General features: G+C 50.3%; 5 protein-coding genes across 17 annotated transcripts in view; 4 read left to right on the forward strand and 1 right to left on the reverse strand.

Moving 5' to 3' along the window:
- Nucleotides 1-15825: 15825 nt before the first annotated feature.
- MOB3C (MOB kinase activator 3C) lies at nucleotides 15826-24835 on the forward strand. The gene is made up of 4 exons (XM_054489134.2): nucleotides 15826-17555; nucleotides 19155-19622; nucleotides 22363-22565; nucleotides 22886-24835. Exons 1-4 carry the CDS (start codon nucleotides 17531-17533, stop codon nucleotides 22913-22915), a joined length of 726 nt encoding a protein of 241 aa, XP_054345109.1. The 5' UTR covers nucleotides 15826-17530; the 3' UTR covers nucleotides 22916-24835.
- A 3423-nt stretch (nucleotides 24836-28258) lies between these two features.
- On the forward strand, nucleotides 28259-74447 carry MKNK1 (MAPK interacting serine/threonine kinase 1). 12 transcript variants are annotated; one of them, XM_054489188.2, is made up of 14 exons: nucleotides 28259-28368; nucleotides 38090-38258; nucleotides 38509-38582; nucleotides 48686-48787; nucleotides 51377-51474; nucleotides 55299-55378; nucleotides 56929-57002; nucleotides 59746-59850; nucleotides 63427-63482; nucleotides 66820-66915; nucleotides 69056-69250; nucleotides 70242-70406; nucleotides 71602-71645; nucleotides 73076-74447. In XM_054489188.2, exons 4-14 carry the CDS (start codon nucleotides 48688-48690, stop codon nucleotides 73299-73301), a joined length of 1239 nt encoding a protein of 412 aa, XP_054345163.1. In that variant the 5' UTR covers nucleotides 28259-28368; nucleotides 38090-38258; nucleotides 38509-38582; nucleotides 48686-48687; the 3' UTR covers nucleotides 73302-74447. The 12 variants fall into 12 exon arrangements, with proteins under 12 accessions (XP_054345163.1, XP_054345212.1, XP_054345158.1 ...); XM_054489237.2 differs by lacking the exon at nucleotides 51377-51474; XM_054489183.2 differs by lacking the exon at nucleotides 38509-38582.
- Nucleotides 74448-80139: 5692 nt separating this feature from the next.
- On the forward strand, nucleotides 80140-86135 carry KNCN (kinocilin). 2 transcript variants are annotated; one of them, XM_054489266.1, is made up of 4 exons: nucleotides 80140-80722; nucleotides 81782-81850; nucleotides 82523-82597; nucleotides 83972-86135. In XM_054489266.1, the coding sequence occupies exons 1-4, from the start codon at nucleotides 80572-80574 to the stop codon at nucleotides 84049-84051; spliced, it is 375 nt and encodes a 124-aa protein (XP_054345241.1). In that variant the 5' UTR covers nucleotides 80140-80571; the 3' UTR covers nucleotides 84052-86135. The 2 variants fall into 2 exon arrangements, with proteins under 2 accessions (XP_054345241.1, XP_054345251.1); XM_054489276.1 differs by lacking the exon at nucleotides 81782-81850 and having other exon boundaries at nucleotides 80572-80722; nucleotides 83972-86130.
- Nucleotides 86136-97717: 11582 nt separating this feature from the next.
- TMEM275 (transmembrane protein 275) lies at nucleotides 97718-98840 on the forward strand. The gene is made up of 2 exons (XM_054448735.2): nucleotides 97718-97854; nucleotides 98146-98840. Exon 2 carries the CDS (start codon nucleotides 98233-98235, stop codon nucleotides 98761-98763), a length of 531 nt encoding a protein of 176 aa, XP_054304710.1. The 5' UTR covers nucleotides 97718-97854; nucleotides 98146-98232; the 3' UTR covers nucleotides 98764-98840.
- Nucleotides 98841-115531: 16691 nt separating this feature from the next.
- The window catches only part of DMBX1 (diencephalon/mesencephalon homeobox 1), a 25254-nt gene continuing 679 nt past the window's right edge, over nucleotides 115532-140106 (reverse strand). The window contains exons 2-5 of the mRNA XM_054447615.1: nucleotides 124570-124735; nucleotides 121096-121274; nucleotides 120467-120815; nucleotides 115532-119708 (exon numbers count right to left, since the gene is read on the reverse strand). Coding sequence (XP_054303590.1) covers nucleotides 119257-119708; nucleotides 120467-120815; nucleotides 121096-121274; nucleotides 124570-124723 — 1134 coding nt within the window. The 5' untranslated portion in view covers nucleotides 124724-124735 and the 3' untranslated portion in view covers nucleotides 115532-119256. The remainder of the gene's footprint in view (nucleotides 119709-120466; nucleotides 120816-121095; nucleotides 121275-124569; nucleotides 124736-140106) is intronic.

The following is a 140106-nucleotide window of genomic DNA, read 5'->3' on the forward strand; positions in this document are numbered from 1 at the left end:
TGCAGCCGCTATGTTAAGTGCTGGACACAGAAAGATGCGTAGAGTATGATTCCTGCTCGCAAGCTCTGTTTTAGCCACTGCCTGTTTCTCTCTTCCCTCTGATTCAGTGCTTCACACCTACACCTGATTATAGTTTGCTTTGTCTAGTTCTCGGATGTTCATACTGATACTTCTTTCTTCTCCAACCAGTTTGGAAGCTAGAGCCACATGTTTTGCTTTGCACTCTCCATACTGACCTTTTGTTCAGTCTTGGAGAAGAGGTACTAATGCCCACTTCCTAGTCATTTGATTTGGCATTGAGTCAGCATTCATTCACACTTATTGAGCACCTATTTGCCAAGCACTGTTATAAAAAACTGGATAATATAGCAATGAACATGGCAAATAAGGCCCCTGTTCTCATGTAGTTTATATTCTTGTAAAGAAGACAAGTAAACCAATAAAATTATTTCACATACTGGTAGTGATATGAAAATTTAAAAATAATATTATAGACTATGTAGTGGAGGCAATAACTTAATGGTCAGGAGAGGCATCTCTGCAGCAGTGGCAGCTGATACGTGAGCTGGGGAAAGAAAACCAGGTAAAGAGAACAGCAAGTGTTAACGCCCTGGAATAGAGCCAAGCTAAGAATGCTTGTTTCTGGACAAATATAAAGATTCAGTATCTACCCTTTAGGAGCCCACAATTCAGCGGCATGACCTGACATGAATGATTACAATACAAGACAAACTGATCAATGCCGTCTCAGAAGGGGCAAAGAGAGTTAAGGAACTCCCCCGCATGCTATGGAGGATGCAAAGCTGGCCAGACTCTGGTACCCGCCCATGAAGCACTTATGGCTTAATGGGGAATAACAGGTAGACAGTGTTAAAGTCTCAAAGGCTATATGTTCTTGCAATAGACGAGATACTGTGGGTTCAGTGCTGGCCTCCCAAGCTACAGTCACGTACTACATAACAATGTTTTGGTCAAGTTGGATTGCATATGCAACTGTGGTCCCATAAGATTATAATGGAGCTGAAAAATTCCCATTGCCTGGTGACATCATAGCTGTGGTAATGTTATAGCACAATGCATTATGTGTTTGTGGTGATGCTGGTGTAAATCTACTACTTCAAGTCATATAAAAGTATAGTGTATAGGGGCCGGGTACAGTGGCTTACGCCTGTAATCCCAACACTTTGGAAGGCCGAGGCAGGTGGATCCCTTGAGTTTAGAAGTTCAAGACCAGCCTGGACAGCATAGCGAGACCTCGTCTCTACAAAAAAAATTTTAAAATTAACTGAGCGTGGTGGTGCACGCCTGTAGTCCCAGCTACTCAGGAGGCTAAGGTGGGAGGATCACTTGAGCCCAGGAGGTTGAGGCTACAGTGAGCTGGGATCACACTACTGCACTCCGGCCTGGGCGACAGAGCAAGACCTTATCTCAAAAAATAAAAAGGTATAGTGCATAAAACTATGTACAGTACATAATGCTTGATAGTAGTAAATGACTATTACTGGTTTATGTATTTACTACACTTTTTATTATTTAGATTGTGCTCCTTCTACGTATAAAAAATACTAAGTCAATTGTAAAACAGCCTCAGGCAGGTCTCTCAGGAGTTATTCCAGAAGAAGGCATTGTTCTTATAGGAGAGGACAGCTCCATGTGTGTTATTGCCCCTGAAGACCTTCCAGTGGGACAAGATGTGCAGGTGGAAGTCAGTAATGTTGATGATCCTGACCCTGTGTAGGCCTAGGCTAATGTACATGTTTGTGTCTTAGCTTTTAACCAAAACATTTAAAAAGTAAAAAATAAAATTTTTAATAGAAAAAAGCTTATAGAATAAAGATAGAAAATATTTTATACAGCTATACAGTGTGTTTTAAGCTAAGTGTAATTATAAAATAGTCAAAAAGTTTTAAAAATTAAAAAGTTTATAAAGTTAAAAAGTTATAGTAAGCTAAGGTTATTGAAAAAAGAAAAATTTTTATAAATTTAGTGTACAGTGTTTATAAAGCCTACTGTAGTGTACAGTAATATCCTCCTCAGTCTTCATATTCACTCAAAACTCACTCACTGACTCACCCAGAACAACTTCCAGTCCTGCAGGCTCCATTTATTGTAAGTGTCCTATACAGCAATATCATTTTTTATCTTATACTGTATTTTTACTGTACCTTTTCTATGTTTAGATATGATAGATAAGTATTTACCATTATATTACAGTGCCCACAGTATTCAGCACAGTAACATGCTGTACAGGTTTGCAGCCTAGGAGCAATAGGCTATATACCATCTAGGTTTGTGTAAATACATCCTATGATGTTTGCACAACAACCAAATCACCTAATGATACATTTCTCAATGTAGTCTCCATTGTTAAGCAACACTTGACTACATACACATTAATGATAACCACTAACATTTACTAAGGGCTAACCATATACCAGGCACCGTGCTAAGCCCTTACATGGGTTATCTCAATCCTACCAACCCTATGAGGTTGGCGGGAACCTGCTGGTCGGTGACATGTGCTGCTCTCTCCTTGTACCCTCCTGCCCCAACTCCAGCTCAGAAAAGAGAGCAACCAGCCAGGCGCAGTGGCTCACGCCTGTAATCCCAACACTTTGGGACGCCAAGGTGGGCCGATCGCTTGAGACCAGGAGTTAGAGACCAGCCTGCTCAGCATAACGAAACCCCATCTCTACTAAAAATACAAAAATTAGCTGAACGTGGTGGCACACACCTGTAATCCCAGCTACTCAGGCTGAGGTCGAGAATCACTTGAACCTGGGAGGTGGAGGTTGCCGTGAGCCCAGATTGTGCCACTGCACTCCAGCCTGGGTGACAGAGTGAGACCCTGTCTCAAAAAAAAAAAAAAAAAAAAAGTAAGTCATGGTTGGCTCTGGAACCAGCCCTGAGAAACATGTCTCCCAATTTTCTTGCTGGTAACTAAAGAACAAAATGCATGCATTATATACCTCTGATTCCTCCAGACAATTTTGCAAGACATCATGTTCTAACTAGGGAGGACTTCCTTTGGAGAACTTTGGTCTTGTCAATTCTTCTGATGTGACAGGTTGATAACAACATCTTTATCCTTGTTCTGCTAAAAGGGAGAGTTAGAGCACAGAAAGGGAAGAGATGACTTCAAGGTTGCTGTCTGCATCAGGAGCCAACCCAGGAATAGATGACTGTCCATGCTCCACACTTAATAGGATCATTTGTAATGTCCACTGAGCAGGCTCATTTTTCACATTCACTTGAACAGGGCTACTTCTAAGCTCTTCAGGCTTTAGGAATTGGAATATCTACAAGAAAAATTGGTTCAAACCACTTATGAATCATTACAGGTTCCCTAGGGCTTTCTGGACAAAGTCCTTTTAGATCAGCTCACAGGAGCTTCAGGATCCAGTGCATGGTGTCTTCTCCAGGCTCATTTTGTGCCTCTCCTACCCACTCCTTTGGCTTCAGCCATTCTGGATGACTTGCAGTTCTCTAAACACATTGTGCTCTTCCTGCCTCTGTTCTGCTCTTTTCTAATAAATTTGCCTGCTTCAAATGCCCATTCTTCCTTAAGTTAATTCAAAGCTTCACTGTAGTATCTCTATGAGAAGCCTTCCCTGAGACCTATTCCCCTCCACATGGCCCCCCTGCAAGGCTGGCTTCCCCACCAGAATGAATAGCCCTTGGAGACTGGGATCACATCTTACTGGACATTATATTCCAAGTGTCCAGCATGAAACCTGGCAGAGAGGGATAAGATACTCTGTGGATGCTGAATAAACTCCGTTTGAGTGACCACTAAACTCAGACCACCTGAGCCTACAAACATCGCTTCCACAGTGAGATCCGGCTCTGGCAAGCACATTGTGGTCCCAGCCTAAGACAGTGGTCATTTTCCTTGCTCTTATTGCAGAGGCTACATATGGAAAACCAAACCAAGGGGCCAACAGAGAAGGCAGTCAGGTCCAGGGTTTGTAAGCAGAAAGAAGAGAGATGATGATGAACAAACCTTTGGAGCAAAACAATTATTTTAAGTACCAGGCTGGCACTTTCAAGTTCTTGTCTTGCCTTGCCAAACCTGAACATTAAAAAAGACCTGGTCGGGTATGGTGGCTCACGCCTGTAATCCCAGCACTTTGGGAGGCCGAGGCGGGCTGATCACGAGGTCAGGAAATCGAGACCATCCTGGCTAACATGGTGAAACCCCGTCTCTACTAAAAATACAAAAAATTAGCCAGGCGTGGTGGCAGGCACCTGTAGTCCCAGCTACTCGGGAGGCTGAGGCAGGAGAATGGCGTGAACCCGGGAGGTGGAGCTTGCAGTGAGCGGAGATTGCACCACTGCACTCCAACCTGGGGGACAGAGCAAGACTCATCTCAAAAAAAAAAAAAAAAAAGACCTTACAGGCTGGGTGCGGTGGCTCATGCCTGTAATCCTAGCACAAGGCGGGCAGATCACCTGAAGTCAGGAGTTCGAGACCAGCCTGGCCAACATGGTGAAACCCCATCTCTACTAAAAATACAAAAATTAGCCAGGCATGGTGACAAGGGCCTGTAATCCAAGCTACTCAGGAGGCTGAGGCAGGAGAACTGCTTGAACCCAGGAGGCGGAGGTTGCAGTGAGCCAAGATCGCGCCACTGCACTCCAGCCTGAGCAACAGAGTGAGACTTGGTCTCAAAAAAAAAAAAAAAAAAGCGAGGTGGGGCGGGCGGCCGGGTTCAGTGGCTCACACCTGTAATCCCAGCACTTTGGGAGGCCAAAGTGGGCAGATCACGAGGTCAGGAGATCAAGACCATCCTGGCCAACATGGTGAAACCCTGTCTCTACTAAAAATACAAAAATTCGCTGGGCATGGTGGCATGTGCCTATAATCCCAGCTACTCGAGAGACTGAGGCAGGAGACTAGCTTGAGCCAGGGAGTCGGAGGTTGCAGTGAGCTGAAGCCTGGTGGCAGAGCAAGACTCCATCTCAAAAAAAAAAAAAAGACCTTACAGACTATCCAGTCACCAGTTTTCAAACTGTGCTTCAAGAAATCCCCAAAGTCCAGAGATGGGGACCTTGGGATTCTGACCCCCAACTCAACCAGAGAATCTGTTTTATTTACTGGGCTTCTCATAAGCTGTCATCTGAAGAAACAGTTTTCAAGAAAGACTGAAAAAAAAAACCTGGTCTAGTCTAATTCTCCTGCCCACCATTGTAGGCCTCCCTACAGCACCACTAAGCCATTGGACAACTGTTTAAAATCTTCCCGGGGACTGGGAACTCTCTACCTGCTAACTGACCTGCACCACACTGAGACAGCTCTGAGTGAGCCAGTTCTTCCCCACCCCTAGCCAAAATCTGGCCTCTTCTCACTACCTTCACCTCCTTCTGCCTGCTGTAGATGGAAACTCCTAGGAGAGTCTTCACTTTTCTACCTAACCACCTCTCCTGCTGATAAGCAAAATAACTCTCAAGTTGCTTTGGCATCTCTTCAGCAGAACTGTCTGTCTTTAGTTATATGACCCAAAACCCCAGCCCCTCACCCTCTGGCTCACCTGCATCTGGACAGACTAGCCAGTGTCACCAGTGTCTGCCTCACAGTTGGGGCCTGGAGTTGAGCCCAAGATGCCTTTGTGGGGTAATCAGAGTGGATTCTGGGTGGCCATCCCTTGGGAGTTGGCATGGCCCACCTGGAAGTCATTTCCCCCCATAGCCACTTACTAAAGTCATCTCACTGACTCCACCTTTCCTGGCCCTCGTCCTTACTCCTACCTTGCTATCTTCCCATAATCTGTTGTCAAACATTGCTTTTCCTGCCTAGAACTTTAGTCCTTTGGACCTCCACACATAGCCCCATTTCATCTGGCTGGTTTCAGTCCAGTGCTCCCATCACATCTGGACTTGAATCTTCACTCTATTGCCCAGAACCCATGTCCCTCCTAACAGATGTGATATTCACGTTACCTTGGTCCTCTTCTACATCTGCCATGGCAGTAACCATAGCTTAGTGGTATCCTCTCAAGATCTTCATTTACCCAAAAAATATTTGCCATGGTTTGAAACAATCACTACTGGGTCACGCTTGATATGTGGTCCACTGTGACCCCACATCATGTTTGTTACTGCTATTGTTCCCACACTCACAATATGGTATGGATCCCCATCTTGCACTCTCATTTCTTCAACCCACATTCAATCTCCCATTTTGACCTTGCCTCTGGTCAGGTAAGAAGTAGCAGACATGTCTTACATTTTGGCACTAATTTTGCAGGGGAAGAGAGGGAGCAGAGAGGTATTTTGCTGAATCTCACTTGTTGTGTGACCCCCAAAAGACTCTCTGAGATGCCTAAGTTTCTTTCATTTGATCTTTGAATAATACCTTAAAAGTAATATTATTCCTTTTTTTCTTTTTTTTTCTTTTTCTTTTTCTTTTTTTTGGACAGTCTCACTCTTGTTGCCCAAGCTGGAGTGCAGTGGCGCGATCTCAGCTCACTGCAACCTCCGCCTCCAGGTTCAAGGGATTCTCCTGCCTCGGCCTCCAGAGTAGCTGGGACTACAGGTGTGTGCCACCATGCACAGCTAACTTTTTGTATTTTTAGTAGAGATGGGGTTTCGCCATGTTGGCCAGGCTGGTCTCGAACTCCTGACCTCTGGTGATCAGCCCGCCCTGGCCTCCCAAAGTGCTGGGATTACCCGCATGAGCCACCACACCCGGCCAATATTATTCCTGTTTTACAGATGAGGACACTGGGGAAACAGCATCATAGATGTGAAGAGTCAGGACTAAATTAGAATCTCAGTTCTGCCTTTCATTCACTGTCTGGCCTTAGACAAGTTATTCAATCTCTCTGAGCCTTTGTGTTCTCATCTGTAAATAAAATAATAATGGCCCTATCTTAAAATATAAGAAAGGATTAAATGATATAGCAAACACAGAGTGCTTAGCACTATAATGAAAGTGCAAAACAGTAGCTGGTTAAGTACCTTTTCAAGGTGCACATCTATACAGAGGAGGAGGAATTTCTGTTTCTGGAACATAAATCTCCTAGAACATAGACCTTTCATTTCTAGAACATGTTTCTTTTGTACTATTTTTCTACACCATGTTTCTATTTTCAGAAAGTCTCTTCCAGGAATTTAGAGAGGCTTGAGCAGTGGTAATCATACCAGACCAGGGGACAGACATCAGGAGTCTGGGAGGTGGGCAGGTGAGCAGGCAGACCCAAAGCCTGGCAGCTAACATCTAGGTTGGAAACCAGGTAACGTCTGGAGTTTTTGGGCCAAGGTGCAGGCCTGCCTGATTATTTGTAGATGGCTTATCTGAGACAAAGTTATTCCTGGTTACAGATGTCTATGTATTTAGTTCCTTGGCAACTCATTAAACATAACTGTTTATAGTTTAAAGAGACCAAATCCATCTAACCTTGTCATTTTCCTACCTGGCTGGGCATCAGAAACACCTGAGGCACTTGTCAGAGCTGTCCATTCTTGAGCTTCACCATTGAGATATAGATTCTGTTGGCCTGGGGTGGGGCCTGAGAAACTATTAGGCTGGTGCAAAAGTAATTACACTTTTTGCCATTTATGTCAAAAACGCAATTACTTTTCCACCAACTTAATATTTTTCTTTTCTTGTAACTCTCCAGGTAATTCTGAAACTGAACCTGATTTGGGAACCCCTGCAATAAGTTTTTACTTTTACTTTGCACCTGAGGAAAAAGGCTCCAAACCAGGTGAAGTGACTTCCCCACGGTCACACAGGGTATCAGTAGCAGCATTCCTTCTATCTCTTTGTTCCAAATTTTCTTTGCACTTCAGTCCAAGGCAACCCAACTGGAAAATAGCTGAAAAAGACAAGGATTTTTATTATTGTCTTCCTCTAGTAAAGATTTCTTGGATAAGACTAGCTGTTCCCAGCATGCCCTTAGGTAAGACCTCTATGGGGCAAGAGAGGAAAGCCTTCCCAGATGCCTGGAGTTCAGATGTTTTCCTTGTTTGATTTTGAAAACCGAGAATTTCCCTGGCTCATGACCCCTGGAAACAAATGCTGGATTATCTGTTGCGCTGGATTATCTGTGCCTGGCCCCTGCAGCTGCATAGAGAATTGTGTGTTGCCTGCACAGGCTGAAGCTCTCCATCCATCCTGTGTGCATTTTGTACTCGCCTGTGGTAAGTGAGCAGAGGGAGATGATATATGGAAAGCCAGGCAGGCAGCAGTGGCAGGGGAGGGGGGTTGAGGGGTATGAGGGATTGATGGGAACTCAGCTACAGAGCTCAGTTGGGAAACTCACACCCCATTGGAGCTGGGATTGATTGCTAGAACTTTCTCACCCTTCTCAGTTTGTCTCAGAGCCAGCAGCCTGCACTGTGTCCTCTGGGTACCCCTGTGGAGAGGGAATTGCTCTCAAGGTCAGGGAAGCTCGGGTCTCTCAGTGATGGTCTACCTCATGCCCTCTTCCCAGAGGCAGGCAACTCTGCACTCTAGAAGCCGAGTGACCTTCAGACAGCCTTCTGTTTCCTAAACCCCTTTCTTCTCTCTGTACTTGGCCTCCTTCTTATCTCTTTTTCAACCCTCAGCTCACACTAAGTGACTTCCTCCCTTGGGTGCTATCTGTAGAATGTGTGGAATATGACCTGCCCCAGCAGATTTTGCAAGGGTATCAAAAGAGTGAGTGAGAAGTCTAAGGTGGTGTCAAGGTTACTGAGGATGGTCGATGTACTTAATGCTGCCCATTGCTTTAACATGGATGATAATGAACACAGATGTCTTCATTATCATCTACTTTCCCAGGAGAGCATTTTTTAGAAAGTGTCTAGCCCCAATTCAAACTGACTTGTTCTTTGCCTAACTTACTAACAGTATATTTGCTAAGTGCTCAGGCAGTGTCAGGCAGAAGAATAGACCCTGTGACTGGAGCTGGGAGACCTGTTTTTGAGTCTCAGCTCTGCTTGCTTGCCTGCTTGCTTGCTTGCTTTTTAAAGACAAAAGTCTTGTTCTGTCACCTAGGCTAGAGTGCCTTGGAGCAGTCTCGGCTCACTGCAACCTCCGCCTCCCAGGCTCAAACAATCCTCCTGCCTCAGCCTCCTGAATAGCTGAGACCATGGGCACGCACCACCGCACCTGGCTAATTTTTGTATTTTCTTAGTAGAGATGGGGTTTCACCATGTTGCCCAGGCTGGTCTCTAACTCCTGAGCTCAAGCAGTCTGCCACCTCAGCCTCCCAAAGTGCTAGGATTACAGGCATGAGCCACCCCACCCGGCCCAGCTCTGCCATTTCAAGCTATGCTTCTTGGCTAAGTCATTTCACCTTTTGGAGCCAATACTCGCATTCCAAGGTTGTTGCAGGACTCAAAAATGACCAGAGTAGGCCGGGCATGGTGGCTCACGCATATAATCCGAGCACTTTGGGAGGCTGAGGCGGGAAGATCACCTGAGGTCAGGAGTTCAAGACCAGCCTGGCCAACAATGGCGAAACCCTGTCTCTACAAAAATTAGCTGGGCGTGGTGGTGTGTGCCTGTAATCCCAGCTACTCAGGAGGCTGAGGAAGGAGAATCACTTGAACCTGAGAGGCGGAGGTTGCAGTAAGCCGAGATCACACCATTGTACTCCAGCCTAGGTGACAGAGCGAGACTCCATCTCAAAAAAAACAAAAAACAAAAAACAAAAAAAAAAACAGAGTAGTAAAAGCACTTTGTAAACCAGAACATTCCTTACAACTGTCAGTTGCTGCTACAAGGTAACATGGGAGGAGGCAAAATAAATAAAACCCCAATTCTAAGGGCTTATAGTCCAAAAGGGAAGACACGACCTCCATGGGCTTAACCAAGGAGCACATCTGCAAACCACTGAGAACTTTTTGTGTCAAGGGCTCCCCCCTGAGGAGGGTTGGTTCCAGGCAGCTGGTGTAATTTAGGAAAACTTCCTGGGAAAGAAGAGCATACCCTTAGTCTACTTAGCCTTAGGCAAAGCGGAGCTCCTACAGCTGCTTCTGGAAAAGGCCCCAAATGCAATTTGATGACATTCTGGATTAACAACTGCAGGAAGTCACAAGCTGTACTTGTGTGGAATCCAGACTCTACGGGGTGCAGCATGAGTCTCCACCAAGAAGTGGACTCCACCCACTGAATTGCTGCTTCCTGCTGCAGCAGACACAGCTTTCCCATCTCCTCGACATGAAGCCAAGATGGGACCCAGAGAGAGCTGCAGTGTAGGGTTTGGAACATCATCTAAACATGGCCAATCCTTTCTCCCTACTTGGTGGAACTTTCTTTCCAGCCCCTCCGTCCCTCTCTGAAGGGAAGAACAACTTAAAAGCTCTAGAAAGATAAACCTCCCTCTCTCCCAGGGGTGCTGAGAAGAAGAAATGAGAATATGCCTGTCAGGGAGAGGCATACGTAAGGTTTGCTGAATGGTTTTTATTGTCATGATTCATCATTGGGCTGATCTCTTTCTCTCCCTGTGTCTCAGTTTTCCACATACTTCGAGGAGATTAGACTAAATGATATCCAAGAACCTTTCCCTTTTACAAGCCACCCCTCCCTGACCTGTTATTCAATAATATTCCTCTGTAGCCAATGGGACACGTGGGCCCAGTGGAAGTTCCTTAGAAGACCGAGGCCTTTGTCACCACCCACAAAGCAAGGGGAAGGTCTGCAACTGGCCAACATACAGTGCCTGACATCTAACGGGCCCTCAGTAAATACTTGTGGAATGTGGAATGTAAGAATGAATGAACAAATAGAAGAAATTGATGTGTTTTCACACCGCCATAATAGTTTAAATCATAATTTACTACCATTATTTTATCTTTTTTCCTTTTGAGACAGAGTCTCGCTGTATCACCCAAGCTGGATCTCGGCTCACTGCAACCTCCACCTCCTGGGTTCAAGCGATTCTCCTGTCTCAGCCTCCTGAGTAGCTGGGATTACAGGTGCAAGCCACCATGCCCAGCTAATTTTTGTGTTTTTAGTAGAGGCAGGGTTTCGCCATGTTGGCCAAGCTGGTCTCAAACTCCTGACCTCTTATGATTCGCCCGTCTTGGCCTCCCAAAGTGCTGGGATTACAGGCATGAGTCACTGCGCCCAGCCATAATTTACTACCATTATTGCTAAAAGATAACACCCAGCTCTCTGGGGACCATAAGAAACCCCCATCCCTCCTGGCAACTCTGAGGCAGGGAGGCAGGTGTTACCGAACACACTTGGAGAAGGGATGCTGTGCTGTGGAGGAAGGAGGAGGGCGCATCCAGACTGGGGCAATCTGAGGGCTTTCTATAGAAAAGCTTTGAACTAAGTGGGGGTTGCTCCAGGCAGGCAGCCCCAGAGGCTGAAATGGAGGCACCCCAGCAGCAGAGAAGGGGTTAGGGTTGGACAGAATTTCCTGGGCAGCCTTCATGGTGGGTTCCATGGAAAGCTGAGCCTGCAACACTGGTGAAACCACCCCTCCCCCACAACTATCACCTCCACTCCTGGGGCACCCCAGGCTGGGAACTAACCCAAGTGGTTGGAGGCGACAATGCCTACTGGGGCCATGTTGAGGGTGAGGTCTGAGGGCTGTGAAATTGTCTTCAGGCACTTTATGCACACCAGGCTTCCACCCCAGCCTCCAGTGGTCTCCTTCCCAAGATGGAAGAGGTGAGAGGAATGCCTCTACCTTAAGGGGAGATGGCTGGGAAGGAGGAGGAGCTTGGAGCAGAGAACACTGGATCCTGAGGTTCTTAGACGCAAGAGGGCCCTCCCCCTCTCCGGAGGGAGTGAAACCCTCTGAAGTCCATGTCACCCGGGGCTGGTAACTTCTGCTTGCACCACTCCCTCCTGAGAGAACAGCACAGCCATCCAGGCTGCATGGTTGGACAGCTCTGATATGCCAAGCGCCCCTTCATATTGTCCTGGGTGTCTGCCCACTGCTCTCCAGGACCCTGGAACAAGCTCAGTCCCTCTTCCACACAAACACCTGCTGGGTGTTTGAAGGCAGCATCCCTGAAACAGACTGACCACAGCCTTCTACTGTTTACAAGTGCTATGACATTTGATTCTCTCAGCTCTTTTGTGGGGCAGATGTTGTTGTTGTCTTTACTTTAGAGAAGGTGAAATAGGCTCAGAGAACAAGTGCCTTGTCCATGGTCACACAGAATTTTAGTGCATATCCTTGTCAACCTTGTCTTCCCCTGCCATCTTCCCTTGAACCTTGTCTGCTTCAAATGAAAGGAAGTCTAAACTCAATTCCTCTGACTGCCATAAGGGTGCCCATGGCATTCTCCTCAATGGGCCAGGATGGAAAATCCAGGATGGATGATCCTGCCTCCTGGGCAGGGAGGGGCAGAAGCTGAAATGGAAACTCTTTCTTGGGAGAGAGTGAGTAGAGGGTGGGCCCTATCAGGCTATAGTAGCTGCCAGACATCTGGTAAGGTGAACTGAGGGTGCAGTAGCTCATTCTGGGGGGCAGGGAGCGAGGGGGGGAACTTTCTTGGCATAGGAAGGGCTGGGGAGTCCCCAGGAAGTGGCTACTCTGTATCAGTGGAGTCACTGGATACAGGCCTACAGCGAGAAGGCACAGGAAACTGGTTCTGATAAGGCACTTGGAGTGGTACTTGGTATGGCTAGAAGATGCTTTCATGGTAGAGGTGTAGAAACTGAGGCCCAAAGAGGGGCAAGGGCTTTCCCAAAGGCACACAGCAGGTAGACACCACCCTGCTGCCACTCAGAGTTCCCACTGCGAGGGGGGCATGTGCCCAGGCTGAGTAGTGGAAAAGGGCACATCCTCTCCTAGGTCCTCACTGGCTCATGCCAAGCTTCAGAGATGAGACTTGTTTGAATTCTTCTGGAGCCATTTATCATACTCAGGACACAGTGGCAGGGAACAGAGCCCATCTTGTGTAGGGCTCCAGTGCTGTAGGGTTACAGTGTCTCATCAGAGAGGGCAGAACCATCCCAAGGCCACACAGCTAAATTACGGTAAAGCCAGGACACTGTTCTCCAAGGTCTGGGTCTTTTCAGCCCCAGCAGAGCCTCTTAGAAGAGCTAGTCTCTCTAACCAAGACTGAGAAGGGCTGGAAGAGGGTACAGGTAGTTGAGAGATCTGGGCTCTCTTGCTTCCCCCAACCCTTCCACCTGCCTCCCATCCCACAGACATCTAGGGACTCTGAAGATGAGCTGGGAATTTCTGATGTTCCTTCAAAATGAATCATCTCTATTTCCCACAGTGTAAGGTTCTGTGCTGTTCACTCTTCACCAGAAAAACTCCTGCCTATCCTATAAAACCCAGCTCAGAGGTCCAGAAAATGACCCTGCACAAAGCCGCAGAGGAAGGCACATCAAATTCTGAAGAATCTTCCAGACCATGATCTCTGACCACAATGCAATATAATTAGAACTCAACAAGAAAAACATAAACCTCCCATAGGCTGAAAAACTGAAAAACACACTTTGAAATCATTCAAGAGTTAAAGAGGAAATTACATTGAAATTTATGAACTATTTAGAACTGAATGATAAGGAAAACACAAGCAGTTTCCAAATCATTTCCCCTATGAAGTCAGCCCTGACCCCACATGGCTCCTCAGATGGCTCTCCACCCTCCACCCACTTCTACGCCCTAGGAGGCTGACGTCTATGGGCTGCAGCAACAGGTTCCCTTGTTCTTAGCTTCTGGGAGGATTCAGCTAGTGGGGGAAACCTGGCCAGAGATCAAAGGGAGGGAGAGAGGGAGGAGAGTGAGGCCTCTTACTTGCCCCCTGTCCTTGCCTGTATGATTGCTGTGAGCTGGGTATGCCCCTCCACCTTAGGCCACAGCAGCCCCCTCCTCAGAGCTCCCACTTTCACCAGTCCTTCCCAACACTCCTGCAACCTAGGGTTGACAGCCTCTGCTCTTGTGAGCCTTTTGGTGATACACTGTGTGGTTTCCCTACACCTTGACCATACCTGTAAATAATGTCTTCATTAAACATACCCATTCTGGGTGTTCCATGTGCTTCCTGCAAATACCCCGACTCTTACAAAGTCCGTCAATCCACAACCACATTCTCACTTCTGGATGACTGAGCTCTGACCTTGTGTATCTCTGTGTGTTGTCCCCTTTACTGACCTGTCAGCACCTGAGGTCGGCAACCAGGTCAGCTTTATCACCCAGTCCCCTGATCTGATATGAGTGGAGAGTTATACTCAATAAAGATATTGATTAGGATATCAAATAAATAAAGAAGCATAGTTTAATTTGCTTCATAAGCAAGTGTTTGTTTATAGGGGATTCAGGGCAGAGAGTTAAGAGTCAGACATAAAAATACAGAGAACTTTAGACTGGGGCAAAAATTGGTGCTCAACAAAAGAACATATCCACAGTTCTATGAGCTGGGATTCTTTCTTTTATTTTAGGTTCAAGGGTACATGTGTAGGTTTGTTATATAAGTAAACTCTGTGTCATGGGGATTTGGTGTACAGATAATTTCATCACCCAGGTAAGCAACATAGTACCTGGTGGGTATTTTTGTCTCATCCTCCCTCCTCCCGCCCTCCACCCCCAAGCAGGCCCCAGTGTCTGCTGTTCCCCTCCTAGTATCTATGTATTCTCATTGTTTCGCTCCTACTTATAAGTGAGAATATGCAGTAATTGGTTTTCTATTCCTGTGTTAGTCTGCTTAGGATAATGGCCTCCAACTCCAGCCCATGTTGCTGCAAAGGATATGATCTGGGTTAAGGATCTAGCGTGTTCTCATGTCATCCAGCAAACAGAAGGTCCAGACACAAGGGAGGTCCAGTGTGCCATGGTAAATGCCCACCTCTGGCCCCCAACTCTCCCCCACCTGCATCTACTCACCTCCCACCCCTCCAGAGTGGCTTCTACGGCTAAGCTCTCTGCTTTGGGCTTCCTACCCTGGAAGGCCTCCAATCTTCCTTCCCATCCCAGACAGAGCGGCCAACTGGTCCCTGGGCCTGGGGGCCACAGGGTGCATTGACTGCTGGTGGCATATCTGTCTGTCCTCGAAGGAACCCAGGTGGTAGGGAGAGCAGATCAGATCTTGAGTGGTTTGGATTTGTCGGAAGGAAGGAGGGAGAGAAGGTATTGTAAAATGGAACAGCTGGGATAAGGGTCTGGAGATAAGAAATGGGGTGACTCTGGGTGAGGAGCAAGGAGAATCAGCCCAACCTGAGCCAGGCTGCCTCCCTGGTGAGGAGATGAAGTTTGTGATTTGAGCGCTCTTCTGGGCCTGTCCCTCAGGGGTGGAAGGACTCAGCTCATGATTCCCAAGGCGTTCATTCATTCCTTCACTCACTCATTCATTCATTCATCAAGTGGGTTTGAGTTCCTGTTATGTGCCAGGAGCTGAGGATATGGACACATAAGTGGATAGGACAGTCCGATCCCTTATTGGGTCCCGAGACAAGTGTGACGCAGACGATTCTAGGAGGGCAAAGAAACCACCCTTATCTAGCAGCTCTTGTTTCTGCTCCAGAAGAAGCCGAGCATTTTCCCATTTTACTGTCTGGGAACCTGAGGCTGCCTCCTTGGTGGAGGTCCAAGGAAGCACCGAGAGGGCGGGCAGCTCAGTTAGTCCTTTGTCCAAGGGGAAGCTGGGAGCCCCATATGGACTTTCCGGGAAGGTGGGGGCGAGTGCGTCTGTGTACTGGAGTGGAGGGGAGTCCCCTTTCTCCGCCCCTCCCCGCCCCGTGGCCGCGGCGTGGCGGGGCCGGGGCGGAGCTGGCGTCGCCCCGGGCAGGAGGGCGGCCGCGGCCGGCAGGACAGGCAGACGGACAGGCTGACAGGCGAGAGAACAGGCACTGCGGGACCGGCAGGAGAAAGGCGATCCTGTGGCTGGGAATGTGACCCCACGGCCAGAGGAGGACCCGTGAGTGTGCGCCGTGCCCCTGCGGCCTCGCCGCGCACCCCGCCCGCCTGACTTCCACTTTCATTTCTTCGGCCGTCCTGGCGTGGCACAGTCCGGAGGAGAGTCTCGCCCGAAGGCAGGCTGGCCGCTGTCCTGGGGCTGGCGTCCGAGGCTCAGAGCTTCGAAAGTTGCAGGGGGGATTGTGACGGGGGTACGGGGCAGAGGGCAGGGGTTGGGGGCGTGTTTTCGGGGAGAGGAAATGTCAGGCGGGCTCCTCTGGGTCCTACGACCTGCCTGGCCCTGGGAGCTGGTTTGAGGGTGCAGGGAAGCCGGGGGTGGGCGTGGGTGGCTGCGCGCCGCGAGGAGAGCGTGGAGTCTTCGCCTCTACTTTTTCTCTTCGACCTCTGTCCTGCAGAGCGTCCCAGGCTGGATTCTGGGTTCAAACTGGGGCCATCCTCTGGCCCAGATCCTGAGCCAGGCCCAAGGAGTGGTAGATGTAGCCTAGCAGGGGGCTAAATATCAGAAACAGGCAGGGTCACCCTGCCGTCTTCATTTGAGAAGCCCAGATCCGCACCCAGGGAATGAGCAAGCCACTGCCACTCCAGGAGTGAAAGGATAGCCAGCACTGGGAAATGGGGGCTAGGAGGGGGAACGGCAGTGGTTCAGGGAGAGACAGAGGTTCTGTGACAGATAGAAACTCAGTGAGGGCACGGGGGTGGGGAGTGAAGGGAGTTAACCCTGTGGCTAGAAGAGCACCTGCCCTGCACCCACCCCCTGAGCTTACATTTTCCTGGAAAGAGACCCAGGCCTTGAAGTTCCACCGGAGTAAGGTGGAACTCTAGCTCACTGGTCAGGACACCCCAGCTGCTGTGCGGAGTCAGTGTGTTGGGGACAGGAAACAGGTTGGGCTGTTTGGTGGAGAAGATGCTTCCACTGTCCTCCACTCCCCTCCTCTTCTCTGTCTCCACCATTCCATTGATGAGCCAGTGCAGGAAAATGGTCTTTTACTCTTGGTCATGAGCTGAGCCCCACCTTATCCCAGTTCCCAGTTCTGCTTGTAACTTGCTATGTGGACACAGGCTCCTCAAGTCCTCTTTTTAGGCCTCAGTTTTCTCATCTGGGCCTCAGTTTCCCCATCTATACAAATGAGTTGGGCCAGCTGATCTATCAGGGCTATTTTAACTCTAAGATTCTAGTCTAAGCTTTCCTTAAAGCCTGAACACTGACTTTGTGACAGGCCTTGTCCTAAGCTGGGGGTGGGTTGGGGATGGAGTGGAGACTGCAATGACCAAAAGCAGCCTCTACCCAAGGAGAAGGAGATCTGAGTTCAGGAGAGGAGGCTGTGGGAGGAGGTAGCAGCCAATCTGAGGATGTGTGGTCAGGCAGGTGAAGGGATAAGAAAACATGCAGAGGCGAGAGAGTGGAGGCATGTTCAGGAATCAAGAAGAAGCCCAAGGTGGTTGGTGTGGGGAGGTGGGAAGTGGGGCAGGAAAGGTAGGACAAGGTGCTGAATGCCAGGGTGGGGGCCTATTTCTAACTGTCATAAAGGGGGCCATGCAATGTGGGGAGCCCAGGAGCCCCGCCTAATTGCAGTGTGAGGGATTTTGGAAGAACTTGCCCTAAGCAGAGTTTAAAATGGAGATGGCAAATGAAGTGCAGAAATCTCCTCTTTGCTCTGGAAACTGGGGTCCCACCCTGGGGACTTCTTTGGGTGAGAAGTTGAAGAGTCAGGATGGATGAGATGACCTTTCACATCTGTGAGTTTTTTTCAAGAGAACAAGTTCCTGCTGAATGGCCTGTTTCTACTCTCCAAGCTGCTCTCATTTTACCAGACTGCCCCCATCCTGGCCTGCCTTTGTGGGTTCAAGGAAGGACCTTTGTCTCAAACAGTTCCCCAGCTAGTTTGACTTCTTGCCAGAAGTAATACCCCTCCCCGAAATATGTGCCATCCCTTTGCTTTTACCCAGTTGTCACCTGGTTCCCACCCTCCCTTCCCCAATCCTGTCCCAGGGTTACCAGAGATGTGAGAAAGGACAGTGCTCCAGCATCAGTCAGAGGTCAAGCCCAGGCTTTGTCTGGCCATAAGCAAGCCTCAGGGTAGGGCTAAAGGCTAGAGTCAGGGCTCACACTTGCCAGAGCCCAGGTCAGAGGTCAGCGTGGAACCAAAATGCAATTCTTAGCTTATACTCAGCCTTAGTGCTCAGTCTAGGGGCAGGGGCAGTGCTTAGTGTGTGGCTAAATTCTAGTTTTGGTAGGTACATGGGTCTGCATTTCCCAGTAGCTCACACACTCACAGTTGAGATGACTCAGGTCTTAGAAACCTAGCTATAGCAGAGTGACCCAGGACCTGGATAGGCCAAATCCATGATGATACAGGGGTCACCCAGTAAGCCAGTGGCAGAGCTGGGACTAGAACCCAGGACTCCTGCCTCTGAGCCTAGGGCCCTGATCACTGTCTCCCAAAGTCTGTTCTGAATCTGGGATCCTTAAATTCTAGGAGGCAAAGTAAATTTGCCTGAGCTCTAGATGGGCCCTCCTGGGTGCATCTGACTACACTCTTCTACCTCCCAGTGCCAGGCACATAGTAGTTGCTAGAGGAATGTCTACTGAGTGTCAGGTGCAAGGGGAGGAGCCAGTGGCTTGTTCAGATTTGGGGCTGGAGGAGGCTGGCTTGAGGGGAAGGATCTCCAGCTGTTGTCAGAGGAAGCGATGCCCTCATTGGCCTGCCGCCCTCCCCCTCCTCCAGTGCTTGCAGCCACACTCAGAAGCCGCCCAGCTGGCAGTGGGAGGGCCCTTTCCTCTTTCAGGGTGAAAAAAAGGAAAGGACATTTTTGGTAGAAAAGTTCCCTGCTGCTCCCTGGGAATCCCCGGTGGCCGGATGGACTACGGGATATCCCAGAGGAAGCCGAAAGCCACCCCCGACCCCCCTTCACCCTGCCCCCAGCACAATGCTGCGAGGCTCTCCCACGCTGCACCAGCTGGCCAAGGGGGCTCCCAGAGGTCATCTCGTCCAAGCCCCTGTCTGCTGGTGGGCCTGCAGGGAGCCTCTGTGACCTCTCTTGTGACCAACAGCAAGTCTGAGGGGCACCTGTTTAGAGCCCAGGCCCAGCTCTGCAATGAAAGCAGAAAAGAGACAAAACAAGATGGGAGGACTGTGGGGGCTTAGCAAGGTGGACTAACATAGCCTGGAAAGAGGGCGGGGCACTGGACCTAGGGGCTGAGGACTTAGATTCCAGGCAGAGGATGCAGAGGTTGAGCAAAAGCTGAGAGGTGACAGGGAAATGATGAATTGGGAAGTCAGAGCCCAGATGATAAGGCCCTGACCGCCAGCTCCCCTATGCCCTTGTCCCTGGCAGGGTATCCTCAGGTCGGAGCCCCTGGACAGCAGCCCCAGGCCCAGCTGGCCATGGCCCTGTGCCTGAAGCAGGTGTTTGCCAAGGACAAGACGTTCCGGCCGCGGAAGCGCTTTGAGCCGGGCACACAGCGCTTTGAGCTGTACAAGAAGGCACAGGCCTCTCTCAAGTCGGGCCTGGACCTGCGCAGTGTGGTGAGGCTGCCACCCGGGGAGAACATCGACGACTGGATCGCCGTGCACGTGGTGGACTTCTTCAACCGCATCAACCTCATCTACGGCACTATGGCCGAGCGCTGCAGTGAGACCAGCTGCCCGGTCATGGCCGGCGGGCCCCGCTACGAGTACCGCTGGCAGGACGAGCGCCAGTACCGGCGGCCGGCCAAGCTCTCTGCGCCGCGCTATATGGCGTTGCTCATGGACTGGATCGAAGGCCTCATCAACGACGAAGAGGTCTTTCCCACGCGTGTTGGTGAGTGTCACCTGGCGGGGAGGGAGCCACTGGGAGCCCATTCCACAGATGAGGATTTAGTTTGATATAGACCCTCTGCAGGGTTGGGAGGTGATTTTCATCCCCATTTTGCGGAAGAGGAAAGCGAGGTTGAAACAGGTTAAGTGTCTTGCTCAAGGTCAAGCATTTGCTAGGACTTCCTGACTCCCAATTTGGGGCTTTTCTTTCTTTTCTTTTTCGTTTTCTTTTTTTTTTTTTTTTTTTTTCTTTTCTGAGACGGAGTTTTGCTCTTTCACCCAGTGGTGTGATCTCAGCTTACTGCAACCTCTGCCCCCCGGGTTCAAGCGATTCTCCTGCCTCAGCCTTCTGAGTAGCTGGGATTATAGGCACCCACCACCATGCCTGGCTAATTTTTGTATTTTTAGTAGAGACAGAGTTTCACCACATTGGCCAGGCTGATCTCGAACACCTGACCTCAGGTGATCCACCCACCTCAGAGGGCTTTTCTTTTCTAAAGCATAAGTGGTCCCACCAAGGACCACTCTGGCAAGACCACAGATGCTGTGATTCTCAGAACCTTCCAGAACAGTTGCCCCGGGGTGTTCATAGCTGATTTGACCTCCAGCCTCCCGGGGTTCTCTCTGACTCCTGGCCTCAGGAAAATGAAGGAGTTGATGGTTGGGTGGGCCCTGAGGGTATCATCACCTCAGATTGGGGCTCTGAGGGCAGAATTTTCCCTTGCCAGGCACAGGCTGTGGGGCCTTTTCTTATCTCAGCTGGGCAGCCTCGGCGGGTGAGGGTAGGGAGGGGAGATGAGTGATGTTACCCAGGCACTGCTTACCCACTCGAGGGCAGCAGGAGGGGGTTGTTGGTCCAGGAGCTGAGCAGGCATGACACTGTGTTCATCACACCAGCCGCACCTGTAGCTGGGCCCAGCCCCCACCTGGCCTGGAGCTCATCTCTGCAGAGGCTGTGTGGATCAGCGGTGGGTGGGGCAGGGTGGTCAAGCCCTGAGGGGAGAAGTCTGAATGCTGAAGGAAGCTGGGCACTGAGTCACAATTCAATGCCCACAGCTCCTCCCCAGCCAGTGGCCTGCTGTTTCTTGTACTGTCATGCCCAACAAGGAGCACCTTCATTTTACATAGGAGGAAACTGAGGCTACTGAGGGAAAGTGCACTGAACTGGGAGGAATTCCGAACTGGGGCCCAGATCTGTGGGAGCCCAGGACCCCAAGTCTCGATGGGCAGGATATGTCTGAGGAATCTGAGCTGGGCTGGAAGGGCTCAGAGGGAGGGAAGGCTGGACCCCACCTGGGAATGGTGAGGAAGAGGAGGGGGTCTACGGAGCCGGGTGGGCCAGCTGTGGACCTGAATGTAGATTCATAGTCCCTGCTGGCCATACCTCCCTGGGCCTGTGGGACTCCAGGTATAGATGCCTAAAACCCTGGGTGACTGCCACACAGAGAAGAGGGCATAAGCCACCAAGATCTCTGCCTTGAGCATGGGGGACTATGCAGAAGCGGGGCCTTTTTCATGGGTCCCAATATCTGTGAGGGTCGCTGCAGTGCACTGCAAAGAGGGTTTGAATCCAGTCTCCATTCTGCACTGATTAATAGTTATGTGGCCTTGGGCTAGCAGCTTCACCTTTATAAGCACTTCTGTTTTATCGTATCTAAAATGACGATCAGACACATCAGGCGAATTGTTCTAAGGATTAGAGGCAAAAGGTGTGAAGGGCCCAGCACAGGGCCTTGCTCATAAATGGAAGGTTCTTCGTGTTGTTGAATATTTGAAGGAATGAGGGCTGTCTGAACTAATTCTTGCAGAATTCATAATTTCCAGGATTGGGGGTCTGAGGACTTCTGTGTGAATGTTGAAAAGAGGAGGGACACAGGGTGGGGCTAGAGAGGGAGGTCAGGATACGATCATGAAAGGCCTTGAGCAGCGTCCTGCTGGGAAGTTAGGACTTAATCCTGAAGGCCCAGGGATTTTTTAAATGGACCCAGTTGTTGAACACTCCTTGGAGTTGTATACAAGAGTGTGATGTGAGCATCTCTGCAATTGCACATATTTCTGGGGAGAGTTTAGGTCATAACTTTTATCATAGTCTAAAAAGTTTTGGTCAGTGACCCCCACAAGTTTGCAAAGCCCTGCTTTAGGTGATGGGAAAATGTGGAAGATGATGTATATTCCAGCAGGGCAGAGCCACAGTCAGATTTGTGCTTCATTAAAAAGAAAAGTATGGCCAGGCACAGTGGCTCATGCCTGTAATCCCAGCATTTAGGAGGCCGAGGCGGGTGGATCACCTGAGGTCAGGAGTTCAAGACCAGCCTGACCAACATGGAGAAACCCTGTCTCTACTAAAAATACAAAATTAGCTGGGCATGATGGCACATGCCTGTAATCTCAGCTACTTGGGAGGCTGAGGCAGGAGAATAGCTTGAACCCGGGAGGTGGAGGTTGCAGTGAGCCAAGATCACGCCATTGCACTTCAGCCTGGGCAAGAGTGAAACTCTGTCTCAAAAAAGAAAGAAAAAAAGAAAGGAAAGGAAAGGAAAGGAAAGGAAGGAAGGAAGGAAGGAAGGAAGGAAAGAAAGAAAGTATGGGAGAAAGTCAAACCACTCTCTATTTTCCAAAGGGAAGTGTACTAAAAAGTGTGCTGGGGAAAAAGCCATCCTGGTTGCCTGTGTGTGGGAGGGAAAAGTTGAGCAGAGCTTTGGCACCAGGATACTGATCCCCTTCTGCCCTCCCCTGCCCTCTAGGAGTTCCCTTCCCTAAGAACTTCCAGCAGGTCTGCACCAAGATCCTGACCCGCCTCTTCCGAGTCTTTGTCCATGTCTACATCCACCACTTCGATAGCATCCTCAGCATGGGGGCAGAGGCGCACGTCAACACCTGCTACAAGCACTTCTACTACTTTATCCGCGAGTTCAGTCTGGTGGACCAGCGGGAGCTGGAGCCACTGGTGAGGCCAAGCCCTACCACCCTCCCCTACCAAGGCTAGCCTCTTGAGTTTTCACATCCAAAAGCTGCCTGCTTTAAGTAACTCCAATGCCCAAGTAGATAAATTAGGGGAAGGCAATTCATTTAACAGTGAATTCTGTACTTCAATAGAGAATTCATTCAAGTGTCGGTTTACAAACACAGATCTGCAGCCTAAGAGTTGGGGTTGCTGGGGGAAGGGGCCAGGCTCAGACAGAAAAGCAGCTAGGCCCTATGGTTTGGGAAGGGATTGCCTAGTAGGCCGAGCTCTAATTGACCCCTCCCTACCTTGTGTCTCTACAGAGGGAGATGACAGAGCGGATCTGCCACTGAGCCCAGGTCTGGACTTTTTTGGCCATCAGATGGACGATCTGAACATAGGGTGGCTGGCAGAGGGGACCCCCAGGAGCCTGAAGGAATCTGAAGGCACTGGAATCACTCCACACACCCAAAGCCTCTGGACTTCTGGTTCTCAGGAGTCTGCCTACCTGTCGCCCTGACCGCTTGTGGATGGAGAAGGAGAGAGCATCTAGGCAGGCAAACAGAAGGGAAGTGGAGTTAAACCTCTGGCATGAAGTCTGGGAGTAGGGTAGGCTAGGGGGTTTCTTCTGTGACACTTGACCCTTCCATGCTGTTTCCCAAGCCTATTGAAGGAACGTGGGTGTGGCCGAGGTGGTGGCAAGAAAGGTGCAAGAGAGTGAGCAGTCTGCCTGTGAGTGAGCACAGATGCTGGGGGGTGTGTGTGTGTGTGTGTGATTTTCACTGTGGGGTGTGTCTGTGAGAGCTAGCTGCCTTACCCCTCCTTGGCACATAGTAGGCCTTCCATAAATGTTGGATGGATGGATAAATAGATTGGGACCATCAGACCATGACCACTGTAGGAGTGATGACAGCTCAGCGTCCCCACTCAGTGTATCTGACCGTGTGTGTAAGTGCACAAAATGTGGTTGTAGATGTTGGTCTACATTCAAACCTTCCAGGCTACACTCTTCCGTCAGCACGAGTCCTGGAGAGCTGGGGGAAGGTAGGAAGAGGAGCCTTGCCTTGAGTTCCTAAACCGACCCACTGCAGACACAGGCTCTGATTCTCTTACCCAGAGATGCCCATGAGCTGACATTTTACTCATCCCTCTGCCTCCAAGAAGGCCTGTATTATAGGTGTCCTCCTGGGGGTTGGAGATGATCCCTCAAGTACGCAAAGGTCCCCTGGCCCTTCATCTGGGAATCATATACTCCACTCTAGCTCCCAGAATCTACAGACCTGGCTCCTTGGATCTGAAGCCCAGCACAAAATAATCCCCCAGTCCAAGGAGCTTGTGGAACTTGAATTGGGAACTTTGGGGTCTTGTCTCCCATCCCAGCACATTGAGGATGTAGTTGGTGAATGGACTCTTCCAGGCATGGAGATCCTCCATCCTAAAAGTACCTGCCTCCTTCCCAGCCATCCCTGATGCATTCCAGCCAGTTGGATCTCATGGCACAGCTATCCACAGGGAGACTGGGATGTTCACTCAGCACTCCATTACTCAGTACCTCCATACCCAGCCCTATACGCAGACCCACAGGTGGGGAAACTGAGGCAGGAACAGGGTTCTGCCTTCCCAGAGCCTCCACTCTGGGAGGCCAGAATGGAAAGCCAGAGGGAACCTGAGAATCATCCAGTCTTACTGTCTCAATGTACATACGAGGAAACTGAAGCCAGGAGAAGAAGAGGGAGAAACTGTCCAGGGCCTCATAGGGAGGCGTTCATGGAGCTGGAGAAACCAGGGATCCTGACCACAGGGCCCATCAATTGCTACACAGAGATACACATGGAAAGAGGGTTTAACAGACCCTCTCTAGGACACAACTGTTTTGCTTTGAGCAATAATTTCTAACCTGAGGCCAACATGTCCCACTGCCCCTTGGGTTGGCTGGGGTTGTTTCCTGAGCCAAGCATCCAATATCATGCCCCACTCAATGGCCTAGAAGCTGCCTGTACTTTGGGGAAACAGATGGAGCTCTTGGGCCCAGCCAGCTTGGCCTGGGACTTCTGCCTCTGCCGCCTCCAGAGTGGCCTGGCAGCTTTGCCAGAGGCTGTAGAGCGAGGGTAGTAGGAGCTTTCCCCAGAGTGCTGTGACTTGCATGATGGATTCTAGGCTGTGGCAAGGGCTGACTTCTGGGATGGGGGGAGGGTGGGAAAATTTATTTTTATGAAACAGAGGGAAGACTTTATTGTTGTTATTTTTGGTAAAATAAAAGGCAAACTAAAGCAGCCACTGGTGGGAAGCGGTGATCTGGGTGCCACATGGCTCTTGGCAGACCATGGAAGGAACTGAGCCAGAATGGGGCTGGGAAGGCTTTTTGTCCTGAGGTACTGGACCATGTGGAGGGCTGGCTGGTGTGGTCATGTCTGGCCCAGCTCTCTAGGGTGGGGACACCAAGATTCTCCTGGGGCTCTGGAAATTCTAGACCGGGCTAGGCTAGGACGCTTGGGGTGGAGAAGGCTGGCCTTTCTTTGCCTTCCGGGAACTCAGTCTGATAGGAATCGTTCCTTGTTTCATCTCAGGTTGCCTGGCATTGGCTATTCTCTTTTTTTTGTTTTTTTTTGTTTTTGTTTTTTTTGTTTTTGAGATGGAGTCTTGCTCTGTTGCCCAGGCTGGAGTGCAGTGGCGTGATCTTGGCTCACTGCAAGCTCCGCCTCCTGGGTTCCCGCCATTCTCCTGCCTCAGCCTCCGGAGTAGCTGAGACTACAGGCGCCCGCCACCACGCCCGGCTAATTTTTTTGTATTTTTAGTAGAAACGGGGTTTCACCGCGTTAGCCAGGATGGTCTCAATCTCCTGACCTTGTGATCCACCCGCCTTGACCTCCCAAAGTGCTGGGATTACAGGCGTGAGCCACTGCGCCCGGCCTGGCATTGGCTATTCTCACTCCACCCCCTTAATCTAGGTGTTTTTTTTTTTGAGGTAGTGGATAAAAGGACAGAGTGGAAATACAATCCCAACACTAATTACAGGACAGGAGGCCATCCTGAAGAGGAAGATACTTGTTGCTGGCTGGAGCTACAGTGGGGGTGGCAGGACATGGGCCTGACTCCTGAGCTTACTCCCCAGTAGACATCTGCATCTATTGGCTCAGGTCTTGCTGTCATTCCACTGCCCCTAACTCACAAGCTGCCTGGACAGGAATTAAAAAGCAGCTTGGTTCTTAAGAGTCAACAAAGGCCCACCTAGAGCTCTTCCTTCTTCCTGCAAAGGAGCCAGCCTGGCTTTGTGCAGAGGCTCTCCTGGGAGGCAGAGGCATAGGTTGTAGTCCCATCCCAGTTCCTGAAGTTCCATTGCAAGCCCATTCCCCGTCTAGTCCCCATTCCTTCATCTATTTTGTTATCAGTGATGGGAGTGAAGGACTGATTGATTTCAGCTCCTTCATTATATAGTCTATGAATCATTCACAGTCATGATAACAGCTAACGTTCATTATGTGTCAGGTACATTTCTAAGTGCTTGACATATAATAGCTTGTTGAATCAAGTGTGTCTTTGGCCAGCTGCCTTGCTTCCCTTCCAGCCCCCAATATCCCTCCCTTTATTCACTCCTCTAGAATCTGGAAGGCCCTCCATTCTGCTGCCTCTTCCTCTGGCTCACCACAGGAGGCCCAATCCCAGCATTCTAAAAGGGTGCTATTTCTACACCTCCTATGACAGATTGCTCACTACCTCCTCTGTCATTGGACAGCTCAGAATGTTACAAGTCCCATGCTTTGGGTTCACGGTCATTTTGAAATATGACCATGGCAGTGAGAGTAGATTTATCTTAGAACTGTGTGACCCAAGACCTGCACCTTACATGGGAATATCTGTAAATACATTAGGAAGCTGACACAAAATTGCTTTGAGAGATTCACAGAAGGATGCTTAAAGAATAGAAAGGAAGAGAGGGGGAAAAGAAAGAGATAGAGCCTTAATGATGCAGATAAAAGAGCACACTCCCATGGGGCAAAACCTAGTAACAAAGGGTCCTGGGAGGCAGAGTGGCAGCTTGGTTGAGAAGTCAGGCTGGGCTTTGTTTTCCTGTTGGCTCAAGATCCATAACAAAGCTGGGCATAGTGGCTCTTGCCTGTAATCCCAGCACTTTGGGAGGCTAAGGTGGGAGGATCATTGAGCTCAGGAGTTTGAGACCAGCCTGGGCAACATGGCAAAACCCTGCCTCTAAAAAAAATTCAAAAATTAGCCAGTCATGGTAATGCATGCCTGTAATCCCAGCTACTTGGGAGGCTGAAGCAGGAGGATCACTTGAGCCCAAGAAGCAGAGGTTGCAGTGAGCAAAGACGGTGCCACTGCACTCCAGCCTGGGGAACACAGCGAGATCCCGTCTCAAAAAAAAAAAGAAAAATAATTCCAAAACAATATTTGGAGCAGGGACCTAGGTGGTAAGCCACCCTCTCCAGCCTGGCGCAGAGCATCCACCTATTGAGTAAAGGATGCCGCATCACCCTCGGCTCCCATAAACACTGCAGCCTCTGAGTTTTCCTGTTGCCACTCTCCTCCCTACCCCACAGCAAGCTGTGGAATATGTGGTGAAATGAGCCACAGGCATGACTAGGGCTCCACCTACTTTGGGGGAGCCCTCTTTCCTCTGAGCACCCCCATAGCCCTCAAAGACGTTAACTTAATTTGATGGCCATGTGAGGGATGTAGCAACTTTGAGAACCTGGAACATAAGTCCTGAGTCTCTTGAGCTATTGAGACAGGGAACAGGGAAGGGAACAGGCCAGCAGGGCCTCTGAAGACTTGAAGCTTGGGTGGGCCTCCACGGAAGATAATGAGTGGGAGAAGTCAGGATACATAGGGGCCCTCAGGTTGGACCACAGGATTCCAGAAGGGAATGAACACAGAAGCTTGATCTTCCGCCTCTCCAGCCTTCACCCAGATTGGGAAATCTAGCAAAGTCCTGAATGTTCACTAATATTCCCAATCTCCTTCCATCATACAGATGAAAAGACAGCCCCGAGAAGACAGGGAACAAATGTTTGTCAGGTGGATGATGGGAAGCAAGTCCCTGGGGCTCTTTAACTAGCTTTGCTTACCAAATCCTCACGATAATCCTGAGACAGGCAGGGAAGGGATGTTTACCTCCAACACTCAGAGTCAGCACCTGAATTAAATCCCAGTCCACACTCTCATCCTTTCTCATCGCAGCTGCAGACTTGGGAAGGGGATGTGGGGAGACTGGTTGAAGCATTAACCTATTTACAATTGTTTTTCCCCAAGAAATGAACTTTTAAAAGTTTTAAAAATTTTGAACGACTGGGGGTACTCAAGGAGAAACTCTTATGGTGAAATTCTAGGCACTCAGACTTTTAAAGAAATTGTACAGAATTGGCCCCCGTTTTAGAAAAGACTAGCAGCATTTCCCCACATATAAAAGGCATTTTAAAATTCCTTCCTGGCCTGCAGAAGCTCTCAGTACATGTTAATTACACCTGTCGCGCCCGGCCTCCTCCCTTCCCGGGCTTCTCCACCCTCCATTCGGAAAAGAAAGCGCCGGAGGAGCTAAGCCCCACCCCCTTGCCAGCAATCTCCCCTCTCCCCGCCTCTTCCCTGTCACGCCTGCGCAGTTCGCTCAGCTCAGCCCCCTGCCCCCAGGCGGCCCTGGCTAGCCATCAGGGCGCAGGCGCAGCTCCGCCCCCTCACCCTCCTCTCTGGTCGGGCCCACCCCCTGGATCTAGCACCGCCTCTTCCGCGTTCTCGGAGGAGCGATCTGCAGGTAGAGGTGCGCGCGACTGCTCCCCGGCGGGAGCCAGCGAAGGTAAAAGCGAGACCTGCGAGGTATTCCTCCGAGCTAAATGGGCCGGGGTCTGTGAGTGAGCTCGTGTGCCCGGAAGGGGGCAGTCAGGGCCTTCACGGCGGCCCGAGGTCACGACCCGATTCAGCTGCGGAGGGACAGCCTAAGGGGACGCTTTTCAGGACTGTCCCGAGCTGTCTACGACCTGTCGGGGCTCCGTCTGTGCCTGGGGTCGGGGCGCGGCCGGTGTCCGAGATGGCGCTTATTCTGTGGCCCGTTTGAGACTCAGTCTGTCCCAGGGATCAGGACCGAGGCTATGGCTGCGCGCAGGGCTCAGGCAGTCCAGTGTCATGAATAGTTTTTCACGTGAGGAATTTGTGAAATCTGTGTACTGAGTTATTTTTAAGTTAATGGTTTTCATTTATTTTCAGTATTTAAAGGCACCTGCCTGTGTGGGTGGCTGTCCACAGGGAAAGGTAATAAGAGTGTCGGGTGCACCCTGTCTTCCTAGAGAGCTCCAAGCTCCCTGTCAGTGGCAGATCAGAGGCAGGCAGGCTCACAGGAATGAAGTGTTGTTAGAAGTGCTCAACTTCAGGGTCAGGGAGTCCTGGGTTTAGATCTCATCTCTTCCACCTCTTAGCTGTGTGTCCTGGGGCAAGTCTGCTTCCCCTCCCAGAGCTTCACTTTTTTCCCTAGGAAATGGCCATAATAGGGTCATTGTGAAGGGTGAATAGGATTGTATGGAAGTCACCTAGTATGGTGCCTGTCATGTAATGGGTGCTGAATACATGGTATTCAGCTGAATACATGCTGGACAGTAGGTGTAGTGTCTCACTGGATCACCACCCATCAGCCAGGTGCTTTCAGCCCACTCTCCTTAGCTTCAGCCCTTCATTAGAGGGCTGGGCTGGAAGTGATGTGAAGAGGAAATCCAGGGTTGGGTTTTATATGGAACTGAGCCAGCTAGAGGCTTTGGTGCCCCCTCTGCCCTTCTGCTCCCACCTCAACACTTCTCTCTCTGTAATCCAGAGAGTTGGTTAGGAGTCCTGTTACTCTGGTATTTTGCAGATATTGACAGTTGTGGGGGATGGCAACTCAGATTGCATGAAGCGAAGCCGTGGGAGAGGGAAGCTCTGTGAACAGGAGCTGTCAGAGCCCGGCACATGCTTAGAAAGTGCATGTGGTCTCTTGTAATGTGGTCCCAGAGTAATTGAATTACTTGGTTCCTTTTGTATCCTCTTCATGGGTACCCCTGTGCTCTTCCTGAGACACTGCTCGGAAACCTTGGTGGACATCATTGCCTACTATATAGAGCAGTGGTGTCCAATCTTTTGGCTTCTCTGGGCCGCATTGGAAGAAGAAGAACCGTCTTGGGCCACACATAAAATACACTAACACTAACAATAGCTGATGAGCTTGAAAAAAAATTGCAAAAAAATCTCAGTGTTTTAAGAACGTTTATGAATTTGTGTTGGACCACATTCAGAGCCATCCAGGGCCGCGGGTTGGACAAGCTTGATGTAGAGTTTGGACTCCCGCCTCAGACAAGTTCCTCCACAATTTGTTCCCACACCTCTCCCCTCCCTGTTTCCCTTGGTTTTCCCAAACCTGCAATCTGTGGTCCAGTCAAAATAAACTAGTTGTCTCTGTTTCTCCTGTTTTTTGAGATGGAGTCTCACTTTGTCACCCACGCTGGAGTGCAGTGGCGCAATCTCGGCTCACTGCAACCTCCACTTCCCAGGTTCAAGTGATTCTCCTGCCTCAGCCTCCTGAGTAGCTGGAATTACAGGCATGAGCCACCACACCCGGCTAATTTTTGTGTTTTTAGTAGAGACGGGGTTTCGCCCTGTTGGCCAGGCTGGATTCAAACTTCTGACCTCAGATGATCTGCCTGCCTCGGCCTCCCAAAGTGCTGGGATTACAGGTGTGAGCCAGCGTGCCCGGCCAAATCTCTGTTTCTCAAACACTCCCTGAATGTTCCTGCTCAAGCCTTTGCTTATATTCTCTCTTCCTGGATTTCCCTCCTCCTCCTCATCTTTCAAGGCTTATATCTCATGTGGCCTCCATGGTGAAGCTTTTCTGAGCCTTCTGCTGGATTAGTTGTTCCCCTTTCTGTCTTCTGTAGCAAAGGCTGACTCTCTAATATAGCTCTCATCATAGTCTGCCTAGGGATATGTACACTCCATATGTACTCTGAGTACGTGGGTGGCAAGGGACCATGTCTCTTTCCTTCCTCCTCTGTCCAGCATAGGGCCAGCACATAGTAGGCCTCTTCAGTGTTTGTGGTTAAGTGAGTCAGTGACTTTTTTATTTACTAGCTTTGGCCCTTGTTTTATGAGCTGTCAGGTTCAGAATGGGACTTTGTGTTTTTCCTTCTCTTTGTGCCTAAGGAGGGCCCTAGTTTAGATTGATGCCCTAATTACAGGCATCAAAAACAAGAAAGTACAAGAATTCTGCACAAGCAAGGATTTTTCATTGCAGCCATTGTTTTCAGGCTCTTGTCTTGCCTTGACTGTGAGTTTTGTTGGAAGGTAGGTAATGCTCTGTTCAGAGACCTGCACTGGGTGTATTAATAGTACAGTTCAAACAGGGGAAAGCTCACAGGTGGTTTTCTAATCAGTTACTCTGCCCTTGGCCTTGGGAACAGTGGTTCCTCCCATCTGGGGACCAGCAGCTATAAATGCACATTTTCCGTTGCCAACAGCCTCAGCATGTGGAAGAGAAAGTTATTTCTTGATCATAGAAAAGTTTACATGGTTGAAGATAGAAGGAGCTTGGAAACCAACCATCTGGTTCTGCCACTTTCATTTTATAGATGGGGAAAGGACTTGGTCAAGATTACGCAAGGAGGCCAGTGTGTGGCTCACGCCTGTAATCCCAACACTTGGGGAGGCCGAGGCGGGTGGATCACCTGAGGTCAGAAGTTTGAGACCAGCCTGACCAACATGGTGAAACCTCATCTCTACTAAAAATACAAAAATTAGCTGTGCATCATGGTGGGCGCCTGTAATCCCAACTATTTGGGAGGCTGAGTCAGGAGAATCGCTTGAACCCAGGAGGCAGAGGTTGCAGTGAGCTGAGATTGTGCCATTGCACTCCAGCCTGGGCGAAAGAGTGAGACTCCATCTCAAAAAAAAGAGATTACACAAGGAATCAGTCAGTAGTGGAGATAGTTCTAGAAGTGAAATGTCATGACTCTGTTTTTTCCAGTCTACTACGTTGTTAATACAACATCTAACATTTATTGCACACTTGCTGTGTTCCAGACACTGTTTTTAGTGTTTTTAGCTCTATGTTATAGCTTGGAAACTAAGGCAGATCATTCATATCTATTTTTTAATTCCACAACTCTGGGTTTTAGTGTGGTTTTAATGGCAGTCACCTCCTACCCAGTGGGGTGGAACAGTTCTCCAAAGAGCTTGCTCCCAGATCTCCGTGAGTGAGAAGTGTTGTCCCAGCAATGTCTCCTTGTATGTTGGAGAGAGATCCCAAGAAAAGTCCAGAGTGTATTGGAAGAATGGATGAAGGAATGAAACAAGCCCACACGAGTATTAGTGGATCTTAGTTTAGGAATATTCATGTACTTCAAAAATTGCCTATTTATCAAGTTAGGCAGTAAATGCAGTTCTAGAATGAACTCAGTCCGGGATCTTTCTGTAAAGATTCCCAGTATAGGATGGAAAGATTCAATTCAGTAAGCACATATTGAGCTCTTGCTATGTACAAGACCCTGGTATTGAGAAATATACACAGAGGAAAACAACACATTTCCTGCCCTCCCATAAATAATTGTCTTCTCAGAACCTTCTCCCTCCAGTGTAGTTGGGAAGATAGATAAGTACATAAATAACTGAAATCAGTCTGACTATGGTAAATGTAGTAAGGAATGTAAACAAAGTGGGAGTTTGGGAGAAGGAGAAATCAATCCCAGCATGACCAGAGGATTCCTGAAGGTGGAGAATTTATGCTGGGCCTTGGAGGGAGTTTATTCCTGGAAGAAGGAACAGCTTGAGCAACGGTTGAGAGGCAGAAATGCACAGGTGTAGGGGTGTGTGTGTGTGTGTTGTAGGAGGGGAGAGGAGTTGGTGAGGAGAAGAAATAAGCCGAAGTGGCAGATTTTGGCTAAAATGTAGAGAGTGGAGTAGGGAGCAGAACACTAGCATTTATCAAGTGTCTCCTTTGCTTTCTGGCTTGCAGTATGCTGGATGTTTTACATACTATATTTAATCCTGTAATATAGGCCTATTTATCTCCAATCTAAAGATGAAGAAACCAGACCTCAGAAAGATTAAAGTGACTTCCCCAAGGTTAGATAGATAGTAAGGGCACAGGTTGGTTCAAAACTAGCAGTGCTGAGTTCAGAGGCCCATGTTATCTTCCTTATGCTACGAGGCTCCAGATGCCCTGACTGGCGCTCTGTTTTCTCTGGCAGCAGGACGGAGGTTAGACTGGAGCAAAGATGGTCCCAGAATGGGGACATCAGTGAAGAGGCTTAAATGGTGAATCACTGGCCTAGTTTGGAAGCTGCATGGACTAGGTCTGCTTGATAGGTTTAATAGGTGAGCATTTTGGCAGCACCCTCAGTGCCATAAATCAGTGCATTGCTATCCTTAGCTAGTAGAATCTTAGAACCAGTTTACAGAGGCTGCTGGACCCTGGTATTTCAGGCATGGGTTCTGATGGGAGATTGACAGTTCATTACAAAAGGGTCTGTCGGGGAAGGCAGCCCATTTGGCACATCCTGTCTCTTCATTTTCTCACCCTCAAATTCAACAAGAGTCTGTAAGTAGGAAAGAACACTAACTTGGAGTCCAGAGGCTGGCATTCAAGTCCTGCATCTGCTCATCTGAGAGTCCTCAGTCTGTTTCTTTCCTTTGTATTTGCTGTCAGATTATTCCCTCCTGCAGCCAGTTGTGGTTCACAGAGTGGTTGGGTTGCTTTCCAGAGCCACAGCTGATCTGGGGAAGCCATATCAGAAGCTGGAATAACAGTTACTAGTTATTGGGTGCCTACTGTATGCCAGGCACTGATGCCATGAGCTCCATATACATTAGCTCACTTAATTCCCATTGACAACTCTATGATGTGGGTGTAATTGCCCCCATTTTGTAGATGCTGATAATCAGAGGAGTATTTTGGTTCACTTCTGAGGCCTCAACTCTTGCTAATGTCCTGGCTTGGGACTGTATGAGGAAGAGCTGAGAATATGAACAGGATTCAGAGAGACTAGAGTTTATATTCCAGCCTGTCATCCTTACAGAGAGACAGTAGTTAGCTATATGGACTCTCGAGTCAGACTACCTGGGTTTGAGTCCTGGCTCTGTCACTTGCTACCTGTGTGACTTGGGCAAGTTATTTAATCTTCCTGAGTTTCCGTTTCTTCCTCTGTAAAATGAGAATACAAATATTACTTACCTCATGGGATTGTTATGAGAATTGAGATAAAACAGCACAATGCCTGTCACATAGTAGGTGCTCAATGAATGTGAGCTTTAATAGTAATAATATTAATAAATATATGAATGCCCAGTTTGGTACTGTTTTTATAGAAAGTATATTTATTAGGGCCATTTTCCCTTCCCCCACATTGTTACCTTCTCTTTCTTTCCATTGCCCTGTCAGGAACCTTTGAGATACTAGATTGTTCCAGCACATGGTTGCAATGCATAACATGGCAGCAAGTGCCTGTAGGAAATGGGTCAATAAAAATCAGTGGCTCGTTAGAAAATCTTACCTGACTTGTGTTTTCACCTCTCTCCACAGTAAACAGGAACAGAGCAGCACATGTATTACTTTTTTCACAGCCTTCAACAAGAGTGCCAAGCAAGACCCCTCCAATTCACTTGCCAAAAGTACAATAACAATATCTCTGAAAAAGTGATGCCTAATTTGGTTCTTCTTTCTGTCCAGCTTAAACCCTTCGGGCCTTAACGTAAGCCATTTCTTCTTGTTCCATTTTCCATGAATATGGAAAAGTTTCTTCTGATTTTAAAGGGAGGATGAGATCAAGATTTTCTCATGAGAACCTTTTCCAGTTAGGCCTCATCTTCTCTTCTCCTGGCTAAACAGCCTTGGTCTCTTTAACCTCACTCTTAAAACCTATTTTCCATTGCTTGGATCACATTGGTCATGCCTCTTTTCTTTCTCTTCGGTTTTTCTGCCTTGTGGCAGTGACCCAGACTGTACTCGGTCTTCTAATAAGAGTCCAGCTAAAACAGCTTAAGGGAAGAATAACTTCAGCTGTTTCCATCCATTCATTAACAATTATGAAGTGGTTGCCCCATGCCAGAGCCTCTGCTAGGTATAGGGGACCCAGAGATGAAGGAGACATAGTCTCTACCCTGTCCCTAGCTCACAGTCTAGGGGAAGATGTGTAATAAAATGTTACAGGTGATTTACTTATGCACAAGTGTGGGAAGCTGGGAATTGGTTAGAGCAATCAGGTGGAAATACAGTCCCTTTTGACTAGACTGCAGGTTAAGACTCCCATAGAGGGGTGGTCTGGGACAAGGTGATGGAGGCCCTGAGTGACAGCACAGAAGCTTGGTTACTCCAGAGGCAGTGGACACCCATTAGAAGTTTTAGAGCAAGGAAGTGACAGGTCGAGATCTGGCTTTTTGGACCAAGGGTAGAGATACCATAAACCTTAGCCTTACCTGTGCCTCACTGATGTTTTCTGTCTTGAAAGTAATGTGATGGATCTTTTGTTTGTATACATGGTGATTTTTTTTTTTTTTTTGCTCTAAAACTTCTGTAGAAAGTCTAGTTCTTAAGCACTGAAGAAATTTCATTCCCAGTACAGCAAGAAATTCATGAACAGTTGAGAGAGAATTGGGTGCCTCGCCAGACCCAGCCTACATAAGACCCAGCTGCAGGCCGATGGATCTGTGTAGGTTTGGTCTGGCCATGGTCACCCTTCCCCACCGCAGCACTATACCAGCAGGTGGTACAGGAATGAGGAGAGGGCTCCAGGGTCCATCTGGGTAGTTGGTAAAGAATGCTAAGAATCTTTAAGAACTGTGAGAGTCAGAAGTAATTTTTGAGGAGGAAAAAGGGACCAGAGGAATTTTAAATGGTGCCAGAAGGAATTAGGGCTAACCAGGCACTTAGAATCCTGTGGCAGGTATCTGAAAACCTCCACATTCTCTCTCTGCCTTTGTATTTGCTGTCAGTTTATTCCTTCCTGTGGCCAATTGTGGTTCACAGAGTGGCTGGGTTGCTTTCCAGAGCTGCAGTTGATCTGGAGAAGCCATGTCAGAAGCTGGAATAAGAGTTACTATTGAGTGCCTACTGTATGCCAGATACTGGTGCCATGAGCTCTATATACATTAGCTCACTTAATTGCCATGACAACTCTGTGATATAGATGTTATTGCCCCATTTTATAGATGATGGTAGTAAAGCTCAGAGAGGTTGAATTTTATGTCCAAGGCTACCCGGCTGGTAGATGGTAGGGCCAGAACTGGAACCTAGGACCTAATGCCCAAAAGCCCTATGCTTTCTACTTCCCCAGCCTAAGGTGGCTCCATGTGGCAAAATAACCCAAAGTCCATAAGGAATTCTGAGGGTTTTTTTTTTCTACTGTAGGCCAAGGGTTGGCAAACTATGGCCCACAGGCCATGTTTGACTCACCGCCTGTTTTTGTGTGGATGCAAACTAAGAGTACTTTTTACATTTTTACGTGGTTGGGGACAAGTCAAGAAAAGATCAATATTTTATGACATGTGAAAATCATATGAAATTTAAATTTCAGTGTCCAAAAATAAAGTTTTATTGACATATAGCGACAATCATTGATTTACATATTGTCTACTGCTTTCTCTCTACAAATGCAAAATTGAGTCATAACAAAGATCATGTGACACACAAAGCTTAAAATACTTACCATCTGGCACTTTACAGAAAAAAAATTGCCAACTCCTACCATAGGTAACAAGAAGGGACCAGGTGGGGGTCTAAACCTATGACAAGACTAAAGACACAATGAAAGCTCAAGGCCAGGCGCGGTGGCTCACGCCCACAATCCCAGCACTTTGGGAGGCTGAGAGAGGCAAATCACTTGAGCTCAGGAGCTCAATACCAGTCTGGGCAACATGGTGAGACCCTGTGTCTACAAAAAATACAAAAATTAGGCGTGGTGGCTCGTGCCTGTAGTCTCAGCTACTTGGGAGGCTGAGGTGGGAGGATCACTTGAGCCTGGCAGGTGGAGGCTGCAGTGAGCCAAGATCATGCCACTGCACTCCAGCCTGGCTAATGGAGCCAGATCCTGTCGTTGAATGGTGTTCAAGCCTGTCCCTGGAAGTGTGGTAGTAGAAGTGAAGAAAGAGAGCATACCCTGAGTTTCCTTAGGCTCTGGAAACAGTTTCACTGGGTTTCAGATTTGTTTGGGAATAAAGAGCATAGTAGGAAGGACTATCCAGTGTGCTAACATCTTTATTGGATGTTAAAGAGATATTTGGTGTATTAAGTAATTCATTCAGATTCACTAGAGCCCATTTTTGCCAGATACTGTGTTAGATGCTGGTAATGCAAAGATGAAAAAGATAAGTGCTTGCCTTTGAGGAATAACTGGCAGGATGACGTGATCTGATAGGGAAGAAGAGAAATCAGAGGAAGGAGGCAGTGGGTGGGGGTTGGGCACAAGTCCCGCTTGGGACATGTGGTTTGAGGTCATGGTGAAACACACCCAACTTCCAGTTAGAAAGCCTTTTTAGAAATTTTGGCTCAGAATTCAGAGTTAAACTGCATTTTCAGAGCTTTTCCACCGAGAAAAGGGGAAATGCATGTTTATTTCATAGGGCAGTTGACAAAGCAACTTTGACTTGTATAGCTAGAGCCATGGTATTAAAATAACAGTGAACATAGAGGAAATGAAGTCATCAGATTGAAAACTAGCAATAATTATGTATTCGACAAAAAACCTTGTTCCCATTCATGCCACCTCCCACTCTCAGCGTCTACTTTATCTTTCGGGCTCTGTTACCTCTTGCCTGTGAGACTTGGACTTGACCACTAGGAGAGGGAGCCCAGCTCATTTCTCTAAAAATGTGGATAGCAGAGGAGTGCCTCGCTCTGTCACCCAGGCTGGAGTGCAGTGGCATGATCTTGGCTCATTGCAGTCTCAACCTCCTGGGCTCAAGCAATCCTCCCGCCTCAGCCTCCCAAGCAGCTACAGGTGTGTGCCACCACGCCTGGCTAATTTTAGTATTTTTGTAGGGTTGGGTTTCACCATGTTGCCCAGGCTGGTCTCGAACTTCTGAGCTCAGTCAATCCACCTGCCTCAGCCTCCCAAAGTGCTGGGATTACAGGCATGAGCCACCACGCCTGGCCTGTCAACTTTTACCTTTTGCCTGAGACTCCTCAGAGCAGAGGTGTCGATCTCTATCATCCAGGTCCAGTTATATCTTTTTGGGTCTGGAATCCCATAATGGAAACAGAATCAGACCTTTGTTAAATCTTCCAGTGCTTAATGGCAGTGGGGATAGAGAGGAATTAGAAGCCACCCCTTCCCAAATAATCATTGCTAATAATTTGGCCAGCCTGGGCAACATAACGAGACTCTATCTCTACAAAAAATTTAATTCAAATGTCTGATTTTAAAGACAGGAAACCTGTGATTGCTGTGTGTATATCTACTTAGTGGGGTAACTCATAGGTTTGGGGCACGTTCAGATTGATCTTTCTCTTTTCTGGTCCTTTTAAAGAAGTCAGCATTTTGATTTCCTTTCTATTTCTGCTTTTTCAGGGTTTCCATGTCAGAGGCTAATGGAGAACTGAAGATTGCCAGCTACGCACAAAGGCCATTGAGACACTTCGTGTAGCTAGAAGACACCAATTCCCTGACAGGGGCTTTATTTCATTTGGGATTTCAAGTTTACAGACGGTATCTTCTCAAAATTTGGAAAAACCTATAGGTAAGATTGGGTGTACATTTTAGTTATCCTTTTAGATTACTTCAAATTGAAATGATCTGATACATCCAGAGGAAGGGGCGGGTAAGAGACCTTAGTTTTCAGCACTTAGTTGGTTAGCTAGGAATAGCGGAGCTGCCCTGGTACGACTCAGATAACACTTAGTAGGAGGAACACATTTCTACAGAATGACATGGCAGGGTCATAAGGAAAACATGTAACTAAAACGTATTTATTTACTTTTTTTTTTCAGATAGAGTCTCCCTCTGTCGCCCAGGCTGGAGTGCAGTGGTGCAATCTCGGCTCACGGCAACCTCTGCCTCCCAGGTTCAAGCGATTCTCCTGCCTCAGCTTCCTGAGTAGCTGGGATTACAGGCGTGCACCACCACACCCAGCTAATTTTTGTTTTTAGTAGAGACAGGTTTCACCATGTTAGCCAGGCTGGCCTCAAACTCCTGACCTCAAGTGATCTGCCTGCCTTGGCCTTTCAAAGTGCTGGGATTACAGGCATGAGCCACTGCGCCTGGCCAGATCTATTTAATTATGAAATTAAAACAACTACTTCATAACAAAACAAGATAAAATACAGCAGAAGTGTATGAAGACCCTCTTTGCCTGGCTCCATACTAGGCAGTGGGGATAGAGAGTAATTAGACACTGTCCCTCCCCAAATAACCATTGCTAATAATTTGGCCAGCCTGGGCAACATAGCAAGACTATCTCTACAAAGAATTTAAAAACTGGCCAAGCATGGTCGTACATGCCTGTAGTGCCAGCTACTTGGAAGGCTGAGGCAAGAGGATTGCTTGAACCCGGGAGGCGGAGGCTGCAGTGAGCCGAGATTGTGCCACTGCACTCCAGCCTGGGTGACAGAGCGAGACCCTAGCTCAAAACATAATAATAATTTGAGATGTATCTTTTCAGGTTTTTTAACGTATATATGATATATATGATGACATTTTGAAGTGTTCTGTTTTACACTGTCACCGGAGGTTTTGTCATGCCATTATGAATAATGCCTCATTTGCAGATTTGGGTCAGATGAAGGCTGAGTGAGAGTGATTTTAGCCTGATGAGTGAGTTTTCATAGTCCCTGGTGGCCGTGTGTCACCCTTCTTCATCTGAAGGTCCCCGGTGGTGCCATTGTCTTTCCCTGCTCCCCATCCCCAGCCAGCTCCGCTTCCTGAATTCTCCCCGTCTTTGATGGTCCTGCTGTTCTTATGGTGACCTGACTTTGGTTAATAAACATGTAATCATGAGTATATGAGGCCCGCCTCTTCCTGGCTGCATGCTAGGCAGTGGGGATACAGAGGAATTAAACACTGTCCCTTCCTTCAAGGAGGGCTGTAGTTTTTGCCCCCATCTTCTTCAGTCATTTGGTAAGACTAGGACCAGTTCTGCGTCGATAGCTTCATTCCCTCACTCTGTTACATACCTCACCTCCTCTTGCTTGCTCTCCCTGCTCTCCCTGTCTCCATTGTAGGCCTTTCTCACCCTGCCCCAGGCTGTTCCAGCAGCCTCTTTCAGCCCTCACTCTTGCTCTAGCCTCCAGTTTGTTCTTCGTATCACAGTCAGTTCCGTGGCCCCCAGGCATAGCTCCAGTCACACCCAGTCCCTCCCCATTGCCTAGGCCAGCGTTTTGCAGCGTACACTGCAGACCATGGGGGTCCCCAAAACTCCTTTAGGAATCTGCACAGTCAAAATGATTTTTGTAATAGTACTAAGATGCTATCTGTTGCTAGAAAGCAACAATGAGTAAGACTATTGGTGCCTTGGTCAAGGTGGTGATGCTGAACTATGCCAGTAGCCACTATATTCTCCACTGCTATGTACTCCCAGGTTTTTGTTTTTGTTTTTATTTTGAGATGGAGTCTCACTTTGTCGCCCAGGCTGGACTGCAACAGCACGACCTCGGCTCACTGCACCCTCCGCCTCCCGGGTTCAAGTGATTCTCCTGCTTCAGTCTCCTGAGTAACTGAGATTAGAGACACCTGCCACCACAACCAGCTAATTTTTGTATTTTTAATAGAGACAGAGTTTTGCCATGTTCGCCAGGCTGGTCTCGAACTCCTGACCTCAGGTGGTCTGCCCACCTCAGCCTCGCAAAGTGCTGGGATTACAGGCATGAGCCACCACACCCGGCTTTTTTTTAATGCCATTTTCACACAAGAATGTCTTTGATGAAGTAGCAAAAATTGTCAGTTTTATTGAATTTCAACCCTGAGAACAGATCTCTTTAATATTCTGTGTAACAAAATAGAAATGCTCATAAAGTACTTCTGCGGCAAACCGAAGTATAGCACTTGACTCAAGGAAAAGCACGTGTGGGATCCCTTGAATGGCAAGCGAAACTAGCCACTAGTTTCATTTTTACGTGAAACAATGGCTGTGTTGGGTGCTGAGGCTGGAAGGTAGACAGGGGCTTGGGGTTAGAGAGCCTCGTGGGCTGCGTTTGTGCTTGGGGGCCTTGAGCGCAGCCCACCTTTGTCAGCTTTCTACACGCTGCTCCCCACTCCCATGCAGCCCTTTCCTCCTGCTTGCTCTTTCTTCAGCACACACTTCCTTCTCCCCTTCCATATCCTTCCTCTTGTTCCTTCCACCAGGAGATGCAGTGACAGCTCTGAAGGCTGCCTGTGATCCCAGAATCAGAACGGAGGGAGAAGATGGACTGGAGTTGTGACCTTTTGTCTCTAGGACTCTCAGGCCCCCAGTCCTGTCTGAGGCCTGTGGGGGATCCCTTGCTGGCACCCTAGCAGGCCTCACCTGCCAGTTTCATTGCAGCGGAGTGAGATGCTGCCACCTGCATGCTGCGGCCCAGCCTCCCTTCACACCGGACTCTTGGGGAAAGAATACCTTAGCCGCTTGCAGTATCGCTATGGACAGACGGTCCTTTGATTGAGCTGACTTTACAAGTGGCTCCTTTTATCTGTCATGTGTTAAATCTGACTAGTGTCTGTTTGAGTGTACCCTTTCCTTGTCCCCGCATAATGATGGTGCCACAAAACCAAATCTTCCCACTAATGGGTCAGGCAGAAGAACGTAGCCTGTCCCTGACACCAGAACTGCCATGAAATAATGTGGGTGGACTTTGGTTGGTAGCTCATCTTTCATAAGACGACAAAATACAAGGCAAGCTCAGAGCAAGAAGAAGAAACTTCTGATAAATGAAGTTTTCGATTAATAGGATGATGATAATGTGGTAATAATGCTTTCATATTTCCAGAAGCTAGGGCAGTGCTGCCCAACCTTTTCACATCATAGCACACGCTGAAAATGATACTGTTCTGCACACCTGAGTAACAGCGAGTGACTGGAGGCCTGATGAGGGGATCAATACCTCATTCACAGCACATCAGCAGGGAAGCTCTGTGCTAAGGTTTATAAACAAGAGCATTCTCATTGGTGCCTGGCTACTTTTACTAGCTACCCCTTCTGCCTTTCAGCATTAAGGTTTAAATACAGTGTAATGGTTAAAAGCTTGACTATCTAGATGTAGATCTCAGCTCTGCCACTTACGAGCTATGCGACCTTGAGCAAATCATTTAATCTCTTTGTACTTCAGTTTCTTCGTCTGTAAAATCTGGATACTTAGCTCATAAAGTAGTGATGATTAAATAAGTTAGTATATGTAAAGTGTAGCGTTGGTAAAGTGCTTAGAATGCTGCCTGGCCTACAGTAAGCAGCATGTGTGTGTGAGTAATGTCACTACTAGGAGTAGTCATGTGGACTCTAACTCTAATATTGCTCCGGCTACTACTTCAAAGATGTAAATGTTCTGGGGTCAGTCTCCCCAGGCACCCCCTCATTGCCTCCTCTGTCTCACATTTCTTAGTCTTGGCCACTTCCTTAAGAGTGCCCATGACACTTCCTTTCAGTCCCTCAGTTCCTGATCATTTTCTCCGTTCTCCATTTGTTTTGGAATGCTCAGCTAGCTGATGCCCGAGAAGGCAGCTGGGTCGGTAATTACACTCCTCTGCTTGCTCTCACCACTATTTCTTCTCAAGAAAGCTCTTGTGCCTGAGGGAAATCGCTCTTAAAGGTTGGGGAGACCTTGAAAAGAATTCTGAAGTGGTTGGGAGAGGAGTGTGAGCTAAGTTTGCGGAGCTGAGCTAGCCAGCAAAGTCGGGTTCTTAGTAGGGAGAGGATCGTCTCTGGTTTCATGCACAGATATGAAAGCTGATGAGTTCTCTGCAGGCTCTTCAAAATTTGGAGTACAGATCTGGTTCCTTTGGGGACAGTGTGGCTCGTAAGACTATGGAGAAGTAACACAGTTCTTCCAGAAGGTGGGCCTCGAGTTCACCTTCTGGGGCAGAATGGTGGATGGGTGCTTGCATGTCAGGAATCTCTGTGCTGTAGTAGTCCTTCTAGGGAGCCTCCCTAACCCTTCCTCATCTGCTCTATGAGTTCTCTGTACCTCTCCCCTGCAGGAACCAGGATGATTCCTGGATCTGTATCCTTAACATTTAATATACCTTCAGTACCATCAGTGCTCGTTCACTCACAGGTTTTACAAAGAGACAAAACGTGCATTCCTATTTTAATGGAGAAAACAAGATAAACATATGCCTAGGAATGGAGACATTTATTGTCATCGATGACAGTGAGACTGCTTGTGAGCTAATATCATCCCTCCTCCCATGTGCTCTGTGCCCCTGCCAACCTGAGCGATCACCAGTGGCCCCCACCGGCCCTCTGTCCCTCCTCCAGGCCTCAGCCTATGCCCTTCCTTGCTCTGGGACACTCTCTCCCAGGCCTCAGCCTGACCAGCCCACTCATCCCTCAGGTATTGAGGCTTAGCTGTCTCTTCCTCTAGTTACCCAACTGGGTTAGCTTCCTCTCTCCTGCTCCACAGCACCTGGTGCCTCCGTGTCCCAGCACTTGCCCTACTATGTTGAAATTGTTTTAAGTGTCAGCAGCAGATTTAAACGCCATCAGGGAAGAGACTGTGTCTTCTCTTATATTCTCACTGTCTAGCACCAGACGATCAGTAGGTGCCTAATAAATATAGCATTATTGAAGAGTAAGTCAGTGGTGCTTTCACTTCTAGTCTCTTATTTGATCCTCACAGCAGCCTTGTGGCATGGGCAGCCCAGGCCTTCTGCTTACCTCATTTCATATACAAGGAAACTGATCCTCAGAGAAGCTAAGCAGCTTGCTGCAGTTCGTGCAGTGGAGGAGAGCCATAGCTCTCATGCTCCAATGTTCAGCACATTTTTTCATTTGTTTTTATAAAATATTCACTTTTAAGAAGTAGCATTTTTAAAAAAATAAAAATAACATTGGTTGTTTTGAATGATTGTGAAATTAGTATCTTCATGGCACCAATATTCCTAAAATGTTTCTTTCATCACTGAATGTTGAATTTTAATACAGAGAAATCTAGACACATTTTTAAAAACTAAAATCAGATACTAAATTCCAATGTGTATTAGAGAAAGATTATGATATACTTTATTTAAAAATAAAACATGAGTTAAACAATAATAGCAGGAAAAATAAATTTCATTGTATACAATTTAGAGAATACTGCAAATATAAAAAAGAAAATAAAAATCACCCCATCACATAGAGAAAACTCTTATGGATTAGAAATGATCTGGACTTGAAAGAGCAGCATTGAGTCTGAATCCCGGTTAAACTACTAACTAGATGTTTGGCATTGGATAGGTTATTTAATCTACCAGCTGCCTGCTCTGAGCTTCTTTCTTTACCTGAAATATGGCAAAAATATTTACCTTTTGAGATTACGATAAGAATTAGAGATAATGTGTACAAAATATCCATATAGTTGGCACTTTTTAAAATTGTAGCATATTAGCAGTTTTATGTATTTCTGTCTAGTCTTTCTACTCTGTTGGGTTCATACGTGTGCATACATACCTGTGCATATGCATATGTTTTTGGAAACATATTTATGTGAAGTATATCACTGGGTATTTTTTGTTTGTTTGTTTTTGCTTTTTTTTTGAGATGGAGTTTCGCTCTTGTTGCGCAGGCTGGAGTGCAATGGTGCAATCTCAGTTCACCACAACCTCCGCCTCCAGGGTTCAAGTGATTCTCCTGCCTCAGCCTCCCAAGTAGCTGGAATTACAGGCATGCACCACCATGCCTGGCTAATTTTGTACTGTTAGTAGAGACGGGGGTTTCTCCATGTTGGTCAGGCTGGTCTCAAACTCCCAACCTCAGGTGATCTACCTGCCTCAGCCTCCCAAAGTGCTGGGATTACAGGTGTGAGCCACCACACCTGGCCATCATTGGGTCTTTACAACAACCTGTGAGGTAGACAGGGCGGATGTGTTTTTAAACCTATTTGATAGATGAGGAAACTGAGACTCTAAGAGGCACAGTAACTTGGCCTTGGTTCTGTTATAATAGCTGAACCAGGGCTTCTGCCTTGCTCGCCTGATGCCAAGCCTGTGTGCCTTCCCTGTCAGCAAGCAGCATGCTGCTTCTTCAGTTCCACTTCCACCTCCACTAATAGACACGTGGTGGACTGCCGAGCCGTTCCCAAGAGGAAGGCAAGGGCTGGAGGCAGCGGAAGTGCTGGGAGCCTCCAGACCAGCTGGGATCTGCCTGAAACTGAAAAGAAGTGCTCACTTCTTCCTCTGTAATAACAGACACATTGCCCAGTCCTATAACAAGAACCAGGCTTCTGTTTAGAAAGTGAAGGACCTGGCTGGGCGCAGTGGCTCACGTCTGTAATCCCAGCACTTTGGGACGCCAAGGCAGGCAGATCACCTGAGGTCAGGAGTTCAAGACCAGCCTGGCCAACATGGCGAAACCCCGTCTCTACTAAAAAGTACAAAAAATTAGCCGGACATGGTGGCATGTGCCTGTAGTCCCAGCTACTCGGGAGGCTGAGGCAGAAGAACCGCTTGAACCCGGGAGGCAGAGGTTGCACTGAGCTGAGATTGTGCCACTGCACTCCAGCTTGGGTGACAGAGCAAGACTCCATCTCAAAAAGAAAAGAAAAGATAAAAAAGTGAAGGACGTTTTGTGTCCTAGACCGTTTTTTGAAAGGGAGCTTATCCAGGAATTAATAGAATTCCTGAACTGGATTCATAAAACTAAGTAGCCTTACTCTGCATTGTCTGCAGGGCAAAGTTGTACCCATGTTTCTTTCAGGATGTGCATTTGGTACCTAAAGGGCCAGTGTGACATACCCCACACCTAACAGTATGCATGTCATTTCATATCATTTCTATTTCAGTGCAGTTTCTGACGGCTGCTATGTGTCTGACACTGTGCCATGATCTGTAGGAGAAACAAGTGAACAGGGGACAATCTCAGCCTTTAGGAACACAGGGGAGCACTCAAGGCCAAATAAAATCAGTGCCCTCATGGGGCTTCTCGCAGGGTGTTTGGGAGCAGAGGATGGAGCACCAACTACTAGTTCTGCTCAGTAACACCCTCCATTTGCAGAGCACCTAACTGACTTCCAGAGTCTTTGTAGAAACCTTAACTCATCTGGAGTTATCAGGGAGCTGCAAAAGGGTGGGGACTATTGAGCCGGCTTTTGATGACCAAGAAGAATTCCTAGGCCAAGGGAAGCAGGTGAGCTGAGGTGCAGCTTTACTGCGGGGGTTCCACTCCCTGAGGCAGCATTTATCCCGTGAGTGTGTGCATGATGAATTAAGGCCCCACAGACCTGCTAGTGGACTCTGTGATGAAAACAGTGTGTGGCCAGGCTCCACATGGGCAACTAGCGACCCCTTGGTGAGATTATGACACCTCTCACCTCCCCCTGTGTAACCAGGGAAGCTCAGCATGTTTCTTTCACTTCACCCATCTTCCTACATTTTTTCCTTCCTAGTTTCAGAAACAACTCTCCAAGTTCCATTTCCAAGGAAAGTCTTAACCATTTCTCCCTTCTGGCGTACCCTCTTTCATTGAAATCCATGCAGAATATACCAGGTACTCTGTCTTTGTGTGTGTGTGAAGCCATAAAATCTAATATTACGTGTGCGGCAGTGCTCTGAGGTATGCTTCTCGCACAAGAGGCTCCCTCAGCCCTGCTGTGGTAAAGACCAAGTATAAATTGTCACTAACAGGGTTTTCTCGTTAGAGTCGTGTGCCTGAGTGTCCCCTGTGAATTATAATGCCTCCAGCCCTCTTGCTGCTCCTCTGCTCTGCCTGCCTTTTGGCTGTTTTGCTTGTCCTGGGGCCCTCCATCAGAGTGTGGACAGGGGAAGGAGAAAGAGCTGAAACCCAAATCTGTTTCCTCTGCACTGGGCCTGCGGTGCTGATGAGAAAATAGATGCGGACACGGGTTGCCACTGGACTGCACTCAAGGTCAGCGCAAGAGAGAGAGAGACAATGGTTCCTCCTTCTCAGCCTGCTGCCCCGATGGCCAGTACCCCCTCCCTGAGCTCCTGAAGATGAGTGACCCTGTGTTTTATTTCTGCTGAATTTCTCACCATGTTATACATTTGGGCAGCTTTTTTCCTTTTAATTTACCTTGGTGAGGGTGGGTGTTGAGGTGCTGATTTTTTTTTTTTTTTTTTTTTTTTGAGACGGAATCTTGCTCTGTCACCCAGGCTGGAGTGCAATGGCGTGATCTCGGCTCACTGCAACCTCCACCTCCCAGGTTCAAGCGATTCTCCTGCCTCAGCCTCCCGAGTAGCTGGCACTACAGGCACCCGCCACCACACCCAGCTAATTTTTGTATTTTTAGTAGAGACGGGTTTCACCATGTTGGCCACGATGGTCTCGAACTTCTGACCTCAAGTGATCTGCCTACCTCAGCATCCCAAAGCGCTGGGATTACAGGCGTGAGCCACGGTGCCTAGCCAGATGTTTAATTCTTTCAATTCATAGGGTGTTGCAGTCCCCAGATATATCTTGTGTTTGAAGCTCTTGACTAGAGTTATATTTTGAGATGCTCTGTGGCTTTCTTTTATCCGTATGTTTATCTGTTCCCCATTCTAAACTATAATTAAAAATGTGCTGTCATCAGATCCCCAAAATGGATGGAAGAATGCGCCTAAATTGAGCTGTCAGGCACTTGGCTGCGTAACCATGCTTTCTGGATTGTGGTGTTGAAAGTGCCATCCTGTGTGCTCTCTCCGGATGGCTGTCATGTACTTGCGTCTGAGAACAGTGTATGGACCTGCATGAGCACTAATCAGTCTTCCTAGCAGACTTGCTCTTTCTCTGGTCGTATGCCGCCAGATCCTCTGAGAAGAGAGTGGGCCTTTCCCCTTAATGGGCAAAGAACCAGCTTCCATTTTAAAAGCTCTCAGAAAAACAAGAAAGAAAAAAAAAAAAAACACCAACAACCGAGAGCCTGTGTTTATTGAAGGTTGGTCTAAAAGTCTCTCACGTCGTATGCCCCATCAGCACTCGAGTGCCTCTATTTTAGAAGGATGTAAAGGTTTAATCACCCTGGTGGGGATTTAGACCCAGAGACTTCAGAGAAATCTTATTATTTCTAACTGCAGGCAAAGAGTATTAAGGCTCCACTCTGGATCAGGGGCATGACATGTTCTATAAGTAATTTATCTTTAACAGGAAAGGCCCATACTAGAGTGTCTTAGAAACAGGACTGTGATTGGGCACTGGTTCACTGTTCCTCCTTTTCTCTTTCCCATCTCAGTGTCCTGCTTATTCTTTCCATCCAGCCTTTTTCTGCCCAATCTGTGCAGTGTCTGAATGCCTGCCTCACAAATCCTCCTTTTAAGATGGGGAGCCAGGTGCTTGCCAGTGAAAGATAATAAGGTTTTTTGCAATAAGTGACCTCATCCAGCAGCCTGGCACAGACCTGTCAACTGCCGACTTATGAATGGGCACTACCTGCAGCCCTTCTGATGGAGGAGCTGTGGGAGGAGAGGATGCCGTAGGCTCCATAGGCACTCAAGTCCATGCTCTTGGACATGAAGTAATTTGGGGCCATTTTGAACCCCAGCCCTATTGCTGCCTTCACAAAGGCTGTCTCCACTTCAGGCCATTTGTGCCCTGTGTGCATCCATAGCGATGTTGCTGAGCCTATGACTCATCTGCGTGGTCCCCCACTCCCAACCCTCTTCTTGCCTAGATCTTCCAGTTTTGCCTTTCTGATGCTGAGGCTGGAGGATGTCACAGGTGGGGTTCTGCCTATGGAGTCCTTGTTCTGTTTGGGGAATATGGTTTGACCAGTGGCAAATCTAAATCCATGCGCTAATGAGCTTGGTTAAAGCAGGCTTCCGCTGGCCTCTTTTAATCTAGCCTGCCTGTCTGAGCTCCTTTCCACAGTTAATGATCTCCCATAATGGCTTTGCCTTTAGTTTTTCCTCCTAGGTCAAAACAAATCAATAGTCTTCACAGATATTTAAAAACCGTCAGTGTAAACCTCTTGGGTCCTCCCCCACTACCTTTTTTTTTCCCCCTTCTGGGTAAATTTACAGCTTGATCAGTACAGTGATGTTTCCCTTACATCTCCTCTTATCTCCTAGAGATGGGCAGTAGCGAACCCCTTCCCATCGCAGATGGTGACAGGAGGAGGAAGAAGAAGCGGAGGGCCCGGGCCACTGACTCCTTGCCAGGAAAGTTTGAAGGTTGGTCACTCAACTTCCCTATATCTGGGCCTGCAGCTTCCCAAGCATGGGAGGAGCATCCCGGGAGCCACAGGTCCAGATCACAGAATGCGTGAAGTTAGAGCCAGATGGTGGTTATCTGTGTGGTAGGGAGATAAGATGGGGATGAGGGAGTTTACACAGGGCATTACAGAAAGAGATCGGGGATGGAAAAAGCTCTCAGATGATGCGCTGGCCTCCTGTAAATGGCTCAGGTACTGCTTCCTTTTCAGGGAGCAGGAAAACCCATCTATCAGTGGCGTTGCCTGGGGTCTTCCACCCTTTTTTCAGATGTGATTCTTCCCTCAGCTATTCCTGGAGGGGGCTGCTGAGAGATAGAACTATATAAGAGGAAGAGAGAAACACCAAAGGCCATGGCCACAAATGAAACTTCAGTCTCCTATAAGCAGAGAATTTGTCTCTCAGATTGTAGCTGCTTATGCTGTATGTGTTTGACTACATTTTAAAGAGTACATGTTGTGTTCAGTAGAAATGATGTTGGGTCATCAGACATTTTTTGACACTCTCTATGTGTGAGGCACTAGGCTCAGTGTGGGTCCTTTTATCACTGGGCATGTGATGGGGTGATTGGACACTTGTGCAAAGCACCAAGAGGATCAGTAGCTACTCCTAGGAGTGATGTGCCCCACTTCATCTGTTTTGTTTTCTTTCATTGTGAGGTCTGAAGTAGCTTCGCCTCTTGATCCCTCCTTCCAGCCTTCCAGACACACTAGTGAATTGGCTGTTCTGTAGAGTGGCTCCAATAACAAGCACTTTATGGGTTGGGAATATGGGACCTCCAGCCACCCACCTATCCTGAAATGTGTAAAGGGCTAATGCCAACGTGTCCATTGTGAGAAGCATATCATTTAAAACACTTACAAATAACAGTGTGCCATCTGCTCTTATAAACAACTGAAAGACCAAACTGTGATGGAACCAAGAAGGTACTTTCAGCAGGGTTTTTTTGTTTGCCTTTAACTCAAACAGCAGGGGTGTGTGTGTGTGTGTCAGCGTATGGGGATGGGGGAGAGACGAAGATCCCAAGGTTTTCAAATAGTTTCCTAATCAACAGCTCTTTTGCTCTTTCAGTTAACACAAGAGAGTACTTCCTGTTTTTTAAGGACAGCTTGTGCAATGACAGGACTTCTCCTGACTGAGAGTGATAAAATCTAATTCATGGTTGAAATGTCTTCTGCTCAGGCTGTGGGTTTCAATGCTAGGTGCCTCAAGAGGAAAAGGCTGAAGAATGGAGGCCGAGTGGGGATGAGGTCAGGCAGCTAGTGCTGTGATGGAGATGTGGCGTCCTTTGGAAGAGGCTCAAAGAGCTGTGCTATTTGTGAGCTTGGGCAGGTCATCTAGATGTTCCTTTAACCCAGGTCTATTACTCTGTTAGAACAACTATGACTCAATACCCTAAAAACCTCAAGGCATCCTTTGCATCCTACTTCTGTCTGTTTCCTGTGGGTGACTTCTGGAGACTTCTCAGAAGCCTCCAATGACTTCCATATATGGGGTATGAAATAGAACAGTGTTTTATTCTCATTTGTATAGCCAGTGCTTACACAGAGCTTGGCACGTTAATAGGTGCTCAGTAAATGAGTAAATGAGTATTCATTCAAATCATACCGCTTCTCCTCTGAGGATCCTCCAGATTCTCTGAACAATTTTTTTTTTTTTTTTTGAGACGGGGTCTCACTTTGTCACCAGGCTGGAGTGCAGTGGCACGATCTTGGCTCACTACAACCTCCGCCTCTCGGGTGCAAGCGATTCTCCTGCCTCAGCCCCCCAGATAGCTGGAACTTCAGTCACATGCCACCACACCCAGCTAATTTTTGTATTTTTAGTAGAGATGGGGTTTCCCACACTGGCCAGGATGGTCTTGATTTCTTCACCTCTTGATCTGCCCACCTCGGCCTCCCAAAGTGCTGGGATTACATGTGTAAGCCACCATGCCCAGCCTCTCTGAACAGATTTAACCCTTTCTTCCCCCAACTTTTTTTTGTGTTTTTAACTGTACCTTGTCCCTCTGTGATAGTATTTACCAATGCCTGGTTTATTCTAGGGTCACCTGTGTATGTGTCTGTCTTCCCCACTGGACTGTGGCCCTTAAAGGAGAGGGATCATACATATATATATTTTAGAGATGGGGTCTTGCTATGTTGGCCAGATTGGTTCTGAACTCCTGGCCTCAAGCAGTCCTCCTGGCTTGGCCTCCCAAAGTGCTAGGATTACAGGTGTAAGCCCCTGCACCTGGCCTTTATTTTATTCCTTACTCTGTTATGCTGTCTGGCACATAGTAGATGTTCAGGAAGTATGTGCCGAATTGAGACCCTTTTGCTAACGTCATCTCTAAAATGAGGAACAGGATGCCTTGTATGTGGTCTTGTTGTTGAGAAACTGGGTCCTGAGGTGGCTGGGAAAGCTACTTGTCTTCCTTGTCACTGAGTGCTAGAGTCATCGGGTGCCTGTGTCGTCTGATCAGGGAAGCTGAGCCACAAAAGTTCTTCCCATCTGAGCTTGCAGTAGGGTGACTCATCTTGTTATTCCTCTCATCCATTTCACCTCTAGATATGTACAAGCTGACCTCTGAATTGCTTGGAGAGGGAGCCTATGCCAAAGTTCAAGGTGCCGTGAGCCTACAGAATGGCAAAGAGTATGCCGTCAAAGTGAGTGTCTCAGCTGAATGCCAGGCTTTACTTTGCAAATAGTCATTCCTAGCTCATCCTGAACCAAATAAATGTTACATTCCTTAAGAATGGGGGCTTTCAAGCTGTATTCACTGGATTCAAATCTTGGTTTCTCTACTTACTGTGTACCTTGGGCAAGTTACTTTACCTCTCTGTCCTTCAGTTTTCTCATCTGTAAAATGGGTATAATACGAGAACCTATGTAGAATTGTTGTTAATATAGGTAAAGTGCTTAGCACAATGCCTGGCTCATAGTAAGTTTCTCATTATTCTGACAAATGAAGTCAGCTTCAGGGAGTGGACAACCAGATTTGGAATTAGAAGGCCTACCTGAATTTCTGTTTTGACAAACTATAACTGTTTGACTTTGGGCAAGTCATCAAATGTCCGTAAGCCTCAGTTCCTACATCTCTAAATGATGATACCTTCCCTTCAGTCTCCTGAGGCAGTTATGAAGATGAAAATTAAAATATCCTGGCAGAGGTGAAAACACTTTACACATCACAAAATGCTATCCAAGTGTTAGATGTTAGCATGATAGTGAGGATTAAAAACCAAGGTGACTGATTTGGTAACATCTGAATGATGTCTCAGAAAAAAAAAAAATTAAAAGAAAAAAACAAAACTAAAGTGACTGAGCGCTCAGTTTTGGGGCAGGAGAAGTGGCTTCTGGCCTCATTGCTGCCTTTAATTAGCTGCAAGGCCTTGGAGTGGCTCATGTCACCCCTCTGTGCCTCCACTTGCCCTCTCCACATGGAAGAAGAGCTGGATCTTGAGCAGTGGTTCTCAAAATGTGTGCCCTGGACCAGCCTCAGCATCGCTTGGGAACTTGTTAGAAATAGAAGCTACCCGGCCCTACCTGAGAAGTACCAACTCAGAAACAGGGGTGGGCCCAGCAATACAAATGTTAACAAACCCTCCCGGTGACTCTGACACTCACTAATCCTTGAGGACTACTGATGTAGGAAGGGCAGTTGTGAATGCTACTGTGTATTAGAAGCCCTTAGAGCTCTAACAAAGCACACACAGATCCAAGTTTCCAGATGTAGGATAGGGTCTGGATCTCTGTGGCTTGACCAGGTTCCCCACGTGAGTCTCGTAGCCACCAAAGTTTGAGGACTACTGACCAAGAGAAAGGGTCTTTTTAAATCCAAGCTGATTTCAAATCACCCACCTGAGCCACCAGGTCAAATGCCACCTCACACTGGCAATCTCAGCCCAATGGGCTCCTGAAGGAAATGTTTTCTCTTCTTTGAACCAACTTTCCACAGTCCCAGCTGCGGGTTAGAAGGTTGAGCAAGTCTGCTAAGCCACGTTCCTTTCAGCTAGAGTATTGCTTCACATGGTAACAAGAGAGCTATCTCAATTTCTTTTGGGAAACAGATCAGTATAAATTACAAGTGATTTTTAAAACATACACCTAAGTGTAAATAGAAAAATTAGGCCGGGTATGGTGGCTCACACCTGTAATCCCAGCACTTTGGGAGGCTGAGGCGGGCTGATGACCTGAGGTCAGGAATTCAAGACCAGCCTGGCCAACATGGTGAAACCCATCTCTACTAAAAATACAAAAAAAATTAGCTGGGCATGGTGCATTCCTGTAATCCCGGCTACCTGGGAGGCTGAGGCAGGAGAATCCCATGAACCCGGGAGGTAGAGGTTGCACAGTGAGCCAAGATCACACCACTGCACTCCAGCCTGGGCGACAGAGCAAGACTCCGTCACAAAAAGAAAAAAAAAAAATGTTAGCCTGGCGTGGTGGCATGTGCTTCTAATTCCAGCTACCTGGTAGGCTGAAGTGGGAGGATCACTTGAGCCCAGGAGGCAAAGGTTGCAGTGAGCCAGGATTGTGCCACTGTACTCCACCCTGGACAACAGAGGGAGACTCTGTCTCAAAAAAAAAAAAACAAAACAAAATTGATATATCTGCCTAAATGTGGTAAAAACCACAAACATAAACTGATTTTCAAAGGTTTCAATACATTTATGGATGAGAGGTATATTTCTTCAAGGTTGGATAGGAAAACCTGGCCCTTCCTCCACATCCCCCCTGGCATCTTTGAGGCAAACACTGGACTCTGGCTTGGCAATTCCTTGGTTTCAGCAGTGCTGCCCATGTTTCTTCTCTCCCCTACTCTTTCAAAGCTCCCTAGAGATGGGCTACTTCTCCCAGCATGGCCCCACAATACTTAGCTTATTACAGCTTTTCCTATAGGCACCCAACCGATCCTAGAGTCTCAAGGTTGGGATGGAATTTCAAGATAATCCTGAATTTCCTCTATGACTCCCCAGATAGTTGTCCATGTTCCACTCCCCCATCTCTAGTAGCAAGAGCCCATTACTTCCTCAGAGAAGACTGTGCTGTGAAAAGCTTGCCTGCTAGAAAGTTCTTCATGACTTTGATCTGAAATGCTTGGGGAATGAAGTTGAATCACTTCTGTTCCCCAGCACTACACCTCTCTACTCAGATATGGGCCCACCGTGGTTTACAAACAGACACAGACTTACTTAGAAAATTACAGTTGGTCACGGATGTCTGTGCCACATCATATCGGAGAAGTTTAAAGTCTGAAGGAAGAGGATGTCATGGTGCTGCCCACTGTGCACGTTGGAGCTGTAAGGCTGTGCAGTGGTTTGAGGCTCCGGATGGGTCCAGAGAGCTTTGCAGAGGCAGCCAGTCCCTTTGGAAACCACCCTCCCATCTGTTGGCTTATCTGTTCCTTCAGTCAGCATTTGACAAGCATCTCAGGTAAAAGTGTGGAAGGGGAGCAGCCCACCATATCACAGGAGAGACAAAGCCTCCAGGTCCTCGAAGAAGTTAGAGCATCTAAGCAGGTGTGGGATAGCAAGGGCTTAGGAGTCAGCTCTGGACTTCAGGGAAATGTTTCATACCTCCCTATCTTTCGATGTTGTTATAAAGGTCAACTGAGATTATGTAAATAAATTATTATTGTTTGTTTGTTTGTTTGTTTATTTATTTTTTGAGATGGAGTCTCTGTTACTCAGGCTGGAGTGCAATGGCACAATCTCGGCTCACTGCAGCCTCCGCCTCCCCAGTTCAAGTGATTATCCTGCCTCAGCCTCCTGAGTAGCTGGGATTACAAGCACCCACTACCACGCCCGGCTAATTTTTGTATTTTTAGTAGAGACGGGGTTTTACCGTGTTGGCCAGGCTGGTCTAGGACTCCTGACCTCAGGTGATCCACCCACCTCAGCTTCCAGAAGCGCTGGGATTACAGGTGTGAGCCACCACACCCGGCCGTAAATAAATCATGTAACACAGTAGCTGCCAGAGAGTAAGTTCTCAGAAGAGGAAGAGCCTACTTCTGCCAGGGGGATCGTGGAGGCAGCCTCTGAGCTGGGTGTCAAAGCTTTAGCTCCTCGCCATGGTGTCCTCCATCAGCCTCTCCCTCCAGCATGAGAAGATCCTTCAGTAGATGCAGTAAATTCTTACCCTTAAGGCAGAAAGAGGTGCCCACGGGAGGAGGAGCTGAGTAAGGTAGCTCTTTGTCTTGCCGGCTGCCTCAGTCTCCCCTGGGCAGCTGGGGGCAGCAGCCTCATTCACTTCCTTGGTGTTGTGCTTGGCCAGAGTGGAACGAGCTCAGCTGGGCTGGAAAGCCCTGAGGCCAGTCTGCTGCTTTGCCAACAGAGCCACAGTGCCGGTGTCACCAAGGCCTAGGCCAGACTTCTGCTCGACACTGGATTTGGACTGAGTGTGGCCTTGCATTCTCCCAGAGGACTCCTGCCAAGGGGCTGTTTTGAAGTCAGGTGGGTGTACATGACAGATTTTATTCTTCCCACAGATCATCGAGAAACAAGCAGGGCACAGTCGGAGTAGGGTGTTTCGAGAGGTGGAGACGCTGTATCAGTGTCAGGGAAACAAGTGAGTATCATGTGATTCTCGCTGCTTCTCTGGGGGGACGCTTGGCCACAGAAGAGGAGGCTATTTCTTACCATCTCCTGACTCCAGCATTTAGCTCTCACTCCTGTCCCCACAAGGCAGGTACCGCCTTCCGCCCCTTTCAGTGTTAGGGAGAGAAAAGAAAAGCAGCAGTAACAGCAAAGGAGCTATTATCTCTTCTGAAATACTGTAAATATCATCAATTCAGGCAAGTTAGAAGAATGAATGATCTGAATCAGTGGTTGGGGGGAAATGGGGTTTTATTTCTTTCGGTACCTGTGGAAACTAGGTTGACTGAATGTTGCCTGGTAGAAATCTTTAAGGACTTGCCTTAATACCAAGATGAGGAGAACTGTTAAGAATATTTGCTGCTGTTTCTGCTCCTGGAATATTTACATATGTGCAGATACCACTAAGATCCTGGAACCTTCTAGATAGCTGGGTCCGGGTCATCTCTAGCCCCAGTTCATTCTGCCCACCACCAGCTCCAAATGAGTGGCTCTCCCACTGTGGCTTTAAATCAGGGTCACCTCTAAGACTCCACTTCCCCCTCTCTCCCTCCATGGCAGGGTCAGCGGGGAGCCAGTGGCCTGGTATTGATGGCTTTGTCATTAAGCTTGGAGGATTGGAGGACGGGGGCTGCTGTTGATTTAACTCCAGGCACTGCCTCCACAATCTTCTTTCAAATTAGGCCATTTTGCCCATCTTATTTGGACACCTTCACACTAGTAAAAGCCTCACATCTCCCAAAGTAGTCAGCATTTTTTTATGAGGGACAGATTTTTATTTTCAGCCCTGCAGCTTCTTAGTTCAGCATTAGAGACTCTACTTGGTTTATTTTATTCTGTAAAAGAAAAAAAGCCCACAACACCTCCAATATCCAGGCTGGTGGCTTCCCTACTGAGTTACAAGACGACCTTGTTGGCGGAGCACTGAAATACTCGGGCAGACAGAGAGTGCTCACCGGGGAAGGCCACAAGTGCTACAGTGGCCAGGAACGCGGCCGTTTCATTAAGCAGCGCTTAGCAGTTAGGGTCTAGCGGTGCCCACGTTAGGCCCCAAGTCTATTTGACAGATGTTTCCATTTTCTCCAGGCAATGTAAATACTGCCCCGTGATTTATGGGCAAGAGGGAGGGTAAGTAATTATTTGCTGCTTGCCTCCAGGACACACACCTACTATTCAGTGTTATTAGCTGCAATTGCTTCCAGTCGGCTGCAGATTTTATTCAGTTTAATGTGACCGGGACTTTTTTATAACTCTACCTAGTGGGTTTTAGGGCTGGGGTTTGACAGCACAGACTTGGTGAAAACACCAGAGACTAAACATTATGGAAAGATAAGGTGACCTGAATCTTGCTAACACCATTGGCTGCTTCCATACGTGGGTCTTTAATAAGCATTCTGATTTCAAGTTGGTTTCTGCCCCACTACCAGGTGTTTTATATTTTTTTCACTGTATGTTTGTAAGTAGACTTTAATATATAATGCCATTTCCCCCCTTTTCCCTCTCCTCCTATTTTCCCTATTTAAGGAACATTTTGGAGCTGATTGAGTTCTTTGAAGATGACACAAGGTTTTACTTGGTCTTTGAGAAATTGCAAGGAGGTACTTACCGTTGAGTATGTGTGTGGACTTCTGATTAAGACCCAGGGTGGTGATCATCCATCATGAATCCCAGAGACTTCCAAAACGAGTCAAGCTAATAAAAAGGATGAAGGACTTAAAAACTGCCCTTGATTTGGGAGAAGGGAGGCCGGAGGGAAGGATGATAATTAGCATTTTGCAGAGCTTAGAATGTCACCTGTGTGGGTATTTTATAAATGCCTTTTCATTATAATAGGAGTCATATATAGATACATTTAGTCATCGATTTATCAATCCCGTTTTGACATGTTCACTGTTTAACTACATTAATTATGGGGTGGAAGCTCTCAAATACATTGCAAAGTCTAGAAAGGCTAAAACAGAGGAGAGGAGGGTCCTATTGTTTGGGACACAGACCCAGGATAGAGGGGAAGCCTGAGAATGTGCCATCCTTCAGATGGAAAGATGCCATCACCCACACACATAATCACTGGGGTATATACTGAAGTTGCTTTTCTGACATAATGAGGTGGGGTAGAGAAACCCTTTCCCTTCCCATCGCTCCCCCAATCTTAGGACACACTTGCAGGGATGTCTGGAGCTGCATGGAGGGCCACATGGAGGGGCTTGGTGGTTGAGAGAGCGTGCTTTAGAAACCAACACAGCTAAAGCTTATGTCTAGCTCCATCACTTACTAGCCATGTGATCTTGGGCAAGTCACTTAACCTTTTCTAAACAATATTCCCTTCTATAAAATAGAGATATTGATAGCACCTACCTCACTGGGTTTCTATGAAGATTAAATGAGATAATTCATGTGAAATGCTTAGGACGGTGTCTGGTAGGCACTAAGGGCCCAATAAATGTTGGCTGCTAATATTATTAAAACAATTTGGTATGCTGGGGGATGTCTTAGAAGTATGTAGAGTAGACCAGGTACAGTGGCTCATGCCTATAATCCCAGCACTTTGGGATGCCAAGGTGGGCAGATCACTTGAGATCAGGAGTTCAAGACCAGCCTGGCCAACGTGGTGAAACCCGGCTCTACTAAAAATACAAAAATTAGCTGGGCATGCTGGCACACGCCTGTAATCCCAGCTACTCAGGAGGCAGAGGTTGCAGTGAGCCGAGATCACGCCACTGCACTCCAGCCTGGGCAACAGAGCGAGACTCTGTCTCAAAAAAAAAAAAAAAAGTATGTAGAGCATTATTCTCTGCTTTTCCTTTTAACAGATTTGGAAACGAGGCTCACTACAGCAGAGCAAGCTAGGACCTAGTCATGAGCCGGTTTTCTGGGAATGTTCCCTAGCACATTGGGACCCGTTGTTTAATCTGGCAAGCGAACAATCTTTGACAGTTCTTCCCCTTCTCTCGTGCCCTCCCCATCCCCCCCAAAAAACAGTAGACATGTGCCATTTTTAGGACACAGAGATAATACCTTCAGCCCAGAAATACTGGCTTCTAGTAGTAAACGTAGACCACATGAAGCCAAGCCACATGTTCCTGCCTATGTCTGCCCCTGCACCACCCAACAACACATGACTGACTGTTAATTACATGTTTGAAATGCTACATGCAGATGGGATCCTCTGTCGCCATATCAGTAAACTTAATGTAGCTTATTGAGGCCAGACCCAGTGTGGTTGGCTCAAGAGAGTCCATCCCTGCAGCAGTCAGATCACAAGTCCTGCTGGGGGATGGCTGCACAGACTCGGAGGCCTGACTGCCCTGGGCCTAAGTAAGTCCCGGCATCACCCCTTACTGGTGCGTAATCTTGGGCAAGTTGCTCGACCATTTTTCTTTTTGGCTTCAGGATCTCCCTCTGTAAAACGAGGATAAGTATACTACCCATTTTGTCCAATTGGGATGAGAATAAGACAGTTTATTTCAAGAGTATTCCATAGCACATGGCACTAGTAACTACTCAGTAAATGTTAGCCATTGCCAACAAAACAATAATGAATGGGAAAGCTCAGGAGGAAACCCCATTTTTCCCCCTTTTCCCAGGCCTTTACATGTCTGGCAAGGGTGTGGCATTTCCATTTGAAAGTTTGTGCTCTTGTTTGGATCAGAGATCAGATGCAGGGGAGAAAATGTTGCTACAGAAAGGCCCCCTCAGCTCCAAGTGCCTTCAGTTTTATTCCTTTTGATTGCAGAAGCCAAATCAGCCTCAGCGTCGTTAAGTATTTTTTGGCCCTATTTATAGTTGTTCTCTCTCGCTTCTGAGGTCCTCATAGACAGGTACAGAAGAGAGCAGTCCAGTTTTGTTTAACAGACATACAAGCTGGTACCTCCTCCGTGCCAGGCCCCACACTTGTTGCTGGACAGGTAGTGATGAGTCAGCAATGAATCCCTATGTCCCCACCCCAAGTTTTCCAAACTTGGGAAAATTTGGCCTCTAAGAAGTTATACGGCCAGGCGCAGTGGCTCACACCTGTAATCCCAACAGTTTGGGAGGCCGAGGCAGGCGGATCACTTGGTCGGGAGTTCAAGACCAGCCTGACCAACATGGTGAAACCCCATCTCTACTAAAAAAATAAATTAAATAATTAGCTGGACATGGTGGTGCCTGCCTGTAATCCCAGCTACTCAGGAGGCTGAGACAGGAGAATCGCTTGAACCTGGGAGGCGGAGGTTGCAGTGAGCCAAGATCGTGCCACTACTCTCCAGCCTGGGTAACAGAGTGAGACTTTGCTAAAAAAAAAAAAAAACATACTTACTAGAGCCCAAAAAGGCATTCTTCTGTGTCCCCTCTGTTCCCCAGGTTCCATCTTAGCCCACATCCAGAAGCAAAAGCACTTCAATGAGCGAGAAGCCAGCCGAGTGGTGCGGGACGTTGCTGCTGCCCTTGACTTCCTGCATACCAAAGGTGAACCCAGCCTTTGCCTTGGTGGGTGGGTTGGGCTGGCCAGCCTCTGGGTACCAAAGGAGGTGGTAGGCCAGGCAGAGGGCTGGTGCAGGAGATGGTGTGGCTGGAAGGCAGCTTGAGGTGTGAACATGCTCACGCATGGGAGTTGGGGGAGAAACAGTCCAGGATGGCTCCTAGGCTTATGCTGCGGATGGTGGGTGGGTGGGTGGTGGAGCTGTTGAGCAGCACAGGGATACAGGAGAAAGAGCAGGGAGGAGAAAGAATAAATTTCACATTGAACAGGGTATGTGTGACTGTGTATGGATGATGTTTCTTTTCTTAGATTCTTATCGTGTGAGGAATATAAAGCTCATACACAATACAACCTTCTTAGTGTGAATATCTTGATGTTATTCCTTCTAGTCTTAAAATACACCACCTCTGTCTCTTTTCAAAATTGGCATGATAGGATATATGTAGTTTAATATATCTTGTTCACAGTAAATGAAAAATGTATTTTTCTTTTTCCTTTTTTTCTTTTTTAGACAAAGTCTCTCTCTGTCACCTAGGCTGGAGTGCTGTGGCGCCATCAGGGCTCACTGCAGCCCCAACCTCCCTGGGCTCCAGTGATCCTCCCACCTCAGCCTCCCAAGTAGCTGGGACTACAGGTGTGTGCCACCACCTGGAAATTTTTGTATTTTTTTGTAGAGATGGGGTCTCCCTCTGTTGCCCAGGCTGGTCTCAAACTCCTGGGCTCAAGCGATCCTCCTGCCTCAGCCTCCCAAAGTGCTGGGATTACAGGTGTGAGTCACTGTGCCCAGCTTATACTTTTCTATTAACATGTAGATTTGAGGTATCTGTTGAAGAGCACATTGGTAACTCACAGGTTACTAGTATTTGATTTACACTTCAGGTTACAGTCCCTTTCCTATGACTGATTATTCAGGAACTTTTGTAGTGAATTAAATCTTTCCACAAATTGTTTTTACATTTCCATAAATCTATTTGACTATTACATACTTTTTTTTTAATTTGCCTAACAGCAGTACCCTGGAAAAAATGAATTCTGGTTTCACCTTTCTTCTAGCTATGTGTTCTCTCAGTAATAATGCCTACCTTATGGTGAGAATTTGAGATAACATCATCGACTGTAGTTAACACTATATAGCACTTGGTGTGTGCTAGGCACTATTCTAAGCCTTTTATAGATGAAAAATGTGTATCTTGTGTTTGTATTGTATATGTGCAGCATAGATGGAGCATAGTTCCTGGTATGTCGTAGTTCTTCAATAAATACGATTTCCTCCATCCTCACCTCCCACCAGGAAGAAAGCATTTTTATTCCTAATATTAATTCCCCTAAAGCATTCTGCCTGGTGGGGGTGGGGGTGGGAGTGAAATGAATAACTTGTGACTTAGGTCTGCCCCCTCTACTGTTGCAGATGTTGGCCAGCCACATTGGTTGTGGGTGCCCGGGACCAGTGGTAGGCATGCCACTCACACATCCCACCTGGTGCCCACAATTCGGTGCAGACCAGTGTGGCGTGTGTCCAGGAGGTTCAGGTTCATTGACCCCACCTCCCTCCTCCAGTGGCTGAAAGAGGTCTGCATACTGACAGTGCCCATGTTGGGGCCCTGACTTGCACCTAGGATGAAAACTAGAAGGGGGTGTCTGTACCTTCCACAGCATGATGAATAGCATCAGCTCTGTTTCTGAAAGCTGGGATGCATAGAGGTAACACCTGCCTGACAAAGATTTACAACTGCTCCCCAAGCTGCCTCTGTAGATTGCAAAACTGGGTCACGCTTTTTACAAGATCCACACCTTGGAGGGGGTGGTAAAGGAAGGTTTTATTATTTATTTATTTATTTACAAGAACGCACTGAAGGGAACAGAGGCCGATGGTGTCTTAGGAGTTCTGAGGCGCTTGTTAACATGTAGCTGGCCAGCTGCCCATGTGACTAGAAGTTGGAGGGGATGAAAAACGATTTCCAGCTGAACTTGGCTGTTTGCTAAATAACTTCACACGGGGAAGATGAATTGGGCAAGAATGGGTCAGCCCTGAAACAAGTTCCATACTTTTAAATACTGGACACACTGCAGCTCAACCTCTGGGAAATGAACCGGAGCAGCTCGATGGCTGCTGTGCTCACACGGCAGCCCCATTATTACAGCCTGGCTCTTTGAGTTCTCAGGCTAAGGGACGACTGGGCCATGGGCGCCTATTTGGAGAGTAAGGCTCCATGTGCGGCTCATGATCCTTCTGTGGGAGCACTTGCTGTAATGGAAAATATCTTTCACTTTTAGTGCGGCGAGCTGCAAAGCAGTGCTACTCAATTTGTGCAGCCTGGACTGAGTTGCTCTGGGTTCTCGTTCAATTAGGTGACTGATGAAGTTACTGAGCTTGCTGGAGCTCAGGTTTTTCTTCTTTAGTGAAGTGCCTCCCGTGGCCTGGGCCGGGCTTTTGCCTTCTAGTCGGGAATTGGAGGACTGCTGAAAAAGTTGATCACCGAGGGAGTTTTAGTGAAGCAGATTTTGCTTTTCCCATCACCCCGAGAATCTGCTGCCGCTTTCCAGTACTTCCAAGCTGTAGCTCTGACTCTTGCTCAGCCTTCCAGCCCTGTCTCTGTGCTGCATGTGCTGTGGAAGGAAAGAGGAAAGGGAGGTTTCTGCATCCTCCACCAAAACACCATGGCCCTGAGTTAGTTCTTTGTCCCTTTCTTTGGTTAGAAGAGAGCTCTCCCTGAGGTGCCTTCTTGGCCAGGTCAGTAGGTTAACCCCTCATGGGCTAAGCTGCTATCTCCAGTCTCCTTCAGGAGGCCTGGCCAAAGTGCAGGGGTTTTCTCTTAAAACCAGCAACCCTCGGTGGGCCTGGCGAGGTGGCTCACACCTGTAATCCCCATGCTTAGGGAGGCCAAGGGAGGAGGATTGCTTAAGGCCAGGATTTCTAGAACAGCCTGGGCTATAGCGAGACCCCATCTCTATTTTTAAAAAACAAAAATAACAGCATCCTGGTGCCAAAGCAGTCTTTGCTGTGCTGCTGGCAGGGCTGCCTTGGACGTGCAAAGCAGGTGAGAAGGGAATCGGTCACTTTGAGAGATTTGGTAACTAACACTTGCTCCTCTCAACATTCAGAGAGTCGCACTGAAGGGATTTTTTTTTTTTTAATCGGCCACACAAGAAGAAATGAGGTAGAGCAGTTAAGCCCCCTGAGATGCTCTTAAACAAGGCACTAATTATTTCTGCATTGCTGTTCCAAGCATTGCCGTTTGCAGAGCTCTCTGCTCTGCTCTGCATTAGGCCTTCTTCTTGGTGGTCACTGTGGTACTGAGGGGTAGGCTGACTGGGATTCATTTAGCCCTTCTTATCCCTGCCAGACTTCTAAAGCTTCCTCTTCAAAAGAACCCGCAGAATCAACTGTGCTTTTGGTTTGTGTCTCTGGTTACGTTCTGCCTCCTGCAGCTCGTTGATTTTTTAATGTACCATAATTGGGAATTAATCTGCGAACAACAGCATTTGGAAAAAATTAATTGTGTATGGAATGTTTGATAATTATGTGCGTATGTTAACCATTTTCTTGCTCTTTGTCATGTCAGGCATTGCTCATCGTGATCTGAAACCAGAAAATATATTGTGTGAATCTCCAGAAAAGGTACTTTGGGCCTGATTTGGAATGTTATAGTTTATACTTACCGAGGAAGCCACCCTTGCTTTCAGGATGGATTGTTAGCAGTTCTGTTGGCTTCAGACACCAACTTGAACTGATCGTCTTGGACACGTGAGAATGTTACACTTACTGTGTGATGTTTCTGCCCATCCTCGTCCTTTCTTCACTCTTGATCATCAGTGTGATTGATGTAAGCCTGAGAGTTTGGAAAATATAAGAGACCTGCACAAAATTAATATTTTCTAGTCCAATGCACCTACCTTTATATCAGTTGATGGAAGTCATGAAGACCTTTTTTTTTTTTTTTTTTTTTGGAGACGGGGTCTCACTTTGTCACCCAGGCTGGAATGCAGTGGCATGATCACAGCTCACTGCAGCCTCGACTTCCCAGGCTCAAGTGGTCCTCCTGCCTCAGCCCCCCAAGTAGCTGAGACAACAGGCATGTGCCACCACCCCTGGCTAATTTTTGTATTTTTAGTAGAGACAGGGGTTTCACCATGTTGGCCAGGCTGGTCTCAAACTCCTGAGCTCAAGCAATCCACCTGCCTCGGCTTTCCAAAGTACTGGGATTACAAACGTGAGCCACCACGCCCAGCCAAACAACTTAATCTTATATGAAGCAGATCTCTTTAAGTAAACGGAAGTGTATGAATTTGACAAATTCTGTGTTTATTAGGAGAGATTTAGGCCCTGGTGGTGTTGGGGCCCATGTTCACAGCTCTGCGTGTATATACATGTGTGTATTCAAGAGCATATATATTGTGGTCTGGATGAAGCCATGGCTCGTAAATAAGGGGTGGCCTTGAATGAATGAGCCAGCCTGCTGCTCCCAACTGTTTTATGGGGAATAATAATGGATTCACTCAAATAAGATCTTGTGACTTCCTGTCACTGGCTCTGTCGTAGACCTTTATAATTTATCATTATTATGATGATTACTACTAATAATTACAGTGAACACTTCTTAAGTGCTTACATTGTGCCAGGCACTTATATTTATTTAGTGTTTACAAAATATCATGAGGTAGATACTATTATTACCTTCATTTTATGGACGAGGAAACTGAAACTCAAGTTAGGAAACATGTATAGCCAGTGAGCCATGATCGCACCACTGCACTGCAGCCTGGGCAGCAGAGACTCTGTCTCAAAACAAGAATGTGAGGAAAGGCAAGGCAAAAGGGGGGAAGGAGAAAGAGAGGAATAATTGGGGCCAGGCAGTGGCTCACGCCTGTAATCCCAACACTTTGGGAGGCTGAGGTTGGAGGATCCCTTGAGGCCAGGAGCTTAAGAAAAGCCTGGGCAACAAAGTGAGACCCCATCTCCATAAAAAATTTAAAATTAGCTGGTCACAGTGGTTGCATGCCTGTAGTCCCAGCTACTCAGGAGGCTGAGGTAGGAGAATTGCTTGAGCCTGGAGTTTGAGGCCAGCCTGGGTGATATAGTGAGGCCCCTGTCTCTTAAGAAAAAGAGAGGTTAAGTTTCAAAGGACATTGTCTATTAAGAAAGTGAAAAGACAATCTACAGAATGTGAGAAAATATTTGCAGATCATATATCTGGTCAAGGTTTAATATCCAAAATATATAAAGGATTCCTAAAACTCTACAACAAAAAGACAAACCAATTTAAAAATGGACACGGGACTTGAACAGACATTTCTCCAAATAAGGTACACAAATGTCCAACAAGTACATGAAAAGATGCTCAACATCCTTAGTCATTAGGGAAATGCAAGTCAAAACCACAATGAGATACCATCACATACTACTAGGTAGGCTGTAATTTAAAAAATGGAAAATAGTAAGTGTTGTTGAGGTTATGGAGAAATCGTAACCCTCATACACTGCTGGTGAGATTATATAATGGTACAGCTTCTGTGGAAAAGTTTGGCGGTTCCTCAAAGGCTAAACACAGAATTACCATATGACCCAGCAATTCCACTCCTAGGTATTACCCAGAACAATTGAAAACAGATACTTGTATACAAGTATTCATTACAGCATTGTTCACAACAGCCAAAAAGGTAGAGACAACTCAAGTGGTCATCAGCAGCTGAACAGATAAACAAAATGTGGTACATACATTCAATGGAATACTAGTCAGCCATAAAATGGAATGAGGTTTTGATACATGCTGCAACATGCATGGACCTTGAAAACATTATGCTAAGTGAAATAAGCCAAACATAAAAGGACAAATATTGTGTAAATCTACTTATATGAAATATCTGGAATGGGCAAATTAATAAAGACAGAAAGTCTTTATTAATTAATAAAGTCAGATTGGAAGTTACCCAGGGCTAGGGGAAGAAAGAATGGGAGTTATCGCTTAATGCATATAGAGTTTCTGTTTGGAATGATGGAAAAGTTTTAGAAACAGATCATGGTGATGGTTGCACAACCGTGTGAATGTACTTAATTAATGCCACTAAACTGTCTACTTAAAAATGGCTAAAATCTCATATTTTATGCTTTATATTTTACCACTAATGAGAAAGAGGCTAAATGAAAAAGAAAAGAAGAAAAAATAGAGAAAAGGGGAGGGAGGAAGGAAGGAGAGAAAGAAGTCGAGGGACTTGCCCAGGCTTCCCGGCGAGGACATGGGTCTCAGAGAACCAGCATTTAGTTCGCTCGCTGTGCTGCTTACACGCCGTGTAGGCCATTCTCATCCATTCTCATGTGTGCACCCAAACTGCCCTCCTGGTTGGCTCCAGAGATGAGGCACCTATCTGTGGTCTCAGGCACAGCATCCAGTTCTGGTGGACTTGGTTACTGTGTTGATGCCACCTACGGTGACCAACCATCCCAGTTTTCCCAGGCTTGAGGGGTTTCCTGGAATGCAGGACTTTCCGTGTTTAAACTGATCAAGTCCCAAGCAAGCCACCCAAGACAAGTTGGTCACCCTAAGCCACCTGAGGCGGTCAGAGGTTTTACTGCAAGCTCCTTTGCACTCCACTGAATGGGCTGCAAAAAGTCTGTCTCTCAGGAGTACATAGTAACTTCCCTAGCTGCTGTGCTGCAACCTGTACCATCATTTACCAGCAAGAGTTCCATACTTTCTTTAGTCTGAGTTCACAATAATCTGACACCAAATAGTCCACTCATTTTTCCCTTAGTTGGGAAATAAGAGAGCACAGGGAATAAGACACTTGGGAAGAAATCCTCAGGGGACTTCTTGTTAACCTCCAGAGAGCAAACATGACCTGATAAAACCAGCTGCGGTGTGACAGCCATGGAGCCATGCACCCATACAGCCATGCCTGGCTCCTCTTGCCCTGTAGTTTCTTGTATCTGTGACCCTGGCTTCTGTTTTCCTTTTCAGGTGTCTCCAGTGAAAATCTGTGACTTTGACTTGGGCAGTGGGGTGAAACTGAACAACTCCTGTACTCCCATAACCACACCAGAGCTGACCACCCCAGTACGTATGCTTCCTCTGGGCTCCTAAGTATTTGGAGTGTTTCCCTGATCCAGAGCTGGGAGGTCCAGAACAGAGGGTTAAGGATGGAAAACCAAGTGGACCTATCTTCCTGCTGCCTGAGTGGTCATTTTGCTTGCCAGGCTCTGTGTTCGTGGCTCTCAAGCCTCCCCTGACCGCTTAGTTGCTAATGAAACTGACACTTGGACTGTTAGTTTGGGGTGGGTCCTCTCTGCTGATGAAGAGATAAATTATATCTATAAGCACAGGCTGGCCATTTGCAGTGGCTCATGCCTGTAATCCTAGCACTTTAGGAGGCTGAGGCAGGTGGATCACCTGAGGTCAGGAGTTTGAGACCAGCCTGACCAACATGGAGAAACCCCATTCTACTGAAAATACAACATTAGCCAGGCGTGGTGGCACGCACCTGTAATCCCAGCTACTTGGGAGGCTGAGGCAGGAGAATCACTTGAACCCGAGGGGCGGAGGTTGCGGTGAGCTGAGATCGCACCATTGCACTCCAGCCTGGGCAACAAGAGCGGAACTCTGTCTCAAAAAAGAAAAAACACAGGCTGAGCCCTGACTCCTGACCCAGGTGAAAATGGAACCTACTCCCAGGCCAGCCCTTTTGCATATGAGCATTTGGGTAGTTCTGTAAGTCCTGTTCCCACTGCTGATGCAGCCCCCTTGTGATGGGGGATGGAGAGCTGTCCTCCCTGACTGGACAGGATAGTCTCTCTGTGGTGGGAACTGTGAGGTCTCAGGCTATGTGCACATGGGATCGCTTGGCCAAGTTAGCCTGTTTGCTTCTGATTTTACATTTCATGACCAGATGGTGCTGCTTGGAGCTACTTCTTCCTAAGACATCTCTTGTATAACTGATATAGTATAATTATGATTCTTTTGAGATTTGTATGCTTCACAAGTAAATTTTCCTAATAACCCTTTTTTTTTTTTTTTTTTTTGAGACAGAGTCTTGCTCTGTTGCCCAGGCTGGAGTGCAGTGGCTCACTGCAAGCTCCGCCTCCTGGGTTCACGCCATCCTCCTGCCTCAGCCTCCCGAGTAGCTGCCCGCCACCATGCCTGGCTAATTTTTTGTATTTTTAGTAGAGACGGGGTTTCACCATGTTAGCCAGGATGGTCTCGATCTCCTGACCTTGTGATCTACCCGCCCGGCATCCCAAAGTGCTAGGATTACAGGGGTGAGCCACTGCGCCTGGCCCCTAATAACCCTTTTAAGACGTGCCCTTTAATATGCCTGTGTTGTATCTTATTCTAAACAACATTATCAGGAATGTTTCTTTATTAGCTTCTAACACACTGGGCTACCTTGTTTTCAAAGTCATTAACTCTAATTGACAATAACAAAGAAAATATCCTTTCTTGAGAACACTTACCTTCTTTCAGTCAAATTAGTTTTGCAGGGTATGTGGAGGGGGGAGGTGGCTGTTTCTTGGTGAGCCTGAAATAATGAGGAGTGAAGCAAAAAAGAATGTGTTTTATTCCTATCAGCCATTTTCTGCACAAGGGTGAGAGAAAGGAATATTGGATTCTGGTCCTAGGTCTGCCATTGATGTGCTCAAACAAATCCCTGTCCCATTCTTGGCCTTGCCTTTGCCATCTGTAAGTGGGAGGGGTGGGAAGGTTGGATTTGTTCTAAGAGCTTTCTAGCTCTGATGGTCTCTTAATTGTTACACTTCCTGCTCTGAGCTAGCAGGGGAGCTTGACAGGATTCACTTTAAGAAATCTTGCTGTGTGGAACTGGATCTCCCTCCCAGAGCCATATTCTTGGTGCATTTAAGTACCTGTACATGAAATATCTGTTTATAGGAAGCCGAGGCAGGGGGAGATTCCTGGAACTTCTTGGCCAAGGGTCTTTGCCTACTGGAGGAGGAACTGGAAGGATAAGGTGACCTGAACTGCTCCTCTGGATGATGGAGAATGATGGAGCTCGGTCTGCAGGTGCCTTGGTGGCATCAGGCAGCTCACTGGCTAGCCTTCCTGATGACTTCCTGCTCTGTATCCCATCCTTCCAGCCTCCTGCTCCAGTCCCATCACAGTCTGCTCTCTGCCATCCCCTCTGCTGTAACTAAGCCTCTCTGTTCTCTGCCATCTCCCCCTCCCCCAACCCTGGTCCCCACAGTGTGGCTCTGCAGAATACATGGCCCCTGAGGTAGTGGAGGTCTTCACAGACCAGGCCACGTTCTACGACAAGCGCTGTGACCTGTGGAGCCTAGGCGTGGTCCTCTACATCATGCTGAGCGGCTACCCGCCCTTCGTGGGTCACTGCGGGGCCGACTGTGGCTGGGACCGGGGCGAGGTCTGCAGGGTGTGCCAGGTGAGTGCAGCCCCAGGGAGCACTGCATAGACCCTGCTAGGGGTCAGTGTGGTTGGGGGATGCCAAGCAGTACTGGGCTGGGAGAGCGTTCCTGATCGGGATGGGGCTCATAGTGCCCTCTCCCCCTCCTGTCACGGTGGCCACAAGGTAAAATAGAGATAATCAGACACTCTGCCCAGCTGGGAGTTAAGGGCAGGATTGTTAGAGAAGATCATGCCTGAAGCCTTTTTTTTTTTTTGAGATGGAGTCTTGCTCTGTCACCCAGGCTGGAGTGCAATGTTACGATCTCAACTCACTGCAACCTCTGCCTCCTGGGTTCAAGCAATTCTCCTGCCTCAGCCTCCCGAGTAGCTGGGACTACAGGCGCCGGCCACCACGTCTGGCTGATTTTTTATATTTTCAGTAGAAACAGGGTTTCATCGTGTTAGCCAGGATGGTCTCAATCTCCTGACCTTGTGATCCTCCCGCCTCGGCCTCCCAAAATGCTGGGATTACAAGCGTGAGCCACCGTGCCCAGCCCTGAACTGACTCTTAAAAGGTGCATCCTGCCCTGGGGAAGAGGGACAAGAATCACAAGTAGAAGGAACAGCACAGGCATAGATGTGGGCACATGAAATAGCTGGAATGTCTAGGAAGGAAGAGTGGAGTAGTAGGTTGGTGGTAGTGGGAGATAAGGCCTGAGAGGTTCACAGAGAGTCCTCTAGGAAGAGCCAAGGAATTTGGGCTTTGTTCTATGGGCGATCTCCACTCATCACTCATCCAGCCCACCAAGGGCATAGCCATCCTGGCCTGCCAAGGGCATTCTGTATAGTTTGATCATCTAGGGGACAGTGCGGGGTGAGTCTGGGAAGAGGCCCCAGTCTGTGGCATCCCCAAGCCATGAGCTGCAGCTACAGCTGAGATCAATTAAAACCGGTTGATCAAAAACAATGACAGGCACATCTTGCCCATCCCTGGCAGTGTGGCCTCAGGAGGAATCTTTTGTACCTAGAACAAGCTGTTTGAAAGCATCCAGGAAGGCAAGTATGAGTTTCCTGACAAGGACTGGGCACACATCTCCAGTGAGGCCAAAGACCTCATCTCCAAGCTCCTGGTGCGAGATGCGAAGCAGAGACTTAGCGCCGCCCAAGTTCTGCAGCACCCATGGGTGCAGGGGGTGAGTGACTCCAGGGAGGATTGTTTTCCACCACTCCAGGCCTGTGGCATGGCCACAGGAAGCTGTCATGCCAGCGAGTGCTGAGCACCAGCCTTGTGGCTGGTACAGCTGAAGAGGACAGCGTCTATCCCTGTGTGTGTAGAGTGAATCGACTCCTGTTACCCCAGACTGAGCCCCTTATAGGCCGTAGACTTGGCTCTAACCTTGGCCGCAGACTAAGCCCCAACAGAGTCCTCTGGGGATTTGGTACATGCACCCAGCCCTGCAAGCATCCTATTGTCATTTGAAGTCTGTAGCATCCTCCCTTATATAGAAGCATCATTAGCTGAGAGCACCCAGAAGCGAGCAAGGCCTTGCTGCGCTGATTGTTGTGTGGCCGAGTTGGGGCACATAGGTTCTCCTCATGGTCTGGGAGTCTGGGTACAGCTGGCCTGAAAGGCAAATGATGGTATTTTTCCCCTAAGCTTAGAATTCATGTCTTCACTAGGAAACATTTTTTAAAATCCTCCTTGGCTACTCACAATACCTGACCTCTGCCCTCCAAGGGGTCTGCCAGATGCTCCCATGACTTACTGGTCTCCTTGGTGTGCCAGGCCCTGGCCAGCCTCAGTGACCCTACCAGTGGAAGGAGGCAAGCATTGCCATCCTCTGTTATAGATGGGGACCCAGTTTGAGTGTCTAACTGGCTCATTCCCAGACCCATAAGTGAGCACCTACCACATGCCAGAGGGACAAGTGAGACCCAATCCCTGTCTCTGTGCTCTAGTGGAGAGAAGTAGACAAGGGGATAAGTTACAGCATGATAAAGGCTTCTAAAAAATGCTAGGGGCACAAAGGGAGCAGGACCCCACTCCCCACCCCGGGCCTGAGACTGAGGCAGGAAGGTGGCAGGGAAGGGGAAATGTGCGTCACAGGGGAAGTGACCCTTGAGCTGGGTCCTGGGGGATGATTAGGACTTTGCCAGGCAAAGGGAAAGAGGGGTTCTCCATGCAGAAGCAGCTATGTTGGGGGCTGCGGCTGCAGATTGTACCTTTGGTGCTCTCTGCTTGGAAGGCCTGACCCTGCAAGCAAGCATAACCAAGTCCCTGTGCTGCACCAGCAGCCTATAGTAACCTACCCACTGCTGGCTTGGGTGGGGCAGTTCTTGAAAGGAGGGAGCAGTGCTTTACCTACACATCTGTCCTTCCCATTCTAGGAAGCTCCAGAAAAGGGACTCCCCACGCCGCAAGTCCTCCAGAGGTAAATGCTCTGACCACCCCCACGCCCTGCTCTTCCTCAAGCTCTCAGCCACCATGGGGGTGGGGGCCGGGGGAGCCCATCTCTAGGCTCAGGTAGCTTTCTCCAAAGGGGCTCCCTGCCCATTTCCCCTCCTCACTCTCTTTTCCTCTACTCTGGATCTATCTCCCACCCCTCCCTTCCTTCACCTAGATTGGTTCCTCTGCCCTCCAGCACCTTAAGGCCCCTCCTAGCACTGTTGGCAGGAAAAAAAAAACCTGTTTTGCCTATTGAACTGTAACTTACAGCCCAAAGACAGACCTTACCCGTGGGTTATTCACATGAGGCTTCCCTCTGCCCTTGTATTTAATGAAAGCAGCAGGAGTGAGGGGCATGCACAGTACTAGACGGATGGTGATAATAGTGGCCACCAGGATTAACTCCTTACCGTGGCCAGGCATGGTGGCAGGTGCCTGTAACGCCAGCTACTTGGGAGGCTGAGGCAGGAGAATCGCTTGAATCCAGGAGGCAGAGGTTGCAGTGAGCCGCGATCGCGCCACTGCACTCCACCCTGGGCAACAGAGCAAGCATCTGTCTCGAAAAAAATAATAAGTCCTTACCACATGTCAGACGTGCTAAGGGCTGGATATAATTTTATCCATAATCTTCACGATGAATTTAAGAGAGGTGTTCTAGATGAGGGAGGTGAGAAGTGGCGATCAAGTTAACTTGCTTAAGGCCACACAGCAGCCCTGGGCTGTTTGACTCTGGAGCCCTTTTACAGCTGGACTGCCCTGTTCCCAAAGAGCCAGGGCTAAGCAGTGTGGGAAACCTTTTTGGCACTAGCCTCATGGCCAGCTTTTAGGAGCAATACAAGGAAGTCATACACCTCTATAATCTCAATTTGTGTGACCCAGTTGCTATTGCCCAATTTGGGTTCCTACCTGACTCTCTAGAGCAGCCTCCAGATGCCTTTAGATGCCAAACCTCAGATCCGCCTTAGAAGATTTATTCTGCAAACTCAAAGTGCCTGTCCATGCTAGCCCTGACCTAGGTGCTGGGGACGTGGCATAAGCGGCGCAGGCCTTGCTCTGGGAGCTTTTTCCTCACGCGGGCCGGGAGAGGGAGGGACAGGTGCGTTTAATGTGCCCAGTCTCTGCCTCTGGTAGACCTGTATGTAGAGTTGTGGGAGCTCAGAGGAGGGTGCTCTGAGAAGGGGGAGCTTGCCTCTACCATCAAGTCCAGGGATGGTACTTGGGGCTCAAATTACAATCCCTCAGTCAAGCAAGATTCCAAACCTAGGCAAGAACTACTTTGGAGAGAGCAGCCCATCCCGGCTCTGGGAAATCTGGTGGGAGCGTAGAGCCGCAGCAGTGAGTGAGAGTGTCCCGGAGCTGGCCTGGCTGACCCTAGAGTCCTGACCCTCTTTTCTGTGCTTTCCCCTGGCCCTGCAGGAACAGCAGCACAATGGACCTGACGCTCTTCGCAGCTGAGGCCATCGCCCTTAACCGCCAGCTATCTCAGCACGAAGAGAACGAACTAGCAGAGGAGCCAGAGGCACTAGCTGATGGCCTCTGCTCCATGAAGCTTTCCCCTCCTTGCAAGTCACGCCTGGCCCGGAGACGGGCCCTGGCCCAGGCAGGCCGTGGTGAAGACAGGAGCCCGCCCACAGCACTCTGAAATGCTCCAGTCACACCTTATAGGCCCTAGGCCTGGCCAGGCATTGTCCCCCTGGAAACCTGTGTGGCTAAAGTCTGCTGAGCAGGCGGCAGCCTCTGCTCTGTGGCTTCATTCAGGCTTTTTCATCTACGAAGGCCCTGAAGTTCCCATCAACCCCCCATTTCCCTAGGGTCCTGAAGGAAAAAGCTTTTTCCAAAGGGGTTGTCTTTGAAAAGGAAAGCAATCACTTCTCACTTTGCATAATTGCCTGCAGCAGGAACATCTCTTCGCTGGGCTCCACCTGCTCACCCGCCTGCAGATCTGGGATCCGGCCTGCTCTCACCGCTGTAGCTGTGGCGGCTGGGGCTGCAGCCTGCAGGGAGAAGCAAGAAGCATCAGTTGACAGAGGCTGCCGGCACGTGCTTCTTCCCTCTCTGCTCTGTCACCCTCCTCTGGAGGTCCTTCCACCTTCCTCTGTCCTCCGGATGTCCTCTTTGCCCGTCTTCTCCCTTGGCTAAGTAAAGCCATCCCCTCAATTCAGGAAGGGCAAGGAGCCTTCCTCATTCAGGAAATCAGATCAGTCTTCGGTCTGCAGCACGGAGAAGCACATAATCTTTCTTTGCCGTGACCGAAATGTGTCCCTCGTTTATCATCCCCTTTGTGATTGCTGCTAAAGTCGTAGTATCGTTTTTTAAAAAAAAAAAAGTTTGTTTTTTTTAACCATGCTGTTCCAGCAAAGATGATACCTTAAACTCCCACTGCAAGCCCATGAACTTCCCAGAGAGTGGAACGGCTTGCTCTTCTGGAATGTCCATGCATTTGGGTTTTAATCAGCAGTTCCCTATTATTCTGATTTTAAGCTGTTCCAGTGACAAACTTAGAGACAGCGTCAGTGTCTGCTGCTGTGTCCCCAGGTCTTGTGTGGGTGGCACAGATCTGGGCAGTTAGAGCTCTGTGCCTAAGGTGAAGCCACACTAGGGTGAAGCCTCACTTCCCTGTTTGAGTGATGCAGTGCCTGCTGCCCGAGTGCATGAAGGTACAGCCATTCAGATAAGTGGAACTATTGAGTTACATAAAGAAAATAGATTTGCATTTGTCAGGCAGACGTTTATACAACACCACGGTGCTTTTATACATTGTGCTTATTTTAATAAAACTGAAATTCTATCTGTGGCCTATTTGGTGGTCCTTTTTTTTTTACCTGCAGACCTGAGGAGGAGACCGGCCTTCTAAACTGGGGCTGAGTCCAGCCAGGTGGGGAGAAGGTATCTCTTATCGGGACCCCTGAATAAAAACCGTATTTGACCCAAAAAACAAGGTGAAGGAGAAATTGCCTTCTTTTTCTAGGTGAGGAAATGAAATTCATAACACTTTTATCAATTGCTTCTTCTGAGCCAGGACCCAGAAATGAGTAAGAAACAGCCTCTGCGTTCTAGGATCTCCCCATCAAGTGGTAGAGGTGGTGTCAGCAACCATGACACAGGAGACCAGAATGTACTTTAATAGGTGTCCTCTGTGCCCAGCAGCCCACAAGCAGGAAACAAATTTCTCCTGTCTAAAGCATTACTAAGCCTTTATCAAGGGTGTGTCATGTGCCCAGGAGTATGCAACAAAGAAAAATGGCACCTCCTATCCACAGCCCTCATGTACATCATGCAAAGGACTTTAGTGCCCATTGTCCCAGGTGATCATCAGAGCCAGACAGGAGAGGACTGGGGTGGAAAGGACCTTTATAAGTTCCCAAGGAGGTGGCAAGGGAGGTCTGAGTGGGCAGTGGACTGGGTGCTGATGACAGCTGCTTTCCCTCGGGATGGCAGAGAGGGGAGATGGGATTAGGGGCTCTTCACTTGGGACAGGTGACAGGCCAGGCTCCCAGCTGTCCTACACCATGAATGCCTCCCCGCTGATGACACATACTGTTAACAGTCTTCCCTTGACAGTAACCCTGACACCCTCACATCCCTTTTTCATCTACCCGGAGTGGGCTTGGTGAGGAAAACAGACATGCAAAATCTGATCCTTTTGGCCCACAGACTCCCAGCCCCTGGAGACCGAGGACCAGGATGTGAGTTCTATCCCTGAACTCCAGCCCAGCCTAGTGGGAGGCCCAACAGGAACGTGACTTCAAGGGGGCTTCCTGGGTCAGGCACTCTCCACCCCGGCCCACACCCTGCCCAGCTGCAACTCCCCCCCTGTGCCTTGGCTCAAGCTGTGCCCTCTCCCAGCCCACCTGGCAAGGCCCCTGTCATCCTGCATGGCTCTGCTTAAACGCCATGACCTTGGTTTTGCCAGCATCGTCACGCACTTACTAAGTAACAGGTACTTTCTAAGAAGTTTACGGGCATTAGCATTTAATTCTCAGCAGTCCTATGAGGTAGGTACTATTATTTTATCCCACTTGACATGAAAAACCAAGCAGAGAAAGGAAAAATAGCTTGCCCAGGGCTATACAGCTAGGAATGGTGGAACTGGAATTCCCTCCAGGAAGGCTTGGGACCCAGCGCTGTGCTGCCTGCATTCAAATCCTAGCTCTGCCACTTACTAGCTCTGGGGCTTGGGCCAGTTACTTAATCTTTGAGAGCTAGTTTCTTCAACTATAAATGGGGATGATAGTGCTTACTTCATGGTAGTGTTGTGAAAGTTACAAATTAATAAATGCAAAGTGTTGAGAGTAGTTCCAGGCCCACATAGTAAGTGCTCCATAAATGTTAGCTATTAGAGTTTTAGCTAATCGAGTAGTCCCCGTTGATCCACAGTTTCGCTTAATTCCATAATTTCAGTTACCTGTGGTCAAAATAGGTGAGTACAACACAATAGGATATTTTGAGAGAGCCCACATCCACATAACTTTTATTACAATATATTGTTACAATTGTTCTATTTTGTTAATCTCTTACTATACCTAATTTATAAATTAAACTTTATCACAGGTATGTATGTATAGGAAAAATCATAGTATATATAGAGTTTGGTACTGTCCACAGTTTGAGACATCCACCAAGGGCCTCAGAACATGTCCCTGAGGGATAATGGGGGACTCCTGTATTTACTGTTGTCTACCAGGGCAGAATTACACAACTCATGGTCCCAGTGCTGGAGACGAGCCCTCCCTGGTCCTTGGCTCTGGGAGCACTCTACAGAAGCACTGTGTGCTGTGGAGATAGGTCTGGGCCTCTTAAGATGAGCCAGGCCTCTGTCCCTCTGTGGGATCCTCCTGCGGACAGGCTGCTCCACCCCTCTGGGGTGCAGTCCCTGGCCCAGAGGGGCAGCTGTGGCACAACAGGAAGAGCCTGAAGTTGGGACCGGAGCCCTGGGTTCCAGTACCGCCTCTGCCACTATTCACTGGTGACCTTGGAAGTCCTGGCTCTGCTGGACAGAGGCAGATCCAGCGGACACACTGAGGAGGCTCTGAGACCTCAGAGCCCCTTCCAGGCATGGGATCTGCGATAATGGAAGGCAGCTCCCCAGCTCCAGAGCTTATGCATGGGTGGGGCCTAGAAGGAGAGAGCTGGTCCCAGCCAGCTGAAGCATCTCAAACCTCAGGTCTCTCTTCTCAAACCTAGTGATCAGGCCTTGGCCCCAGCCCTGATTCAGCTAGATGCAGAGGACTCCTGAGAGCCTCTGGGCACAGGGACCATCCAGTTTTTGTCCCTCTGTGTGTCTACCTGCCTGGGTTCTGGGGGCCCCTCCTCCCTCCTGGCCAACTGCCCCCCCCACACCCAGCTCCATGAATAGTGGTGCCTTGGTCCCATGCCAGCACTCCAGCCGCTTCAGGTCTGGAAGGGGCTGAGGCGCAAGGTCCCCCAGAGGCTGGCACTCTTGTTGCCATGGTAGCAGTTGCCTTGGAAGCCGCTTCCCTGACTCCAGCTTCCAAACGGTCCAAGAAAGCTACCCGTCCCCCAGGGGACTGGTGAATTAATCACTCTCTTTTCCAGGGTTCTCACCCCTCAAGGAAAATAAACAGAACCAAACCAAACTGGGGCCTTTTCGCCCACTGTTCCTCCCCACCCCCACACCACACTTGGACTTGGTGCACTGAGAAGGAGCGAGCATGGGCAGACGCTCTACAGCCCTTGCCTCAGCAGGAGACAGAAGAGACTGGGTGGTGGAATTCAGCAACGTGCCCGTGGCCTTGTCACGCCTGAGAACTGTGGCCTCCAAGAGCACCCAGGTTCAGCGGGGAGGCTCCGATGCTTGGGAGGGGTGGAGGGTTGGTAGGGTGATGGAGCCCTGGTGCCTTGGGCCTCCGTCTCAGCATGGCTCACAGAGAGGTTCCTGAACTCATTTACCTATTGCTCTGAGCACATCACTCAAGGACACACATACATTTTCTTTTTCAGAGATGATATAGCCCAAACTGAGGAAATAATTGGCAGGCCTCCCTCTCTACATCACAACTGTTTTGGGAACCTTTAATGATGCATTCCTGGTCCTAAGGGAAAGAGGCAGGCCTTGACTGATTTTCATTGTTTTTTTTGTTTGAGACAGGATTTCACACCCATCGCCCAGGCTGGCGTGCAGTGGTGTGATCTCGGCTCACTGCAACCTCTTCCTCAAGCGATCCTCCCACCTCAGCCTCCCAAATAGCTGGGACTACAAGCACACACCACTGTGCCTGGATAATTTTTTTGTAGAGACAGGGTTTCACCATGTTTCCCAGGCTGGTCTTGAACTCCTGGCCTCAAGCAATTCTCCCGCCTCAGCCTCCCAAAGTGCTGGGATTGTAATCCCACAGTGCGTGGTCCCTTGACTAATTTTTTAACACAATGTCTCCCTCTGAAGGTGGGGCTGCCAGTTCCTCCCACCTCAACTAAGACAGTGTTTAAATTCAGAGGCAGATAGGCCAGAGTACTTCCCAGAGGGGCAGGATCCACGAGGACTCTAGGGCAATTCCTCTGTCTCCCCATGTCTTGGATTCCCCACCTGTATAAAGAGCTGGGATGGCCCTGGTTCTGTGATCTTGGAACTGAAAAAGGCTTAACGTGCCTCTCCTTTGAGATCACAGTGTTTTCTGAGATCTGAAGCAGTGCACAGGTGCCTCTGCCACCCTCATCTCCATCACCAGACAAGGCAGTGGGCTCAGGGTGGCAGAATGGCTGGCCCGAGCCCCATAGTGCGAGGTGGAAAACATGGCCCCAAGAGCTTCTGTCTTGCTGAGGGTGTGAGAGAGTCGCCCTCAGCCTTAGACTTTGAGAGGAGCAAGGAACACGTTTCATGGACAATTATTTTGGCGGCTCCTTCTAAAACTAAGTCAGTGGGGGATCAATTATGTGTGACAGAGACATGGGCTATGATTTGATGCCTAATTAGAGGAATAATCAGATCTCATCCAGGCAGGAGGCACAGCGGATGCTGGCAGCAGCACCGTGGCTGGGGAGTGCCCAGCTCCAGGGGCTTTCCCTCTGTGGGGAACAGGAACACAGTCCAGGGCCCATCTGTGTGCTGCAGTCACTCCTCTCTACAGACTCATCGTGAGCCGAAGCTCCATTCAGGTGACCCTGGGCCTTCTCAGGCCCCCTTCTCCACATACAAGGAATACCTCTTCTTAGAGACAGAGGTTCCCTTGTGCCCACAGCCCTCCTCTTTGACAACTGGAGGTGGTTGTGCAGTCCAAGCCCTCTCCCTGAACTCTGTCCTCGTGTCCAGAAGCCTAGCTCAGGTCCTTCCCAGCCACAGCATTCTTGGGAGCTCACTCCTGGAACCTGCCCTCAAGGGGCTCTCAGTCTACAGAAGAGATAGAACAAGAACAGGGCAGCCATGGAGGCAGGTGGAGGAACAAGAAGTTGAGCCTGGAAATGAGACTGCAGATGTGGTGCAGAGAGGGGGCATCCAAAGAGAGGCCAGGGAGGCTGGTGACAGGACTCTGAGCAGGATTATGGGACCCCAGGAATTGTGCCCAGGTGCAGGGCCAGGCCAGGGCCATATTCTGGGACTGGGGAGGCCCTGATCCATAAAGGGCCAAATAATGCAATGAATGATGAAGGCTGGAACTGGGGGCCAGGGCAGGGCTCAGGGCTAGGCTGGGTTGGTGACCGCTGCCCAGCCTTGGGGTGGGGCATCCTGCAAGTAACTCAGACAGGCTGGGTGCAGGTGCTCATTTCAGCGGATGGGAAGGCACCAACCATGACCTAGCCTCCCACTCCCGGCACCCAGCCCCTACACCAAGTCCTCTTCCCTACCCTACCCCTTAGGTGTTTTCCTCCTGCCCACACCAGCGCCACCACTGCTCTTCCCTGTCACTCCCAGTCGGGATCCCCAAGGTGGCTAGAAGGGTTCACTCTCCATTCCACTGGCCACTAAAAGGGGGGTGGGTACCAAGCCCACCTGAGGACAAGGGAGTCCCCTGAGATCAAGCCTCAAACCAGGACACCCTCAGCCCTACCTGGGAGCCCAGAGGTGGACAGGATGGGGATGGGATGGGCAGGGGTAGGGAGCAGACTTGGAGAGATGCCTCTCCCTGTCCGCTTTCCGTCCCAGGTGCAGTTCCTGTCTCTTGAGCCTCCTGCCGTGTGTCTATCTCAGACTCCAAGCAGAGACCCCAGGTGCACCTCCAGGCCAAAGGGCAGAGCACAGCACAGCGGGCCCTGAGCATGTGACCAGGAGTCTCCTCACATCCCTGGCTTCTGAACGACATGCAAAGCCACCAGCTCATTCTTCCCCGTCAGGAACCAGCAGCGGAACCTGGGCTGACTGCCCGCTGGGCCCCGGGACCCAGACAGCCACTCACATTGCAACCTCATGAATAACTCAGCACCTCCCTGCTGCCTACATCTCCGAGGAGCCTGTGGCCGCTGGACCAACTCCCCCCTCACCCTGCCTCTCATTGCTTTAAATTTTCATAGGCTGAGGCTCAGTGGCAAGTGAGTGGCTCTAGGAAGCTGGGGCAGGATGTCCTGGGCAGGGGAGCTTGAACTCTCCTTGGTGGAGGCTGGCAGGGAAGGATCCCATGGAACAGGCCCAGCTCCCTAGAACTCTGGCAGCCAAAGCAGAAATGTAGCCAGACAGGAGTGCCAAGTGTGGGCTTCAGCTTCAGAGGGCTTTAAGAGAGGAAGAGTAAGCTGGGTGACCTCGTACAGACCCCTGGTCAAGGTGGGACTGGGGGGCCCCTAGTGGTGCAGTGGGATAGGACTGCAGATAAATCCCAGGGTTCCCCACCTATAATCTTACTGCCCAGAAACTCCCACCCTGAAGTTGGAGCGCCAACAAGGAGACATCCAAGAGCCCAGAAACTTCCAGGACTTTTCTGGGGCCAGACTGTACCGGCTGGAGGCAGTGCCCCGGGTGGGCCTGCATGGACATCCCCATCAGCAGCAGAGACTTCCGCTGCCTGCAGCTGGCCTGCGTGGCTCTCGGGCTGGTGGCTGGCAGCATCATTATCGGCATCTCCGTATCCAAGGCTGCAGCTGCCATGGGCGGTGTCTTTATTGGCGCTGCTGTTCTGGGTGAGCAGGGGCTGGGCTGGGATAGGGAAGGGAGATTCTGGAGGTGCGGGCAGGGGCATGGTCAGGTGAACAAGGAACAGGGAAGGGCTGAGTCAGCAGGAATCAGCTGGGGAGAATGGAAGCTAGAGGTGTGAGCAAGGCCGCCATCAGGGGCACAGGCGGGAGAGGAGGGATACGCTGGGGCTCCTTCCAGCCACGGGGAGGAGAAAACAAGGGGAGCTGGCTGTCACACTCCTTTCTGGCTACTCCCGCTGGCTCTCCAGCCCCAAGTTCTAGGCTGTTGGATTTGTGGTGGGATTCATCAGCCTATCTGGACGGAACAGGGGGTTGATGGCGGCAAGTAAAAGGACAGAGCTCCTGAGGACTCTGTGAGCCAAGACAGGCTCCAGCTCAGAAAAAGGGTTTCGTGTTCTTTCCCTGTTTGCCTCCACAGCAGCTGTGTCCATCTGTCTGTCTGTGTGGGCCAGGCCCACTGATTGCCCCGCAGTCACGCTGAATGTCATCCCTCACACCACCCCACCACCCCACCACCCCAAGGCCAAAAGCAGGACCAGAAGCATCAGGCTAGTGGGCTTTGGGTATCTACACCTGTGGGTTCTGGCAAGATGCTCATGGGGGATGGAGTGGGGGCAGGCAAGGCAGGACTGGCTCCACTGCTCCTGCTCCTGCTCCCCAGGTCTGGGTGGGGAGGAGCATGCTGAGGACAAGCGCCCAGTCCGGCCCTGGGGGCCCTGGGGAAGCGTGGGGACAGCAGAGACGCAGTGGCGGTGTCAGCCAGGCTCATTCCAGCAACCTGCTCTTCACTTAGGAACGGTGGAGCCAGGCAGCTGGGGCCTTCATAGTCTGTAGCCTCTTCCCCAAACAGACACTGCCCCCACCAACCCAGACGCACACACCCACGGGCTCACATTTACACACTCACAGTCCCAAGTCTGCACACTGTGCTCCTCCCATGCACACCCATATCTCACAAACCACCCCTCAGGCTCCCAGCCCACCCACAGCCTCAACGCTCACCAGGCCCCCCCGCATCACAGAACCCCCTGTGTCTCTTCTCAGGGTTCCTCATCTTGGCCTACCCCTTTCTGAAGGCTCGGTTCAACCTGGACCACATCCTGCCTACCATAGGTGAGGACTCTCCCTGACCCCAGCAGACCCCTCTGCCAAGGACTGTTCCAGACCCTTTGTGCATTCATCCGTGACCCACTGTGCAGCTGGGATGAGCCCATGTGTGAGACCGCACTAGCTGTCTGTGTTAGAGCTGCTGTGTGTGTGTGTGTTGTGCAGGCGTTGCCATGACTACAGCACAGCAGAATCCAGCCCGGTGCCTGCAGCAAAGGTGCTTGAACCAGCTCAGAGCTGGGAAGTCCATCTCCCTTGAGGGATTTTATGACTCCCCAAAGCCTCCAATCTCTCTAAATAACTCCCTCTCCATCCCTGAGCCCCCATGAAAGACCCTCTATTTCCCCTAAGACCCCATGGCCTCTGCATAGCTCCCACCTCATCTCAGCTCCCCACATACAGGCTGCCATCTCCACCAATCCTATGGGGCTTCTCATGGCCCCAGTTCTCCCCGGGACCTCACCTCCCTAAAAGATCTGCCATTTTCTCCTTCAAGGGCCCAGTTCTTTTTCTCCTGCCCAAATCAGCCCAGATTATGTGAGACCTAAAGGAATGCAGCGGAGCAAAGACAGCATCAGGGATGGAGACTAGACAGCAAGAAGACTTCCCTTCCCAACCTGGGCTTGATTTGGGGAATGGCTCAGTAATCAGGGGGCTTGGGGTGGTCTCATCCTGCAGGGAGCCTAAGAATCCATCCCCATCCAGGGCCAGACCACGGGGAAGGAAGATCCAGCACCAACGGCAACAAGGAAGGTAAGTTCCAGAAATTCCCGAGTCCATCTTTCTTTTTTTTTTTTTTTTTTTTTTTTTTTGAGACAGAGTTTTGCTCTTGTTGCCCAGGCTGGAGTGCAATGGCACAATCTCGGCTCACTGCAACCTCCACCTCCCAGGTTCAAGCAGTTCTCCTGCCTCAGCCTCCCGAGTAGCTGGGATTACAGACATGTGCCACCACGCCTGGCTAATTTTTGTATTTTTATTAGAGATGGAGTTTCTCCATGTTGGTCAGGGTGGCCTCGAACTCCCAACCTCAGGTGATCCACCCGCCTCGGCCTCCCAAAGTGCTGGGATTATAGGCGTGAGCCACCATGCCCAGCCTGAATCTGTCTTTCACCTCTGCTCCCTGACTGAGCAGCTCTGTGGGGCCCGGGAGCCTTGAGCGGCATGCCAAAGGGGCTTCCCCAGTGCAGGGGGACGGTGCTGCTGGCAGTTCCCCCATGTGCACAGTCAGACCCTTGCTGCTCCAAGCTGAACTGATCTCCTCTTGCTTACTCTGAGGGCTTCTGTCTTGCCCAGCATGGACACTGGAATGAGGGCACCTCCCTGCCCCTTCCCCTCCCTCCCTTTCCCCTCCCCCAGGTCCTATGCCTCAGTTTATTTTCCCACTCCCATCTCCCCCAGGATCAGAGGAACTCAAAGGGACCCAAGGCTGGGGTTCCCAGTGCCCAGGGCAGAGCTGGGATAGAATGGGGAGGGCGGGACGTGTCAGGGGACAGTTTCAGCCAAGTTTAAAGAGGCACCCATGGGTACTAGCTTTAACCACCCCAGTTTAAAGTTCATACCCCAAACTGGGCATCTCCTTGTTCCTCCACCCCACACCTGGAAAATTCCAGGGCAGGAGTTTCTCAAAGATGGTCCCAGCCCAGTCTCTGCCACCAGGGGTTGGATGCCTAATACTCAGTGAAAGGCCCCATTCCAGACACTGTTCTGAGCCCTGTTCATCTATTATTCACTCTCTTAAGTCTCATAACAACCACATGAGGGCAGCACCATCATTAGTTTCACTTTACATAAGGGGCAACCGAGGCACAGGGAGATTTAGTGACAAGCCCGAGACCACACAGCCAGGAAGTACGGCAGCCAAAGCTCAAACCAGGCAGTGGGCTCCGGGGTCCCGCCTCTACCCCTGGCCTATGCTGCTGTCCTCTTGAAAGCCATCCTGACTGGAGGTACCTCTTTAAACTGGGCTGAAACTGTCCCCTAGGATGCTCCCCTCTCCCCATTCTATCCCAGCTCTGCCCTGGGGTCACCAGGCACCCCGGCCTTGGGTCCCTTTGAGTTCCTCTGACCCTGACAACTCCATGGGGACCTGTCAACTGAGGCAGTCCTCGTCCCTGGTCTCTCCCCCAGGAGCCCACAGCAGCCTGTCCACCGTGAGCAGGACCCTGGAGAACCTGAAGCCGGGGACCCAGCGGGCTGAGGAATGCTGAGGCAAAGTCTGAGGGGCTGCCCCTGCCCTGCCCTCCCATCCTGCCTGCTGCCCCTATCTCAGTGCCCTCCTGGGTTAGAAGACCCGAACCGGAGACAAGCCAGGCCCTGCAGACCCCAGAGCGGCTGGAAACAGTGTCTGGAATGGGGCCTTTTGCACTCGCCCGGCCAAGCCTCTCCAAAATGGATTCCACTGGTGTGGGCTGGGGCCTGGAGCAAGGTATCGCCCGACACCCCAACAGGGTTCCCATGTTTCAGGCTCCTGCCCTGGCCTTTCTTTCTGGACTGCAGCTCAGCTTTGTTGCCTGTTCGATCTACTGATTTTTCTCTGGAATTTGGGGTCCAAGGCCCTGACTATGACCAGGATGCCCCAGTCCCTTGCTCTAACCCAGCTACAGAAGTGAACCACAGGCCCACAAGAACCATAGACAGGGACCCTCCACCCCCACGGTCTAGCCCAAGGGCTCTAGAGCTCACTAAGCCCAGTAGAGGGGCTAGACAAGATTCTTTTCCAAATATCAAAACTCCTGGCAGTTCCTCAGGGACAGGCTCTGAGCTGCAGTGAATCAGATGGGGGGAATCTGAGGGGCTCACAAAGGGACAGGTACAAACAACCTTGCCTGGGGGTCAGAGGAGGTGACTTCTCAGCTGAGCCCGGGCCTGAGACCCTTAGTGTCTAACTCCACCACTCAAGGCTTTTCGCGATCTGATTTCTCTCTTCCCCCATCTTCTCACTGCTCCCTGAACAAGCAAAACACATTCCTGTCTCCAAGCTTTGCCCTGTGTTCTCCAGGACCCTCCCTGCTTCTCTCTGCCTATCAAACTCCCCACTTTTAAAGGCTTCGTTCAAAAAAATCTCCTACCCACGTGGTCTCCTCATTCTCTTCCACCAACCTCTGTCTTGCCACCTTTCAGGCAGGGTTGAAGTCTTCCTTTTCACAAAACAATTAAGCCATCTTAAGTCTACTGAACGTTGCCCCTGCTCTAGTGTCTAGCACCAGACCAGTAGGTGCTTAATAAATGTTAATGGATTCAATTTAATGGAAAAACAATTCCCTAGGCTTTCCCCAGGAAGCCACTTCAAAGTCCTATCTACTGTGGGTAGAGCAAGTTTGGAGCAAGGAGGCCCAGGTGTGGCCTCACAGAAAACATTGCTCCTCCCTCCACACCTGCACCCCCCAGGCAGAGTTGTTTGACCTCTACAGAGATACCCTCTCCATACGGCCTCTGGCCTGGTTTAGTGAGCAGAAGACAAGCTAGAAATCACGTCCTTCCTCCAGGATCAATGGAGATGGCACTTCCTTTTAGAAGCCTCCCCTGACTTCACTGCTTCCCAGCCCCAGGGTTTCCCTCCTTCGTAGACCACTCTGAGTGGCCTTTGTCTATTTCTCCTCTTAAGAGTGGGAGCAGAGGGCCAGGCACCCAGAAGACAGCCCAGTGGATGTTGGAAAACCAGTTTTCTGAAGCAGCAGAGTCCATCTCAGATGGGAAAGCTGAGGCCCCACTGGAAAAAGGACTCATCGAGTCCCATGGTGAAAGGTCACCGGGCCAGGCCTACAGCCAGGTCTCCTATCTCTCCCTATCCAAGGCTGTATCTTCTGCTGTCCTCTGCACAAGTGGCAGGGATCAGTTCTCTGACCACAGCGCGACAGACCTTCATGAAGGGGCTGCCTTCCACAAATGCTGGCCAGGTGTAGAGACTTCAGTTCCTTCAGCCGAGAGAAGCAACTTCCTCTCCTTGAATTGCCCTCTTCCCCACCCAGCTGCTGCCTATTCCCTGCCCCTTCTCCTTTCCTTCATCATCATCAATATCTCAGGCTGCTGGTCCCTCCTCAATCAATGAGGAGACCCTTCCTCCTATCCATCTTTGATCCTCACCTCAGTGCCCCAGATGTCCCAGGGTGGAGGGGGTGGGAATGGGGGATGTGGAGCCTGAGCTGTGGAGAGTGTGGTTCCCTACCCCCGCCCATCAACCCCTCTCAGCCATGCTCTCCCCAGGGTGGGGCTATGGAATCCCCGATGCCTGGCGGGGCCAGGCAGAGAGATGCTGGGGCCCAGGTGGAATAAATCAAGGAATGAAAACATACAACAGCAAGAGCTATGTCCACTGGGGAAGAACTGGGTGAGGCTTCAAAAGACCCTTAAACTGAGTGGAAATTCTTGAGCCTGGGACTCTAGTTCCTCTTTTTCCCTGCAGTGGGCTTCCTGAAACATCTTCCCTCCAGCCCAGGTGAATATCCCAATACATCTTGCTCAAGTACATCCCCAACCTCAACCTCCCCACTCCCTCCCCGTGGTCACAGGAGTAGTCAATGTGGAGACATGCAGCTTCTCCCCCTCACACTTCGAGAAAAGGTGAGGTCAGGCCTAGCTGGCATGGGTGGTATGGTAGGTAGCGTTAGGGAGAAGTAGAACCCTCCAATATTTCAGCATGGGACAGGGGCGTAGACAGGGACAGGTCCCTGAACCAAGCTCTTCCAGTGGTCTGTTCAAGAAATGAAATTAGTTCTTTCCAATAGCCATTCTCACACCAGGACTCTGACTGTGACTGTGCCAGGCCCTGGGCTGGGTGCTGAGAACACACAAGTGATCTAAAGGTGGGGAGTACTTGGTCCAAGCAGATTCCTTGAAGTCACATGCCTGCTGGGCCAACCTGGACGAGGACTGACTGCACAGGCTGGGGCTGGAGTCTGGAGATAAAACTCACATTCTGGTTCCCAGGGGCTGGGGCAAGAGGCTGTGGGGCCTTGAGCCTGGCTTTCCCCAGATGCAAAGACAGGATATGGTAGCCCTCCCCCACAGGGCCACTGTCAGCATGAAGGCTGCCTGGCACACAGTCACATCAGGTAGGGTTTATGAATGGATGAGTAAACGAATGAAGGCAGAGGTTGGAGAGATGCTCTTTCAGCTGAACTCCTCCAGGGTCTGAAAAGTCAGCACACCTGTCTTCCCTCCCACACAGCCCAGCCTTGAGATGGACCTGCTGCCCAGCACTTCCTCCCCAGCCTTCATCCCAAAAAGCTCCTACACACACCACCAGGAGATAGAGTCACTCCCTAGACAGGCTCATGTCCACACTCCTTTCTAGGGTGCAGGATTGGTGGTTGATTGGGGAAGGGGTGCTGAAAACAAGTCCATCCCTGGAAAAATCCCCCCTCCCCCGCCCCACAGCTCCAGCCCCGCTCCAGAAAGAAGAATCCATTTGAAGTTGAAGGCAGAGCCAGTTCGACTTGTACCCCTGCCCTAGAGTGAGTTGCAATATATCGGTGCCTGGCTCTCCGAAAGTGCGGACGAGACGGTGTGGGTGGGCTAGGAGTTATTTGCAAGGGTGTTTGCAGACCGTGAAGCCTAGAGGAGAACGGGAGAAGGACGGAACGGAGCGGAGAGGGGAGGTGTATGTAAGAACCCCGCTCGCCCCGGGTTGAAGGGGAGCTGTGGGTCGGCGGTCAACGCTTGAAGGAGAGGGGTTCCGGGTGGCGGGAGGCGGCTGGGGACCCGCGCAGGCCAGCGCGCTGGCTCCTCCCAGCCCACCGCTGCCGCCGCCGGGGCTGCTTCAAGGGAGCCGAGCGGAGTGGGAGCGGGTCTGCGCGTCTCTGCCCTGCTCGCAGGGGCGGGGGGCCCAGGACGGGGCGCCCTTTTCCACCCACCTGCTGATCTAGGATCTCCAAGCGGCTCGGCCCAGGACACCGCCTGGAAACCCAGCCGCGTGGGAGAGGGCGACCCCACCTCCAACCCCCTTGCTGTGCGCCGGCCTAGCCCCTAGAAGTCAGCGGACGGCGGAGGAGGTGGCCCGGCCTCTCTCCTGACGGTCCTGCGCTCGCGGGATCCTTCCTTCCTGCTGACCCAAGGTGCTCAAGGGTCAGCCGGGTCGGACCCGCAGGAGAGTGTCCACGGACCGGCTCAGGCAAGTGAAGGAGCTGGGGGACGCTGGCGGGAGGGGGCTGAGGAGGGGACGCTTACCTGAACTGGGGGAAGAGACTCCATCCAGCCTGAGCTCCGGGAGACAGGAGTAGTGCCCAGACAAGTGGTCAAGAACCTGTAGCCGTGAGAGGACAGGGTTGAGAAAGATAGGGAGCAGGAGAAGGGGAGACACTCCGCAGGCACTGGCCGCTGGCTCGGGGGCTTCCTCTGCTCCACTCTGACCCTGCCCTGCTCTGAACTGGGTAGGACTCTGCCCTAGAATCTCACCTGCCCCCTCCACATCCTCCCCAAGGCCCAAAGTGAGGAGGGGATGGGAGAGAAGAGCGCACAGAGCAACTTCAAATCCAAGAGACAGGGGAAGCCAGGAGGGCAGAAAACGCCCCTCTGACCAGTGCCTCCCCCACCATTTACTTAACCAATATTCACTGGGCCATTTATTTAACCAATATTATTCACCTGGGGAGAGGCAGGCACCGCCCCTCCCCCCGCCCCCCGCTGGGGATACTGCAACAAACAAGGTGGACATAATCTTGGCCCTCAAGGAAGATGGCTGGGGCCTGCAGACCTGGACACAGGAGTCATGGCACCATGAGGGTATCCGGAGTTTATAAGAGCCCTGATTTGCAGAGTTTTGGAAATCTGAAAGAAGGAAGGAAGGAAGCAGCATCCCAGCTGCACTCTGAAGGTAGAGCTGGGGTCAGCCAGGGGAAGAGAAAGTAGGCTCAGGGCTCAGGCACAGGGAGCTCACACACCTGGTGAGGTCAGCCCTGCAAGAGCAAAATCAAGGCGGGGGTGGGGAGGGGGGCAGGGCTGGGCAGCAGCCATGAAGATCCTAGGAGGAGAGATGGGGCAGTGGTGAGACTAGAGAGGAAGGGATGGATTCTGGGATGCTTGGCAGGGAGAGTCTGCAGGGCTTAGTGATAGATGGCAAATGTGTGGAGGGACGCCTCGGGAGACGAGCTGAGGATGAAGCCCAGATTTTCTGGCTGGGTCTGTGGGCTCTGTGGGCGAAGATGAAATTGAGGGAAATGTATCCCAGGGGAAGAGTATGTTTCCAGGAGGGAGGCTTCAGTAGGTCCCAAGCTCTGGAGAGGTCAAGTTAGCTAAGGGTTGAACAGTGTTCATGGAATTCAGCAAAAAGGAGTCAGCTGGTGGCCTTGGTGAAAGCAGAGTCTATGGTGTGATGGGGCAGAAACCAGACTGGAGTGGATTGGCTCTTGACAAGGAGGTGAGATATGTACTGTAGACAGTGCTTTCAAGAAAGGGACAGAGTGTTAGCTGGAGGCAGTTGTGGGGTTGAAGGAAGGTTTTGTTTCAAGATAGGAGAGGCCTTCTTAGGTGCATCCAGTGGGAGGTACAGTCCAGTGAGCTCAGACTAGGAAGTGGGAGGTTTCCCAGAATCCTTAAGGACCACAGTGATGCCAGGGATGTGGATGTACAAAGGGCCCATGCCGCCCAGCTGTGGTTTTTCACCTACAAGGCTTAGCAGTTTAGGCATAGACTTGAGGTGGCAGAAAGCCAGACTGTTGCAATTGAGGCTTTGCTGGCAGCTTTGGCAGAAGGACAAAGGGACAAATGAAGTTACAAGAGAGTAATGGAAATAAGGCAGTTTGGGTTCTTGGATAGATGCAGACAGAAGTGGAAGCAAGAGTATCGTGGAGAAAACCTGGAGAGTTCCAGGTATTGCATGAGATCAGAGAACAGTTACAGCCAGAGGCAGTGTGGAGTTATGAAGGGCACAGATTTAGGAGACACACAGCCTAGGTTTGAATCACAGCTCTGCCCTGTATTACCATGATGTCTGTGACCTTAGGCGATTCTTCTAACCTCTCAGGCCTCTGTTTTCCAATCCATAAATTAGCAACAGCGGAAGTGCTACCTAAGGGTTGTCATGGGGCTTAAATGAGTTAATATATATAAAGGGCGGCCAGGCGCAGTGGCTCATGCTTGTAATCCCAGCACTTTGGGAGGCTGAGGCCAGTGGATCATGAGGTCAGGAGATTGAGACCATCCTGGCCAACATGGTGAAACCCCATCTCTATTAAAAATACAAAAATTAGCCAGGTGTGTTGGTGCGCACCTGTAGTCCCAGGTACTCAGGAGGCTGAGGCAGAAGAATCGCTTGAACCCGGGAGGCGGAGGTTGCAGTGGGCCGATTGCACCACTGCACTCCAGTCTGCACAACAGAGCAAGACTCCATCTCCAAAAAAAAAGTATATATATATGGCTTAGAACAGTGTGCTGTACCCGTGTTTGTATGGAGGTAGCAGTGGAGTTACAGTCAAGAGTAGGGTGTCAGGGTTTCTCAGAGGTGGAATAGCTCAGGGTGATGACAAGGGTGATAAAGTCCTGAAGGTGATGAGGTATGAGGAAGTGTAGCTGAAGTGGAATGAAGGAACTGAGCATTAGAGATGAGAAGTCAAGAAACTAAGAGGGCAGAGGGGTTGGGTCGTTGGGCAAAAGATGCTGAAGTTCCTCAGGCTGAAGAGGAAAGCGGAGCTAGTTCCAGAGCCTTGGAGGGGAGGAGACAGACAGGAAGGGCAGTTCCACTCCTGCCAGTGTGAAGTCCTCTCTCTCCACCCCTCTGGCTGGATCCAGGCAGCTGAGTTGCTTAGGGTAGAGGCAGAGGCCCAGACTGAGGTTAGAGATCCCAGTCTGGCCACCTATATAACCCCTGCTGGGGACTGTGGCCTGAGGATTCTGTTGGGGAAGTGCGAGAGCACCAGGAAGGACTGGAAGGGAGCATCTTTGGATTGTTACAAAGGCTTGGTCTAACCAACACAGACCTGTGATCACTCAAAGAAGCCTTCAGAGTCTTGCACCACTGGGGCCTCTCAGCTGTGCTGGAAGCCAGAGCTTGCAGGGCCTGCAAAGACCATCTAGATCAATCTCGCACTTTACCAATGGCAAAGCTGAGCCCCAGTGAGGGGAATGGTGAGTGCTTGCCTTTTGCCAGCATGGAGACCCATTGTGAATGGGGAGGCGCCATCAGAGCAGCCAGAATGGAATTCCTGTTCACCCATCACCTCTCCCAGGGGCTCCTGCTCTCAAGTACCTTCCCTCCACCATCACACTTCCAGGCAAGGAGAAGTCTCCAGGGCAGCAGCTCATCTCCACCAGATAGGCAGGCAACTGACAGTGTGTGATATGTTGGCCTGTGTCTGCAACTCTCTGTGTGTAATGCATCTATGCATCTGTGTTTGTATTTCTGGATATGTCCGGTCACTGCGTGTGTGTCTGTGTGTGTGTGTTCGTGCATGCACATGGGCTCAGGGAGGAAGATGATAGATCCCAGGAATCAGACACAGGAGCTGGAAAGCCACGCCTTCAGGCTTCATCCTCAAACCTTGTTTCCAGCTTGGAGACTGTTTGTGTGTGCGTGTGCACACACGCACAGGCACACATGTGTGAGTATGCATGTATATGCATGTGTCTATGGTGAGGACAGGCCCATGGATTGGCTAGGGTGAGGGTGATGGTAGCTCTTTGGGCTCTGGGTATGCAGAATTCTGCTGGCAGAAGCTGAGAGCTCCCAAGGTAGTGAATAAGCCCCAGCCGGCAATGAGTAAGAGTGATGTAGGAGGTTCCTGAGGATGCGGGTGCTGGGAAGAGGGCTGGCCCAGATTTCCAGGGACTGAGAGGGAACAGAAGGGCTAAGACTAAAAGGAACAGAGGAGTTCATAGTGAGCGGTAAAGAGCTCAGACTGAGCAAGTGAGGGGCTCAGCCTCCCATGGAGGACAGAGGGCTGGGGTCCCTGGCTGATGTCTGGACTGAAGCCCCCACACCCAGAGGCTCTTGGGCCTTTGGACCAGGAATCTGGAGCCAAGAGGCCTGGCAGCTACCTCTAGTCAAGCAACTGCTCTTGTGCAACACAAACATCCCAGAACCATGGGTCGGGGGCAGAGGGGGGCACAGGCTGACCTGCTGACCTGAAGGGACTTCAGACAGAGACTCCCTCTCCAGGAGCTCTTGCCTTCACCTACTGAGGACCACCCCCTTGAGCCCAAATTTTTTAAATAAGCAAATATCTCTATACCTTTCAGTAAACAGCAATTCTAATGAGCCAAAAACATGAGCTTTTCAATCTGACAAAACTGGGTTTGAATCCCAGCTTTCCCTATTGCAGCTGAGTAAACCAGAGTAAGTCCCTTCACCTCTTAGCCTCGGTGTCCTCACTGTGAACTGGGGGCAGGACTGCAACAGCTCACAGGGTTGTAGTGAAGGTTAAATGTGCTAATGTAGGGAAAGTGCCTAGCAGAGAGTTGCTGCTCGAGTGCCCCTCCCCCTCAACCAGAACCCCTGTGCAGCAGCTGATTTCCCAGGGAAATAACGGAATCCCAGCCTAAAGCAAATAATCTGGTACAATGAGCAGGTACAGCCATATACATTTATATGTATACCTATACATAAATGTGCCATATATACATATATGTATACATATACATAAATGTGCCATTTTATGAGACCTTTTGATACACTGACAGTAATTTCTAAACAGGTCCTCATTTCCACCTTTACAAACCTCAAGTAGTTGAGGGTGGGGCAGCAGATTGATTGATGAGGGACCTCAGTTTGGGGACAATAACCTCATTATACCCCTCCCTTCACATTCAGACAACAAAGGCCCAGAGAGGGGGACCCCAGCTCTCCTAGGCTGCCCAACCAGTGTCTGCTCCTCCCCCAAACTGCTTGTGAACTGGACTCCCCACGTAGAGATCATGAGGCCTCCCTAGTCAGAGGCAGGGCAGCAGGGCGGGTGAATTGCTTGTGAACTGGACTCCCCATGTAGAGATCATGAGGCCTCCCTAGTCAGAGGCAGGGCAGCAGGGAGGGTGAACTCCTTGGCCAGGGTCATGGCAGCTGAATGGCAGTGTTCAGAGCCCTGGCTTGGTGGGAAAGGGCCTGGTTCTGGTCTGGCTTGGCCACAGACCTCCTCTACCCCAAGCTTCAGTTTCCTGCTTCTGAAGATTTAGGGATTGAACTAGACGATCTCCATGGGGTCAGCAGCTTGGAGTACTCACTAAAGTGAAGGTCTTCCAGTCCTCGCAACTCAAGAGTCAGAGCAATGTCCCTCCCTCCTGCTCAGGCACTGGGGTTGAAGGCTGGACTTGGAATGAAATAGAAGGGGCTTAGAGGACTGGGGAGAGCAATAGCATCAACTCAGAGTCCTGCTTCCATAATCCAATAGGCCAGCCTGGAAGTGGCACGTGTCTCAATTCCCTGGCCAGAACGTCACACAGTGCCACCTAATCACAAATCAGCCAGAAAGTGCAATCTTAACATGTGCTCAGTAGAGTGGAAAACCAGAAAAATTTAGTGAACAGTGCCAAGGACACCCCACAACAGAGCTAGCCAGAACACCCACAACAAAACAGAACCAACACTGCAACAGCAGCCGCGGGAGGCCACAGTCCACCAGATGAAATGGTGGTGCAAATTGAATTACGACAGCTGAGCAGCCTCAACACCTCACCCCTGCACACTCCCAGATCCCAATTAACCAGGGTGGAGGGCAACCTCAGGAATAAGCCCAACACCCACATGTTCTTAGTCCTTGTTGTGCCTAGGGCAGAGGTCCTTTTGTCTTATAGTCATTCTGCCTCCCAGGAGCAGATAAGAATCAATCATTCATTAGCAATTAGCACTTAGAAGCTCAGCCCCTGGGCTGGAATTATTTTCTGTTGAACCTAGTTTGCTAAACCAAGGAAGAAGCAAAGTGATTTTTACCTTCCTTGAACCAGAGAAAACCTGTCTTCCTCTGTGGTTGACATTTGAGCAGTGTAAGTTCTAATTACAGGAGCTTATCTACAGGGCCTCAGAAGAGCCTGTGCCCTGTGCCTCAGTCATTCAACAGACATTTAGCAAATCTAGCACTGTGCTAGGTTGAGAGCTCAGGCTTTGGATCAGTACACCAGATTTCAAATCCTGGCACCACCACTGCAATTGAGTGGTTTGGGGTGAGTTTACTTAATCTTTCTCTGTCTCAGTTTCCTCATCTGCAAAATGGAGATGTAAAAGTAATACTTAATCTTATGTTGTAAAAATTAAATTAGATATTATTGTAAGTGCTTAGCATAGCATAACTTAGTTGTAGATCTAAACGTGCTAATTTCAGATTATCATCTAGACTTCTGTTTCTGGCTAAAGTAGACTAGCTTCTATCAGACCAATTTACCTGCTGAGGATAACTTTAAAAGCTGGATTAAGCATTTAAGAAATCTGTTTAAAGGCATGGGAGAGCTACCAAGGCAGTAAGGACTTGAGGGGGCCAAGATTGTGGAGAGAAGTAATACTAGATTTTGATTTTTCCCTAAAGGCATTTTCCAGTTTGTAGGACGCAGTGGTCATGAGACTGGGGAGTCAAATTTGAATTTGGGGCCTAAAAAGGGAAAGAGTACTATTAAACACCTACAGTTTTTATTGGGAAGACCAAAGCAACACTAGGAATAATGGCTAACCAGATATAGACTAGACTCAGAAAGACTGGAACAAAGTTTCCAATCAGTATAATCCTAGATTGGGTTAAAGTGGCCTGTCCTTCTTTAGGTGCCTGTCAGAAGCAAAAGCAAATCCCCTCTGGAGAAAGATAGTATCATTCAGAGCCTCATGCTAGCTCTATAATTTTTTATACACAATGTTGGACATTCAATAAAAAATTATCTGGCATTTCAGGAGATAAGACCAAATGAACAAAAGCAATAAAACAGACAAGAGCAATAAAACAGACAATAGAAACAAGCCCACTGGAGATCCAGATGTTGGAGTTTTCAGATATGGACTCTAGAAGGTTTAATATGTTCAAGAAAATTAATAACAAGGGAATCTTTCAATAGAAAACTGGAATCTATGAAAAAGGATCTAGTGGAAATTCCAGAACTGAAAAGTTATAACAAATGAAATCAATAACCCCATTGATGAATTTAGCAGCAGAAAAGACACATGTGAAAATAGGATTAGTAAACTAGATAGTAGAAAAATATCCAGACTGAAACAGAGAGAATGAAGGAAGGAAAAGGCTAGAAAATATAGAATAAAGTGTAAAAGAGACATGTGGGGCAATAGCAAATGGCTGAACATACAAGCAATAAAGGTCCCAGAAGGAGAGGAGAAAGAGAATGGGGAAAAGATAAGAGCTGACATGTTTTCTGAACTGTGGGGCAATATGATGCAGCCACAGATTATAGAAGCACCAGGAAGGATACCTACAAAGCAAATATCTACAAAGAAGGATAAATACAAAGAAAAACTCACTTAGGCACATCACGGTAAAACTGCTAAAACCCAAAGGCAAAGGAGAGTCTTCCCTGTATGGGAAAAGAAGCAAGATCTTGGCCGGGTGCAGTGGCTCACACCTGTAATCCCAGCACTTTGGGAGGCTGAGGCAGGTGATCACGAGGTCAGGAGCTCGAGACCAACCTGGCCAACATGGTGAAACCCCATCTCTACTAAAAAAAAAAAAAAAAAAAAAAATATTATCTCGCCGTGGTGTTGGGTGCCTGTAATCCCAGCTACTCAGTAGGCTGAGGCAAGAGAATCACTTGAACCCAGGAGTCGGAGGTTGCAGTGAGCTGTGACTGCGCCACTGCACTCCAGCCCAAGTGACAGTGCAAGACTCTATCTCAAAAAAATAAAAGAGAAGCAAGATCCCTGGACTCTCCAGCCTGCAGGGCCTTCCTGACCCTCATCCAATGTCAGCTTCCAGGAGACTGATGTGAAGTGAGGTGAGCCAGACTCCCTCCTCTCCATCGGGGCACCCTCATACTGAGCCCTCCCCACAGGAAGGGAACCCCTGCCTTTTTCAGATAATGTCAGATGTTGATGAATGAGGTTCGGGAGAGGCTTGAAAGGGGAAGATTTGGGAATCTCACAGCCCCTCCTGGGGATCAAATCCTTCTCTTTAAAATTAAGCAAGATTGTGTGGGGTGTGAGCCAGCTCATCTGTTTTCTGACTCTGGTCTCAGAATGTCTATTCTTCCTTTTAGTCCAGCCACCAGAGCCCCAATCCACTTCCCTCTCTGAGCCTCAGTCTCCTCAGTTGCAAAATGTGGCTATTAAAAAAAATTTTTTTTATTCTTTTTATTCATTAAAAAAAATAAATAGATGCAGGGTTTTGCCATGTTGCCCAGGCTGGTCACAAACTCCCAAGCTCAGCCGATCTGCCTGCCTCAGCCTCCCAAAGTTCTGGGATTACAGGTGTGAGCCACCACGCCCAGCCAAAATATAGCTATTAATAGGCATCAAGCAGTAGTAGATTGTGATATCATAGATGTAAAAGTGCTTTGCAAACTGTAAACTGCTGTACCCTTTTAGTGGTTGCTATCCCTGCCTGGCAGAACCATCAGCAGCAGGTTAGAGAGCACATGTTCATGCAGATGAGGAGCTTCCTCAGGAATCTGTGGTCTGTAGATGCCCTCAAGGGTCAACATGTGCTTTCTTTGCTAAGATTTGGGGATTTCTGACTTCCTGCCAGCTTGGTACAGCAACAAGGTGATTCTGGCTGAAGTCTCAGTAGAGCTGCCACCTCTCAGCATGGTGCCAGGAGAGGAAGCCCTGGAGTCATCAGCTCTGGACAGGCCTGGAGGTGGCCTTTCAAGTCCTCTGAACTGCGCATCCTGTGTGTCGCAAGTGAAGGATCTGACACTAGCCCTCATTTTCACTCAGTCATCAAGCTTTCTCCAACTCCACTGGGTATAGGGTTTGGACACTCAGAAAGGTACCTCCACCTGGGAGACAGCCCAACTTTTCTGTTTCCAAAACCAACATGACCAACCTCCCAGATTTGAGACTTCATGGCTCCCTTCTCTGTCAACCAGCACTACAAGGGCATGGTTAACATTTATTAAATACTCACTGTTCTAAGCGCTTTATTTAGCTTAAAGTATTTAATTATCACTGTACCCTATGAGGTGGGTTCTATAATTAGCCCCACGTTACAGGAGAGAAGACGGAAGCAGGAGAGTCACGCCCCCTGTGAAGGTCGCACTCACTCACTGCTCCTCACCCAGCCTGCTCCCCTCAGACCCGCGGTACCATCTGATTACTTCCCTTTCATCCCCATCCAGGACCCTTTTCTGGCATTTTTTCCCCACAATTCTAACACAGCTCACTAGCTAAGATCTCGTCCTTTGAGGGCCTTTGTACCAACTATGATCTTATGCATTATAGAACAGAATTCTCAAATAGAAATCATAAATCCCTAGACTCTAATTTTATTACTCTTGTTTCTGCATGCATTTCCAGAATTCTAGAATCCAGTGATAGATCCCAGAACCAGAGACATCTAGAGAATCCTAGAAAGGAATTCTAGCATCCAGCAATTAGGCTTTTGAATCCAGGTTCAACGGTAGAACAATGGGGAGTGGAATGGAGGTAGGATGGGAATTTAATAGAATGCCCAGTCTAGAAAGGGCCCTGGTGCCTTAGATCTGCTCCAGCCCAAGCCAGCCGATGTGGGGACTGTGCCCTCTCACTGACCGTCTGAACCATCAGGAGCTCCTCACTCTCACGTGGCCACTCACTCCAGGGCCTCATCTGATGTTCAGGAGAGTCAGTGTCATTGCTATGCCTACCGGAGCCTAGGGTGGGGATGCTGAGGCCAAGTGGCATGGTCATTTGGGTCCCGGTTCTGGATCTTGGAGAAACTGCTAGGCCTCTGGGAGCCTCGGTTTCTTCATCTGAATAAGGGGGTGGGGGTGGGGGCAAGGTCAGATGATTTCCAAGGCCTCTTCCACTTGAGGGAGTGAGTTGCCTAAATCCCAAGAGCTGCCATTTGCCTGCTAGTTAGGACTACTGACGACGATGATTATCATGTGATGAGCACCTAAGCTGAACTGGACACTGTGCTGAGCACTTTCCAGCCATTATCTCACTCAAATGAGTTCAGGTAGGCTTCCTGGAGGAGAGGGGTTGGAGGGGCAGCGTCTGCTTGGAGGACAAAAAAGTGAAGAGAGAGGGAGGATGGCAAGATTGGCCACGAGGGACCCCCGGAACTAGATGGGGAAACAACAAGTCGACTCTTCACATACGGGATGGTTTGTTGCTTCCCAGAGGCAGAGGCAGGGGGCTGGCCAAGATGACCTCTGCCCACCCAGGCGCTCAGTGTAGCTACAGACGGAGCCTAGGATTGGAGATCAAGATACCCTGCTGACGCCGCCCTCTTGCTGTGTGCCCACAGGACGAGCGTGAGGAGGCTCCTGGCATTTGGGCTGTTCTGAGCCGGCGGCAGAAGGGAGCTTGATGCGTGCCTGGCGTGCACAGGCCGATGCCGCCGGCAGAAAAGAGCGAGGGGCCACCGGTCCCGGCGCCCGCGGAACGCGCCCGGGGCCGGGGACCGGGCCTGCCGTCGCCGGCGCTGTGCTGCGCCTGCGGTCTGTGCGCGCTGCTGGCGGGCGTGAACGTGACGCTGGCAGGCGCCTTCGCTTCCTTCCTGCCCGGGCACAATGCGCTGCTCGTCGTGGGGCCGGCGCTGCTGGTGCTGGCGCTCGGCTTCTTCGCGGCCTGCTGCGTGTGTAGCCGCCGGGGCCCCGCGCCCCGTGAGCGCTCGGCGGCCGCGGCGGGCCCGGGCCAGGGTGGCGGCCGCGCCGGGCCCGTGGCGCTGGAGATGGAAAGCAGCGAGCCCACGGCACAGGACACCACGGCCGTGCAGCTCAGCCCTGCCGTCTCCGCCGCATCCTCCGGCCGCTCCAGCCCCGGCCCCAGCCCCCTCGCCTTGGAGGCCCCGGCGCCCGCGGCCGTCTGCGCGCTGCACTCAGGAGTCCAGCTCAACCCACCCCGGGAGCGGGCCGCCCCCTAGCGGATCAGGGCCCCGCCGTGACTCCGCTGTCCAGATTCATTCCCCTTCCTTCAGTGCCATTTAAGGGGGAAAAAGAAAGAAAGAAAAAAGAAAACCTTGTCTTCCTTCCTTCCTTTGTTTTTTACAAGGGTCTGGTGCTGGGCGCAGGTGGCCTCATCTTTTCCATCTCCCAAACTCCTGGGTAGAATGTGGTGATGGTGTCAGGGGTCACACCCCAAAGAAGGGAGCAGCAGAGCCTTGGCCCCTTAGGTGGGGTCTCTGGTCCCTAGTAAACCTTACCCATCCAGCTTGCTGAAAGTAGGCCCCTGGACCCTGGAACCCTGACACTGCCACCCTCTCCCTGGCATTTGGGCACTGTGAACCAAGGAGCACCCACCCTGAAGGGGCTAACCACCAGCAGTGCCAGTCCCCCCAGTGAGGTGGGAGGAAGAGAGGGAGAAGGGTTGAATGTCAGCCTGGGCTGTCTCTGTCCTTGCACACACCGTGAAAGGCTTCCAGCCCCCCTCTCCTACCCCTCCCCACCTTCCTTGTTTCTACCCCAGCATGACCTTTGGGATTCATTTGGCTGAGAAGCCGTGGCCCTGACTTGAGCCAGGATGGTCCCTAGAAGTAGGGCCGGGGTGAGCACTCCCCACCCTTTCTGTCTGACTAGGAGCAGGAGTAGTTGAGACTGGGGCCCTGACAGAGGTGAGTGGTGAGGGGGCTTCTGCAGCCCTGAAAGTCCTAGTGTGACTTGCACTGCCAGCAATGCTGGCCCCCAGCCACCCTGACTGTGCCACACCATGCATTCCTGCAGTGCCTTACTCCTCAATAAAGTACCTTTGGAGTCAGTCCTCTGTGACAGTGCAGGCCTGGAGTGGGGGGTGGCTGTGGGGCCTCTGGCTAAGCACCCTGGGTCCTGGGGCCCTCCCAGCCTGTGGCTGAGTGCCCGAGCATCCTGGTACCAGCCCCTCCTGGACACCTAGAAGACTGTATCTAAGACTGTGTGCCCATGAATGTGGGAACAGATGTGTCAGATTGGGGGACTGGATGAACATAGGAGTGTGACTGTGGGTGGATTGCCTGGCTCCTGTAAGAGGTGGGGAGTGGCAGCGTTTGGGTAACAGTCTGACATCACACATGCATGTGGAGGTGTGAGGGCAGCAGTAGTGGTTGAGGGCGTGGTCACTGAGCAGGGTGAGGGGAGAAGCGCTCCAGGGGGCTGTGCAAAGCCTAGACACTGCCCAGGCTAGCTGGACTTGCCGAGTTTGGGCCCAGCCTGTGGTTCGTCCAGGTGAGGGGGTAGGTGAGGGGGCCAAGTAGAGGAATAGGGGCTGCCTTGCAAAAATGAAAAGGGGTCAGGGGACTGAGAAGGAGACACTGCAACTCTGGGCCAGCCCTTCATCTCCATGCAGGTACGTAGGCAAGCAGTGACTGGGGCACATGCTGACCCACTGCCCCCGGCTGGCTATGACTCCCTGCCCAGCCACTCCTGGCTTCATCACCAGCCTCCCTTTCTCTTTCCAAGACAGGCTTTGCTACTACTCTGCCATGACCCAGACACTTCCCAGCAGCCCTGGGCTCTTCCTTCCTCTGGCGCCATCTCCGCCTCTGCCTCTCCTGCTGTCTCCCTCTCCCACTGACCTAGAGAAGAGCAAATCTGCCTGAGCAGGTGCTGAGCAGGCCACCTCTATTAATTTGCACGTGTCAATGGGCCTTAACCTTTGAAGCACCCAGTACCTACAGCTGATGACCTATTCTCTGAGCTCCCCAACCCTACCCTGTATGTGTGTAAGGAAGGCTACTTCCCCAGGCTCCAGTCCTGTCTCTTCTGGTGCATTGGTCTGCAGCTTCAGATGCCACCTGCTGCTGTGGTAGAGCAGTAGGTGAGAGGGGCCACCGCTGATGCAGCCTTGGGGTGTGGTCGGAACTACCCATCTCCTACCACTTTAGGATTCTAGCCCTGCAATGCTAGCCTCAGCCAAACCCCTCTCCCACCTGTTGTTAGATGCCTGGAATTAAATTCTCTTTCCTCTTCCCCCACAAGACTTCCAGATCCTGTTCTGCAAGCCTGGCTGCTGCAGAGGAAGAGTGAGCCTACGATAAGAACTCAGGGCAGTGGGACATGGATCAATGGTGTGGGTAGAATGGATCAGGGAACGTGGGACATTGGCTCCCCGGAGTCCCTTCCACTTACACACCCAGCTGAAGGTCATCATTTGTCTTTTCTCTGCCCCGCTTCCTCCACGGGCACACCAGAAGAGATTTTCCACATCCAGTGCCCCAGGGCTCACCTTCCCATCAGCTCCAGTCTGCCACCATGGGGACTCCTCACTTCACACCCCTTCCCTGGGTGACACCCAGGGACAGGCCCCTCTAGGGCAATATGGCCAGCAAGGCCCTAGGGAAGCCCCACTCTCCTACACATGGTGAGGCTGGAGGGTGTGCTCTGTCTCACACCTCTGCAGGCCCCTCCCAGGCAGGCTCCAGGCCCTGAAAGGGCCTCTGGGAGGCAGGTTTCTGTTGAGGAGAGGACACGATTCTGACAGCACAGAAGCATCAAGCTCCCTGACCTTGGGGAATTTGAGCAGGGACCAGTAGTTCCTGCAGGGATGCGGCAGACCGGCCCTGGAAGGAGGGTAAAACCTTCCACTCCCACCCTAGGCCCTGAAAGCCTAAGAATTGAGGCACTAGGGCCTATCCTCAGAGGCACAGGGACTGTGGTAGAGGACACAGAGCTGGTCCTTCTAAAGGAGGGGTACTCCCCAGGGCCTGGGGGTCGGGGGGCTCTAGGGTGCTACACGTGGTGAGTGGCCCCTGTCTCCCCGGGGAAACTACTGCTGGCCCGGACAAGGGAGCTCATTAAGGGAAATGAGGTTTCCCCCATGCTTCTCCCTCTAGGAGAAATGAGGGCAGCCACTTAGAACCTCTTTTTATTATTATCTTGAGATAGGATCTCTCTCTGTTGCCAAGGCTGGTGTGCAGTGGCACAATCGCAGCTCACTGCAGCCTCAACCTCCCAGGCTCAAGTGATCTTCCCACCTCAGCCTCCCAAGTAGCTGGGACTACCGGCACACCCCACCATGCCCGGCTAATTTTTTGTATTTTTTGTAGATACAGGGTCTCACTATGTTGCCCAGGCTGATCTTGAACCCCTGGGCTCAAGCAGTCCTCTCACCTGGGCCTCCCAAAGTGCTGGGATTATAAGTGTGAGCCACTGTGCCCGGCCTTAGAATCGTTTTTTTTTTTTTTTTTTTACTAATTAATTTAAGAATTCCTGAGCCCTGCTACGTTCCCTGCTATGTGGGAATATAATGATGAACAAGCTCTCAGGGAGCTCACATTCTATTTGGAGGAGACAGACAATAAAGAATTAAATAAGTGAGCAAATGAGACCAAAAAAGCTTAGCTACTGAACAGCACTACACAGAAAATTACAATAGGATGTTGTGATAGATAGGGGCACTTGTCGGATGGTTGGGGGTTCTTCTCTGAGAGGTGGCATTTAAGCTGAGCTCTGAATGGTGAGTCAGCCATACAAAGGTCTAGAGCAGGAACATTTCAAGCTCAGGAAACAGCCAGTGCAAAGCCCTAAAGGTGAGAATGAACTGGCCTTCGTGTGTCAGAACAAGAAATAAAGGCTGTTGAGACAGAGGTGGAAGATGAAGCTGGAGAGGCGGGGAGGGGGTATTGCTCAGCTCATGGAGGGCTTAGTAAGCCCGGGTGAGGAGTTGGGATTTGATTCTTGGTGAGATGGGAGCCACTGGAGGGTTTTAAGCAGGGAAGTGACATGATCTGATTTATGATGGTAAAGACTGCTCCACCTGCTGTGTGGAAGTAACAGAGTGGCAAGGGGAAAGAGGGAAAGCAAGGCTAGGAGGGGCAGGCTAGGAGGTCACGGCAGTGAGACATACAGGCGCTGGGACTAGGGTGGTTGCTTGGAGTGGACAGATTCTGCACCTCCTGGGGGAGTGTTTTGGGGACATGAAAGAGAATAATCCTGAGGAAGTTCTAAAATTTTGGTTTGAGCACCAGAATGTATGGTGGAGGATCTGGTTTTGGGAAAAAAGGGACATCCTGGTAAGGCAAAAGACCTGTTAGCCCAGAGGGACTGTCCCACAGGAGCTGGAGCCACAGCTCTGAGTTCTGGAAGAGCAGGCACTGGGATGGAGACGTAGAAGCTGTCGGCATGTGGGTGGTGGTGAAACTCCGAGGAGACAGGAAGACAGAGAACCCAGAAGCTAGAATAGTCTAACCACAGACTCTGGGGGAGCAGGGAGCCCACACTGCTGACTTCTGAATCCCACTCGGCCTTCTCTGATGCCAGGAGCCTTCCTGATGAGAGCTGTGGACTAGGAGTGGGGGATTAGGGAGAAGTGGAATGTGAGCACCAAGAGGCCAGAACTTCTGACTTGTTCACAGCTGTACCCTCGGTGCCCACCTGGCACAAGGTAGGTGCTCAATAAGCACGTCTGGACTGAAGGAGGAAGGAAAAGGTGTGGATCTCATCGCACAGCTGAGATTCCAGGTCCCCAGTAATACGGGTTTGTCAAGATGCCTAAGTCTGGGCAGGAAGGGAGAAGATCTCATATGTCTGGGAGTTCCCCTAACCAATTGCACAGTTTTCTATTTCTCTGTGGGGAGGTGGGATGGCACGAGAAGGAAGGGTTGACTAGATCGGCGCCAAAGGACCAGCCTAAGGGCCAGGCTCCCCAAAGCAGGATATGGCCAGATGGAGGGACCAAGCCTGAGGAAATCGGCACTGTTGGGGACTGCCACCAGAGGGCACCCCGGGCACATGGCAGGAGATAGACACCACTCAGCCCAACCAGACTGCACAATTTTGCCTTTTCGTCTTCTGAGGTCCAAGGCCCTAAGAAATGGGGGAAGAGGGGCAGTTAGGTCACTCAGATTTACTAAGTGACCCATCCAACCCTGGAACCTGACCTTATTACAGAGAGCGCCTGGATCTTGGACAGAAACTTAGTTAGCCTTTATCAAGGTCACAGATAAGTTCTGAGTCTGCTTATAGACTAAACCCTGACCTTGATGTTAGACTGAGCCCTCACCCCAGTCCATACTGTGTCCTGACCTTAATCATAGACTGAACTTGACCCTAGTCACACTCTGAGTTTTGACCCTGCCTGTCCATTCATCAAACACTGACCTTGATCCCAGACTGAGCTCTGACCCCAGTCCATAGACTAAACCCTGACCATTACCATATAGTGAACCCTGACTGCACACAGACTGATCACGGACACACATTAGCCCTTATTCTGGCCATAGACTGAGCCCTGACCCTGGGAACAGATAGCGCTGACCCTGGTCCATACACTGAACTCTGACTCTGATCACTGAGCCTGACCCTGAATCTGGTGCCAACCTGAACTCTGACCCTGATCCATATGCATTGAATCCTGACCCTGGACAACAACTGAGCTTTTATCATGGTCACAAACTGGCCTTGATCCCTAAGACTTGCTCTTCCAACACCCCAATGAGTTAAGGACCTTCCAGAAGAGGCTCTTGTGTCAGGCCAAGCTTTAGTCTGAGAAGGAAGTAATTCCTGGAACCACTTTTGTTGGGGAGAGAAGGAATTCTGGGTCTCCAAATGGTCCAGAAACTCCTCGACCTTGGACCCCTGAGAGGAAAGGCAGAGAAAGGCCGGTTCTAGGCTGCCCAGGACACGAGGGAAGAAGGGCAGCTAGGAACCTTCTCAAGGTATCCCCACAGCTGTGGGGGCGGGGCCTCTTCTGCCTGCCTGTCCATCTGGGGAGCCTCCCGACTGGCTGCCCCTTCATCTGCACTTCCGACTCCCTTCTGCTCCACAGTCTGGGCTCCACCCCTTGCTAGCTTTCCAGGAACATAAGGAGGGACATTCCATGCGAGGGGTGGAACCAGGCCAGACTGAGGGCCCCATGCCCCCAACCCGTGCCCTAGCCGGAAGAGAAGCCCCTCCCTCTGGGAGCTCACTTTGGCTGCTTGCTCCAAACAGGCGAGAAAAGGTGAATCAGGCTCAAGGCGGCTCCAGCAGGGCCTCAGGTTGACAGCGGCCAAGACATAGGAGCATGAGGCAGCTGCTTGGGAAGTCCCCGAGGCCCCAGTATGTTCCTGGAGTCTGCACCGTGTGAAGGTGTGGTAGGTGAGGGCTAAGGACAGCACAGTCCCTCCCCAGGGCACACTGACCAACTTAATTTCTGCCATCCCCAGGGTTCAGCCTGGGTGCCCTCCCGCTGCAGGGCCCACCAGCCTCCAGGCTCACCTAGGGAGGCACCAAGGGCGGGGGTGGGGGCCAAGCCAGGGAGGAGCTGGGGCGGGGGAGGGGGGCGGCTCGAGTCAAAAAACGCTGACGCCAAAGACAATGAGCTCTCCGAGGCTGAGGCAACTCATTTGGTCCCGGCCACGCTTTATTAAATTCTCATAAACCTGTCAGGGGGGACAGGGCTCGCTTCAGTTTACCTCATTAGCCCGACACAATGACAGTGGTGGGGGGACAGGCAGGGTGGGGGTGCGACAAGGGGAGGCTGGCGCTCAGAGCTGAGAACTGAGCCAGCCGGGAAGATAATTGAATTAAGTGGCTTTTGTTAATGGTTTTTAAGACTCCAAAGTGTAAATAACATTTAGGGGCATTCTTTTAATGGGGCTGGGGTTTTAGAGACCCAGGGAGCTTAGGGGAGGCCCAGCCTGGTCCCTGCCTTCTCCCCCACCCTAGGGGAGCTCCCGAGGGGAGAACTTGCAGGAGCCACCCCAGGGATGCATTGCAGTTAGCCTTGGGAGGACCAAGGGGACTTCCCCAAGGGAAGGGGACAACATCATTGGAGCCAAAGAAGCTGAGACAACTTCCTGGTGAATCTTTGAAAAGAATCAGAGTACGTGAGCAAAAGAGGGGATGGATGCAGGGGGCTGTGATGACCTACCCAGTCCTGGAATGCTGCTGTTGGACAAAGTGGCCAGGGATGTCTCTGAGATGTTGCTGGAAAAATGGTCCTGGCCTCCTGGGGTCAATGTTCATTCCCCATGAGAGGTCAGTGGGAATGGAAGGTACTGGCTGTGTTGCCAGCAGGTAGTGAGCTCCCCATCACAGCGGATGTGGGAATGCTGTGAGTTGGGGTATCCCCAAACAAGGCAGTGGATTAGACTAGATCCCAGGCTTGCTGAAGGCAACTGGACTTGATCCAAGCTGTAAGAGGAACCTGAAAAGATGGCATGGTGAGCTCACTTCTCTGGGGGCACAAGGGCCTCGGGGAGCTAGGTGCCAGGGAACAGGGACACAGACACAGACAGAAGTTGAGAATCCAGCCCCTGGCTTTCCTCAGTCAACAGCTTCTCCCTCCCTGCAGAAAAGACCAGGTCAGGGAGTTGGCTGGATTGAAGGCAAAGGGCTCTGGGCTAAGATCCCAAGGGGCTGGAGGTGAGATGGGGCAGGGCTGGCCCTGGGCCAGCCCACAAAGGGTTAAGGCGCTAATCGCCCTGCATGCGACAAAGGGAAGTGGGTTTTTTGATCCAGAAAGGATCAGTCCCTGGGACGCCCCATCAGGCCCTTCAGCGTGAAATTACACCCCAGCAGGAGTGCTCCCCTCCCCCTACACACACATTACCCGCCGGGCCTGGCACAGGATTAGGGCCCAGAGTCATCAGCGTAATAGATCGCACCTCCCCACCCCATCCCTTCCCCCAGGAGCCTTCAGTCCTGCCTCCAGACCTGGGCCAGGCTCTTTCCTCATATCTGTCCACCTAGCAGTTGCGTTGCCTGGTCATCTTGGCCTCACTCTTGGTCTAGTCATTCCATCTGTCTCCTCCAGCCATGCATTGAGCCCCCACCTCACTCCTGGTCGTAGTGTCTTCATAACCTTTAATTGGCCTGCCGGAGGTACCTTCCATTGCTTATGTATTTGTTGTCTGTCTTCCCCCTCGCACGTCAGGTGCTGTCCTGCTCAGCACCGTATTCCCAGTGACGGGGCTGCATCTTCCACGCAGATGGTGCTCAGTCAACTAATGCTGACTTCCCATGCACCTCACGAAGACTGGGGCGTGGTCCCTAAACTCTGGATGTTGATGCCGAGAACTAGGAGACTGTGCCAGGACAGGGCCATGTCCTCTGGAAGAGAGAGGAGGCTGTGGCATGGCCACTGCCTTGGACCTAGCCTCATCTCTTAAGGATGGCATGAGGGAGGCAGCCAGGAAAAGCGAGAGGGCCTTCGAGGACAGAGGGACCACCTGTCCTTGGATGCTGTCCGAGGAGATCCGCTCACTCCACTGCCCCAGGCTGCTGTGCCTTTGCCCTCTGATGACCTCTAAGCCCCATCTGCACCCCCAGCCAGGAGGACCCAGCATGGGAAGAAGCTCTGAATGGAACAATTGAGGAAACAGGATGATATTACATGGAAGACAAAACGCAGCAAGACTCTTGGAAACCAAGGCTGCCTGAGAAAGGCACCTGTATGGACCACCGTGACCAACCTCTACACAGGAGACAGAGGCCCAGAAAAAGCCAGGGCTTGCCCAAGCCCATACTGCAAAGCCATGGCAAGGCCCAGACAGAAGCCTGGTTCCCTGAGGTCCTCAGCAGAGCTTGTCCCTCACATGCTCTTCCCAGTTAATTTAACAAGTTCAGTACTGATTGAACACAAACTCTGCACCAGGCTGTATGCCATGCCAGCTTCTGCCCAGGGAGCTCCATCTGGCAGTGGTTGAGAACTGTATATAGTGGCCAGAGGCATCAAGAGAAGGAGGGGCATCTCCCTCCCCTGTGATAATCTGGCAAGGCTTCCTGGAGCGGGTGGCATGTGGCTGGGCTCTGAAGAGTGAAGCCTCTCCCCAGGAGGAGGGACGGACAGAGCCTAGAGGTACCCAGGGAGAGGATACAGTGAGTGTGTGAGGCGCCACACCAGTTGGGTGACACACTCCACAACAGCGTGAAAAGACATGTTCTATGTGGCTCCCAGGCCAAGGCAGGCCTGACAAGGAGGCTACTGGGTGGCAGATTTCAGACAACATGAAGAAGAACTTTCCAACAGCCCTGGCGTAGGCTGCCCTGGAAGGTAGTGAGCTGCCCACCCCTTCAGGCTTTTGGATAGGAGCTGGGTATCAGTGATTCCTCCCCGGATAGAGGCCGAACTAGAGACCCATGAGGATGTCTATTCTGAGAACCTGAAGCAGAAATGGCCAGACTTCAACAGGCCTGGCTCTTCAGTAGGCGACCTCTGCCCCCACACCTTGTCCATCCTCCTGGGCTCTGCAGGCCCCTGGTGGCTGGAGTGTGGGAGAGGGAGGTGACAAGGCAGACAGAAGAATGACTGCTTTTTCAGGTATTCTTCTATGTATCTATGGCTTCCACCCAACCCGGCAGGGTGGGGCACTTAAATCAGGCTCAGCAGTTGTCCAAAGCACCACTTAAAAAAAAATAGGGACTGAGGGCTGGGCGTGGTGGCTCACACCTGTAATCCCAGCACTTTGGGAGACCAAGGCTGGCTGATCACTTGAGCTCAGGAGTTCAAGGCCAGGCTGGGCAACATGGTGAAACCCCACCTCTGTCAAAAAATACAAAAATTAGCTGGGCGTGGTGATGCATACCTGTAGTCCCAGCTGCTTGGGAGGCTGAAGTGGAAGTATGGCTTGAGCCCAGGAAGATGAGGCTGCAGTGAGCTGTGATCATACCACTGCATTTCAGCCTGGGTGACAGAGTGAGACCCTGTCTTTAAAAAAACAAATAGGGACTGGGGCCCAGAGAGGGGCTTTTCCAATAGCCCACAGTCCGAGAGGCAGGTTGGGGCTTGCAGGCTGTGTGGTCCTTTCTAGGCAGCTTACCGAGGGCAGACTGAAGGTAAACCTGAAGGAGGTGAGCCTTTCACACGTCTCGCGGGCCCTGCCTCCACAGGGGCTGTGCGTGCTGAGGAGACGGGGAGGGGCGGGCCGATGAGCACCTGCCTTTACCTCCCCTTAATCACCCGTGTTGTCAAGCTTCCGCCTCAGCCCCCTGTCGTGAAGCTTCCGCCTCAGCTAACCTGGATTCTTCCTGAAGCACCGGGGCTCCTGTGTCCTGGAGTTCTCTTCAGGAGAATCCTAAGGTAAAAAAGAATGTGTTCCCTCCCTCCTGGCTGCCCAGCACATGCTGTGCAGAGGCCAGGGGATGAGCAGGGTGACGTGGGAAGGACCCAGGCCTGCGGGTCTATCGTCCCGCTCAGGTGAGACCAACAACAAAGAGCAGCTTGTACACACACTCACACCCACGTGCACCCACACACGCCCACACAGGCTCTTTCCAAGAACAGCTCTTCAAGCCTGGCTGCCAAGATAAAGGAGCCACGGGGCGGTCAACCCCAGGAGGAAATATCGCTTCTGCAACTTTTGTTGTTCAGAGGGCTTTGTGAAATCTCCAGACTCTTCTTGGAAAGGATCCCAGGCTGAGGTGGCAGTTTCCCGCAGCGGGAGACATGGCTGAGGGCCAGGCAGCCTCCCCGGCCTGGAAGGAGTTGGGGGAGGAGAGCCCCAGGGCGCCGGGCTTGGAGTCATTAGTGGTGGCAACAGAAGCTTAATCCTTCACTTCCATTATTACCTCACTCAATTCCCACAAGCCTCGGGGTAGACAGAGACCTCCCCATTTTACAGATGATGAAACAGAGGTTCCCAGAAGCCTAGCAGCTTATTAAATGGTCCACAGTGAGTCAGTGCTAGAAATGAAATTGTGACTGACTTGGCACCAGTCACAGACTGAGCCGGCCCTGCCCCAAACTGAGTCCTGCCATGGCCCATTCTGAGCTCCAACTCTGACCTCTAATCGAGCTGTGTCTTGCCCTAGATTGATCCTCAATCTAGCCTCAGATTGCCCCTCCTGTTAGCCGTAAGCCCTTCGAGGTCAGAGACGTGTGCACTTCTCATTCACCCCTGCTCCTTTACGTGGATATATGTGTGATTATTTGAGTAATCTCCATTTTATCCACTAGACTATATATAGGGCCGGGAACTGAGTCTACTTTTGTTTAGTGGCACTTATCATAATGTAATAAGTGCAATAATAACAAGCAAGTATTGGCCAGGTGTCGTGGCTCATGCCTGTAATCCCAGCACTTTGGGAGGCCAAGGTGGGTGGATCACTTGAGCTCAGGAGCTAGAGACCAGCTTGGGCATAACAGTGAGACCTCATCTCTAATAATAAAAATAAAAACAAATTTAAAAAAAAAACAAGCAAGTATTGAGCATTTACTAAATGCCAAAATTGTGCTAAGTGTTTTACAGATGTTATCTTTTATTACTAACAAAGAACTCTGAAGTAGGCATTATCATTCGCCCCACTTTACCGAGAATACTGAGCCCCAAGGTGACACTAGGAGGAGGCGTGTATAGGATGCTCTTGGTAGTTCCCTCCACCCCTCACACTCAGTTGCCTGATGAGGAATGGGGTGGAGAAGGAAACCGTGGCTGGAAGAGGAAGTGGTGGCCCTTGGGCAGGTGGGAGAAGCAGAGGGCTTTCTGGAGGCCTTGGGTTTCTGAAGCCACAGAAGGGCCAGTGACTTAGCTGAAAGAGAGGGGGTGGGCCGGGCACTGTGGCTTACACCTGCAATCCCAGCACTTGGGGAGGCTGAGGCAGGCGGATCACCTGAGGTCAGGAGTTCGAGACCAGCCTGGCCAACATAGTGAAACCCCCGTCTCTACTAAAAATACAAAAAAATTAGCCAGGTGTGGTGGCAGGCGCCTGTAATCCCAGCTACTTGGGAGGCTGAGGCAGAAGAATTGCTTGAACCCAGGAGGCAGAGGTTGCAGTGAGCTAAGATCACACCATTTCATTCCAGCCTGGGCAACAAATGCAAATGTTTTGCATTTGTATTTATAAATAAATACATAAATAAATAGAGATGGGGTGGGAGTGAGACCAGCTATATATTTTATGGGGTGCAGGGCAAAATGAAAATGCAGGGCCCCTTGCTTAAAATGTAAAGATTTCAAGATGGTGACATCAGAACATTGCGGGCCCTCTGAGCCCAGGGCCCTGTGTGACCACATGGGTCACGCGCCCATGAGGCAGCTGCAGGAGGGAGCATGCTGTGAGGAGGTGGGCTCAAGGCAGCCCCTTGGGGTGGATGTGTGGGTTGGTGCACATGGGTGTTCACATGGCAGCTGGGACCAGTGTCTGACTCTTATGTGGGCATTTGGGTGGCATCTTCCACAAGCACAGGGCAGCCGCCACCAAGTCTCTGTGGGCACCAAGCCAGCAGTTTGGCTCGAGAGGCTGTCTGTACAGGGTAGCTGGTGCCACTGAGCATTCAGGGGCTGTCTGGAGTGTGAGCAAGCCGGGAAGAATGCATGTCTGGGGGTGGAGCGGGTGTGTGGAGTATCAGGCGACAGAGCGTGGCTGTGTGTCTGCCGGTTTGCAGTGGGGCTGTGTACCCAGGCATGAGAGACAGGGAGACAGACACCCTGGGATTGTGTGGTCCAGTGCAGAAGTCAACATGTCCCAAGGGTGTGAGAGGATATGTGTGTGTGTGTGTGCGTGCTGTGAATGTGTGGGGAATGTGTGTGAGAGACTGTCAGTGTGTGGGGGCGTGTATGCCTATTCCCACGTGCCTTCCTGGGTGCTGGCCCCTGCTGTCTTCCCTATTGTGAGGGCTCCCAGGTGAAGACCTCTCCAGCCAGCCCCAGCCCAGCCCCCAGGCCTTTGTGGGACCAGGTCCCCTCTCAGAGCGACATTCCTGCCTGCCGTGGGGTGGGCAGCCCTACAGAGCTGCCTCCTAGGCTGCTGGGGTGATCCTGGGCCAGTGGTGTCAGGTTCCCAGTGCTGAGCCCTCCCTCTGCAATCCTCTGAGGGCCTTTGTTGGAAGTTCAGACACACTTGTTGGGGGGTGGGCAGAAGGCCACCTCCTAATCGGCTTTCCCAGAAGCTAAAGGAGAATGAGTGATGGGGGTGGAGGGCTCCAGCCCAGAGCAGCTCTGTGGGAAAGAGATGAGGGAGGTGCCCAGCCCTAAAGGGGTCCATCCCCCAGACCCTCTCAGCAGGGGCCCCTTCCCTGAGGGCCCCTAAGGAACCAGACCCCTGAGCTGCAAGAACACTGGCCAAGGCCTAAGAGAAGGGGGAATTACCGGGCGCCGTGGCTCAGCCAGGCGGTGGCTCACGCCTGTAATCCCAGCATTTTGGGAAGCAAAGGCAGGTGGATCACCTGAGGTCAAGAGTCTGAGACCAGCCTGGCCAACATGGTGAAACCCCGTCTCTGTTAAAAATACAAAAAATTAGCCAGGAATGGTGGTCAGCGCCTGTAGTCCCAGCAACTGGGGAGGCTGAGGCAGCAAAATCCCTTGAACTCGGGAGGTGGAGGTTGCAGTGAGCCAAGACCGCACCATTGCACTCCAGCCTGGGCAACAAGAGCAAAACTCTATCTCAAAAAAAAGAAAGAGAGAAAATGCGGAATTTGGAGAGAAGCTTTGGGGAGCCCCCTACCTTTCCCATTTCCCCCACCATGGGCTATCTGAGCACCAACGGCACACTGGGCCCAGAACTGCTCAGCTTCTCAGCCTCCCCAGTGCCTTCTCCTTTTTACCTCCTCTGAGTCACCCAGGAAGCAGGCTGGACCTGGTTAAAGATTACTATTCAACAGAAGAGGAAACTGCAGACCAGAGAGGGGTAGTTATTTGCCCTCAGTAAACAGCAAGCCAGGCTTAGCTCATCCTGGCTCCACCAGTAGCTTTCTCTTCTCTTCGTGGTCAGCGTTTCCCTGAGGTCCCATCCTCTGCTTCTCTCTCTGTAATCTCATTTAGCAACGTGGCTTCATTCACCATCTCCCTGTGACAACCATCAAGGCTAAGAGCATGGATCCTGAGGCCAGCCAGGTTCATCCCTTGGTTGGCCCATGACTAGCTATGTGGCCCTCGGCAAGTTATTTAACCACTTTGTACCTCAGTTTTCCCATCTGTAAATGAGGATAGTAATAGCACCTACCTCATAGAGTTGTGTAAGGATTAAGTGACTTCTTTTATTTATTATTATTATTATTATTATTAATTATTTTTTGAGACACAGTCTCACTCTGTCGCCCAGGCTGGAGTGCAGTGGTACAATCTCGGCTCACTGCAATCTCCACCTCCCGGGTTCAAGCAATTCTTCTGCCTCAGCCTCCTGAGTAGCAGTGAATATAGGTGCCCACCACCACGCCCGGCTAATTTTTGTATTTTTAGTAGAGTCAGGGTTTCACCATATTGGCCAGGCTGGTCTCGAACTCCTGACCTCATGATCTGCCCACCTCGGCCTCCCAAAGTGCTGGGATTACAGGAGTGAGCCACCATGCCCAGCCAAGTGACTTCTTCTGTGTAAGGTGCCAGGCACAGAGAAAGTCTGTGTCAGGAGCAGAGACAGACCCTACATCTTCCCTTGAATAAATAGAAGGCTCCTCAAATGCAGCAAACAAGACTACCCTGAGCTCAGGATCATTTTCGGACACTCACTCCATCCCAGCAGAGTAGGGGTCTCCATCTACCCTATTGCCTGGCCAGAGACTTGAAAGTACCCTTGACCCTCCCCATCCTGCTTAAAATCACCACAACAATTTTCCTTCCGAAATCTCTCATCAATCAGACCCCTGCTCTGCACTCCCTCCCCCAGTCCAGATGGATGCCACCCTCCTCTCACCAGGATGTGACAGATACTGGCCTCCTCTCTGATCTCCTGCCCCCAGCTCCTTCTCATGAGCCACCATGCAGCAAAAGTGGGGGTTACTAAAATACACATAGATCACCCCACTCCCTCACTGGGAATAGCTTCCAGTGCCTCCCACACCCTTGGCCCTTGGGCTTCAGTCCAAGGTCCTTGTTTCCCTCCTCATCCTCACTGGCTGGCACCACCCCCACCATCCTCAAGCCCCACCCAGACAAGTCCCTTGTTCTTTCAGGGCTCAGGGCTTTGGCAAGCTGGCTCAGTCCTGCAGCTTTCTATGAGCTATGCCTCTCCCAGGGCACCCTTCTCTTTGACTTCCTGGTGAACAATGGACCCATGAGACTCAGATCAAAAGTCTCCCTCCCAAGGGGCCTTTCTGATCTCCCTAGACTGAGCTAGGGGTCCTCTTCTGTGCTCCCACAGGTATCCTTTTTTTTTTTTTTTTTTTTGAGACACAGTCTCGCTCTGTCGCCCAGGCTGGAGTGCAGTAGTACCGCGGCTCACTGCAACCTCCGCCTCCCAGGTTCAGGTTCAAGCAGTTCTCGTGCCTCAGCCTCCCGAGTAGCTGAATAGCTGGGATTACAGGCACACGCCATCACGCCTGGCTAATGTTTGTTATTTTTAGTAAAGACAGGGTTTCTCCATGTTGGCCAGGCTGGTCTCGAACTCCTGACCTCAGGTGATCTGCCCACCTTGGCCTCCCAAAATGCTAGGATTACAGGCGTGAGCCACTGTGCCCATCCCAAGGTCTCCATTTTTTGAACACCATATCACCCTGTGTTGTATTGTTTTCCTTACTTGTTTCTATGTAGCCAGCTCCCAGCACAGGCATAGGCATACAGCAGGTGCTCTGTATATGCCAAGTGCATGAGTGATTTGAACTGCAGTGTTACCAGGGTGCCCTTTATGCCAGGGAAGGTGTGTCCCTTGGGGCTGAAGTATGTAGGAGGCAGTCAATGGCTCAGGCCAGGGGAGGGAGCAGTGGGAGATTTGAGGCAGATATTTGATCTCTCAGCCCCTCCCAGGGAGGCAGGGGACAAGGTGAAAGGGAGACGCTCCCCGCCCTAATCCTCAGCCCACTGGGGAGAGAGGAATGCGTCTCCTGGGGTGGACCTGGGAAGTGGGGAGGTCAGGGCCCGCCCCCTGGGAAGCCTAGCAGACAGCTCCCTGCATACATTCAGGCCTGCTGGGTTCTCCTACCAGGAAATCCGCAGACAGAGGAGACTGTCACCTCCCCCAAACCTCAGCCAGGTGCATGCACCACCTCTTCTGGCTCTCGGCCCTGCGCAGGCACTCTGGAGCACCGGGGAAGAAGGTGGAGCCAAAGCAGCCAGGACTGAGCAGCGATCTCTTGCATCTCTTGTCTTCTTTTTCTTGAAATGCAGCTGGAGGGACCAGGTTTCACAGCAAGAACTTCCTGGCTGTGCATTTTTTCTGCACTTATTGCCTGTATGTACCGTCTTGCCGTCTATCTCGCGCTGTCTCTCCTGCTCATCGTGAATGTGCTCATACACACACAGATGCAAGCAGACACTTAGGAATTCATAGCACAGGTTCTCAGACCTGCAGATAGACTTATAATAACACAGACACACCACAGCGCACCGTGGCAGAAAGCCCTCCTTCATCCTCTGCTTGCTCACCTCTGAGGACAGAGCTCACAGCCTCTGAAGGTCTCCCTTTCCATTGGAAAACAGCTCTGGCTGTAGATCCAAATGTCTCTTACCACTCCCCTTTGGCCCTGGCTTACTTGCAGTTTTCCACAGAATCCCCTGCCTCTCTCTGTCCTGCAGACCCATCCATCTCCCAGGCTACACTGAATACTCCCAGGCATTGCTTGTCTCGGGTGTCTCATGTCCCAGGCTACTCTGCCACTTGTGTTTGGGTGAGGTCCAAACAGCCTAGAGAAGATGGAACTCTCCCCCATTATCTGCTCCCCTGCAGCCATTCCAGAGTGGCATCCCGGCTGCAGATTAGTAGGGGCCACAGAGAGAGCTACACAGTCAGCGTGACAATGGCCAATAGTGCGGTAGGTCCGCCTCCCTCCCCACTGGCCATGGCATCAGAGGGGCAGTGAACAGACCTGGAGACACTGCCTGCTCAGGCCACTGCAGGCATCTCTGGGAATGAACATGGACTGAGGTCTAAGCTGCTGGGTTCTCTTTTATTCAAGTAAGACAAAGAACAGGTCACGACATCACAGGGAATGAGACTGACAGGAGGACAGATACACAGAGTGTCATGCTGCACTACACAGGGGGCAGGCGAGGGGACAGGCAGGGGTGAATTAAGTCTTGTTTTTTTCAACCAACAGAATAAATAAATACAGTACACAGTGTCTTTGCCACGGGCTGGCACGACCTCTAAGCACAAATGGTCACAAAACAGCTGGTTTGGAAAGCAGTCTGTAGAGCCCACCAGCCTTGGAGTTGGAGTGGGGATCCGGGCCCCTGGACCATGCTCTGGGGGAGTGAGGAAGCAGGGAAAGGGAGACTCAGACAGCAGGGAGAGGCCAGGCATGAGGCATTCCTGGAAGGGACAGTCAGAGCTTGAGCCTCTGGCTTTCAGGCCCAAGTTGGCCCAGCAGGCCTGGGAGGGGCTCCAGCATCAGGTGTGGTGGGCCTGTACCCTCTGCCCACAAGAAGGGATGCACAGTGCTGCTTACAAGCGTGCTCGGAGGAGATGCACGGTGCCGCTTACCAGTGTGCTTGGAGGAGACACAGATGTGCTCTCCTCTTGCTCTCCAGCTGCTTTCAGTACCCGAGGCTGGTGCCCTAAACTTGAGAGCCCTCCGAGGGCAGGGACCACATGTACCTTCCCTGCCTTCTCTGGCAGATTTGGGTCAATTGAATGGGACAAGTGTTAACAAACATCTGAGGGAAGCTGGGCTGCTCCTAAGGTGGGCCTGCCTCCGGCCATGACAGAACATTGCCCCTTAGGAGTTCAGGGGAGGCTTCCTGGAGGAGGTAGTGATATCTAGGGCTGTTGGATTCCAAGGCCTAGTGACAGTCACTCATGCCCAGGAACTGACAAAAAGCTTCAGCCTAAAAGCAGCTAGGAAGCTTCCCATACCTATCCAGATTATTATTTTTTGTTTTAGAAACGGAACTTCCTGGGGCTAATCCCAGAGGACAGTTGATGGGCTACTGGCCACAGAATCCCTCCCAAACCTAAAACCTCCTCTGTCACTCCTGGAATCTGCCAACCTCCCACAGCGCTGCCTAAGTCTCTCCTCTGATGCCCCCATGGCTGGTGGATTCCCCTTCCAAATTCCAGACCCCAGCAAGACACCTGAGGATTTGGAAACCCTCAAATGCCTGTCTTGGTGCTTACCACATGTAGGTGAGGTCTTTAGCCTGGATTCCAGGCCCCTTAGCCCCACCTCTCGTGAAGCCAGCCACCCCCTTCCCATGGTCTACTGAGTCTCATCTCTGCTGCTTTGTTCAGACACCTCTCCTGGCCTAGACTACCATCCCGCTCACTTCTTTCCTGTCCAAAGCCTTCTCCATCTGCCCCAGCCTGGGCTGACCCCTCAAAGGTGGGGCATTGACTTCTCTGCAAACCAATTCTACCAGGACACCAACAGAACCTCTCTCTTCCCACTGGGGGAGGAGACAAGCCTTAGCAATCTTTACCCTGGCTTTCAGATAGATCAACTTCTTTAAGCAGGGTTTGGAGTGTTCAATGGTGAGTCACCAAGAGTTGGGGAGCATGACCAAGAATCTGTCCAAGCCATCCCCTCCCACTGCCCAGAGCCCCTGAGACCATGAAAGGTATGAAAATGGGGTGACCCCAGAGGCTGGCACTGGAACTCAAGATCAAATCCAGATTGCCTGAACTAGAGGGGACCCATTATGCTTATGGGGAAACTGAGGCAGTGTCTACAGAGAGGCTTGTGTATACAACACCCCTTGCTCCACAGCAAGGCAATAGCAACTTCCTACTTCATATATTGTGCTTTTGAGAACCTTCTGTTGTTGTCAATTTAACTAAAAACTTCTGTGTTACAAGCTTGCGAGCAAAAATGCAGAATGTAGAGCTGGCTAGGACCTTACAGGCCATCTAACCCAGGCAGGGAAACAGACCCAGAGAGGCTACAGGCTTGCCCAAGGTCACACAGCTTTTTGTTGTTGTTTTTTTTTTTTTTTTTTTTTTTTTTTTGAGATGGAGTCTCACTCTGTCACCCAGGTTGGAGTGCAGTGGCATGATCTCGGCTCACTGCAACCTCCACCTCCCAGGTTGCAGCAATCCTCCCAACTCAGCCTCCCAAGTAGCTGGGATTACAGGCATGTGCCACCAAGCCCGGCTAATTTTTGTATTATTATTAGTTTCACATGTTGGCCAGGCTGGTCTTGAACTCCTGACCTCAGGTGATTGCCTGCCTTGGCCTCCCAAAGTGCTGGGATTACAGGTGTGAGCCACCATGCCCAGCCGGTCACACAGCTTTGAAAGGGAGTTTGCTGAGCTGGATTTCCTGGCTATGAACAGGAACACACTTTTCCATTCCAGTGACTAGCTGGAGGGAAGCCCTTACTTCCGTAACTGGCTCTGGGACAGGAAGCCTACAGAAGCCTGAGCCTATGTGCTGCTATATGCTTTGCACGCACTGTGCTCAGGAGCAGAGTTCAACCTTCATTCCTGGTCAGCCGTACCCCTGCCGTGGACAGTATCTGCTGAACATGGAGGCTGGGCTTGTGGGAGAGGAGCACCAGCCCTGCTGTCTCTGAGAGCACCTCTTCCCCTGCTGCCGCTCTCCATCCAGGGAAGTCTCACCAAAGAGAGCTCTAGAGCCCTGTGGTCAGTCCTGGCTGAACTCTGACACCAGGCGTCTGTCTTTGGAGGACTTATAGGCAGGAATGCTGGCCATTCTACTGCCTTCCCAGCCTAACTACTGCCTCCTCAATCTTGGGAATGAGGACCTCAAAATTGAGAAGACAGAAGAGAAAGTAATTCATGACGCCTTCTAGATGTCAGCCTGGGCAAGGGTGGGAGTGGGAGCCAGTGCCACCTCCTGCCTGCAGCTCCAGATCCCCAGGGTTTCCAGCTAGGGCCTTGTTGCTTCTATTGGGCATGGAAAGGAACAGCTTCCTAGAGAGGCCGCAGGTGCAGGAAGGCAGGCAGGGCAGAAGGAAGGGAATAGAAGGAGAGCAACGGGAAGTCGCAAAATTACTAAAACCCAAACCAGCCACAACCCCAAACAAAACATAGCTCAAGAACTGACGATACCAATACAGCCAGCACCAAAGGAAGAAACCTGGGGCAACGGGAGAGACAGGGAGAAAGATCCAGGGTGGAGAATACAGAGGTTGGGCCAAGACGGGGGCAGGGACCAGGACAGACACAGGAAGAGGGAGATAAAGGTAAGAAGGAAGGAGAGAGAAAGAGAAAGGATGGCTGGAGTGAGCCGCGGAGGCTGCAGGGAGGGGTGGCAGGGAAGAAGAGATGGGAGTGGGGCAGGGGGCCTGGGGCAGGCAGGAGCCTGAAAATATAGCTTTATATATTTATATTTATATCTCACATTCCACACATAGACTTACTAGGGGGCAGAAGGAGAGGGCGAAAAGGGAGGAGGCACTATTGAGATGAGGATCTAGCCAGGGAGAGCCTCTGACTTCCCTGAGGGAAGCTTGGGGCACCCCAGCCTCTCACCTCCTCCCTATTTGGCCTCCATGGGGTCCAGGCAGGGCCATGCAGAGGGTGTGTAGGTGTGGGCTTCACTTCGGGCTGGGATATGAGGAAGCGGAGCAAGGAATAGGACCCCAGGCCCTAGGATCCCTGGGCTCATGGAGTTAACTCCTTGAGAGCCACCTAGGGATAACCACAGGGCCAGGAGGGGACACCTAAGACCCCTGGCTGGGTTGGAGGCCAGACAGTCAGTTGGGCATCGTATCGAGTCCCAGGGAGGCTGCGTGCTGCTTGGCCCGGAGCCGCAGGTTCTCGATGCTTGTGGTTTTACTGTTCAGGGTAGCTGATGCAGGAGCCAGGCCTGCTGGGGGTGCAGGCAGCAGAGGAGAGCCCCACACACTCTGGTGGGCAGCAGCGGCTGCTGACAGGGACTGGTAGTAGGACTGGCAGTGCAGTGAGCCCAGCGGGGCCATGTTGACGCCCAGGTAGGGCACAGCAGCAGCCGCCGCGGCAGCAGCAGGGGCCGGACCCCCTACTTCGAAGGATGAGTAGTGCACCAGGTTGTTGGTGGCCGCCATGTGCTGGCGGAATTGCTCTTGCAGACGGAAGAGGCTCAGCGGGGACGAGGAATAGGAGTGGGAGGGGCCCAGGAGGCCACCCCCTGGGGCCGCAGGAGTGATGGTCAGGCTGCCTGGGGAATCTGCAAGCAGAGAACCCAAGAACAAAGCCCTCAGGACAAGGGCATTGGTCTGCCAGGAGAGGTGCACTCAGCCTTCTCACCCACTTGGTACTACAGACAAGACAGGCTTCGGCTGAAACCACATTCATCCCATCTCAGCCAGTGCATCCCCTGAAGCAAGGCTCAGAATCCTAGGAGAAAGGGGCCCAGGCTTCCCGGGAAAGCTCCAGGGACCCTGCCAAGGCCCCCATGTCTGTCTCTTTTTCTTTTCAAGGGCTGTAACTTCCCCCTCCCCCAACCTGCCCAGAGCTCCCATTCCTTCACTCCAACCTTCAGCTCACAGCCCCTGTCCCCTCCCTGCTGGGCTTAGAGTTTGTATCTGAGATATGTCTCATGCCAGAGCTCTGTTCCTTCAGAAATGTGCTCGGAGTCTCTGCTGCATGTGGGAATCTCTGGTACTAATACAGTATTCGCCTAGTATGCACTGGGGCATCCAACTGGTTGTTAAAATATTGGAATACTTCCAAATGGTTGATAAAAAATTTTTGCCCCGAGCTCCCGCAGTATCCCACCCCTGCTACCCAGCCCGTTCCTCAGAAACCCCTGGACCTTCCCACAGCTCTGCAACTAAAGGGTGAAAACCTGGCCCAGGCCTGCTGTGGTCAGTCCTTTCTGATGCGCCATGCCCCTGAGGGGCACTTGATTACTCGCCTCTGACTTGCTTCACACGCTCAGGGCCCCCAGACCCCAGCGCTCCCATGGTACCCCTCAGACCTCACCTGCCTTGGGGCTGCCCCTCTTGCAGCCCAGCCCCTTGCTCTCAGCCCCAGGGCTCTTCTCAGCTTTGGGGTCCTCAGCCCCTGCCCTGGGGTCCTCCTCACGGTCTGGCTGATCCTCGGGGGCTGACTCACTGGCTGACTGCTCAGACAGACTCAGGTGAAGCTCAGCAGGGGGGTCGCTGCCAGGCAGACGTGGGGGCTGGTCAGTGTCCAGCTGGGTATCTGGAGTGGGGGCCTCGGCCTTGCCTTCCCCATGGGAGCCCTCAGCCTCCTTCTGCTTCTGGAGCTGTTCCTTCTGCAGGGTACGCTGCTTCTTCCGGAACTTGGCCCGGCGGTTCTTGAACCACACCTGGGGACAGGAAAGGAGCAGTCCGAGGTGGGCAAGAAAAAAGTGGGGTTGATGTGGAGCAGGGTGCTCTGGGAGAGGATGTATGTGATAACATCCCCCCACCCCTCTAGGGAACGCACACCCTCTGTGCCTTCCCAAACTCCCCTCCTATCACTGAAGGCTTTGATGGAGAGATCAGTTGCACCTTGGCACAGGGATGACATGCTGGCTTCTGGACAAGAGGCCAGACTGATGGGCTGGTGTTTGTCTGCAAGGCCTAGTTGGGAGAGTTGGGCCCTACCTGCACCCGGGCCTCAGGCAGGTTGGTGCACATGGCCAGCCTCTCACGCATCACCACATCTGGGTAGTGAGTCTTCTGGAAGGTCTTTTCCAGGGCCTCGAGCTGCTGAGCCGTGAACGCCGTGCGGCTGCGACGTTGTTTGCGGTGCTGGGAACCATAACGGGCCTCCAAGATGATGTCTTGAAATGTACAGCCGTTGGAGGGCAAGGAGAGGGGGCCCATTTAATTATGGGAAATAGCTTTGAATCTTATCCTGCTCTGACCCACTGTGGACACTCAGGCTGCTGCCAGAGCTGGTCCTGGTCCCTTACCCTTAGAAATCAGCCATCCCCTCTCCATATGGCTGTGGGCTTTCAAGGTCTTTCCACCCCATTATGCACTATCAGGACCGCAGAGGTCTAACTCAACTCCAGAAATGGCTGTCAGGCATATGATTGAGGGGGGTCTTCGTTATTTGGCATTGGGAATAGGTGGGTATTACCCTAACATGGATACTATGAGTATACTTTGAGACTCCATGATGCTAATAATCTGTAAGTCCATATCACAAGAGTTCTAAGACCCTATAGCCCTTAGATTCGGAATACTAAGACTTCTTTAGCATCAGAGTACTGGTCCCTGCCCATGAGAAGCCAGGCTGGGCTGGTACCCATCTCAAGGTTTAGTCAAGGGAGGACTGACTAGGCAGACAGAATTCACCAGCACTTGATTCTCTGTCCTCTGCATGTAAACCCCCTCATCCCAGCTGGCCTAGAGTCTCTGATGGCAGGGCCTGAGGCTCCTGCTCTTCTGTTTCCTGAACAGAGAGCCTGGCTAGCGGGTAAGAGTGGAGCGGGGAGTGTGGGGGCGGCAGGGCTCATGTCTCAGGTAAGGCTTGTTGCACTCAGTCTTGACCCTTGTGGCTGCCTCCCCAAGGACAGAAGGACAAAGAGACCTGGTTCCAACCACTGTGGGTTTGTAGGGGAGACAGGACCATTGATTCCAAAGTCCTGTCCACATGTCTGGTAACATGATAACCACCCAGGATAGGTGTCTGCCTAGGGCCGGGGTCTAGCCTCCATCCTGGGATATAGCCTTCAGCCCTTTCGCTTGACTAGCCCCTGAAGGATAGACAGTAACCTCTCTCCTCACTGCCTCCCATCATGTCATAAGTGGATCCTGCCCTGTCTGTGCTGAAGGGAACTTGAGTCATCTCAGCCTCTGCAAAGGGGTGCCAGAGTCCTTCCCCCGCCCTCCAGGGAATGGGAAGTCATCCACAGCACCCTAAGTAGGAAGAGGCGGCCCAGCACAGTGGCTCATGCCTGTAATCCCAGCACTTTGGGCGGGTGGATCACCTGAGGTCAGGAGTTCGAGACCAGCCTGGCCAACATGATGAAACACTGTCACTACTAAAAATACAAAAAATTAGCTGAGCGTGGTGGGCCCCTGTAATCCCAGCTACTTGGGAGGCTGAGGCAGGAGAACCACTTGAACCCAGGAGGCAGAGGTTGCAGTAAGCCAAGATGGCACCATTGCACTCCAGCCTAGGCAACAAGAGCAAAATTCCATCCCCCCTCCACAAAAAAAAAAAATAGGAAGAGGCAGCTGGGTATCCAGGAAGCCCCAGACTTTGAGATACTTCTTCTTCAGTTTAAAAAGGGAGTCCTGAACCCCTCACAGACTGACCTTAATCCTAGGCCTGACTCAGCCCTGAGTTCATGCTGGTCATCCTGGGGCAGGGGAAGGAGTGGGGATCACTCTGTCAGCCCCAGTCTGGTTGGGGAAGGAGCAACAGCTCAGCATCCTACTTCTGGCTCCAGGGACTGCAGGGGTGGTGGGGGGTAGGGGGCGTGTAGGTGTCACAGGGAAGCCAGGCTCTGTAAACCGCCGGCAGAGCCTCTGCTGGAAGGCAAGGCCTCCATACAAAGGCTCACTTGGAGTTCATGTCCTTCCTTCTTAAGAATTAGAGAGTTGGGGGTGGGCTGAACACCCCAGTTCCTCTGCCTCCATCAGCGGACATGAGCCCCTGTCCCTGACTCCTCTCTGTGCTCTGGTCCTTGGGTCCTGGAATACTGTCAGGAACTGATGTCACCACCAGGTTGTGCACAGGACTGTATCCAACATCCCCACACTAGAAACTAATGCCTCCACACTGGTCCAGAGAACCTTCTATCCACTGAGTTCTGCCCAGAGGCCTGGCAGGGTCTAAAGGAGTGAGACTGGCCATGCCCTCCCTGCCAGGCCAGTGCTGCTACCCAGGAGGAGATCCCATCCCATTTCTGTGCCTTTGCTCGTGTTGGCCTTTTTGAGGCCTGGTTCCTGCCCCTGTGGATTTCAGAAAGCTCTCCCTGACTACCCCAGCTGATCCTGCTGCTCTGAGCTACCCCAGCATTTGACCTTGGACACCCTCCTGTTGTGCCCTCTCATGGGTCATGGGCAGCTGTTCTCCCTAGGAGTTCCCTGAAGTTTTCTGAGGCCTGCCTGGCACAGGGCTGGGCCCATGTGGGTTTACCAGCTGCTCAAGGCTGGACCTGGGACAGGATGGGGTGGGTGGCACCACCTCCCAGGAAATCAAACTCCCCATCCATGCCACTGAATCCTTTTCTCACCCACCCAGAGGCTGGCAGGGCAGGGCAACAGTAAGTAGAACCAGGTGTGGGGGGACCAGACTGCCGGTCCCTCATAGGCATATATGGGTACTTACCTTGGGCTTTGGGTAATAATGATCTCTGAGCACCTACCAGGCTCTGCTGCATACTTTGCATATGTTATCACAAATCACCTTCCAACCACCCTAGGGGATAGGCATGGCCATTGTCTCCTTTTTATAAAAGGAGAAACTGAGGCTCAGAGAAGAGAGCTGAGTGGGAAAGCCCCGTGCTGATTTCAAGTCTAGGACTCCAAAGCTCATATTTTTAGCCATGTTATGTTCCAACCCCACTTGGCCCAGATTTAGCCTCTCTGAGCCTCCGTTTCCTTGTCCATAAAATGGAAATGATAACCTCTCCACATGGGGATTGGATGATTTGATGCATACAGAAAGACAGAGACTCCCACAGCGCCTAACTCACAGTTGGTGTCAGAACATAGAAGCTATTATTTACAATTCCCTGTGCCTGAACTCTCCTTGCCTGGGCATTCCAGGCTCTTCCAGCTACTTCCCAGCCATGATACTCTGGACTAGTCCCTTACCCTCCTACCTCATTTCTTCATCTGTGAGACAGGGCTAATGAATGCCTCCCTCACAGGCTTGTTACGAGAATTTGAAAGCATAGGGCAGCTCCAGCGCCCTGGACAGTGCTGGCAAACAAAAGGTGCTCTGGATATACATGCATAGTTTTGGATTGACATCTCTCTGTGTTGCTAAGTGACCTGAGTCTTTTTGAGCCGCCTAGAACAAGCTTGGCCAGCGCTCCCTCTCCTCTTTGCCTTCCAGAGCCTTCTCCCCCAACCCCCACAGTCCTGTCCCCACGGTCCCATCCCCAGGGCCCTTACCAGCCAGGCGCTCAGCCAATGTAAGCGCATGCACTGAAGGCCGGTAGTCAGGGGCGTGCTGGGCCTGCTGGGCTGCCTGCTGGTGCAGGTTGTACATGGCGCTGAGTGAGTTCATGGCGTGCAGTGAGTAGCCGTTCACCCCGTAGTGCTGCATGGCGGCATCCGCCTACAGACGGAAAAGGGAGAGGGGCCATGAGGCAGGCCCGTCAGACTCTGCCCTCAGGGAGACCCACCTCCAGTCCAGACCCTGGATGCCCACCTTCTGATGGGTCAGAAGCTCCCTCCATCAGAAGGGAGCCTGTCTTGCCCGTGGCTTACCGTGTAGGGGTTCCTGCATTCACTCCTTCATTCACCCACTCATTCATTGATTCACTCAGCAGGGCCATTGTGGGTTTAGGGCTCTGGGCTCTAGAGTCAGACTGCCCAGGGCAGGCTGCAACCTCAAGTCCACCACTCAGGAGCTTTGTGGCTTTAACTTATCTGACCCATAGTTTCTCTATCTGCAACATGGGGTTCATGATAGTACCTATCTTATAGGGTTGCTGGAAGGATTAAGAGGAGCCTTTACAAAGGACTGGATCATAGTATGTGCTCAAAAGTTAGTCATTGTGATTTACAGATTCATTTGCTGCTTTGTGCAATCATCTCTTCATTCAATTACTCAGGCAGTTACTCATTTTTACCTTCATTGATTCACTCACACACTTTTTACTTATTCAACCAATACCCATTGAGGCCTACTTGGAGCCAAGACCAGAGCTAGATTCCCCACTGAGGCATTTGCTTTGAAATGAGATAAACCCAGGGCTGGGCGCGGTGGCTCACGCCTGTAATCCCAGCACTTTGGGAGGCCGAGGCGGGCGGATCACCTGAGGTCAGGAGTTCGAGACCAGCCTGGCCAACATGGTGAACCCTCGTCTCTACTAAAAATACAAAAATTAGCTGGGCATGGTGGCGCATGCCTGTAATTCCAGCTACTCGGGAGGCTGAGGCAGGAGAATTGCTTGAACCTGGGAGGCGGAGATCGTGCCACTGCACTCCAGCCTGAGCAACAGAGCGAGACCCTGTCTCCAAAAAAAAAAAAAAAAAAAGAAATGAGATAAACCCTAAGATCCTGCACAAGCGTAAGAATACTGTTGTTATGACTGTCATACATCACCGCCATTACCTCCCTTTATTCTCACCATAACTCCAAGAAGCAAGCAGGCCAAGAATGACGAGCCCCACTTGCAGTTGAGTCTACTGAGGCTCAGAGAAAGAACAGTGACAAGTTGAGGCCACACAGCCAGTCCAGGGCCTGTCCCACTCCACATTCCTGCAGCCTTATTCTTTCATGGCCAATTGTTCCAAGGAAATATTCCATTCATCAGAGAAGACATCCATCGTACTGAGATGGCTCCAGCCTCAGCAAGAGGCTGCCAAGGTCCCATCCGGACCCTCACCCACTCTGCAGCAGTGTGAAATGTCATTTTTGGAATTGACTCCTCATCTGGAGTCTCCCCAAAACACAAAGGTGTTTCCTATTTCCCAAGTGTGGGAGGTGAAAAGGGAAGGCTGGGGCAATGGCAGGTCCATTTGATAAAAGGAAGACATATGCAGGTATCTCAGCTCCTCACTGAAACAGACACAGGCTATACATAATCAAACATCCACAGCTTACACACAAACACACACAGTTGCAGGCAAGCACATGAACGTTTCATGCAAAAATATGCGTACGCAGACATTCTTGGCAAGGCATTCACAGAAGCCTCCTTAATCACAGACACAAACTGAATGTCATTTCCCACAGTTCCACACACAGACATGCTCACAGATATCTATTCATGCAGCACAGACATCTACACACAAACATTACACTCACACACATCCATTCGTATATTACACATATTCATCCAACACATATTTATTAAGCACCCACTTACTAAATAGCAAAGTCCCTAACTTCATGGAATTTACATTCCTAGATAGGGAGACGTATAACAACGAATAAAAATATATGTACTAATGTCGGACTGGAATACGGGCTCTGAAGAAAAATAAGGCAGAGGAGGAGAATGACAAGAGGGAAAGGAGAGATTGTTTTAGAACATGTGGTCAGGAAAGGGCTCTCCGACATTTGAGCAGAAACTTGAAGTCAGCCATGTGGAGCTCTCAGGAAGGGCTTTCCAGGCAGAAGGAACAGCAAGGACAAAGGCCCTCAGGCATGGACAAGCTTGTGTGTGTAGAACAACAAGAAAACCAGAGTGGCTGGAGCACAGGTGGAGGGAGCAGGTGAAGGAGGTAAGGTTAGAGGGAGAGGGGCCACTAGTCAGAGGGCTCCACGGCCCATTGTAATCCCACTAATCCCACAGCCCAATGGAAATCCCATCTGGATTTTATCCTGAGTGTGATGGGAAGCCCCTGGAGGGTCTTGAGGTGGGTAACATAATATGATCTGGGTTTTTTTTGTTTTGTTTTGTTTTTTTATTTCTGAGACAGGGTCTCGCTGTGTCTCCCAGGCTGAAGTGCAGTGGTGCAATCTTGACTCACCACAGCCTCAATCTCTGGGGCTCAGGCAATCCTCCCACCTCAGCCTCCTGGGTGTGCTGGGACTACCATCATGCTGGGATAATTTATTTTTTTTTTGTAGAGACAGGGTCTCACTATGTTGCCCAGGCTGGTCTCAAACTCCTGGGCTCAAGCAATCCTCCTGGCCTCCCAAAGTGCTGGAATTACAGGCTTGAACCACCACACCTGGCCTATGATTTGTTTTTAAAAGCTCATTTTGGCTGCTATATAGAGAACAAACTGCAGAGATGCAAGAAGAAAAGTGGAGCGACCAGGCCACTAGGACACTGCAGAAGTCCAGGCTAGTGACCATGCTGCCTTCACTAGAGTGGGAGGAGGTGCTGAAAATGGTCAGATTCTGGTAGTTTGAAGGTAGAATCAGCATGATTGCTGATAGCTTAGTTATAAGATGTGAGGAAAAGAGGGCAAAAAAAAAAAAAAGGATAACTCAGGTTTCCATCCTCAACAGCTGAGTGAAGATGGGTCTTTTCCTGAATGAAGAGCACTGAGTTGGAGAAGCAGATCTGGGGAGGGAGAGAATGGAAACCAAGGTTTTGGAGGACATGGCAAGAATGACTGACATGTGAATTCAACTTCCACATAAGCATATGTTGAATTGGCTGCTGGATATACGAGTCTGGAGCTGAGGGCTAGATTTACAGATTTCGGAGTCAGCATTCACACATTAACTTCCTCCAACAACATTCACTTGCAGAAGCCCACTCCACACACCATAACCATAACCTCAAGGCAGAAAGCTAAGAGAAAAGAGTGATAGACATGGTGAGATGAAGAATTTATACCTCAGTGTAACATAATATACCATAAACAAAGCTAAAAGGCAAACAACAAATTTGGAAAAATATCTGTTATATACTATATATGTCATAGAGGAATTCATAAAAAATAAATAGCACAAATCAAATAAAAGGGAATATCCATGATATACAAAGAACTCTTACTTAGGAATAAAAAAATAAAGCTGGGTGCGGTGGCACACACCTGTAGTCCCAGCTACTCAGGAGGCTAAAGTAAGGGGATCACTTGAGCCCAGAAGTTTGAATTCAGCCTGGGCAACATAGCAAGACCCCATCTCTAAATAAATAAAAAGATGGTCACCTTAGTAAAAGATAGGCTAAGTAAATGAAGAAACAACTCATTAAAGAAGAAATACAAATAGCCAACTGACATGACAAAAAGCTCAGCCTTATTTATACCAAAGAAAGAAAAAGGCTAGGCGTGGTGGCTCACGCCTGTAATCCCAGCACTTTGGTATCACTTAAGGTCAGTGTTCGAGACCAGCCTGGCCAACATGGTGAAACCCCACCTCTACTAATAAATACAAAAAATTAGCCAGGTGTGGTGACCCACGCCTGTAATCCCAGCTACTCGGGAGGCTGGGGCAAGAGAATCACTTGAACCCGGAAGGTGGAGGTTGCAGTGACCTGAGATCATGTCACTGCACTCCAGTCTTGGCAACAGAGAGAAAGAAAGAAAAAAAGAGAGAAGGAAGGAAGGAAAGAAAGAGAGAAAGAGAGAGAGAAAGAGAAAGAAAGAAAGAAAGAGAGAAAGAAAGAAAGAAAGAAGGAGAGAGAGGGAGGGACAGGGGGAGGGAAAAGAAAAGAAAGGTCATTGTTTACCAATCAGATTAGCAAATATAAAGAAAAATTATTACACGGGGTTATCTAGGGGAGTGGGAGACGGTCCTTCTCCTACCTTGACGGCAGAAGAGCTATTTACTCCTTACATCAAAAGCCTTTAGAGAGTACATCATCTTTGACCCAACAATTCCATTTCTAGAAATGTACCCTTCAAGTATGCAGAGATATGTGTATGCGAATATTTATCACAGCACTGCCTGTGATGGCAAACAATTGAAAACCTAACTGTCCATCGAGAGGGGATTAGTTTAGCAAATGAGGGGACAGGTAGTCCCACAGTGGACTACAGCACTGCAATGTAAAACAATGATGTGTATCTGTATGTGCTGATGTTCACAATATACTGATGAGTGGGGGAAATAGGTAACAAAGCAGTATGCATGATATGATCCCATTTTTGTAATGTATGTATAAATATGCATAGAAAAAATCTGGAAGGTTATACCCTGAAATGTTAACAGAGGTTATCTCTGGTAGATAGCAAATGGGATTACAGGTGATTTTCACATTTACATTATTTCTTTTTTTCTTTTTTGGGGGAGGGGGGTAGGGGCTAGGGGGAGGTATCCACGTCTTTCGCTGAATATGAGGATGAAACCAGGCTCCGGAGTGTCACAAGCTCCAGGTGGGGAAGGGGGAACAGAGTTTAGAAGCAATTTCATCCATCCCAGCTCCTGCTTTTGGAATGCCCCTCCCCCACCAAACTCAGGGGCTTTGTTGCTTTGGAACTCACAGCTGTTAATGTGGTAAGTGACATTTTAATTGACTTAATTATCGCTGATCTCACAGTTTTTGATGCACAACGCAGCTTTATTAACTGAAGCCAGAGAGATCCCTCTCTGGGCCCCACAATTGCCCCATCCCCATGGCCCTCCGAAGGTCTCTGAGATCTTCCCAGTATGGCCTGATGCCCTCCCCTCCCCAGCACCAAGCACTACCAGACTACCTGCCACTCCTTCTCATCTCCACGACTTTACTCTTGCTGGGCCCTCTACCTGAACCACCATTCCTCTTCTTTCCCTTCACCTAACAAATTCTTCCTTCTCCATAACGCCTAGCTCAACTGAGCCCTCTTCAGAAATAGGGCCTTCCCCACTCGCCTCTGACAAGGCATCTCTCCCTGCTCCAGGCTGTGATAAGTAGCTCAGATCATAGAAATGAGGATGACCACAATGATGACAACAACAACAATACTAGCTATCATGTACAGAACACACTCTGTGCCAGACACCACACTCAGCACCTTCCATGTATTTTCTTAATTCTAGTGCCTGCAGCAGAGTGCTGTGATGACACTTCTATCTCCCCAACTAGACTAGACTGAGCTCCTTGAGGGCAGAAACTATATCATGCATTTCTGGACACCCACCCCACCCCCAGCCCAGATCACAGGGTCTAACGCAGAAGCAGGGTTAGGAAATAAGGATCAGATGATGAATTAATAATCACAACTATTTATTAAATGCCTCTAATACATCAGACATCTCCATCAATTCTCCCAACACCACAGGAGGTAGAAAATGTTATCCCCATCTTACAGATTCAGAAATGGAGGCGAGAAAGATTGGATAATTTGCTAAAGGCCATGGAGGTAGAAAGTGGTGAAACAGGTGTCAACAGGTGAAGTTCTTCCCACTAGCTAGTATTTCTCAGCCCCAGTCGCACAGGATCTTTCCCCAGCATATTCCATTCCCTGATTTCTATCATCTCTGATTTGGTCTAAGGCAATAGGACAGCAAGAAAAAGCACATTCTGCTGGGCGCAGGGCTCATGCCTGTAATCCCAGCACTTTGGGAGGCCAAAGTGGGCAGATCACCTGAGATCAAGAGTTTGAGACCATCCTGGCCAACATGGTGAAACCCCAGCTCTGTTAAAAATACAAAAATTACCCAGGCGTGGTGGCAGGCACCTGTAATCCCAGCTACTTGGGAGGCTGAGGCAGAAGAATCGCTTGAACCGGGGAGGTGGAGGTTGCAGTGAGCAGAGATCGCACCACTGCAGCCTGGGTGACAGAGTGAGACTCGGTAAAAAAAAGAAAAGAAAAAAGAAAGAAAAGAAAAAGCACATTCCCTCTGGCATGCATGCTCGTGTGCACACTGTGTGCCTGTGTGTGTGCTGTGAGATGAAGCTGTGTGGAAGCCTAAATCTTCCCTGCTAAGCTCCTCTCCCTCCAGCCTCATACTCCCGTTCCTCACTACAACTGGACATCAAGGCCCCTGCTCTCCTCTGAGGCCATAGAGGGACCCTTGTCAGTGGATGCTACTTACCATCTGAGCTGCACACATTGTGGTACTACACAGCCATAGGTCTGAAGCTCACCTCAGTGTCCATGTGCGGCCATGTGTATACACAACCCAACTGGGATCGGCCACATGATTGTATGTGCATCTGTCTCTGTTTATGTGTATATCTGGCTATTTTATGTGTCTTGGTGGGTGTGCATGCCTGTGAGCCCATGTGTGCAAATGATGTGTCTGTAAGTGTGTGACCAGGGGACGGTACGCTAAATGGTACCCTGGAAAGTCATGTGGCCCTGTCCCCTGCTGCTAGGTCAGTTTATTGTGGCTCTTCCACTCCTGAACAAGGTGTGAGAGAGAAAAAGAGAAAAATACAGAGAAAGAAAAAAAAAGCAAGGAGATCAACACAGAAAATAAATAATTCGTCTTAGCCATTTTAGTTTCTGCAACATTTAGCACAGAGTCTGGTATACAGTTGGTGCTTAGTAAATAGTAAATGTTGAATGAATGGGAAGGAATTTTAGACCAAGAGATTGTGAGGGAGGCAGGACCACCACAGCCCAGGATGGTCCACGGGAGGAAACGGAGACCCAGAGTCCTAGCCCACTACCTCCTCTGTCCCAGGACGTAGGCCTCATGAGGGTGACCCCTGCCCAGTGGGCCCTTTCCCAGCAATAGGGGCATCCAGGACCTGCACTACTGAGGTCCTCAGCCAGGCCCAGCTGCAGGAACCCCTTCCACATCCAGTTCTGAGTCCAGTCCTGGTGGCCCCTATAGGGAGGCTCCCCCAGGCTGGAACCCTACAAGGCCTGCAGGAGCCTCTAAACAGAGGCCCTGCACTCCTGGCCCCAGGCTGGGCCCTGCATGGGCTCAGTCCACTGCACCCTCCAAACAGAATCAATTATATATTTAAAAGGTGCCACCCCGCAATTCCTGGCGAGCCAAGAGAGCCATCCATCATGGCGCGGCCGCGTTTCACAAGCTGTCGAATTGTGCTTACATTGGTTAAAAGAATCTTTATATTTCATTAAGCAAGCAGATCGGCGGATCTCCCGCCACAGGCGCCATATAGATGGCTTTAATTTTCCAAATCTGCAAATGCATCCGTTATGTCCCCACGTCGCTGCTGGCTGCGGCCTAATGCCCAGCCAATCGAAGAATCAAGCAGAATTTTATTAGGGAGCATTTTTTATAAATTAACAGCAGCAGTGCCATGAAAATGCATGCAAGACGTCTTTGATTAAAAGGAAAGTGGACCTTTCCTTGGGTCACACCCTGCTCAGCCACCCCACAGGCCTACCCCACCACTCTTTGCCTCTCCCTTTCCTTCTCTGAACTTTTAATTCTCCCTCTGTTTCTTCTCATTCCCATTCACAATGGAAACAAGGCAGAAAAACTTTACTTAAAGGAAAGGAAAGAAAAGTAGAAGCAGAGGAAACAAACATTCTCTGAGAGAATGGCACGGTGAGGCACGGTGAGACACATCATCTCATTAACAACAACAACAACAACTACCTCTCTTTGAATATCTACCACGTGCCAAGTCTTGTTTCACTCATTCTAGGTATATCACCTAATAAACGTCAACACAACCCTTCCAGATAGGTATAATTATCCCCATTATACGGATGAGAAAACTAAGACTCAGGGAGATAAAGTCTCCTGCCCAAGGTCCCACAGCTAGTAAGTGGTGGAGGCAGGATGGGAATCCAGGTCTCTGAGTCTCTGAAGAGCTATCTGGTATTTATTTTCACAGTGTGACCAAGAGATAGGCCCTGGTGAGGACTAGCCCTGGGTGTCAATGGCAGAGGGAGAGATCGAGAGTAGCCTGTTGCCATGGACTCTCTTCCCTGAGAAAGGCTCCTGCCCCTTTATCTCTGGAGGTTCTCCAGTGATACTCTGAGGGGAGAGGCCACTGCAACTGTCCCTCCTGCTTTACAGTTTGAAGTCCAAAAGGACTTTTACTCATGCAGGTAGAAGATCATGAATACACGAACCCAGAAGCAGCAAGCCAGGGCTCCTGCCCCAACTCCAGGCTGCTTTGTGACCTTGGCTAGTGTCCTACCATCTCTGACCTCTTCTGATATGACACTAACCAGGAGGGAAAGAGACCTTGTCATGAGAAGTGTGTAACCCAGGGCTGGCCAGCCACATGTGAGGGAGGCCAAAAAGGAGGGATTCGTTCATGTGTATGCATGTGTGTGTGCATGAGTGCGTGGGTGTTGTGGGGCTGGCTGAACAAGATGACCTAGAAGCCTTCCAACTCTGAGCTTTTGGGTCTAAGATTTTAAAAGAAGCTCTGTCCCTGGCACATGCCAGATACTCAACTTCAGCACCTCATTAATTTCTTACCCCAAGTCTATGAGGGAGGCGCTCTCCACATTGCAGATGAGGAGTTGAGGCTCAAGGAAGGTGAGTCCCTTTGGCTGGCCTGCTTGGGAATGGGGAAAGCTGAGCCCCCAATCCCAGTAAGTACCCTGTTCCCACTGTGTTCTTAGTTGTTAGTTGCCAGGAATCTGCAGTGGGAGGATAGGATGTGAGGGCTGTGGAGGTCTCGGTCCTACCTTGACCAAGGACCCCGCAGGCACACGGTTTGAGAGCAAGCTCGACATGAGGACATCCCCAGCTACTACCTCTCACATGCTGCTTATTTTACAGGGGCTCCTCCAAGAGCCCCAGATCCATTCTGGGGTTATGCTGAAACCTCCATGCTCCCCGAATCTCCTGTCAGTATCAGGCACTCAAAGGTGCAGAAAGCCCAGGGATCGGCCTCTTCCTCCCCCTGCCAGGGGCCAGATTCTTCCCAACCAGGGCTCTCCACCAAAGGGTGGGGTGGGCCAGGCCTCATTTGAAACAAATGAACCCATCTCTCAGACCAGTTCTCTCTGATACCTTCAAAGCCATAATTCTTAAAAGCCATATCCAAATCTGTCATCTCCCCTTCCTTCCCTCCTGTACACTCCCACCCACCACTGAGCCGTGGCTCTCCAAAGCTACTATGTGGCTGCCTCCCACTCCGGGAATGTTGTCCCTCCACCAGCATGACCTGGAGAACTCCTGACTCACATTAAGCCTGGACACGCCTTTCTCCAGGAAGCCTCTCCTGCCATCCCCATCTTACAGATTCAGAAATGGAAGGTGAGAAAGATTGGATAATTTGCTAAAATCATCCAATTTTAGCAGTGGTTCGGTCCAGAAGTCACCAGTTGAGTCTGGTGACTTCTTTAAATTCCTATCCTTACCAAATTGTAGTTGCCCATTTGCCTACCTTTTGCCAGAGTTTTATAATAAATAACTATTATTACCAGCTATCCTCATAGAGACCTGACTGGCAGCATCTCATTTAATCTTCACAACCTCATAATCCCCATTTGACTGATAAGGAAGCTGAGACCCAGAGAAGTCAAGTCACTTGTCCAAAGCTACACAGCTAAGCAGCTTAGCCGGGATGGAATCGAGGGAGTCTAACTCCAAATTGTGAAATCAGTGCCCACCAGAGCTCTTAACCTTGATCCAGGGCAGAGTCTGCTTCCCCAGCTAGTACTCAGGACCCAGTGCCCAGAGCAAGGGACATCAGACATTCATTCCACAAATAAAGATGGAGCCACTGCCTGTTGAGTGATGGACTTTGGGGGTGGTGTCATGAATTCCAGCTTGAAGGGCTCAGATTCTAGGAGAATTGCAGATGGTCACATGCCCTAGGGCAGAGGAAACCAGCTCTGGGAGATGAGAGTGGGCCAATGTCCAAAGTTTCCTCTTCACCCTGCCTGCTCTGCCCTGCCCCAGCAGGGAAAATCCAATGTCCTCACCAGAAGCCAAGCCACCTTCTGGCCACAGCTGTGGACCTGACCTTGTCACAGACTAAGCTCTAACCTCATCCTACATGAGCTCTGGTCACTGCCCTCACCTTGGCCATGTTCCCTCCCCCAGCCAGTGGCATAGGTATCATGACCCCCACATCGCCACCATTAACCCCACATTGCCTGATCCATATGGGAAGGGGACGAACTGTGGGGGTCAAAGAATCTGCTCATCCTCCTTTCATCTCCACTGAGGGCCCCCAGAGTGAACCTGGAGTTGGAGCCATGCGTGGCAGGCAGGTGGGCTTGGAAGTATGTGGCTTTGCAAGGGTCAGATTGGAAGAGGTGCTGGACTTCATAACGCGCACACAGAGCTCATAAATTTCTCAAAGGAGATTCTCACCTCCCCTCTTGGCTTAGGGATGGGGGCCCAGTGGATAGGAGAGGAACCCACTGGGAGAGTTCCAGAGTCCCGGTGGGTCTCAGGGCCAACCACCGGCCAGCGGCCCTTTGAAGGAGTCGGGGCTCTTAGTTCCCTATACAAACTGTTATCCATTAACATCCAATTATCCCTTGGTCCGAGCCATTAATTATAAATCAGCCACTAATTGGGGTAATTAGCCCCCCGCAGGCTAATGGGCCGAGACTGAGGGAGGCCCCTCCGCCTACAGTCCTCCAGTTTTCCGAGGTCCTTAATGTTGGGGGTGCAGAGAAATCAGGCAGCTGGAGTTAATTTTTTGGTTTTTTAAGGCAGCAAAACGCAGCCAGGAAAGGGAAAGAAGATGGGAGAGGCCACTTTTTTGTTGCTTTTTCTCGAATCTGGCCCAGCATCCATCAGCTTTTGAGAGCAGGCAGGTGGCGGGGTAGGCCAAAGGACCCGACTGCAAGATTTGAGAGTAGAGTTGTCTGGGTAATTGCTTGATTCTCTGCTTCCTTTCTGGCAGAGATACAGCTAGCACACTGGAGATCGAGGAGACTTGGGCGGAGCCGAGATGGAGCAGGGCATAGGTTAAGACCCCAGGATGTTCCTGGCCTCTCCAGGGTACAGAAGTGGTGGCCCTTTACATTTTGGCATGATTTTGCAGCAGCTGGTACCGGTTGTGCCTTTCCAGTTAGAATGGCAATCATTAAAAAGTCAGGAAACAACAGGTGCTGGAGAGGATGTGGAGAAATAGGAACACTTTTACACTGTTGGTGGGACTGTCAACTAGTTCAACCATTGTGGAAGTCAGTGTGGCAATTCCTCAGGGATCTAGAACTAGAAATACCATTTGACCCAGCCATCCCATTACTGGGTATATACCCAAAGGACTATAAATCATGCTGCTATAAAGACACATGCACACATATGTTTATTGTGGCACTATTCACAATAGCAAAGACTTGGAACCAACCCAAATGTCCATCAATGATAGACTGGATTAAGAAAATGTGGCACATATACACCATGGAATACTATGCAGCCATAAAAAATGATGAGTTCATGTCCTTTGTAGGGACATGGATGAAATTGGAAATCATCATTCTCAGTAAACTATCGCAAGGACAAAAAATCAAACACCGCATGTTATCACTCATAGATGGGAATTGAACAATAAGAACACATGGACACAGGAAGGGGAACATCACACTCTGGGGACTGTTGTGGGGTGGGGGGAGGGGGGAGGGATAGCATTAGGAGATATAGCTAATGCTAAATGGTGAGTTAATGGGTGCAGCACACCAGCATGGCACATGTATACATATGTAACTAACCTGCACATTGTGCACATGTACCCTAAAACTTTAAGTATAATAAAAAAAAAAAAAAAAAAGAAGTGGTGGCCCTGCCTGCTCAGTTAGCCTTGGCCCAAAGTCCGTCAGGGACGACCTGGTCCACTTTTGGCCATCCAGATCCAGGCCAGGGCTGGGAAACAGGGACTACAGAGTCCCCTGTGGAGCAGAGCCGCTCCAGGCCCAAGTTAGGGCCTCCAAACGGCTGGAGGAACTCAGAGGAGAGTCTGTCCTGCGGGCGCAGAAAGCACGATTCCTGCTCTGCACACTGACAGATGTACAACTCATCCGGGGCACAAACAAACCCTGGAGATAGAGCTGTGGAGGCTGGAAGGGGCCAGGAAACCCAGTGGGCTCCAGTGGCCTCGGTGCTCATTGAAGCAGTGCCCACAGTGGCTGTAGACCAGAGGGAAAGAGTGACCCCGTCTGGGAAATGTGCTCCCTCCTGCCGCTGTCATATCCAGGGAACTCCCCTTTGCCAGCAAAAACATGGCTAAAGTCAGAAGAAGAGTTGGGGCCAGAGCCACCAGAGCTGGGATCTGTGGTCTGTCCAAGCTGGGATGTCCACCCATCACGCAACACTGGGGCAGAGTCAAATAAGCTTGGAAGAACGGACAGGTGACTAAATAGAAAGAGAGGCCACTGAACGGCAGGAGGGCTGGACAATGGAGAGCCCAGCTCGGTGCCCTTCTTACAGAAGGGGAAACCGAGACTCGCTCAAGGTCAGACAAGAGAGGCACTCAGTGCAGGATGAATATGGAGACCAGAACACACACCCCGCTGGAAGCTCACCAACCCACCCCAGCGCCCCTCCCTACTCATTCGGTAATGGGCTTTGGCGGGCAGCAGTGGCGTCGCCCGGGGCCTTGATTAGATATTTATTGCTGTCATTTACATGGGCACTGCGGGGCGGCCGAGCGGGACTGTGGGGAAGGGGCGGGGTGGGGGGCGAAATGGGAAGGCAGGGGTGGGGGAGGTGAAGACTGGCTCCTTGAGGACCTGGGACTGGCCGGAGGAGGAGGAGTAACTTCGAGGCCTGGAGAGAGTGGTGGGAATAGGGAGCGCAGAGGCCAAGCAAAAATGTAGACGCAGCCTCCCTAGGGCTGCCTGGGGCTTCTGCGCAAGGTGGGGCTGTGATGCTTGGGACTGTTGCCCTACGGGATGTCTGCATGTGTTGAGCATGAGTGTCTGCGTGAGTTTAACCTGTGAATATGGAACTGTGTCTATCAGAGGGGTTTTATGTGGTTAGTGGATCTGCCCATGCCTCTTGTGTGACTTCTCAAAGTGTGTCTGAATGTGATACCCATAGCCCGGGTGACTCTAACCCAGGAGTCCCACTCTGTGTGCCTGTCAGCCTCTGTATGTGTGTCTGTGTGTGACCATCAATCTAGACAGCTGGCAAATATGTGTGTGCACACAGAATTCGTTCAGACATGGGGGACTGCGCCTCTGGGTCTGCTTCTCCCTTTCCCTCAAAAACCACGGGCAATGTCCCCATGCTCCAATCGTCAAACCAGATTGGTTGCTCCTCAGAAGAACCCTGGCTTCCGAGAGGCTGGCACTAAGGGCTATGGTGGACTCCTCATTCTAGACTGTACACTCCCAGAGCACTGACGCCCAGGAGAGGGTGGAAACTTTATTTCCTGCTCAAAATCCGCAGTGTGTGAGTGGGTGTGCGCCCGCAGGGTTTCAAGTGCAAGTTATGTTTGAGAACAGAGAAACAGCTCAAATTTCCTGACCACTTGGGGTTGTGCATGTGAAAGTGGCTAGGATAGGGGTGCAGGGATCCTCCAGACACTCACCCGATGCCCATGAAGCTGACCCGTAAGCCCGCTATCTGGCAGGCCCGAGTGCTTGTCATTCGCCGTGGCCTTCGCCTGGGGCGGGTATCCACTCCTCTGCACCTCTGCTTTTCCGTTCTGCATTCCATTCGGGGTCTGGGCTGCCAGATTCCCTCCTCCTTGCAGGAGTAGGCGCCCCAAAGACTGCAGGGGTGGGGTAAGGTGTTTACCCCCCTCCTGAGTAGCAATGCCCTGCTTCTTTTCCCAAGAGTGTGTCTACCCCAGCCATACAGAAGAGAGATTTGAGCCAATTATCCAGATAATTTGCTCTCACTAGGCAGCAAATTCGATTTTTTTCTGAACACCTAGACACACATAAACACAGCTGGTTTGCAGAAAGGGGAGGTAAGAACTAAATTCATTGGTCCTTAGGTCAGAGTGCCTTTCCATTTGAGGGGAGAACCAGGGATGTGGGTAAGTGAAACACAAATCCCCGAAAAATTGAAAACAACCCCCACTACACCCACCTAAAACTAATAGACCATAGAACTTTCTAGAAAGGGGTTGGACAGCGCTGACCCGCCTGCAGCGCACAGAATCCGCAGCACTAGAGAGGGGAAAGGACTCTGGTCGCCCCGCCATCGCCACAGCCAGCTAGGAACTTGCGCAATTTCCTCGGCTGTGGAGCACACAACCCTTGCGGTACAGACAGCCCCTTTCCTCCAAGGTCCATCAAGTCAATAAAGCCCTCCTCTTTCCCCAACGCCCTCAAACAGGAGGCGCCCTTAGTAAACCAACACCGGCCCACTCTGCCCCGGCCTCCGAGGACTTTTCTCAAACGAAAAAGACCTTCTGGGGCCCGGGTCGGAACCAGCGCTGAGGCTGCGCTCCAGGCCCGGTGGGTTCTCGGCTTTGGTGAATTGCATGCTTGCAAAGAGGGTGAAAAGGCCTCGGATCTCGTCCTCCCCATTCTCCCATTCCGGGACTCCTTCCTGCCGCAAATCACAAGCCTGAGGAGCCCACTGCCTCCCAAACCGAGTGTGGCTGGAATCCAGGAAAAGTCGAGGCCCTAGATTTGGTGCGAATTTGGGGAAGAGGAGGTTTCCCTCAAGCTCCTTAAGTGCACCACCAGTGCCACCGAAGCCCCTGCGCAGGTTCCGGGAATTTGTGACCGCCAGAAAGTTCAGCCGGTGGTGCCCGGGACCCTGCATAGTCCATCAGGGCCCCTGGCCTGTCGCCGTCAACGACTGAGTTATGGCCATCCAGTGTGGGAAGCCCAGGGAGGAAAGACCCTGGCAGTCCTCGCAACCCTTTGACAGCTCCCCTAGAAGCGCCCCGAGAGCCGCTCCGGGGAATGGCCCCAGCCTGCCGTTCCTCGCCGGAGCTCGCCTGACCCACGTCGGCTGAGGCCGCGGGAGGCAAAACGAATTCCAGGGAACTAGGGCCATTGCCCCCCAAACACTCACCTGGAGGGCCCTAGCCCAAGGCCGCGTCTTCGAGGGCAGAGGCTGGCTGAGCGCCGAACCACCCTCAACTGGAAAATTCGTGCAGAATCGCAATCCAGAGAGAAAAGGCGCACTTGGTGGCAGCTGAGTTTGAATGGGATCTGCGCGGGCGAGACCAAAGCCAGACCCGGGCAATGCCCGGAGCACTGCGGGGTTCGCGTGGACCAGGAAGCTGGGAGGGTGTGGGCGGCCTCTGCGCTCCGCAGGCTGGGAACTGGGCTGCCGGCCGC

Source organism: Pongo pygmaeus, chromosome 1 (genome assembly GCF_028885625.2).
Source record: "Pongo pygmaeus isolate AG05252 chromosome 1, NHGRI_mPonPyg2-v2.0_pri, whole genome shotgun sequence".
Classification (NCBI taxonomy): domain Eukaryota; kingdom Metazoa; phylum Chordata; class Mammalia; order Primates; family Hominidae; genus Pongo; species Pongo pygmaeus.

Coding starts and splice junctions, on each gene's coding strand:
- TMEM275 (XM_054448735.2), top strand. CDS start 98,233: ATGCCGCCGGCAGAAAAGAGCGAGGGGCCACCGGTCCCGGCGCCCGCG.
- MOB3C (XM_054489134.2), top strand. CDS start 17,531: ATGGATGAGATGACCTTTCACATCT. Junction 19,623..22,362: donor GGTCTTTCCCACGCGTGTTG/GTGAGTGTCACC, acceptor CCTGCCCTCTAG/GAGTTCCCTTCCCTAAGAAC. Junction 22,566..22,885: donor AGCGGGAGCTGGAGCCACTG/GTGAGGCCAAGC, acceptor GTGTCTCTACAG/AGGGAGATGACAGAGCGGAT.
- KNCN (XM_054489266.1), top strand. CDS start 80,572: ATGGACATCCCCATCAGCAGCAGAGACTTCCGCTGCCTGCAGCTGGCC. Junction 81,851..82,522: donor CCACATCCTGCCTACCATAG/GTGAGGACTCTC, acceptor CTCATCCTGCAG/GGAGCCTAAGAATCCATCCC. Junction 82,598..83,971: donor CACCAACGGCAACAAGGAAG/GTAAGTTCCAGA, acceptor TCTCTCCCCCAG/GAGCCCACAGCAGCCTGTCC.
- MKNK1 (XM_054489164.2), top strand. CDS start 45,980: ATGACACCTCTCACCTCCCCCTGTGTAACCAGGGAAGCTCAGCATGTT. Junction 70,407..71,601: donor AGCACCCATGGGTGCAGGGG/GTGAGTGACTCC, acceptor TTCCCATTCTAG/GAAGCTCCAGAAAAGGGACT. Junction 71,646..73,075: donor ACGCCGCAAGTCCTCCAGAG/GTAAATGCTCTG, acceptor CTGGCCCTGCAG/GAACAGCAGCACAATGGACC.